The following is a 144,179-nucleotide window of genomic DNA, read 5'->3' on the forward strand; positions in this document are numbered from 1 at the left end:
AGGTGTGCAAAGTTTCATTCAAATCAAAAATGGTCGATATCCGACCATCGGTCATTTGGCGCGATTTGTCTCACTTTGTTCATTATTTGTCGAGCAGTTAGACAGGACGGGGTACGGAGTACTATGGGGCAACGTGTACCAGAAAAAAACGCCAGTGTTACGTATGTCTTATGTATGTGGTTCGAGGTTTGTTAAGGTGAAATCTACACTCAAAATATTTTTCACGTTATTTTTACGTGAAATTTCCTGTACTATTCATTTTCTGTCATTTTGCATGATTTATGTCAAATTTAGAAAATCTATATCTAAATATATATATTTATGTGACAAACATAACATCTACGTGAAAATCACATGCATACCAAATACATAAGACATACGTAATACTCAGGAAGAAATCTTCCAAAAAAGTTGGTACAAAATGAACTACTCGAATGGTACCACGCTCTGAATAAAATCACTGTTTGAATTGTTTTTGAAGGCAGCGTACCTGCGCAGCCCTGCATTTGTCTCGTTCCTACTCGAAAAATGCTGCATTGATTTCGTAAATAACTTTTTGACAGTTTTCTTTGGGGCTCGATAAAGCTGAGAAAAAAAATTCATTTTGTTCATTATTTGTCGAGCAGTTGGACAGAACGAGGTACGGAGTGCTATGGGGCAACGTGTACCAGAACAAAAATGCCAGTGTTATGTATGTCTTATGTATGTGCTCATACTATGTTTTATCACGTAGCATCTACGTCAACTTGGCACGGTCTAACAGAATGAAGTATCTCGTTAACTGTGCGAAAATACACAGAAATCAAAATGGCGAAGCTGTTGTCTGATGTTGTCTTCGAACATGAAAGGAATTTCTCGATGACTTCCCAATAAGTGAGCTTTAGAAAAACCATAAGAATCCGGCATCGAGATTTGACACAGATTCAGTTCAAATTGCGTGGAACTTCCTGAACATAAACAGTTGCAGCTAACAGTGATTATCACCAGCGAATGTCGCAATATCATTTTGCTATTTTGTATGTCATTTAATTCATTTACGAATTGGCGATTTTGCATGCCCGTGCGACATATATGGATACTTTCTGAAAACTATTCCTAGTCTCTCAAGAATTTGGGAAACCACAATTGAAAATTATACGTTGTATAAAACGTAGAACCTATCAGACAATCAAATGCTTATCATTTTACCGGTGGTTAAATTCTACGTGAAACTCACATGAAATGCATATGTCTACGATAAGATTAACAGGATAAATCATCTCACCAGTTCATGATGAACCTATATAACAATCACGTAGAACCTACATGAAAATGACAGTGGAAAATATTCACATAACTTTTCCGGTAGTTGTAACGTGAAAAATATTTTGAGTGTACTTTATATCAAAATGAAATAGAATGAAGAATACGCCCTTTTTGTTGTTTACGTTAGTGAAAGGCGAAACTTGACTTCATCTTGATAAATGGGCGAAATCAAAGTTGTCAACAAAATAAACATTAAAGCAAAGGGTGTATTCCGATCAGGCCTATGAAAACACGCCATCTTTTTTTGACAGAAAAATAACAAGCAACTTCATGGAACCACGTTGGTGTTCACAATGGAAATGGAGCCAAAAAAATGTCACATGCAACCCAGTGCAAAAGCATAGGCGCGTCTACGGCCCGATTTCGAGACAATAACGTAAATATGGCGTATAAGACGCAAAGTAAAGGGCCATACCACGTATATAAGTATATAAGACATACGTAACACCCAGAAAGAAATCTTCCAAATAAGTTGGTACAAAATGAACTACTCGAATGGTACCACGCTCTGAATAAAATCACTGTTTGAGTTGTTTTTGAAGGCAGCGTACCTGCGCAGCCCTGCATTTGTCTCGTTCCTACTCGAAAAATGCTGCTTTGATTTTGTAAATAACTTTTTGACAGTTCTTTATGGGATTTTCTCTGGGGCTCGATAAAGTCGAGAAAAAGAAAATTCATCTTGTTCATTATTTGTCAAGCAGTTGGACAGGACGAGGTTCGGAGTACTATGGGGCAACGTGTACCAGAACAAAAACGCCAGTGATACGTTTGTCTCATGCGTATGTGGCGATACTGTCGAGCAGATCGAAAAAGGCTATGCGCTATGCTAAGGGCGAAACAGTAAATTCTCGAATATATTTACAATGTAAAGCGATTGAAATTCGAGGTTTAGGTTTACCATGTGCAAAGCAAGAGCAAATTTGCTTTTGATAGAATACTATAATATTTCAACTATATTGAAATATTCTAATATTTTTTTTTTTCAGAATATTAGAATATTTCAACAAACATATTGTTGAATAGTTATTTAGGATTTGAATTTGTGATTGAAAACTTTGTTTGCCTTTTTTGAGTTTAGTTGTCATTGTAGGATTCGCCCTAATCACGAAGTAGATGAAATCATATGCAATGCATAAACGAATTACAAATCGAACGATATGGACGTTTATAATTCAAAACTTATGAAATTTCTAAGCATGTTTGCGTCAGTGATACATATGTAAAAGAGCTGCATAACTATTATTTTGCTTTTATCTTTTTCTTACCCTCAGAGTAACACATTGTAGCGAGTATAATAGCTTGTACTTTTAATATACTTTGATGAAGAATGTCGGACTCGTGCTCTGTTTTTTTTATACATGGGATTTTGACACCGAATAAAAAAACAAATTGTACTAAGTTAAGGTGAAACGGGACGTGGTCGCGATCAACTCGAATTTTGCAATCTAATTTTTTCTTGATTTATGAAGACTACGTACATGAAACTTTGATCAATTGTTTTCACAACTGTTGCATGCCTGAAGTAGCAATTTGAGTGCTGTTTATTTAGTGGAAGCCAAATTTTCTACGCTCAAACTACAAAAGTAAAAAGAACTCTAACCTCAAAATTGTATAGGAAAAGACCCTATCCCGTTTCACCTTAAGTAATCTTATTTATTTTTTATCGCTTCATAAATATCGAGACTTACCCAAGAGCGCAATGTTGCGAAGTACATTGATTCGCATATACTCCAAAGTCTTGAAGAAAATGAGAGGCGAAACCCAGCTCAAGGATCTGGGAGCGGATATGCGGACCATCCGTCGTTCTCGCACCGGCGAGATGATCCTTGAGCTCCGTAAGGATGCTAAAAACAAGGGCGCTGCCTACAAGACGGTAGCCGAGCAGGTCCTCGGGAAAGATGTGCAAATTCGGGCACTCACCTCAGAGGTGACTCTCCAGCTCAAAAACCTGGATGAAATCACCGAGAGGTGCGATATTGCACAGGCCCTCAAGGAGAAGTGCGGAGTGGAAGTAGCCACTGAGGAAATTCGCCTCCGAAAGGGTCCAGCGGGGACCACTTTCCGGCTTGCATCGGCCGATGCAACTCTGGCCCTGAAGACAGCCAAACTTAAGGTTGGCTGGTCAGTATGTCCCCTGAGCATACTCCAGCAGCCGGACGTTTGCTTCAGGTGTTTCGAGGGAGGACACAAGTCCTGGACCTGCAAGGGGCCCGATAGGAGCCAGTTATGTAGGCGTTGTGGTGGTGCTGGCCATAAAGCTAAAGACTGCGGGGAGCCTCCCAAGTGCTTGGTATGTACTGGAAAACGGGACGCCAAGCACTTTATGGGAGGCCCACGGTAAGGCGGCCACGAAACCACGGGCGTGAGGGTGACACAATTGAACCTGAACCATTGCTATGCGGCACAGCTGCTATACCAAGCAGCGTCTGAGTCGCGGTCGGACATCGCAATCGTATCGGACCCATACTGCATTCCTCCCGGAAACGGTAATTGGGTTGCAGATAAGTCCAGTACGGCGGCCATATGCACGACCAGCAAGTTCCCGGTTCAGGAGGTTGTGTCAACCTCAAATGAAGGATACGCGGTTGCCAAGGTGGACGGAGTGTTCTACTGCAGTTGTTATGCTCCGCCGCGTTGGTCTATCGAAAGGTTCACCCAGATGGTCGATTTGTTATCTATGGAGCTGACGGGACTAACACCCTTAGTAGTGGCGGGCGACTTCAACGCTTGGGCTGTTGAGTGGGGAAGCCGCCGCACGAACCGGAGGGGTCAGATCTTGTTGGAAGCTTTGGCAAAGCTCAACCTAGATCTGGCCAACGTTGGAACCAAGTGTACATTCAGCAGAAATGGTGCGGAGTCGATCATCGACGTGACGTTCTCCAGCCCAGGACTGATCGTGAACTGGAGAGTAGACGATGGCTACACCTATAGTGACCACCAGTCGGTCTGCTATAGCGTAGTCCATAACGTGAGGCGGCAGGCGACGGGTAGAGCCAATACTCCGACCGTCCGCGGGTGGAAGACATCGCATTTCGATGCCGAGGTATTTGCAGAAGCAATGAGAAGAGAGCGCGAGGGGGGCAGTTGGCCCCGCCCGAGTGCTGACCAATTAGTTGCCACATTATCGCGGGCGTGCGACGCCACCATGCCTAGGACCCGCCAACCTAGGAATAGTAAGTCACCGGTATACTGGTGGACCGACGCGATAGCGGACCTCCGTTGCGCGTGCCTCCGTGCAAGACGGATGTTGCAACGTGCACGCACCGATGCACAGAGGGTAGAGCGCCGTGTAGTATTCGGATCTGCAAGATCGGCGCTTAAAAGTGCGATAAAGGCGAGCAAAAGGGCCTGCTTCGATAGGCTATGCGCGAGTGCCAATACGAATACGTGGGGCAACGCCTACAGAGTCGTAATGGCGAAGACCGAAGGCGTGTTGGCGCCTGCAGAGCGATCACCAGCGATGCTAGAGCGTATCATCGAGGGATTCTTTTCACGACACGAGCCAAAGCCTTGGCCTCCGGTTGCTGAGTCTCACGTCCGACGTTCCAGTATCTCAGACACAGACCAGGGATGGTCGGCCAACCTGCCGGGCATCCAATCCGTGAGAGACGGCAGCCGTGCCGAGGTTGTGGAGGAGGTAAGGGTTACGAATGAGGAACTCATCGTGATCGCCAACTCCCTAAAGGTGAGCAAGGCACCGGGACCGGATGGAATCCCGAACTTGGCCATCAGGACGGCCATGAAAGTGGCCCCCGATCTATTTCGAGCAGTCATGCAGAAGTGCCTGGATGACTGCCTCTTTCCGGACAGGTGGAAGCGACAGAGATTGGTGCTGTTGCCGAAGGCTGGGAAACCGCCAGGGGACCCATCGGCATACAGACCTATCTGTCTGCTGGACACTACGGGCAAGGTGCTTGAGAGGATTATCCTCAACAGACTGGTGAAGTACACAGAGGGTGTAAACGGTCTGGCAGGTAACCAGTTCGGCTTCCGGAAAGGTAGATCCACGCTGGATGCTATTCTCTCTGTCACCAAGACGGCAGAGGTAGCACTCCAGCGTAAGAGTTGGGGCATTCGCTATTGCGCAATCGTCACGCTTGACGTGAAGAATGCATTCAATAGCGCCAGTTGGGACTCCATAGCGCTCGCGCTTAGGAGCATCCACGTACCGGTGTCGTTGTACAAGATTTTGGAAAATTATTTCCAGAATCGGGTACTAGTTTACAACACGGAGGAGGGTCAGAAGTGCGTCCCAATCACCGCAGGGGTACCGCAAGGTTCCATCCTGGGCCCGGTGTTGTGGAATGTCATGTATGACGGGGTGTTGAAACTAAAGTTCCCTGTAGGGGTTGTGATCGTCGGTTTCGCAAACGACATCACGCTAGAGGTCTACGGCGAGTCGATCGAAGAGGTCGAGTTGACGGCCGCGCACTGCATACGCAAGGTCGAAGACTGGATGCACTCTAGGAAACTGGAGTTAGCGCACCATAAAACGGAGGTTACGGTTGTGAACAACCGCAAATTAGAGCAACAGGCGGTGGTCAGAGTCGGTGACTGCACCATTACCTCAAGGCGTTCCTTGAAGCTCTTAGGGGTTATGGTTGACGATAAGCTCACATTTAAGAGTCACGTCGACTATGCCTGTAAGAGGGCTTCAATGGCCGCTGCAGGACTATATCGAATGATGTCGAATAGCTCAGCGGTATATGGCAGCAAGCGTAAACTTCTTGCCAGCGTGGTTTCGTCCATACTTAGGTATGGTGGGCCAGCGTGGTCCAAAGCGTTAGGTACCAACAGTCATCGTCGTAAACTGGAAAGTACCTACAGGCTCATGTGCCTGAGGGTTGTGAGCGCGTACCGTACAGTGTCATACGACGCAATCTGCGTCCTGTCCGGCATGATGCCTATCAGCATAGCCATTAAGGAGGACGTAGAATGCTTCGATCAACGTGACACAAGGGGTATACGAGTCACCAGAAGGTCATTCTCGATGATCAGATGGCAGCAGGAATGGTCCAATTCCGTAAAGGGTAGATGGACGCATCGACTTATTCCGGACGTATCCGGATGGGTCGGGAGGCGCCATGGAGAAGTTAACTTCAACTTGACACAGATTCTGTCAGGTCATGGTTGCTTCAGGCAGTATCTACACAGATTCGGGCATGCGGGGTCCCCCATGTGTCCCGAGTGCGCGGATGCGGAAGAGACTGCTGAGCATGTCTTCTTCGTGTGCCCTCGTTTTGTGCATGCGCGGAGCGACATGATGGTAGTGAGCGGGCCAGACACCACTCCGGACAACCTAGTTCGGAGGATGTGTAAAGATCCAAACATTTGAAGGGCGGTTTGTACAGCCGCCTCTCAAATAGTTTTAGAATTGCAAAACAGGCGACAGGTTGACCACCGACACGCCAGTGTTAGCTAACGGCCAGTCTCCAGGTTAGTTAGCTAAGTTAGCAAAGATACCTAAAGAACCAAGAGGGTGCACAGAGCACAAAAGCCGCTCCCCGAAGCAATACCTAGCGGTGGTCCCGGGGAGTATTATGGGCTGGAGACTGGAGGGGTTTTAGTGGGTCCGGTCACTGATTCAAACCAACCCCACACTCCCTGAGGTTGGTCACCTCAGGGGTTTGGATGCAAATTTCCCCTCCACCTAAAACAAAAAAAAAAAAATATATATATATATATATAATATATATATATATATATATATATATATATATATATATATATATATATATATATATATATATATATATATATATATATATATATATATATATATATATATATATATATATATATATATATATATATATATATTTATTTATTTTTTTTTTGTTTCAGGTGGAGGGGAAATTTGCATCCAAACCCCTGAGGTGACCTACCTCAGGGAGTGTGGGGTTGGTTTGAATCAGTGACCGGACCCACTAAAACCCCTCCAGTCTCCAGCCCATAATACTCCCCGGGACCACCGCTAGGTATTGCTTCGGGGAGCGGCTTTTGTGCTCTGTGCACCCTCTTGGTTTTTTAGGTATCTTTGCTAACTTAGCTAACTAACCTGGAGACTGGCCGTTAGCTAACACTGGCGTGTCGGTGGTCAACCTGTCTCAAGCACCTTGCCCGTAGTGTCCAGCAGACAGATAGGTCTGTATGCCGATGGGTCCCCTGGCGGTTTCCCAGCCTTCGGCAACAGCACCAATCTCTGTCGCTTACACCTGTCCGGAAAGAGGCAGTCATCCAGGCACTTCTGCATGACTGCTCGAAATAGATCGGGGGCCACTTTCATGGCCGTCCTGATGGCCAAGTTCGGGATTCCATCCGGTCCCGGTGCCTTGCTCACCTTTAGGGAGTTGGCGATCACGATGAGTTCCTCATTCGTAACCCTTACCTCCTTCACAACCTCTGCACGGCTGCCGTCTCTCACGGATTGGATGCCCGGCAGGTTGGCCGACCATCCCTGGTCTGTGTCTGAGATACTGGAACGTCGGACGTGAGACTCAGCAACCGGAGGCCAAGGATTTGGCTCGTGTCGTGGAAAGAGTCCCTCGATGATGCGCTCCAGCATCGCTGGTGATCGCTCTGCAGGCGCCAACACGCCTTTGGTCTTCGCCATTACGACTCTGTAGGCGTTGCCCCACGGATTCGTATTGGCACTCGCACATAGCCTATCGAAGCAGGCCCTTTTGCTCGCCTTTATCGCACTTTTAAGCGCCGATCTTGCAGATCCGAATACTACACGGCGCTCTACCCTCTGTGCATCGGTACGTGCACGTTGCAACATCCGTCTTGCACGGAGGCACGCGCTACGGAGGTCCGCTATCGCGTCGGTCCACCAGTATACCGGTGACTTACCATTCCTAGGTTGGCGGGTCCTAGGCATGGTGGCGTCGCACGCCCGCGATAATGTGGCAACTAATTGGTCAGCACTCGGGCGGAGCCAACTGCCCCCCTCGCGCTCTCTTCTCATTGCTTCTGCAAATACCTCGGCATCGAAATGCGATGTCTTCCACCCGCGGACGGTCGGAGTATTGGCTCTACCCGTCGCCTGCCGCCTCACGTTCTGGACTACGCTATAGCAGACCGACTGGTGGTCACTATAGGTGTAGCCATCGTCTACCCTCCAGTTCACGATCAGTCCTGGGCTGGAGAACGTCACGTCGATGATCGACTCCGCACCATTTCTGCTGAATGTACACTTGGTTCCAACGTTGGCCAGATCTAGGTTGAGCTTTGCCAAAGCTTCCAACAAGATCTGACCCCTCCGGTTCGTGCGGCGGCTTCCCCACTCAACAGCCCAAGCGTTGAAGTCGCCCGCCACTACTAAGGGTGTTAGTCCCGTCAGCTCCATAGATAACAGATCGACCATCTGGGTGAACCTTTCGATAGACCAACGCGGCGGAGCATAACAACTGCAGTAGAACACTCCGTCCACCTTGGCAACCGCGTATCCTTCATTTGAGGTTGACACAACCTCCTGAACCGGGAACTTGCTGGTCGTGCATATGGCCGCCGTACTGGACTTATCTGCAACCCAATTACCGTTTCCGGGAGGAATGCAGTAGGGGTCCGATACGATTGCGATGTCCGACCGCGACTCAGACGCTGCTTGGTATAGCAGCTGCTGTGCCGCATAGCAATGGTTCAGGTTCAATTGTGTCACCCTCACGCCCGTGGTTTCGTGGCCGCCTTACCGGCTGGGCACCGTGGGCCTCCCATAAAGTGCTTAGCGTCCCGTTTTCCAGTACATACCAAGCACTTGGGAGGCTCCCCGCAGTCTTTAGCTTTATGGCCAGCACCACCACAACGCCTACATAACTGGCTCCTATCGGGCCCCTTGCAGGTCCAGGACTTGTGTCCTCCCTCGAAACACCTGAAGCAAACGTCCGGCTGCTGGAGTATGCTCAGGGGACATACTGACCAGCCAACCTTAAGTTTGGCTGTCTTCAGGGCCAGAGTTGCATCGGCCGATGCAAGCCGGAAAGTGGCCACCTGGGTCCCCGCTGGACCCTTTCTGAGGCGAATTACCTCAGTGGCTACTTCCACTCCGCACTTCTCCTTGAGGGCCTGTGCAATATCGCACCTCTCGGTGATTTCATCCAGGTTTTTGAGCTGGAGAGTCACCTCTAAGGTGAGTGCCCGAATTTGCACAATATATATATATATATATATATATATATATATATATATATATATATATATATATATATATATATATATATATATATATATATATATATATATATATATATATATATATATATATATATATATATATATATATATATATATATATATATATATATATATATATATATATATATATATAAATCTCTTGGCAAAGTTAAAGATGTACTCTTGGAATACTTTCCCGAGCTTTGTGAGGATGTTGAAAAAGAGTGTGAACGTAAACCATATATGTGCGAATCATAAAAGGCTGCCAGTTTTCTATAGTCTTGTCCATTTACAGATATTGAATCATCCTTCACTAATGTCGATGTAAACCTATTGCATAACTCACAACTGCCAAGCAGCATTAGGGGAAACAATGGTGAAACTCTGCTTCATTTAGCGGTTGCCAGAGATGATGTCGCTCTCTTTGTTCAAATACTAGAGCAAGGCTGTGACCAGAATGCCTTGGATAACGATAGAAATCATACGGTACATTTCGTGCGAAGTTTTGATATGCTTAATCTGCTTATCGAGCGATATCCAGAAGGGAAACATATATTACATCATCGAAATGCGAACGGATACACCGTTTTGCATCAAGTGTGCTCGAGTTATATGGTAGAAATACCTCGTCTTTCTTTGGTAGAACGAGTCTTGGAATGTGGAGCGGATGTTAATGCGTTGACTGAACAAGGAGACACAGCCTTATTTTGTTTAATAGAGTATGGTCCTTTGGATGTTCTTTTGAAACACGGCATCAAACTCGATATTGTGAATAAAAAAGGTGAAACCGCTCTATGGAATCAATTAAAAAAAGGAAATGCTTGGATGACTAATGCAATGCTGCCGCTTTTCGTTGATCTGCCTTGTTTTAAAATTGGAGCTCATGAATTTCTGGGATTAATGATGAGTCGAAGTAGAAACCGAGATTTCTTCAGTTGTGATTATCAGGAGTATTTGGAGACACCCAGAAGTTACCAAATTTCTGTTTGATTCAGTATATCAACATTCGCGAGAAGAAGCAAGTTGATTGTTTGCGAGAGCATGCTCCAGTGCCTTTAATTTTGTGGTTGAGAAGTTTTTGGACTACGACTATGATTTGAATTACAACTACGAAGATGATAATGGATTTACACCATTAATTGGACTGTTGAGTTATATGGAAGAGAAAAATGATCATCTGGTTAAACGACTTCTCGAAAAGGATGGAATTGATTTAGAGGCACGCAACAACTGGGGACGGACTGCTCTTCTATCGATAACTAGTTATTTTGAATCTGCACAGTGGTATGGTCATAGCACTGAAACAGTTCAGCTGTTATTGGACCATGGGGCAAATATTAATACTGCTGACTCCGATGAAAATACGGCACTGCACATGGCTTTTTCGGATGGCTGGATGCAGTTAGTGGAGGTATTGATTCGAAATGGGGCCGATTTGAAGGCTGTGAATAATGACGGTAAAAAACCGTATCAAATGAGAGGAAGGATAGAGCAGGAATTGTTTTATTTTATGGTTTGAAGCGAGGTGGAGTAAACTGTGTTTGATCAGATACGAAGCTGATCAGTTTGTAGAAAATCTGTAAAAAAATACTACCATATCTTGTGAAGAGTGTTGGTCACTCGCTGTAGAAGACAATCAAAGAGAGGAACACCTCATTTCTTTCGCTTCATTCATTGTATTTTGATTTTTTTTAAATAGCTATCAAAAATAGGTTCTTTTTAGAACTATAACTAGAAGTACTGTAAAAGTGGTTTCCAAGTCGTTCGACTTATAATTCATCGCGTAAAAATTATAGGATATCACTTTCTTGGCTCTAGTCATTTGTCATCTGCTCATACAGGGCTACAGACCTTCTCATACGGTACGGTTGGTCAGCTTATAAAATTTACCAACTCTCGAAATTGGTGTGACCCCAACTCACGAGGCATTTTTCCCTCATTGTTTTGAATGTTTCACATTGGCACCGTTTCGTCCCAAAAGCTCAACCAGCTCGATCTCATTTTTTCTAAAGGCCAAATGCAGTGCCGTGTCTCCATTGTTATCTCTAGCGTCTACGTACGCCCGATTATCCAGAAACATCTGTTTCACTTCCTTTGCTTCAACTGACCAAATTTTAAAACTGCCGTTAGTAATGCATTACGCCCTCGCTGATCGCAAAGTTCTACATTTGCTCCTTTTTGCAGCAAACGTTGAACAAGGTAATCATTTCGTTTGTGTAAGGAACTTAATAATCCAATTATTGGAAGACCAAAACGGCTTCTACAGTTATAGTCTAGGTCGTAGTCGAAATCCAAGAGCTTTTTCACAATATAATGAGCAGAACTAGAACAAGCTACAGCAAATATATTGAAGCTTCCTCGCGTGAGTGTTGGTAAACAGCATCGAGCAATGCTTGCAAAATTGCAAAATTCAGTTAAAAATGGTTGATATTTAGCACTGAAAAATCTATAATCATTGCTAACAATTGGGTCTAAATATTTATAGGCATGTGTTCTGAAGGATGATAATTTAGGCGTTAGTAGTAGAAGTGCAGTAGCCACGTCTGCGTTTCGATTAAACAAATGTCTCAGCACTGCAGCAGTCTCTCCTTTGTTGTTGATTATATATTGGCGTTGTGTTTAAAAAAGAAGTTAAGCATTTCACTGCTTTCAATCATGAATATTACAGTTTCGCCATTTTTCGCCAAGTGATTTACGCTAACACCATGAGCTATGTGATCTTTTCCAATAATTGCAGTTTTGGTGATTCTAGTTTAGCACAGCATACACTATCCAGAGCCGTATGACCGTTGTAATTAGTTTGATTCAGTGCCGCTCGGTATGACGCTTCAAAAGCATTTCCAACTCCAACATATCAACGTTTCGCACAAAATGAATTAGTTTTTTTTAAGAGGGGGATTTGTTAGTAGCTTAGGTATTTATGATAAATATTAGTAAATAATGAGTATGTATGTCCAATCACAAATGGTGACTTCTCAACACTGTTAGTAATTTGTAATTTTAATTTGTTTTCTTTCGCAATTAGGACTTATCATTCGTAGGGATTTAAACCTACTTGTCAAGAAAGGAAAGTAAACTTACAACTAACTTAAATGCTAACTTATTGGCTATAAAGAGAGCTTATCGTAGCAATTGAGGATTGCAACGATTTTTGTCGAAAATTGTTAATAATTTTATTTGACATAGCTTTTAATGGTTCAACACCAGTAAGTCTATGTAATTCGAGTGTACCAAACCAAGAAGGACGCTTCAAAATCATTTTCAGAATTTTATTCTGAATCCTTTGGAGCGTTTTCTTCCTTGTTGAGCAGCAACTTGACCAGATCGGTACAGCATAAAGCATTGCTGGTCTAAAAATTTGTTTGTAAATCAAAAGTTTGTTCTTTAAACAAAGTTTGGAATTCCTGTTAATGAGAAGATATAAACTTCTCGTATATTTGATGCACTTGGCTTGTATACTCTCAATATGCTCTTTGAAAATAAGTTTTTTATCGTAAATTAGTCCCAAGTACTTAACCTTGTCAGACCAACTTAAAATAACACCATTCATCTTGACAACGTGATTATTGTTTGGCTTGAGGAAAGAAGCCCTAGTCTTATGAGGAAAAATTATCATTTGAGTTTTAGAAGCATTGGGAGAGATTTTCCACTTTTGCAAGTAGGAAGAAAAAATATCTAAACTTTTCTGCAATCGACTGCATATGACACGAAGGCTTTTTCCTTTTACGGAAATGCTTGTGTCATCGCAGAACAATGACTTTGTGCATCCTGGAGGCAAATCAGGAAGATCTGAAGTGAATATGTTGTACAGGACTGGGTCCAAGACAGAACCTTGAGGCACACCTGCTCTGACAGGAAATCTATCAGATTTTGAATTCTGATAGACAACCTGCAGAGTTCGATCAGTAAGATAATTTTTCAAAATTTTGATTAGGAAAATTGGAAAATTAAATGTTTGCAATTTCGCTATCAAACCTTTATGCCAAACACTGTCGAATGCTTTTTCTATGTCTAATAGAGCAGCTCCAGTGGAATAACCTTCAGATTTGTTAGCTCGTATCATATTAGTAACTCTGAGCAATTGATGAGTAGTGGAATGCCCATGGCGAAATCCAAACTGTTCATTTGCAAAAAATGAATTTTCGTTGATGTGCGACATCATTCTGTTAAGAATAATTCTCTCAAACAGTTTACTTATAGAAGAAAGCAAACTGATTGGTCGATAACTTGAAACTTCAGCTGGATTCTTATCCGGCTTTAAAATTGGAGTAATTTTTGCACTTTTCCACAATTTGGGAAAATATGCAATTTTGAAGCAGCAATTGAAAATTTTCACTAAAAATTCCATTGTGCTCTCAGGGAGATGTTTGATTAATATATTAAAGATTCCATCGTCACCAGGTGTCTTTTGAAATTTTATACAATTGAAATTTTTTAATAATTGATTTAATCTCATTCAAGTTAGTTTCAATTATTTCTGCAGGTAAAAAAATCAGGGAAGAAATTAAATCGAATTGACATGTGACTTCATTTTCAATTGGACTCACAAAATTCAAATTTGAATTATGAACACTCTCAAACTTTTGCAAGTCTTTGAGCCTTTTGTTCATTGGATACAAAAAAACGTTCACCATCTCTGAAAACTGGAATAGGCTTTGAAGGTTTCATAAGAATTTTCGACAGCTTCCAAAAGGGTTTTGAATATGGTTTCAATTTTTCAACTTTAGTCTCAAAATTTTGATTTCTCAGAAGAATAAATCTATGTTTAATCTTTTTCTGTAAATCTTTATAAATTGTTTCAAAAACAGGGTCACGAGAACGTTGATATTGACGTCTGCGGACATTTTTCAAACGAATTAGAAGTTGAAGATTTTCGTCAATTATTGGTGAATCAAATTTCACTTGTGCCTTTGGAACAGAATAATTCCTGGCATCAACAATTGCACATTTTAATGCTTCCAAAGCGGAATCAATATTCACTTCGTTTTGCAAATCAAGCTCATAATTGAAATTTCTCTCAATATGAGTTTTGTATCTTTCCCAATTAGCCTTGTTATAATTAAAAACAGAGCTCATAGGGTTTAAAACTGATTCATGTGATAAAGAAAAAGTTATTGAAAGATGGTCAGAATCAAAGTCAGCATGTGTGATCAAATCACTACATACATGACTTTGAGCTGTTAGCACCAAATCAATTGTTGATGGGTTTCTTACAGAAGAAAAGCATGTAGGACTATTCGGAGACAAAATAGAATAGTATCCTGAAGAACAATCATTGAATAATATTTTGCCATTGGAATTACTTTGAGAATTATTTCATGACCGATGTTTAGCGTTAAAATCGCCGATTATAAAAAATTTCGAACGATTTCTGGTGAGTTTTTGTAAATCACCTTTAAAATAATTTTTGTGCTCGCGTGTGCATTGGAATGGAAAATATGCTGCGGTAATAAATAAAATCCTAAGTTCAGTTTGAACTTCAATTCCCAGAGTTTCAATAACTTTCGTCTCAAGATGGGGAAGAGGACGATGTTTGATTCGGCGATGAATAACAATTGCAACTTCTCCGCCGGAACCCTGAATCCTATCATATCTATGAACCTCGTAATTGGGATCATATTTCAATTTAATGTTAGGTTTCAAAAATGTTTCAGTAATAATTGCAATATGCACATTATCTACTGTTAAAAAATTAAAAAGCTCATTCTCATTGGCTTTCAATGAGCGAGCATTCCTATTTAAAATTTTGATTGGTTTATTAAAAATCATTGCTAAATTTTAAATTAGAAACAATTTTAATTGTAAAATTTGTACCTATTTGGATGGCTTCAAACATTGATTTTGCCTGCGACATGGCGTTCATAAGATCGAACATTGCTTGTTGCAGAAAAGAAAGTTTACCTGTCGTAATAGGCCACAGGCAGTTGACACTAGAAAAAATACTTTCGGTAGCTATATTAGCTGAGGTAATATGTGTACATTTATTTTCTAGCGTGTTTTGCTTACCCATATTAACGGTCATTTTTGAACTACCAACATTAGGCGGTAGAATGTTCGAACTACCTGTAACCTGTGCATATGTTAAACGAGTATGCAAAGGGGTAGAAGAAGTGGGCGGTACTGGTACGCTTGGAGAATTTTGTTTTGAAGTTTGTTTTGATTGGGAAATTGAATTTTGTTTACCTTGCCTTGCCTTAACAATTGCTAAACGGACTGGACATTGATAAAAATTTGACATATGGTTGCCGTTACAATTCACACAGCGAAAATTTTTACTCTCTTTCACAGGACATGTGTCCTTTTTGTGAGAAGAGTCTCCACAAATAAGACATTTTTGGTCCATGTTACAGAATTTTGAACCATGGCCATAACGTTGGCAAGTGTGGCATTGGGTGATATGCTTTTCACCTCCGCCAAACTTTCGATACAATTCCCATTTCACTCGCACATTATAAATAGCATGTGCTTTGTCAACAAATTTCAAAATTGTAACCTCACTGCGGTTAAAATGAATTAAATAATTAGCAAGGGAAATTTCAGTTCTCTGACTGTTTTCGCCTCGTGATTTTTGTTTCATTAGAATTACTTGGGTAAGGGCTATGTCAAGTAATTCTGTTAAAGTAAGTTTGATCTCATCAACGGTTTGATCGTGGTGAGACCTTTTAATACAACCTTGAACGGCTTGGCGCTCTTAGTGTCATATGTAAAAAAATTATACATCTTTTCAGTTAAATACTGAATAAGACGATTACGACCCTTTATAGAGTCGGCTAATAAGCGGCATTCGCCTCTACGACCAATTTGATAGGTAACTTTAACGTCAGAAACGAACGTTGAAAGTTTCTTTTTGAAAATATTGAATTCAGAAGAAATAGTTACCACAATAGGTGGAACTTCCTCCTTTTTAAAAGAATTTACATTTTGTATAGTTTCATTACTAATAACTTCCATTTCACCAGCTTCTTGCTCAGGCAAAATATCAAAAAGATTGTCACTACAGCAACTCGAAGTGTCAGAAAGAGATGCCTCTCTTTTCCTCCCCGCAGCGATGCGAGATTTCTTTTTCCGTCCTGCCATTTCAGGTGATACGAAAAAAGTTAAAACAAATGTTAAATTCAAAAGTAGGTAGTCTTGAGAAAGACTGGTGGGAGATAGCTTTCAGGTAATCTTTAAAAGACACACTGACAAAACACAAACTTTGAAGCTATAGGCAGTCAAAGACCAGTCCACAAGCAACCGAAAACACGTCTGATCTGTAGGACAGTTCAAGACGCACGAAATGAATTAGTTTGTTTCCCTCATTGTCCTCTGTATCAATATCCCATCCGTTGTCCAGCAACTCAGTGGCCAACTCACAGTTACCTGCCTTAACAGCTTTATGTAGAGGATATGCCTCAGCGTCGCTGGGCGTGTTTGGTGAGTCTGCCGAAGAGAAAAAATATCAGCTATATAAGCACTTGATTATCTAGAGCACAAATAAACCTACTCCTCATATCCAATTTCTCTTCTGTACCCGTTATATTCTGATAATTTTCTCAAAACTCAGGAATTAACTCACATATAGTGTCGATATTATTGATAAACTGTGGATAATCATATCGATGCAAAACGATTTCCCTCTGAAATTTAGCTGTATCGCTTCTTAGAAATTCTCCATGGTGTTTCAATATAAATTGAATGTTTGTACTGTTTGCTTCATTGATTGCATCTCGAAGCTCATGAAATCCAAAATCCGTTTCAAAATACAATTTAACGTCAGGAGCTGTGACATACATTTTTTCTAGAAATTCAACATATCCCCGTCCAATCATATAATGCAATAAGACGGTTTCTGGAAATTTTATACTGGACAACTCAAATTGTTGCGAATTTTAGCGAAGCAATAGTTCAATGCTAAAGCACGGCTCAATAAGTATACTTGGCATTCCATTATTCTGTCTGAATAGATCTAGTTTATACTTCGCAATGCATTTTTCGATTGTGTCTCGAATGGACCCTTTCCTAAGGTGTTTCAATATTGCCGAACCTGAGACAAAGTCGCGCATGAAAATGTTTGTGGAAGCCAAAATTTTTCCTTCCTTCTTTCCAAACAAAATATTTATATAAGCAACAACGTCAACGCGAATGCTCACCATTCGCACTGTTTAAATGTTTCCAGTGTCGGAGTTCAAACCAAACCCAAAGTGTACACTCAAAATATTTTTCACGTTATTGTTACGTGAAATTTCCTATCACTGAAATAATCTCACATGTTCAGATTATATGGGAGTGTTATAAATTTGCACTATTGGAACATCCAATCAAAACAATGTGATCGAAAATGTGTCATGCATTCTTTATAGGATCGTCTGATAGACTCACATTTTTACCAAGCTTTTAAAATAGATAAGCAAATCGTTTAAAAACTAAAGAACATATAATCGATTGGACTCATTGGAAATGCCATATTTATATCTTGACATACAATAACAATTTCATAGGAAAATCTCATGCATTCCTTGTTATTATCCCATAGAAATAACTTCACTAAAGGGACTGTTTCTTTCATGTGATATGTACATGAAAACAAATCGAAGTGTTTGTTAATGAAAAATACAAGAATTTATTATAAAAATTATATTTATTTTAAAAAATTTGTTGCCCGTATATCTCTTATCGGAATAAAGCAATCCTATAAATTAAAGCGAGAATGAACTACGTCGGTCGGTGGCGGTCACAACTATCGAGAGATTTCACTACCGACTTCCTGACAAATGATGATTAAAAAGAAAATTACCGGTTCAACGTTGGCCACTTGATCCGGGTTCCAATTGTCTGTTCGTTGTTTGCTCGATGATACGATTTGAAAAGTAAAAATTTTTTCGGTGTGATCTATAGTTGTGAATATCTAGGTAATTTTAAACTCAACTTACCTATTGGAGATTAGGAAATATCCTTCCAATCGCCCAATAAGACGCCGTCTTTTCGTGGTGTAGCCATTTTGAATCTGGATGACTCGAAACCAAATCCAAACGTCAGAACAAAACTTCACAGGTAAACTGACACAAAGTAACGCGACGTGTGTTTTTTATTGGATTTATCAATAAGATTTCGATACATGACGGTTTTATATACCGTTTTGATTCAAACTTAGAACAGTCTCAAACTTCGAACACTTCGCAATAAAAATCGAATTATTAGAGCTAGGTTATTAAAAAGCATGATTATTATACACCATTTCGTTCCTTAGAATGTCCTTTACCCAGTGATGCATGGTTCTCTACTGTAGGGCCGCTTCCGGGGAATCAGCAGGCGTTGAAAAAAGTGACAGCCCGTATTCAGACGGTTTGCCTATCTATCTCTTAGCGATTACGTTGAAGTGTTCGGAGTTTGAATCAAAGCCGATTTCTAAATTCTCCTTGTTTTCGTGTACAAAATGTGTTTAAATCTGTGTAAATAGCACTTAATTGCAACAACAATAAAATAACCAACATGCTAAACCCTTAAGATCGATGAAAAAGTTCATTTTTTGTTGATTTTTTAGTACAATAAGTTACATCATGGCTTAAGTGTTCGAAATTTTATGCATTATGGTACCTACTTTATGAAATATATTCCGCAATATTGCCTGTAAATTCAACTTTCTACCACACATGTTAGACGTTAATGAATATCAAATAAAATGGATGTGAAAATCCGATAATTATTATTTCATTGTGCGATTCGTTAAAATTATTGTATCACACTTTTTTTACAAATGGATTTCTAATGGAATCAATTATAGTTAAGGGATCTTTTGGTACGGTAAATTCATTGGACAAATTTAATAGAGAATATATGTCGACTTGTTTCAGTGATACTTGTACATTTTCTGTCATTTTGCATGATTTATGTGACAAAAATAACATCTACGTAAAAATCACATGCATACTATGTTTTATCACGTAGCATCTACGTCAACTTGGCAACGTCGAACAGAATGAAGTATCGCGTGAACTCTCCGTGTGAAAATCCACAGAAACTAAAAATGGCGAAGCCTTTGCCTGATTCAGCCTTTGATAACAAAAAGGAAATTTCTCGGTGATTTGTCAATAAGTGAGCTTTAGAAAAATCATAAGAATCCGACATCGAGTCTTGAGCTTACAGATTTTACACAGATTCAGTTCAAATGGCAAGGAATTACCTGAACATAAATAGTTGCAGCTAACAGTTATTATCGCCGGCGAATGTCGCAATATCATTTTGTCATTTTGTATGTCAATTCATTTACGAATTGGCGATTTTGCATGCCCGATCAACTTATCAAGCATCATATTCGGATAATTTCTAAAAACTATTTCTAGTCTCTCAAAAATTGGGGAAACCACGATTGAAAATTATAACACAAACATATAAGACATACGTAACACTCAGGAAGAAATCTTCCAAAAAAGTTGGTACAAAATGAACTACCCGAATGATTTCACACTCTGAATAAAATCACTGTTTGAGTTGTTTTTGATGGCAGTGTACCGGCGCATCCCTGCATTTGTCTGGTTCCTACTCGAAAAATGGTGCATTGATTTTGTAAATAACTTTTTGACAGTTCCTTATGGGATTTTCATTGGGGCTCGATGAAGCCGAGAAAAAGAAAATTAATTTTGTTCATTATTTATCGAGCAGTTTGACATGACGAGGTACGGAGTACTATGGGGCAACGTGTACCAGAAAAAAACGCCAGTGTTACGTATGTCTTATGTATGTGGTTATGCCATCCTGGATAACATTTGTCAGTTTTATTTTCAATTTTACAGAATGCATCCTAGTATAGAAAACAAAGACATAGTCCCACGTCAAAACAGACAGAAATTCATGTCGTTTTCGTTTTCGCGGTGTAGCTACACTCAAACGACACTTTTGACACCGTAAATGTTTTATTTGACTTTTCGGACTACCATTTTTCTGTCTCTGACTACACTTTTTCTGTCCCTGACAACACCCGAAAAAAGCAGAGTGTACTGTAGGAAGTTACCAACACATTCACACGTATGTGTCAAAACTAATTTGTTTTGGTTCTCGTTCTACGTGGACATATAGTCGCTGCAACTGGCCCTGCTACCATCGAACTGACAGCGAAGGCTTCAGTACGAAAACAGAAAAAAGAAGAAGAAGTTCCACGTGGTAAAGTGTCAGGTAATTTTTTTTCAGCACATTAGCGAGATGAAATGGATATGAAATGGAAACGAGACAAAATGACGAATACGATTATGACCGAAACAAAAACGAATTGACAGCTATTCCATTATTACACATACCAATCCAACGACACTGAAAATGTTTTATTTGAGACTGCAAAGTATAGACCTTTTTACGTACGAATGTGTTAGTGCCACTAGTTGAGGAAAATATTTACAAATAGCTGTTTTGTTTGCAATCCTATGTTTTTAGCAGCTGTACAAATACTCAGGGGAACACTCATTATATGTTTTAAACTTGTTTCTGGATGATTTTTTTCATTCTTGATCAGAAATCGGAAGAAGTTGCTGAACATAATCGACCACAAATTTTAAAAAGTGATAAAAGTCGAAAAAACGCGATGCGATGATTCACCGTTTGGAGGAAGCAAAAGCAACTTTACACGGGTTTACACGTGTGTTTTTCGTTTTCGCGAGAACGAAAACGACATCATACAATTTTTTCAGTTCTGTTACTGTCGTTACTGTTCGTCCTCATCACAGTTTACTCAAAAATTTGTTGGTTTCGTCAAAATTCAACTTGCCATACCCAACGTCCTGAGTGCATCTCTGCGCAAGCCTGTCTATGTCAATAAAAACACAATACGACGGAGAAGTTTTGACGTGTCCACACAAAAGGGAAAATCGAACTTTCGAGCTAGAAAAAGTGAAAAATTAGTCAGAAAACGGAAAAAATTGTGTATATTTTGTGATGTGAGTGCATTCAGCATAGGAACCGAACTGGAGCCGAAATCGCAGCCGTCGCCATCCGTGGAAACAATGAGCTGGTTCGATACGACAGGAATTGCCAATCTGGCAAAAACGGCATTGAAGGAGGCCCAGAAACAGATTGACAAGGCCTTGGATATTAAGGAAGATGTCGAGGACGGTGGCGGCGGTAACGGCGGCGCTGACAAAGACAGTGGTCTCGCAGGAAAACAAAACCCCGATTCGTTGGTTGGGACAAGTGCTAGCATCCGCACTGAACCGTGCAATCCGGTTACGGAAGTGAAGGGCGGTGGAAACGTCAGTAGGGGGCAAATGGATAGTATTTGGGGATCGTTTACCGGGTCGTTCTTTGAACAACCAGTAACAGCTGCCAATGTGACTGTGACAAAGCCTCCGTCCAGTTTAAAACGAAAGAGTTTCGAGGATTCCGGAATGGCTGAAGTACCGGAAAAGCTTGGATCGCCCGAGAATAGTTCAGAATCTATCGAGCTACTGAGTCCGGTAACAACACCCGGTTCGGCTTTAACATCGCCTAGTTCCGGTCCTACTTGTCAGGAGGAATCAGAATCGGTGGAAGTTATTAAGATGCAAGGGACGGCTTCGAGTGTGTCGTCACCGGATTCGATAGCTACGCTCGATCGCAGTCCACAATTGGAAGGAGAGGAAGAGGTTCGGTTCACGTCTGTCGACCTGGACGGAGATGATGATATCAGCGTGGAAGAAGATTCAATTTCATACACCCTATCGGAGCAACCGATTACGATTATGGAAACTGGTGATCAACCTGGGGCAATAACAGTGGCTCCAAGTCGTAGCAGCTTGCATTTGAGTTTAGATAAATCTTCTCTTACGCGGCAGATGACTTTTTCGGAGGTTTCGGTTTGCGAAACAGAAACTTCTAATGATTCGGAAACAACGGTGACCTCGGAGGAAAGAGGTAAACTGCCAGTGGAAGAGTTAGAAAAGTCATACGAAAACATCGAAATTCAAACGCAGATCTCGGATTCTACTCATAGCTTCGAAGAGATTCAGGCATTGCAAGTGCCGGCGGAACACAAGCAGTTGGAAGCGACTTCGTCGCAAAATTCCGGAGATGAAATAGAAACGGCAACTTCATCGGATATTGAAATCATATCTAGTCCTAATGGCGACTCTAGCAGTACCAATAGTGGGGCGTACAGAACAAGTCCACTGAAAATTCCAGATGGAAAAGGGAACATTGATATTATGATGATTAAAAAACGAGGCCATAACCGTGAACTGTCCGAAGTTTCGGTACAAAGTGTAAACAGTGATGATTTGAGTGAAACGGACAAGTTGATGCGAAGGATAGCGGAAGTTTCGGATATTCTAGAGCAAAGAGAGCTTCGTCTGTTGGAACTCGGTCGGCAAAATGCTGAGCTTCACGAGCAAAATTGTCAGTTGACTGCTCAGTTGGAGCAGAAACAAAAATGCGCAGAGAGCTGTGAATCCGATGAGTACACGCAACGGTTGTCTGCCCTGGAGAAAAAGTTTCAACAAGCGATACGGGTAAGGGAATCGTTCAAAAAACAGTTGGAGGTCGCGCGAACAGAGGCACAGGGCAAGATATCGCAGTTGGAGGTTAATAAGATTGTCGATGAGAAAAACATTATGATCGAAGAGTTGAAAAAGGAAGGCGAAAAGTTTTCCAAAGAGGTTTTGATCCATTCCAACATTATTAAAAAGCTACGACTTAAAGAGAGGGAAAGTGAGTCTCTGATCAAGAAGCTTAAGGAAGACATTGGAGATTTGAGAGATGAAACGGAGCGGCTTAAGCGGTCTTTGTCAGCCAAGGAAGAAGTGGAACGTTCGCAAATCGATGCCGTACACAAACTGTCCTCAGAGAAGCGAAAGCTCGAAAAAGATAACGGTTCGCTGAAAAGTCAACTAGACGATCAGACTCAGAAGCTGGAAACTCTGAAAAAGAGTTTCGACTTTGCCAGAAAAGAACTCACGGAGAAAACTGAAGCTTATCAAGATCTGGTAAGAAAGTCTTCCCTGCTGTCTACGATGGAAACTGAGCACGGTAATATGCAAAGATTGAACGAACAGATTACTACTGAGTTGGATGATTTACGCGAAAAATTACGAACCGCTGAGTTGGAACATGCACAGCGCTTTCAGCGGTTAAAGAACGAAAATGCAGAGCTGTTGCTGCGTATCGAAGAAACGGAAATACGATCGGAAGAGGAAAAGAACGCCACAGCGATGGCCACCGTTCCGTTGATGAAACAAATCGAGTCGCTCCAAAACTCATTGCGTAACAAGGAGCGCTTGTGGGAGCAACGCGAAGCAGACATTCTTCGTAAGCTGGACGAATCTGTAAGCAAATCAAAAACGTTTGTCGACAACGAGCGGTCGTTAAAGGATCAGATATTCACTCTTAACGGTCGAATCTCCAATTTAGAGGACAGACTAACCACCGCTCTGTTCAAAGCCGAAGATCTAACCAACAACCTGCAGCAAAAGCAAATCGAACTTGAACTTTTGGAAAGTGATCATAAAATTAAAATTAACAGCTTGGAGGTTGAACGGAAATCTTTGAAAGCGACACTAGCCGAACTCGAATCCGCAGTGGCAGAAAAAGAACACAAAATCGTCCAGCAGAAGGATCAATTGGAGAAACTCAAAGCCCAGCAGTCCATCGTCAACCAACATCACAGCAAACAAGACACTGTTTCTTCCGTTCAGCGTCATTCTCCTCCATCACCATTCTCCCAAGTGGGGGGTGCCCTTGGAGCACTGGGTATCGAATCGCGCACCTCTTCGCCGACACCGAGCATGGGAAATCTGTCGCTGCCGGAATCGATCGGGAGTATCCCTTGGAACCAGGCGGATGATGACGGATTAGGGTCGAACAGTGGTCGACAAACAATCGGTGGACTGCCATTGCTACACACCACCTCGTTGCTGGAGAATCTACAGGCCACTCTTAAGCAGCGCGATGGCGAAGTGTATCAACTACAGTGGGAGCTGTCCCGTTTCCAGCAGGAGCGTAATGTTTTGCACGCGGAAATATCCAGTCTGACCGCGGAATTGGAGAGTGTAAGTAACCTTTGAGTAGACAGGTGCCAAAATGGGTTAAATTGAATGATTTATTGTTTATAGATCAAGGAAAAAAGTGAGCGCACCGCTAGACTGGAAGAAGAGCACACCCAACTGCAGGAACGGTATGACGCGCTGCTCCAGTTATACGGTGAAGCCGTGGAGAAAACCGAAGAACTGAATCTGGACCTGGAAGACGTGAAGGAGATGTACAAAGTGCAGATTGACGATTTGCTGCGACAGGTCGCCGCCGGGAAGCAATTATAGTGGTCGGGAAGATAGAACTAGTGGTGTTAGCTGCTGCCTTCGTAGTCGTTTAGGACGATAAGTGCAAGATGTTTTTTTTTTTGTTGATGGAAACACAGATTTGCACAACATAGGCGGTGTTCACTTGATGAACGCATACTAAAAGAGAAATAGCTTCTAACAGTTTTCAGAAACGTTTACTCGCTAAAGTTGCGATAATGTACGATCTGAGGTCGCTTTGTTCGAGAGAGTACATTTGGGTTCGCCACAGAAGGCAGAATCACGAAAGGCAGAAGCACGAAAGGCGGAATCATGAAAGGCAGAACTCTATGACCGTGCACACAAGGCAGAATATTTCAAAAGGCAGAATTTCGAAGGGCACGAAAGGCAGAATCACTGATAGCAGAACCTGACTCACGATAGCCAAGTGCGTGATGGCAAATTGGTGCGAATCCTGGTCACGGTATCAAAGCTGCTACTCTACATTTATTATTTGATATTATTTGGTAACCAGACATAATAACTAGTCACACAGCAATGATCAGTTTTGATAGGGGGTGCAATTCAAGCCTAATTGTTAGATCCGAAACGCGCAAACTGGTTTGGCTCAGCTCCTCAAGACTCTCATGGCATCGCGGAGAGTAATCTTTCGATGTTAGGTATAACTTACACTAGTCTCAACGGCTTGTTGGTTATAATTAACATAAAACAATTCATGCGGCGAAGACGCATAATCGAGGGCAAGGAATCGAGGCGGCACAAAGCCGCCGTGGTTTCCGCGGTCCGAGCCGGCCGCCGACCCGCCGTCGGAAGCGGCGGCCTCTCGCATACAAACAACTGATCTATTGGTTTTCTGAGATTATTCAAACAGGTTTTCTTTCCCTTAGTTAAGTCCGAACGAGCGGTAGCGAGTAAGGACAGCATACACTTGGACAATAGAGTCGGCCAAAGGCCGCGAGTGTGTGTTGTTTAAAAGAAAATAGACCATCTTTGATTCTGCCATTCGTGCTCTTTGTGATTCTGCCATTCGTTATTCTGCCTTATGAAATATTCTGCCTTTCGTAATTCTGCTTTTCGTGAGTCTGCCTTTCGTGATTCTGCCTTTCGATTTTCTGCCTTTCGTAGGAGACCCGTACATTTGAGGTTTTCAGCTTTCCGGCTTGAGTCGTTATTTGTCAAATCTGTTAATTTCCCGGGTGGAAAACTAGGGGAAAGTCCTTTTTTTAAACGACAGTCTAAATATTTTTAATATTCTTCTATCATAGAATTAGAAAAATTTGATGCGCTTCGTACTGCAATGGTTCTATATTGTTCAAAACATATAGCAAGAAAATCAAATTTATCGGTTGTCGGTATCAGCAACACATCATAATTCAAAAAAAAAAATAGTCTAAGAACACCTACAGTGTAGTTTAATATATTTATCCAGAAAATGGAAAGGATGTTCAATTGCTTCGAAAACCCTTTTATTTTGCAGTGTGTGATATGAATTTACCATCTCGAAATCACTTCGTACTAAATTATCGGAAATAGATTCCTCGTAATGGAAATATAAGAGCCACATGAACCATCAAATTGCTATTGCAATGCAGAAGCTCGGCATTGGAGATGCGCTACTCTATTCCCAAGAAACAATTTTGTTGATTTACAGCTTTGTCGGATTTCGGCTGAACTAAAGCTTAAAACCTATTGAACACCTGACAAGCGCGTTGCTATGCAAACGGGTTATGGGGCAAAGATCTCGTGCAAAAACGTTGTCGGTCTTTATGAAACTTTGAGAAAGATTTTTCCGTTTCCTGGAAATAACCCACCGCTGTACAGGTGAGATTTAGACGATACATAGTTAAGGGGTGGGAGCTTTTGAAATTCATAATCACAGTATTTCTGAAGATTTATGTTTCTGACCCGGCAAAAACATTGGATAGGATGTAAGAGTTCGCTGCCACTATTGTGACAGTCAACGCATCATATTTACGAGACAACTTTCATCGGTAAATTCGCTGAGAGAAGTTGATGCCTCGCAGAATCTTGAGTGATTGGGGTGTAGCAAAATGTCTTCTTAAAATGTGAAATCTAGAATGTTTACTGCAGGGTTTTACTTAAAATATTTTTTATTATTCTTGTTCTTTCGAAGTAGTGGCCAGGAAGGTTTACAATTATCTTTATTGTGATGAACCCATTCGAAGGTAAATATATATTTCTACGACGAAGTGTAGATAGATTATAGGTACTTGGAACGTCAGATGCCAATGTAATATCCAGTAGTAATATTTCAGGCCATGTGTTTTTTTTTTGTTGACACAGCTCTTATAACTTATGATAATTAGCAAGAAGTTGCAGGACAGCATAAATTGTTTTTTTTTTTTGTTTCGAAGGTTTTGCTTAGTACGTGAGCTTGAGTAGAAATATTCTTGAAATTCGATTGGAACAATGGTAAGCAGAAAAAATTAAACCAGAAATCTTCTTTTGTAGTTAAAAAACTAATCAGTTGTGGTTTATTTAGTTAATATACTTGTTTACCCTTTTTTCTTCTTAAGTGTTAGTTGTTGCATGGATATAGTTTTGTTCACCTAAATGTAGTTACTTCATGCCAGTTCACCCTTTCATACTCTGCCATCAGCAGTTCATTTGTTTTGTGTCTTCTACTGTTATCAATGACAATAAGTTCAGTGTTATGTTTTCTCATTTCCTTTATCAACACAAATATTTTACAACACAAAAAAATCAAAAAACAGACGAAAAATGCACAGAAAGTAGTTTTGAGAAATAGTTTTTCGCTGAAGCCAAATGCTGCTCGAACGCTTTCTCACTCTTTCTCTGGCTGTTGATCTCGGTTGAGTTATTGTTGGTGGAGGCGCTTCCCTTTCATTGTTCTCCTGTTGCTTCTTGTTAGCTCACAATTATCACATGTCGATGGATGTCCCTTGCCTGAATAGGTGTCTATGTACGTGTGTATATGTCAATATGTCTTCCGAAGTAGTCCCTGATAAGGATGATGGTGAGGCTCCTCACAGGATCCTCCCGTCCGTTCACCAAGCGCCACCGTGTGGCGAGTTGAACAATTTTTTTAAAACGTTTTATAATTAAAAAAACCTATCGCATCATAGTTATTTTTTCTGTCCACGACCGAAACAAACGAAATTATCAACGGCATGGTTTCTAATGTTTTACCACTTCTTTTTAGCCTCATCCATCGAAACTCCACCCGGGCCGAGTGTAACGATCATTAACAGGCCACCGATGACCGATAGCGTCTGGAAGAAGTCGTACTTCAGGAAGTCCCGCAGTGGTTTGTAGGCCGGAATGGTCCACCAGGCATTGTGATACAAATTCAGCAACGTTAACAGTAGCACAAGAATCAGAGCAGACAGTTTCGTTTTGTAGCCAACCGTTACCAAGACCATCAGAATTGAACCAAGAATGTCTTGCAGAATCTGCAGGAAGCTCAACTCAAAACGTATCAGCGTGATAAACATGAACGCTAAAAGTATTCGGCCAGCAAGTTGCATGAAGTTTTTCGGTTTGTTCTCGCCCAGTGACGGTACGCCTGCAAAAAGGCTGCGTGCTTCACCTCGGGATTCCGCTAGAACCAGCAGCAGGGCACCGATGAGCGCAAGGTTGCGCAGCAGAAACTGGATATCCCACAGAATGGAGTACGCTACGGTCTAAAGAGAGAAAAACATCAAAAAAACATCAAAGGACACCCGTGAAGGGCTTGACGGTACGAACTACAAACCTGCAGCACTACAATGAAGAACAAAACACCACAAGCGATCGCCACCTTCAGCCGGCCCAGAACCATAACACAGCCACCGATCTGGCCGATAAGATTGATCAGCACGAACAAGGTGGCTAGGCCCTTGCCGCAGCCCCAGCTCATGTCCATGTATTCGCGTTGTTCGTTCCACTGGACCCACATGCGAATGCCATCCTCTAAGAAAGTGGCTATCAGGCAAAGCCGGGCGACATGAGGCAGTACGTGTTTTCCTGTACGAATGACCTGTTAATAAGAGAGATTGTACAGTAGGTATTACATTGTAATTTTGTTACAGATAATGATTACATCAACAATCTTTAATGTAGTTCATTGTCCCTTATCTCATATATTTTAAAATTTACGTAAAAAGAATAACCTTCAATATCGCACGCTAGCCTGGGGGCTAATGCGGTCTCGATCAACTAGATTAGTTGAGAGAATTCGTTATCGATATTGTTTTTGGCACATTTTGTATGTTGTAGGATAAGTACAACGAAACGATACACCGTGCCCCAGTGCTGAGTCGAGAAAATTTCTAGCTAGAAAAGATCCTCGACCTGATCGGGAATCGAACCCGATATCACAACCGTGTGAGAGAGCTAGCCGACCGACATCGCTAACCACAGAACCACGGAGACCACGAATAACCTGTCGTGTTTAAAAAGTCACTAGTAGCGCCATTTGTTACATTTTCATGGTCATCCCTTGAAAGAGAGGATTAATGGATTTTTTGCTTTTCTTTGCTATAAAATCAATAACAGGTAAAAAACTGTTTTCGTGTGCCTTACACCAAGTCATTGTGATGTTTATTATGACGCCAAAATTGCTAAAATACTAAATACTAAATAAATACTAAAAGATTCTATCCTAAATGAATCTTAGTTTAATATATCACAAGCACACTCAACATTGAATATTATGGGTAAAATCGTTTGCATTTTGGCAGAAAGTGCATTATTCTTTGTTTAGATTTTTTTTAAACCAAAGATTTGCAACAGTAAGAGAATAAATGAAATTGTGTACGATTATCTACATTTTGTACAATAATTGCTTGAATAACTTTGGTATATTAATCAAATCCACATTAATCATCACTGATAAAATGTAACTTTATTTGATCTGCTTGAAAGCAATCAATGTCCAGCTACCACACATGCTTATACTGTGATAATTGCTGCCAGTAGCTAGAAACACAATGTTAGCTTGCGCGTTCAATCTGCGTTTACAAATTAACATCACGAACGTCTCAGCATGAAACGAAGCGCTTGATACCACTGAGGAAGGGGTTCCCTAGGCGATGACAAGACAAAAAAATGATACGGTTGTTATCAGCAATGATTTGGAGAATATACAAACAGATACATGTGTACGATCAATTCGGGTTTAAGTTGAACGAGATAAAAAAACCAATTTTCGTTCGTTTGAAGTCGACCTATCGACTTAGCCCCTGCGCTTAACGTCAATACGCAAGAATGATATGGGAAGAATGCAACGCAAATTTTACACAAACACAGCTGATTTTGCTACTGCTACGTGTTTTCTTGGCTAAACTACCGAACAAAATTGCGATTACAATGCCGAATTCGTTCCAAAATGCACGTTTGCTACCCCTTAAACCTGACGATCGCTGTTCGCTCAGCTACAAGTTTGGCATCACTGAAACTTATGTTTTGTTGGCTTCTGTCCGAGTCTGGCTGCATACGAACGATTTTCATCTATCGTGTTATCATAATCCTAATTGAACATGCACCCACCACCTGTCTTACCTGGTCTGCGACGACTTCGGTTTTCTCCATACATTGGTTCATCAATGCCATGATTCCTGTTTTTCCTAGGATTCCACACGCACACTTCCCAGCCGATGACGTCGAATCAGGTTTTGTCTCACAATCTTCACATTAACATTTTTTTTCGGAAAAGATTTTTTGTGTCGTGTCGCGTTCAACCAATAGTATAAGAGGTAACGTCCCGGGAAAGGAATTAAAATTAGCACCATAACTCATTGTTTTTCTATCTCGATTAAACTCACCTTCGTTGACTGCCTGCCACAGCGACCGATTCAGGGAGAATTCTGGACAATCACACCCTAATAAACGGGACAAAAATCCGCAGGCAGAATGTACCGCGGAAACTTTCACCTTCCCAGCTAAACCCTTGCTTTGCAAGACGACGGTTTTCCTTCTGATGTTCGATGCTTGAGCCGTGCGTGGAAGCAAACGAACGAGGAACGAGCTGTTGATGTGTAATTATTGCAGTTTTCCAGCAGTTTGCAGTGACGTATCAGCACACGGAACGTCATTGTGACAGCTTTGTGTGCTCACCGGTTAGCGGTGTGTAAAATGCAAGGTGTGGCCAAAAATTTTGGTGTACTGTTCAAGGGGCAAGACAGTGTGATTATAATAATGTTGCATTTAAATGACATCAACGCATTGTTAATATTATTAGCTTTTGTCAATGGAAGTTAAGATATATTTCATAAAATAAATGTATGTATGTGAAAATATACTTCTGTATGATTTTTTATTTATACACTAAAAAAAAAACAAGTCGTTTGGTCTAGCCACAGACTAACAGACATAAAACTTTGAACAAATTTTCAATAACATCATCGTTTGGATGATACCAGTACTTTACGTTAGTAACACTAGCACCATCTGCTGTCGTGTTCGCGCTTCGTCTTGTATTTCGACATCAGCGCTAGCGTACGTGCATGTGTCGAATTCGGAATTACAAAATGTGTTTTAGATTGCATGACAGCGCCACAGGTGGCGTTATCGCGCGATGACTGTTATTCGATTGGAAATTTTGAACTGATCGTTTTTTTGTGGTGATGAAGCTATGTTCCAGTGTTACGTCTGTAAGTCCGTAAGTCTAGCGTTCGGAATTTTTTTACAACAATCCATCAGAAAAGTTTAACAATACCGATATACCTGCGAAAAAGTATCAAATCAACGACTTTTCTGTAATACACTAAGTTTTTTTTGTAGGTGGATTACGGAATTTACGCGGTTTTTTTTGAGCGGATTTTTCAGCAATGTCGTTTCACGCGATATGGTTTTATTGGTCTTTCGGGTTCAAATCGCTTATTTACAGTGTCCGATGAAGTTACTTAATCCAGTTACTGAATATTCACTGATTTAGCCTAACCTATCTATATTTTCATTTCATATTAGGCTCGATTCGCATGAGGGAATTACACTGCTATTGTGTTTTTTTCGAAACACTTAAGCAGAAATGAATAAAAACCTTTAGTAAATCCAGCTTTCCATGAGGGGTAATTGCAAAATAAAAAAATGCAATATTTTTAAATTTTTCATTCCGTTACTGCGATTGAAAATTACCCGACTACAGAAAACGTCAAAATGGGCTGCGTGCACTGTCCTCCATTACTGCTCGTGGAAAGCTGTATAAGTTTTTTTACGCGGATTTTGAAATTTACGCGAAAGTCAACTTATTTCTACGAAGACTGCATGAGTATTTTATGGATTTTGTCATTCTAATTGAATATACACACTTAAAATTTACTGCCGAATATCGGTAATATATTTTCTAAAACGGCACCATCGAAAGCCCATTGGATATTTTTCTTAAATCTCGGTTCATCCTAACTGAAATTCCGGCACAAACAATCACCGAGCGATCACTATACCGATATTTCGGATATTGGATATTTTGTAACGAAATTTCAGGTGAACCGAGATTGACGAAAAATATGTGACAGCTGTCATTTTTTTTTAACCAAGCACTCAGTAGTGCTGTTCTCGGCAATAAGTTAGTAAGATTCGGCAGTAACCTTTAAGTGCGTAGGATAGATATTATTTCTGAATGGTATTCCAGTCTTTGGTCTTTTAAAAAACATAAAATTGTGGCTTGTTTACATATGGCACATGGGCCCTCTTCACATGTTTGGCGAGATATGTATTTGGTGCAAGGTACTGACTGTCTTGCCCCTCCAACAGAGCAAACTCTTAAATTAAAATCGCCTTGTGATACTGTTTAAATAAAAATTCAATGGAAATAAATATTAAATTCATAGTTTAGCAATTTTTCGATCCCCAACAAATAGTATTATTTACATATTAAAAAGAGATACACGATTTATTTTAATGTAAGTATTTATTACGAATAACGTCACCTGGGAAAACAAACTAAAGCATTTTAACGCCTGATTACGACTCTGACTGCTGACTTGACAGCGAATTTTTTCAGCGTCGTTTGTTGACGTTTCTTTTCTCAAAACATTTCAGCTGACCGAAAGACTGCACCGGAACGTTTACAAAAGTTATTGCAAAAATTCGTTGTCTTGTCGTATCTTTATCCTAGTAAAATGCTGGAAATAACCTGTAACGATCGGCTTGGTAAAAAGGTAAATCGGTTCGATTCTAGTTCGTTGATTGGATTTCGTAACATGAGCTTATGCTTCTCAGGTTCGCGTCAAGTGTAATCCGGATGACACGATTGGAGATCTGAAGAAGCTGATTGCCGCCCAGACGGGAACCCGATACGACAAAATCGTGCTGAAAAAGTGGTATACCATCTTCAAGGATAACATTAAATTGTCTGATTGTAAGAATCAATAGCCAGTAAGGTGTAGATTATTTTTTGAATTGTTTTGAATTTCTTTTCTAGATGAAATACATGATGGAATGAACCTGGAACTGTACTATCAGTAAGAACTGCTGGGTGTTCGGTAATATTAAGGTAACAATTATTTTATTGACACAATATTAAGAGTTTACAGATGTAAATAAAAAATAAACTAAATATACATTGACAAACAGAACTTATTTGGTCTTAGCTTGGCAAGGTTCGCTGCTACCTAGTGTGAAATTTGTTAATTGGACATTTTTTTCATTCAATGGAACATTCGAAATTTCTAAAAGAAGTAATCTGATTTTTTTGAACAGAATTCAGAGTAGTAATTTAAATAAATTTGACTGGACGAAATGTTGGATTAACTCACGTTGGCACTTACTGCCGCTATTCACACTTTGTTTACCTTCGGGTGATGCAGTTCTGTTCCTCTTAATTACAGCAGATCATTTCAATTGTGATCAAAATGAACTGTAAATGTTGTGCTTGAGGTGCCAGTACACTAAGAACAATTAAAAATTGAGCAGCATTTCCACTACACGCGCTATTCGCGTTGACGGTGTTGCTGATATTTGTTTGGTTTTTGCATGCGAAAAAGAAGGAAGGAAATATTTTTGCTTTTGTCATCACGCACATTTTGACAATTATATATGAGTGTTCACGTAGGTGCGAACAGCCTTCAAAATCTCTTCCAACGCGAATAACCCGAATTGATCCATTAGAAAAAAGTAAAAATTCAAAAACGTAAACAAAGTTACCACTAACTGTCAGAAAAGTGAGGTTAAAGAGATTCGGTGAATCTATGGATACGTTGCGGCCAGACCGATGTCATGGCAACAGTTTCCTGAAGCCGCCGCCGATGATGATGGCGATACTGTTGGAAATATGGTCATAAGCTCCGTTCATTGTGCCGCATGTGTTACTGTACGGATTTTTTGCGTGCTTCTAACTATATTGAATGTAGGGCTATCCGGAACGTGTTGAAACATGTTCGAACGTGACCATTTATGTCCTGCACAAAATCCATAAAATGTTAAAAACAAAACAATCGTTTTTTACTTTCTGAATTTCTTCACCCCACTTGCAGCAATAGTTGATCTCGCATGGACGGTGTTTAATCGCCTGTTTCGCAAGCACTGACAGCCTTTTGACGTATAATCGAGCCAGAGAGCCAGAGAAAAACGGCTTCAAGCGAAATGTATGGGGATGACGTTCGTGACAGGGATGTGGTTGCGGCTGCGTTTGCTGCAATTTGAGTTAGCTCACAGACAAACAGACGTGCCTCTTCGAACAAAAATCCTGAAAAATCTTCGTCCTTATTCGAACCGTTACACTCATACGCCACCAGCTTATTGCCTACTAACTTATTTTCGTAAAACGATTTTCGTCTTTGCTAATGGGTGTGCACGCTTGCCTTAATCAACACAAGCGGCATTACCAGGGTGGCCACCCAACCGGGAAAACCGGGAGAACCGGGAAAAAACCTGGAATCGTTTGGAACCGGGAAAACCGATTTGCACTGTGCCAGTGGGGGTGGGATCCTGATCAGAAGAGCATAACAGAAAAATTACAACATTCTATCAACAGGAGATAGAAATAACATTGTGATACGGTTTTGTATTTTCCCGTATGCTTATGATAACTAAATAGAATCAGAATGAGTTATCATAACAAATCGTGAAATGAACTTGTTCTGGAAAAAGTCTAACGAAATTTTTGCCTCTATCAAAACTTTATGTTTCTAACAACGGTTGTTATACTGTTCTATACGCTATCATATGTTGTTAGAAAGCTGATACGCTGGTAACAAAAGTTTGATATGGGTTTGATACTAGTAGAATCATTGTTATAATTTCTGTTATTTTAACACCTAACGGGATCAAATTGAAAACACAACCTTATATGTTTTTCTCGTAACAAACTAACAGCTTCTGGTACATTTTTGTTTTGTCTTCCTGATCGGGATTGTGCCATACAAACCCATTTTTCGTCAGCCATCTCATGGCGATCACAAGACCAAAATTTCTTAAGAAAGTTTCCTCGAATACTTAACCAAAAAGAGGACTAGTCCTGTGACCCGGAAAAGATGGCTGACATATCTTACAGTGCATAAAACAGTTTTTGTTTTTATTCATCTTCCTCTTGGAAGCTAACTTGACGAAGGTAAGCTCCCCGGAAGTAGCAGGCTCGAATTTTGCCTAGAGCATATGTCGCCTATAGATGTCGCCAAGAATACTCACAACTATTGAGTATGCATTCGACGAAGACATTGCTGACTTCCTACCTTGATACTTTTTGTAGAGATCTGACAGCTGCTTCAGGCAAGAAACTTCCTAACTTTACTGTGTTTATTAAGAAGATTCTGATTCTATCGCATGGCAATGCCACGTTGGAGCGAGGTTTCTCCGTGAACAAGGCATGCGTAGTCATGAATTTGGAAAAAGACAGACTTGTAGCGCAGTGCTTGGTGTACGATACAGTACAGGTTGCCGGAGGAGGACACGAAAATGATATTGATGAGGAGATGCGTGAGCTGCTGAAGTAACGTGTTTAAAGTGTTATGAAAATACTCTTTTATATATTACTCTTTTATATATTGAATCTTATCTGGTTGAGGTAAATACGATTCCTTCAAACTTAATTTGGCCTAGAATTCCTCGGTAATGAGTATTATATGCGTTGTTTATAAGATACTTGTAGACAACTCCTCTCGGAAAGGTGACATCCGTCGCATTTTTCGATTTTTTGCGACTATATCTCTTGATTACAATAAGGCTGAACACGTCAAGACGTCACGCTTTTTTATTCCTTAACTGCATGGAAAACTACAGAATTCAAAAGTACAATTAACCAGGAAAAATATTTGAACGAACCGGGAAAAACCGGGAGAAAACTGGGAATTTAATTTCGGGTTTTGAGTGGCCACCCTGCATTACTGATGGGTTATGTCTTTGCTAATGAATGTGCACGCTTGCTTATAGCGACACTAGCGGCATTATTGCCCACTAAGCAAAACTTCAAAATAACCGTTATTTTCCTGGTCGATGAAATCGTCATCGAGTGGCACGTCTGTTCGTCTGTGGTTAGCTCATACATTTTCTGTCAAATTAACGTCAACGCAACGCAAACGTATTTATTGTGTTTGGGTCTTAACAGACATAATTCGCTCTGATGGAGTTACGGTGCTGCTACCTTCAATTTGTTTACTCTATGAGTGCAGAGGATAGGAATTTCTTCAAGGGTGAATGTGATAGCAACCATTTTGGTAGTTCTCCCTAGTATTCGCTTACGGACAGTTCAATGTGTGTGAAGGACATGATTTAATTCCGTCAGGGCGAATACTTCGAACAAGTTTGCAATAAAATCATCGTTCGACGGATATCAGTACATTACGCTAATAACACTAGCACCATCTGATGCCTTGTTCGCGCTGCGTCTTGTATTTCGCCATCAGCGCTAGAGTACGTGTTTGTGTCAAATTGAGAACTACAACATATGTAATAATAATAATATGAATATCTTTTTCATACCTTCTCTAATGATAGGTTGATTGGAAATATTCTATGAAGAATATAACTTATATCAGCATTTTTAGTGAGGTAAGATTTAGCGAATTACGAACGGTCGAGTCGGACGTGTTTTGGTAATTTTAATATTATTTTTGTTTTAGACAACATACATCTTTAATTTTAACATATTTTATGTAAAAAAGCATGATCTTTCGAATGGAATAATAAAATTTAAGGTAGGTAAGTGGGCTAATATTGAAAAATGATTTTTTCTGAAAGGAAACAATATGACGGCCAAATCCAATATGGCGACCACCCATTTTATAATTTGCAACCATCCCATCCCAACTTTTTTCATTCTAATGATGTGAGGGTTTTTTTCATTCTGATGATGTGAGGGTTTAGGTAATTTCATGAGGAAATTGAAGAGTTAGAGCAATTTTGGTGAGCCAAGTTTTGAAGAAAAACGAAAAATTTTAAAAAAGTATTGATTTCCAGTTAATGGAGGGTCCAACAATTTGATCAAACAAATGCAGTTTCTTTACTTGTTCAACATGGGCTTCCAAAAAAACATAACTTGAATTGTTTTCAATACCATCATGTAAATAATGGGCCGGTCTCAGCGGGAATTGCTCATATGTTATAACACGCTTAATTACAACACTTTTTATCCACCCCTAACATTATCACTTTGTTCATTTACATTGCTCGATTAGTACCCTTGTTTGACGTTAAATTGGTCCCTTTGGTTTCAACTTTGCGCGACTCTATATGTATTATAAACATAGACTTTGGACATAAATGCTAACAAAACTCGAAAATGTTGTATATAGTATACAATAACAGAAATTGGAGTGATATTGTTTGCACTGCAAGCGTTTTGTTTTGTGAATTCGTGCTTCTCATGGCACATTTCGCCCCGTCCGAACTTGTTTGACGAAAATCGTTCAAATAATTCGAATAATTATTCGATCAGGTAATACCAACACTATTGTTCATAGGAAGAGCAGTTTCCAGGTACGTGGTGTTGTATTTTGGTGGCGTAATGCCTCACGAAAACAGTTGTATGAAATGCAAGAAATAGGACTCAAAACAAATATTTCGATTTTTGTGGGATTTATGCAATTTAGAAAGTTTACATGAACTACACGTGTTAATAACGTTAAATAGAATCGATCAACTTCTGAATTACTATGAAAAAGTGAGTGAGTAGATATTGTTATGGTGCGTCTTGCCCCGGCTGGGCATTTTATCCACAGTTTCCCAACATATTTTTCTCAAAGTCCGGATGAATTTTCCCGAGTTTCTGTTTATTAGCGTTCAGATGAGTTCGAAAATTTTCAACCTGTTAATGCTATGTCATGTCAATTACAATTCATGTTTTTCTGTAGTGCCTACCAGGTTTTATTTTTATGTTTTTTTTTTCAATAGTCGAAATAAAGCTTTGATTAGTTTTAATAGTTTTAGATGGTCAATGCACTGTAAACTTTGGTTTAGACTGTGCTGTTGGTAAAACTTGTATTTTGATTTCAACTTTCTTTTTTAAAATTAAGAATAAAGGTTACACATATTCACCAGACTGCAAAAGTCTTTTGGTAGTTGTTTAAAGCTGCGAGGTGGAAAAAGTTTCACCACACAAAAAAAACGAGCCCAAATGCTGATAGATTAACCAACTGACGCTAATAAAACCATTCTGGTTCTTACTTCTTACCCTAGGCTAGAGCAAAACAACCATTCACCAACTCCATTAGAAATCCATCAAATGTTTCTGACTAAACAGCGTAAAACCCGCCACGTCGATCGGCAGTTAATTTTCCCAACTATTGGTCTTTGCGAAGGCGTGGTTTTATTCTGCTTATATAACGTGCGTGAGTGTGCGCAAGCTTGCAAAACCGCAACTTAATAAGGACTCTCATTCAATTGAGTTTGAGTTTCCCTTTTTTGTTCAATGAATTGCGGCTTTGAAAATCGAAACACAAACCTATTACTGAAGTATGTCCTATAACGTAGGTTAACACAAAAGGAAAACCCCTAAATTATAAAAGATCAACGAAACTGGCTGCTGTAAAATACTCGCTTTATGGAACTCAGTAGGTACCTGCGAACCCTAACAATTAGGACCCTCGCTCAGTCATTTATACCCTACTGAGTCTGGCAGTCGGCTGACTGGTTTAGAAGCCATTAATTAATATCTATTAAAAAGCAATAAATAATTGCACATCGTTCCACTTCCTGCCTTCCTGTGGGATGCCGGATCCTGTAAAGATGCGAATGGTGTGCATGATGGTGATAGAAATTTTCATGGCCGGCTGCGTGCCTTCTACTGTTCTCTACCAAAACTTACGAAATGTTGCTCCATTTTATTCCTACACCTTCCTACCTACATGTTTGCGATCAACCATCCGACCGACCAAGCACGTGTTGATGCCAACTGCGACTGACACATTCGGAAACGTCAATTCCCTCGACTAATCAAGTATTCATGAGCTGAGAATACATCTCTGCGCGCGCGTTCGTTCCAAGTACGGATGCCAGCTTGCTGTTACATTTCCCCCCGGTTGACGCCACTTTGTTAACGCGCCTCGGAAAGCAGGACGCAGGATGCCGGTGAGGATAATGATGAGATGGTAATTTGCGTGCCAAATGGTTCTGTAAGGCTTTGTGATGGTGTGAGGTGCGGCGAAAATTACTATATCACATTTTTCACATCACTTAAGATCGGGCGAGCGCAGGAGGTCCTCGTGGTGGTCGTGTCCCCGATGCAATAATGCCTTCAGGCGTTTGCTAACTCCCATTTCATGAATTTTCTACGTGTGATTGGAGCGCGCTGCCGCTGGTGATGAAGGGAGCATATTTTGACAATTCGTGTGAACGATTTGAATACTCTGCGTAGAAAACAGACACGGTTATTGAGTATCGGTTATATACGGCGCGATGGAGATTGATGCGGGGGCTGACCGTGACAAATATATCTTTTCACAAACGGCCATTCCAGCAGTGCACGAACTTCCGGTCGAGTGCGACATATTACTGTATCGAGATTTGAATATTTTGATTGGATTTTCATTGATAGGTAGCAAGTCGAAATGTATTTTTCGATTTGATTTATTTTAACATATTTCGGATAAAGCGGATGGAATGACATTCAGATTTGTATAAACTTTGTAAAACAGTGAATGATTGACATTTATCATCTGGTGCTGTCTGGCAGTAAACGAATTGCTTGTGTGCGTAGTGTCATAATTCGCTTATCACTGGATAATTTTGAGAGCTGAACGATGACAATTAAAGTCATGAATTATTTCCAAAAATTGAGCCCATTTATTCTATTATTTCTTTTTTCTTTTCTATTATTCTATTATTTCTTTTTTCTTTTCTTTTCTTAAACTGTTCGAAAAGTTAGAGCTTTTTACACGTAGAAACTTAAAATTAAAATGAAGTTTGTGACGGCCTAAATAAAGAGATATTGAAATCACATTTTGGTGTTTGTTGCCAATAATTCATGAAAAAAAAAATGCATTTTCAATTATTCTAAAGTCGTGAGTCATTTGGATCCATGATTATTCTTTTACGTACATCAAAATATGATTATCTTTCAAGGGTTAATATCTTTGGGTGGTAAAATGATTCTACAGACCGGAGAATTAATTGGTCATAGATTTGGTTCAGAATAGAAATAACATGATTCCAAAGACCAGAGAGATCGCAAAAAATAAACAATTCCAAATTGAGTGAAAAATGACATTTTTTGGGGCTTGGGTTTAGGAAGCAGCAGAAGGAAAAACGCTTTCAAAGGTCAAACACAAAAATGATCTCAAATTGAGTTAAAAAAGGCGAAAACATGCTTTTAAAGCCCAGAAATAGCCTCAAATGAAAATGATTGCAAGTTAATTTCAGAACGACGAAATGGATTACAAATTGGGCGACCACAAATAGCCAAAATATTAAGTAATCAATCCTAAATTTAGCTCAGAATAGAGATAGAATGGGAGGCCTTTAATGACCGTTTATGCGTTATTAGAATAAAGATCGGATTCTTCAGAAAAACAGCTGCGCCGACAAACGATAAAACCGACAACGTGAAAGAGAAGCGCTACGAGTTCCATGAGAAAAAGTATGGGGAATGCCCACAACACGACATGAAGAACGTCATCGGAGATATTATTACACAAGTCGGATGGAGGGCTTTTTCACTTTATTATTAGTAGGGAACGCTTTCACTCAGCGCTTCGATGTTAGGAAACTTCGCTTCGGCCAAGCACTTTTCAGACGTCTTCGATGTGCGGTTTTGTCAGATGTAGGAAAAATACCGAGAGATTATAGCTGCCTAAATGAGGCTCCACCACCGTAAGAAACGTGAACATTAAGATCGCGTACTCGCGAAACCGGAGAATTGGTTCATTAGGAACGAAACGATGAACTTCTATTGAGCGATTAATGGAATCGGAACTGGATCATGTCAATTCCTTTCATGCATAATGGTAGGGAGAGAATACTGATTACGACCAACGCTGGTGGCCAGGCGTTGAAAAGAACACTTCGAATTGGCGTTGAAGGATGAGGGAGTAATGCGAGTCATCAAAGGGAACAAGGGAAAAATGAGGACGGGGGGAGGGGGTATTTATTTTATTTATTTTTTCATTTATTAATTCCATCTGGTCTACAGCGATTTACATGAAATTTAATGCGGATGGGGAAAAGGTCATTGGAGGTGGTCACATGTGAACCCTCCTCAAATGTGCGTAAAAACTCCATCATCTTTTGGCAAATACAATAATAACAGTCAGTATCTTCTTTTTGAATTGCAATGTGAATGACAATCACAACTTATCCACTCCCAAGTCGTGGGTGTCGTCCGTCATCCTTACGACATGCCTAGCCCACCGCAACCTGCCAATATTAGCGGTGTGGACGATAAATGGCTTCCCAAGTAGCACCTGCAGTTCGTGGTTCATTTACCTCCTCTACGTTCCGTTCTTCATCTGTAGTCCACCGAAGATGGTACGCAACACCTTCGAAGACCGCAAGGGCGTGATGGTCCTCCACAAGCATATCCCATGTCTCATACAAGTAGAGGACTACCAGTCTGATCAGCGTCTTGTAAATGGTTAACTTGGTGCGGCGACAAATTCTAGTCGATCGGAGCGTCCTGCGGTATGCCACAGTATGCCCGATTTCCTGCCACAATACGCCAATGAATTTGCCTGCTGGTATCGTTGTCGGCAGTTACCAGTGAGCTCAGATACACGAACTCGTCGACCATCTCGATTTCATCACCACCAATTTGAACTCGAGGTTAGCATTGTCTCCGCGTGGACCCCTTTCTTTAATGTACTTCGTATTCAATGCATTGAGGACCAGCTCAATCCGTTCGGCTTCGGCCTTTAGTCCGCCATCTTCACAAAGGTCCAAGCCACAATGTCGATATCGTCGGTGAAGCCAAACAGTTGAACCGACCTTTGGAATCGTGCCACTCGTATTATTCCCCTCTCTTCTAATGACACTTTCCAGGGCAATAATACAAATCAGGCACGAGAGACCATCACCGCAGGAGTTCCGCAACGTTATATCCTGGGTCCGGTGTTGTGGAATGTCATGTATGGCGGGGTGTTGAAACTCAAGTTCCCTGTAGGGGTTGTGATCGCAGACTTTGCAGACGACATAACGCTGGAGGTTTTCGGCGAGTCGATCGAGGAGGTCGAGTTGACGGCCGCGTACTGTATACGTAAGGTCAAGGACCGGATGCGCTCCAGGAAACTGGAGCTAGCGCATCATAAGACGAAGGTCACGGTTGTGAACAACCGTAAATCGGAGCAACAGGCGGTGGTCAGAGTCGGAGATTGCACCATCACCTCAAAGCAATCTCTGAAGCTCTTTTGGGTTATGGTTGACGATGAGCTCATGTTCGGAAGTCACGTCGACTATGCGTGTAAGAGGGCCTCATCGGCTATTGCAGCACTATCTCGTATGATGTCCAATAGCTCAGTGGTTTATGGCAGCAAGCGAAGAGTTCTTGCCAGCGTGGTTTCGTTCATACTTAGGTATGGTGGGCCAGTGTGGTCCAGAGCGCTAGGTACGAACAGTTACCGCGGTAAACTGGAAAGTAACTACAGGATTATGTACCTGAGAGTTGCGAGTGCGTACCGTACGGTGTCATACGACGCAATCTGTGTCTTGTTCGACATGATTTTTGATGAAGTTAGATGCGAAAGTAAATTATTCCGAGATTGAACATATTTCAACTTAAAGGGCAACAATAGCGCCATTTTGAATTTTTGAGAAATCGAAAATTTTTGATGTTTTTCGACGCCATTTTGTTTTAAGAGCAAATATCAAAATTCCAAGAGTTTGTCCACATATTAACATCTTCTTTCTCATCTTTAAAAAAAAACAGATCTTAAATCGGACAGAAACTGAGCTCAAAACGGTGATTCTACGAAACCGGTTTTGGCATGGTTTTAGTATATTTTACAAAGCAAAATAATATCGAGTATGTCTGAGCATTAATGGTAGTCAAATTATATCTTATATTGAGTAAAAAAGTCTCAGAAATCGAATGGTAGGTGTCTGATCTGCGTAAAATGTCAGCAATATGTCGATTTGCCCCAATTCCCCTACAATACAAAAATAGGTTTATCTCGACGTTGAATTAACTTATTTGAAATCTGTTTAATGTTTAGATTGATTAATGTTTTACATAAGAACGTACTGCCGTACAATTTTCCCCTCGCGAAATTACTGCCTATCCGTATTACTCTAATGGCCTTTCTCGGCCTCTCTCTGTTTTAGTACCTTAATTCGTGGGTTTAACCCCACTTAATCTAATTCTACCGAAAGCGGTGAGCCGTACGCTCTGCCAATCCGTCGTGTTTGTAAACAATCACCGATAACTCACCCCTCGCGATGCGCCGACGAGTTACCGGCCCATCAAGTACCGAACCGCGGGCTCTTGTTTAATTAATTGTGCTTACGAGTGGCGGTTTTCACCACCCAAGCCGAGCGGAAGACTTGGCCGCAACTGTAAGCAAGCTCTAACTAAAGTAAGTCTAACACAGCTTAAGGCTGTACCAACGTAGAAAGAATGCGGTAGGAAACCAGCTCCTTTCCGGGTTCTAAGTATGTCACCTAATGTGACGGAACCCTGTAGGCATGTACAGGAAGCGTGGGTGCCGTTGCATGGGCACGTTGTATTCGCGGCATTTCTGCATATCCTGCCGAACCGCGAATATCGGATCCGTGGTGGCGCGGGCACCCACGAATGCCGCCTGGTAGTACCCCACGAGCTGCTTCGCATTTGACGGCAGAGTATTTGGGACATTTGTGATGCACTGATGGCCGTTATTATTAGACACTGCCTGCAGGCTATCCGACCCGATTACTGGTCCAATCCTCCAATCCTACCTTAGCGTTCATGTCCCCAATGCAGATTTGCAGTTTCATGTCCCAAATTTCCAATCGTAGTCCTTATTTCGCTGCCTAGGCCCAGACAACACCAACCAGTTGTGTCAACGTTTCAACTTGCAGTCTAGAATAATCATAGCTACGTTTGACGCTCCTTCCAGGGTGCTAACTCACTATTTGAAGCCAATCCGGATGAAGAAACCGTTACTCGACGATAACAATGAACTCGTCGGTGTTGGTACCCATAGGATCGGGACCATAGAGCAGCCCGGTTGCAGAGTAATGTAAGCAATGAGAGGTGAATAGGAGATCTGTTGTTAATCCGAATTCACTGAATTCGTCGCATAAAGTTGACAAAGATGCCTGTTATGGGGTTCAAGGGAGCATGCATCATTGCGTGCGTCCATGCAGTCCGGTGCTACCATACTTGTTAAATTCATGGTTGGTAGAGTTGCTGTTTCCGGGGGATGAACTGACAATTCTCGGCATGTTTTTTGCACGGTGACTTCAAATTGCCGGAACCGAACATGTTCGGGTCATGAGTCGCGAGACAGTGCTTTGTCATTAAATCGTTCGCTTAAGCCACTTCTGAAAGACACGTAATTGAGTGTATTTTAATCTTTCTCATTAAGAACTAGCTCGACAACTTCAGGTTTGACGTTGGCTGCTAGTTTCAAACACTCCGTAACATGGGATGCTACTTGCCTTTCTGTACGGGTTTTCTTTCACCCGTACAGAAAGACAAGTTTCAGAGGTCAAAAACGGAAAACTGAAAGATGCTCTTCTTACCCCATCGCGTCCTCTTTTTCCTCGTTATCATTCAGAAACTGTCAGTGGGGTAAATACAGCTGAGGAAAGTGACCTTGAGAAAAGTGCTCAGGATGCAAGTATATCTTTATAGTGTTTGCGAAAACAATTACAATGGCTGTGATCTTGAGCTGGACTTTGCTGACGATTTGCTCTGTCAGTGAGTTTCGTTGTCCTTGCTTTCCTTCACTTTGGCGGTATACATTAGGGTGGGGAATCGTTATATGGAAAAAACGAAACTTGATAGCAGAAAGCTAGAACCAAGTTTTTTTGTTCTATTTGGGGCCCCAAACAATCCTGAATTTATTGGAAGTCGTTTGTTTTTGTCTCCGCTTGGCGCATTGCATTCCAAATTTATATGGAAATTTGTATGGAAAAAACAACTTTTTGGCATTTTCCATTCTAAAGAGCTCAAAATAGCTCAAACCATAGGTTTCATGACTTCAAATGGTAGGTTTTTTGATGCCTAACAACTTGGCCAAAGACACTAAAGAGCTAGGGTGTGCCAAAAAATACTAGAGCTGTTCAAAGTTGAGTATGTCGAAATTTATGTTGCAAATCATTTTTTCTGCCAACACTGCCAGTGTACCGGCGTCAGTCAGATTTCCATCAGAAGTAACCTCTAAAATAGCAATGGGCGATATTGTATCGGTATCGGAAATATCGATACTTTTGAGACGATATTTCGATTTTTTGGATCGATACACAAGCGTCCGATACTCGACCGTATCGATACTGAAAAACGCGATATTTGTATCGATATTCTTTTATGCATACGGACCAGCTAGCTGACATGTTACAAGGGCTAACATCTTAATGTGTACACGAGATCACCGCCACTTTTGATACGCTATGTTATGCTGTCTGTCAGCGTCAGTGGAGCCCACACATCGTAGAACCGCTGCGATGTTGGCTGCGATAAAGCAAAGCAAATCGGATGGAGATGCCAGCTAGTTGATACGAGCTGGAACCACTGAAAAGCTGCCACTGTCAGTATAAGTATCGCATAAGTCTATTTGCACTAGCAAACTTAAGCCTGTATTACACTCTTTGACCAAGCGTCAAATATTTGGCACTTTTTGACAGATAAAAATTTGGTCGAAGATAATTATTTGTCACTCTCCAATTCTAACATGAGGCAAACACGGGCAAACAACAACCATAATGTCAAATAAATTTGACCATTATGTCAGAAGGTCAAAAATTTGATCATTAGACAAAGAGTGTACTCCAGGCTTTAGATGGAGAAATAGATAGAGAGAATGTTATGAGCCAAACGAACTGTCAAAATCTGAGCCAAACGCAGCATAGGGCCAAATTCGAAATTTGTTTTACTTAAGCCACACATTTAAAGCCAAAAAGGAGTGCTAAATAATAACGTGTTCTCAAATACTTTCAAGAATAGGCATAGCTCTACGTTGCATTATTAAGGCACAAAACTTATATTGTTTCTCTGACAATTGATTAAAATATTGTTTGTTTACATTTATACTAAGCTTCATTTGTTTTTATTTCAATTATTTCTACTTTCTGCGTTAAAATGCATCCACAAACCCCTCAAACGAAATGCAACGTTATCAGAAATGATGTTTGGTTTCGATTTAGTTGGGCTATAGCCCAACGAGCGGGAGCCCAACTAAAACGTAGCCCAACTAAACATAGCCCAACGAGCGAAATTTGACTGTATTTTAAAAACAAATATAAGTTTTCTGGTTACACTGTTCAGATCGAATATTTGCAAGCGGAAACTAACTCATGCTTTCCGTCGACACAAGTTAGAGTACAAGTGAAAAAAAAAAATGCAATATTTATTAGTTAGAAAAATTCAGCGGTAGACTTCACTATCTTATTTTCGCTGACATATCTAACTTTTTTACGCATCAACTTCCTCATCAATTAATATGGAAGTGTGTCAATAATTTATACAAATAAGACGGGAGCTTCACAGCCCATTGGGCCAGTGAACACAAATCTTGAAGATATAAGATGTTTAATTCATTTGTTTGCCAAAGCTCAGAATTTCTGCATTACCTGTATGTATTTGTTTGTGAAGTCATTTGATTCATGCTGCTCTAGAGAATGCGGATAGATACCAGAAAAACAACAAAAAGTCGGCACATCAAATTTTCATTGCTGGAAACCACCAAAATTTTGCTGATTTTTGGTGTGCTGTGCTTCCAGCAATCTGTTCAGCAAAATGAAATTTGCTAATTATTCAGTAATGCTCAATTGCATAAAAGTGACAGGTCGTTTGCTGCATGTTCGGTAAAACATAATACAACTTGCTGGTTGTCAGCTATGACAATTTGCTGTTCATTCAGCAAAGCATAAATCAATTTGCTGGTTAACCAGTTAATTCAAGGGAACCATGTTTTCGTCAGGCACCAGATTCCATCCGCCCATCGGATCATAGGCAAATTACTGTTGAACTAGAGATGTATGATTATCATTTCAACTTTTAAGTTCATCTAGCCCAACAAGGACTTAGCTATGGTCCCATATTCGCTATCAGGAGCTTAGCGATGATCCCGTACCAGCTGCACAGCGATTTGGCGCGTTTTACTAATGACAGCTTGACGTAAATTTTTTGACATATCAATTATTTTGCTGGATTCCAGCAACCATTCATTTACTGTTTTCTGTTCAGCAAATAGTTTTGCTGTATTTTCGCGAATCACTGAATCGAATACTGGTTTTCAGTAAATTCAGGGTGGCCACTCAATATCAATTTTCAATTTCCCGGTTTTTTCCCGGTTTTCCCGATGATATTTAGTGAAATTTCCCGGTGTTTTATTTTTAAAACATATGAGAAAAAAATCAATTTTCACATGCTTATTTGTGCCTTGCAAAAATAGTGTTACAAAACTATGAAAAACATTCCTCCTTCATCGTGTTTAGCTGTTTGTCGACTTTAGCAAGTACCTTCATGGTGATCTGCTGCACAATTTTCGCCCTCTTTATCTCCAAATCGTTGACAATCTTTGCCTTCTCGCGCTTTTTTGCTTTCTTCTACATCTTTCTCTGTCAACCTTCTCTCGAGCTTGCAGTGCTTCTGTATCAGGATGCCAATGAAATGCGTGGGATAAATTCAAGAGTTGGGGCATAGAGTTTTTGTCTTCTAGAAAAATGTCCTCAGGCAAAACTTCAAGCGGACTTTGGGAAGAAGAGCCTCAGAGTGACCAATGAAAAAAATGCACATGAAACTGTCTAGATGCATTTTGCAAAATGCATGAAACGTTGAGATCTGTTATTTCAAAACAATTTTTTTTTTTCGAAAAACTTCGATCCTGGGACTTTAAAATTTTCGAGCTGGGGTCAATGTAATGTATAAGAAATTTTCTCATGGTCCGTAAAATAAATTCAACTGACACTCTGAATAAACAATTTGAAAAAAAAAAATATTTTAGCTACTTTTTGTTTTTGATATAGAAAAAATCTGAGAAATATTTAACAAATAGCTCTTCAAGGTGGCGTCTTTCCCCAACAAAATCAAGTAGTCAAAAGGTCCAACACAGAATGAAAAAATTTTTTTGCTGCTTTTTGCTGCTTGTGGTTAAAATCATACCAAAAATCGGGAAGTACAAACCGGGTAGCTCCGTTCCGGTCCGGTTCGAAATAAAATCGAGACTCGAAGTTTCCGGTCCTATTTGACTTTTGACCGGATTCTCCCCGATGCGATGTCGAACACTATTCACAAGAAGTTTCAATACGCCTCCCGCGACGCTGATAACTTTTTGGCTTCTTTAAAATCTGACAATATATGTTACGGAACAGTAAATTTATCCACCTGATCAAGACTGATTTTATTTGACGCAGATCTTGCTGCGAAGCCGCTGTCGACTTTAACTGAAACCAACAACCACCTTTCCCCTATCCGGCAGAATCATGCCAGTTAGGTAAACATAAAAAAACAGGGTCTCATGTTGACATTTCCTCAGAAACTGTTGAACAAATAAAGCGGCAGACATGAAGGAGGATGATTTTCCCGGCGTGAAGCCTAATTTCCCGATTTTCCCGTATTCTTTTCCCGGTGATTTAAAATTCCCGGCTTTTCCCCGCTTTTCCCGTTTTTCCAGTAAAGTGGCCACCCTGAGTAAATGTATTTATCAAAAATTCAAAAAATGATCTCAGCTATAGTATCAATACTTCTGGTATCGATACTTTTTGACCGATATTTTGAGTATCTCGATACTTTTGGTTCTTCGGGTATCGATACTGAAGTATCGATACTCTCCGTCGTATCGCCCAATGCTACTCTAAAACACGTTGTAGATTCTATTCACGCCTAGAATATTGACCTAAATTTGTTTGCTTGGTCCAGTTGAGTGTATAAACTCGTTACGACAGGTTACTTCTGATGGAAATCCTACTGACGCCGGTACATTGGTAATGTTGGCAGAAAACAAGATTTTCTGCATTTAAATCGACATACTCAACTTTGAACAGCTATAGCTCTTCTTATGGACATTCTAGCTCTTCAGTGTCTTCTGAAAAGTTGTTAGGCATCTAGAATACTATACTTTAACATAATGTAGTGCATTATTAGAGCATTATTGAGCTCTCTAGAAAGGTAAATGCAAAAAAGTAGGTTTTCCCACATAAATATTCATACAGATTTGAAATGCAATGCACCAAGCGGAGACAAAACCAATCGACTTCAGGTAAGTTTAGGGTTGCTTGGGACCCCAAAAAGAATCTAAAAAACTCTGGAAAATCGATCACTTTTCCCCACCCTAGTATACATGTAAAAAAGAACAATGTTGCAGAAAATCTAGTTTCAAATGCGCATTTCTTGTTGAATAGTTCAGTTACTTAGTGAGACTAAAATTTTGAAACCACGTCTACCGGTATGTCCTGCAAGTTCTAATTAAAGCTCCACTCCTGTGGAACGGAATAGAGGTTTGCTTCTAGCGGGGAAAGTGAAACCTTAAGCTCTCGCCTGTACAATTATCGACGAAAAATGACACTCGAGGCGGAAAACTTACCGGCACCCCAACACCGGTGGCGTTCGGTAATTTATGCTGAACGGAAACCCACTACCAGAAAATTGAGTTTTAATTAGCGCTCGTTCTGCCACATCTCACCGCCGGTTTTTTGTTTTGTTTCTTGCGCTAATTTATTTTATTTTATGTTTCTGCTACTTCGTCCTCCCTCTCCGCAGCCTAACAGTGACGCCAACCGCGCACCAGTAGTGTTCGAACAGCCCCGAAGCCCGTGAAAGTCAGTCACATTCTCCGAAAACGCGCCACCACTAAATTGAGACCATTTTTATTCCCATTGGTTATTGCGATATGTTTACGCACATATTTCGGTCGATTTTCCAACTGACATGAAGTTCGGTAGCTGAACAGCACATTTAGGTGTTCTATTTAGTATAAATGGCACCAGTATTAGCCACGCAACTACCGTTTCTGATAGGGACGGTGTGTCATTGTGTGATACAATGTAATAAAACATTATTGAGAATTTTGATCAAAATCATTAATATTAATACTCTCAACTAATTTAAATTTTAGTTATTCTATTGCAAAGCGTTGTTTGTTTCAAAAAAATCCGGATGGCAGGTTCCGCACTGCGTGCCCAAAGAAAAACATGAACCGAAGTTGACCATGTTAGAACACTTTTGGTCAATTTGCACGCCCCGTCAAACGACTGGGGTGTAGTTAGGTAGAGCGGGCAACGAACTGGACGGAAACACTGTGCACCGTGTAGGCAGATGGAACGCGTTCAGTAGGGTGGAAACGAAATACCGAAGAACCAGAAACGCAAACAAAAAGGCTGTATGTCGTGATTTAAATAATTATAATCACCCACAATTATTAGCTTAATTTTCAACAATTGTCAAAACACGCAATCGTGTAGTTTTTCGTTGTTGGGTCGATTCTGTCGGGAAGGAAAGAGCGGACTTGACTTAGCTTTGAACGTTTTAGCGTACAATTTAGTTTGTTTTGTTAGTCAATGTGGTGAACTTTTGAAGGTTACCCGCTGACTGACGACGCCACCAGCCCAGCTAGGCATGATTCGAGGTTAGGTGTGGGTCCACCAGTAAGGAGCGCGGATCAAGTTGCATGCAAATGACCACTTTAGCGATTACACGAAGGCTCGTGGATCATAATGGAAGGGCAATGGGGAAAGGAAACTAAGCAGTCTATTTCGTAATCGCGACAGGCAACCAGCAATTTGAAATCATCGTTGCCTTGAAGCTTGCGGGGGCTAAGCAGAATCAGCTCTGGTTTGGTGACTGAGCGATTCCTTAATTTAAGGGTACACAGTTTGAATGTGCACCAATAAAAATCGCAGATATTGATGGGGTGGATGGTTTTTTAAGTGAATGCTTTGGGATATTACGTTTAAGAAAGTATGTAAAAATATTGATTAAAAATAGATTAAATTATTCAAATGCCAAAAAAAAGCAAAGCTTTGGTGCTACATTCCGTATCGGAATTCGACCTTCTGTTTTACTATACACAGACTTCGCAGCCGATTGTTAAGTGTACAGGACAATTGCGGGGCTAGCGCTACGATCCTACTGACACTAACAGTCTTTCCCGAGCCGAGATTCGAACATACGACGACTAGCTTGTTAGGCCAGCATCGTACCTCGAGACCAACTGGGAGACACTTCAAATGCCAAATTCATCAAATACCCTAAGGGACCATTCATAAATGACGTAGCATTCGAGGCGGAAGGAGGGAGTTTGCAGTTTTGTGACGAAAGGTGACGAGGGGGAGGGTGGGGGGTCAAGTCATGCTACGTAGCAAATATTAAACTAAGAGAAAAATTTGGATTTTTTTCTGATTGTTCTTTTTTATCACAGTTTTGTATGTTTAGGGATATTTTTATTACCTACTAGTCTTTGTTCGTTTGGACTTAGTTAACGTATTATTTCCTCCTTACCTATCATATCTTAAATACTGGTGTTTGTTAAATACTTCTTTTACTCTCATCGAATGAAAATTACAACGTGCAACCGCTGATTATTTAGACGTACTCGTTACAGTGTAGTGATTTCAAGTGATTTAATTAGCACAGGTGGAGCAGCTTCTAGAAAATTTCACGTTGTTTCTGGTAGTTTGCGGATTAGTGTATTTGTTTCTGTGCGATCTTCCGTTGAAATTTCGCAGAAATCTTATAGTTTATCCTATGTGCTGCATGGAACCTTTTCACCATATCACGGTGGGAGACCCCAGGATTATTCCGGACTTCTCTGATTACCTTGGCTCGTAGTTTCTGGTCCAATGTTCCACTTCTAGGTTTGGTTTATTTTGTGCAATACACCGTCAAAGTGTCCCGGTAACGTTTGAGTACGATATTCACAGTCGATTTTGGTAGTTCAAGAGCCTTGGCGATCATTCCTCCTGACCATGTTGAGTTTTCAACGTAGGTGTGCACAATTTTTGCTCGTCTCTCACGTTCCATCTTGGATAACTTTCCAACACGTATTACAATCGTGACGAAGTTTTCACCACTAAGCAAACAAACCTTCTAGATCAAAACGCTGTCATTAGTTTCTCGCTATGACAACTAGAGGCGCTGCAGTGAATAAAAGAAAACGGCCAAATAGTAAGTGGAACAAAACATATTTCTGTTAAATCTATGAACCACATAATTTTTCCCCTTTGAGTTCAATGTTGGGCTTTAAAAGCATTTCAGCCACAACTGCAAACAATACTTTAAAATTGAAAAATTCTTTCGCCTTTAAAAATTGGTATTTTTTTTCAGGTCGTGTCTAAACTTCATTGAGTCTATTTGAAAGATCATGATTCCTGCAATGGCTCTGGTTGAAATTGTTTTCAATATTTTACTTACTTTTCTGGAAAATTCTAGTTTTGCAAATGCTTAAAAATACTAGGAGGTTGTTTGTAAATATAGTTTAATTTGAGAACATACATACATACTGCGATTAAACAGATACTCTTTGAAAACAATGTCTGTCTAAGACTAAGCCTTAAGACTCTCATTATCTTTCTTATATTTGCTTCATAAAACATGATCTTGCGAACATCTTCAAAACTAGTTTGTTTGGAGTATTTATTTCACTGGCAGAAAAAAAAATATGGGGAGACTTTGAAGAAATGACAATTATCGAATACGGAATTAGGCTGATTCTTTTGAACGAATACCATATTGATCTACGGTATACCCTAAGAAATTATTTCCTGATTTCAAGAGTTCACACGTTCCTAGTTACAATATTGGTTTTATCAAAGTTTTATAGCGCTTAATACAGCCGAAACAGCGCTATAAAACTTTGATAAAACCAGTTTTGTTACTTGGGGTGTCAAACTGCAATTTGCAATTCACTTCTCACAATCTTTAGAAAACAGATTTTAAATTGAAAATATTTTCTTTACAATCATCAAGATACACAACAAAAATAGAAATAGAAATTTCTTATCAGTCCATGCAAAATTCCGTTTAAAACTCTCTAAAATAAAATGCACCACCCATTTTTTAAACTAAATGGCATCCCAATGCTGTAATTTCGCTACAAGTTGGAATCCACCTAATTTGATGAAATCCTTATTTTAAATCTAGCTTAGAAAAATATTTTTATGATATTTCGGACTCGAGTTCATCATCAACATTTGGTATAGGAAATTTCTCTTCAATAGTAGCATTATTCAATTTTCTATAATAAACTAAACACCACGTTACTTTTGTACGTAACTTGCATCCATTTTTTTTAGAACTTGCCAAATTGGAGACTTATATGGGCTGAATAAATGCCATAAAACATTATTTCTCAAAAGTTCTCGAATTTGCGAACCTACTTTATTTTTGAGAATTTTCGGATGTCTGTAGATTTTGGTATTAATTGGCACATTGTGCAAAGTCGGAATATTGTGCATTGTTTGAAAAATAAATTCCTTTTCTTAGTGTGGGTAGCCGAACAACTGAGTTATATTGGTGGATCCATTTCTAATTAGTCTTCACACTATATTTTAAATTTCGCAGCCTCGTCGTTATCCATTCTCTTTGAAATTAGCAGCACTGTTTGAAGTCATTATTCAATTTTAATTTCTTTCGAATTCTTTCTAAGTTCTAATTTAATTTTTTTCTATTTACGCTTATTTTACAGTATTCGTATTCTGAGACATTGCAATTATGAAGTTGATTCTTGTTCGATTACCAGACGCAATAGCTTTTTTCTTTGTTGCTTTGCTACGTTGTAGTAGTTTTTTTTTCTTGTTTGCAACCCACGAACTATAATTTAATTCAATTTCTTTTTTCAAACATCAATTCCATCAAATCTGTGAATTTTCTCATCTTATTTGTTGTCTTGTTTTCACAAAGAAAGCTATACGTAAGTATTTTTAAATCGTTGGAGACGTTCTTTTTATTTGAACGTTTTATCAAAAATACTTGTTGGGGGTAAAACTAAAAAATTCTGTTAAGCAATCTTTGATTTCATCAATAATTCTCTTCTTACGGATTATTATTTTTGGATCTGTTTGGGAATTTTGTTTGAAATCGTAACCCTTGTGGATTTTCTTCCGAATTTCTGTTATTTTTTTCCATATAAAAATGATTATTGGAATCTCTTCAAAACTAGGTCGTTTTAGAATATCTGTGAATGTTTCAACAACCACTATAATTTCGAGAGTGTTTTAGAAATTCGTTTTTGCAATAATTCATCCTGTCGGTTGTTGTATCAACTCACTGTACGAAAGATATCTGCTGGGTTTGATGAAGTCATTCGCGTCACACACCTAATGTTAAATTTACTCTGGGTTGCACTTTTGTATTGATTGAGTTTCACCTGGCTGTCTTCGTAGCGGTTGTCTTTGCTTAACAATGTCCTTAGCCTTAACTTTGATATTGTTGAGTCGCACTTCTCGGTGTACCTGTTGTCTCCTGCTGGCATTCGTGTATTTTGTGTGTACTCGCAGGCACGATGATCACTACCCCAGTACCCAGCGATGCCAACCTTTAAAAAAAAACTGGAAGATTTCATAATGAAAAACTGGAGAAAACTAGATTTAAAAATATTTGAAACTCTTGCAAAAAATTGTTTGATGGTCGGCTCAAAAATGTTGCGTAATTGCGGCAGAATACCTGCCGAAGACGTTCGATACCTTTTATACATCTATTTTACCATGTTATTACATGTAAACAAGAAAGGTGAAGGAGACAATGCATTGTTATTTTGAATTTTTTACTGATGGTGCTTATAATCACTAGTTATAAAGTCTGGCGTACTCAAAATTTAGGAGATGTGAGTGAAGCTCTATGAAAAACTAAGAACCGAGAGGCATGAATGCACAAAATACTGAAAAAAATATGCATGTAGATGTAAGGTGAATGAGTTCAATGAATATGGTGACGAATAGAAAGCTGGATGAAACTAGGACTGTTCGAATAAAAAATTGGAGATATTCAACCTTAAGCTGTTTTGCTGTCGTGTAAAAAAAACTGGAAATATACAGGAAAAAAACTGGAGGGTTGGCAACGCTGCCAATACGATTACCGCTCCTGCCAAGATTCTAAGTTCCGTAGTATTCACTTCGGTACTGTTGTAAATTGTATAACTGAACCACCCCTTTGTACATAATCGATCAGGGCTCTACATTTTCGAAACATAACAAAGATACTGAATATTTCGCGAAGTCATTTCGTTTCGAACAGTTTCATTCCTTTCTTTTATTGTCATCGAATCACGATGATAATTTTCGCTGTCAAACAGATTTGCGGGTTTTTTTCCCGTCTGGTGTTCATCGCGTCGTTTTCAAATGAAACTAATGACTGTCTCTTTTGAAAGAGACACTGACGCATACTATGACACGATGACGTCAGAATTACCCATATTGCAGCGTATACAATCGATTTTCGCAGATTTCTCGAAACCGAAATGAGCATCTCGAGTTTCAAAACGTTGTCCGTCACCGACATCGTCATCATGGCTCCGGAAATACCCGTTTTGGAGGGTTGTGGATGTTTTTCACAGTTTAATACAGCTTTCGAAAAGACGGAATTCTCCATCTTAGATTAAAAAATGGCGTCGAACATCATGTTTCGGTCTCTGGACATCAATTTTCGGCCTCCAAACATGATCAAGGGCTCAACCATGTATTTGATGATGATGATCAACTTTGACTAGTACTGCAATCTAAGAAATCGACGGCATTATTAACAATCATAGCTAAATTTTAGTCGCAAAAATTCTTTTGAGATTGTAACAACAATAATTATAATTCACATTCTGTGCCGAACACGCATCAGTATCGGATGTGTTTGGTGATCGCTCCGATAGAATATAAAACAAAAGACGCGCGAGCAAGTGTTGGCATTGTTTGCCTGGTCGAGTGAAGGTTCAAGGTCGCCCGCCTTTGTGCAACTGTTTCGCATCGTGGCTGTTTGCTGGTGCGTAAGCCGATTTGGCTGCTAAGTGATTTGTGCTACAGCAGTGGACGAGAATCTCAACACAAAGGAGGAAAAAGAAGAAGCCAACAGTTGACAGCGAGTTGTGTCGCTGTGCTGAGTGATCACACACCCGGCTCGCTGCTGGTTGCTGTCTGGAGCTGCTGTATTGGTGCTGCTGGCTGTAACGGCTGCAGCTTCGACCGTTCGGACAACCAACCCTGCTGAAAGGAGAAGTAAAGAGGTACGTGTTCTGTCGGCGCTAGTGCGCTAGATTTAGCGCGATGGATGTAGATCCCTCGCCTCCCGTGCCACCATCCCCGAACCCCTCCGACCCTGTCCCTCCTGCCAACCCTTCCTCTGTTAATTCTCCAGTCCCCCCTCGCCCCAGGCTTTACCCGGACGGATCTCAGGGCAGCTTTACTGTTTTCTTTCGGCCAAAAGCAGGACCGAAATCGAAACCGTTAAACATCCTGCAGATTTCGGAAGACCTGACGGAGGGGTACAAGGCCGTGACCGAAATATCCAAGGTCAGACCCAACAAGCTCCGTGTCGTGGTCAGCGACCTGGAATAGCCAACGCTATTGCTCGCTCCGAGCTTTTCACACGCGAGTATCGCGTTTATATACCCGCACGAGACGTGAAGATCGACGGTGTCATAACCGATTCGAGTCTGTCGGTCGAGTGTATCTTGGCAAGCGGTTTTGGCTGCTTCAAAAATGCTTTGTGTCACGACGTAAAAGTAAAGATCATAGATTGCAAGCAATTGCGGCTGTGTCACTTGTCAACGGCACAAAAGTGTACACTCCGTCAGACTCGTTCGTGTTACGTTTGCCGGATCTGCTCTCCCTAGCCACGTCTCGATCGATCGGGTTCGTCTGCCTGTGCGATTGTATGTACCCCGTGTTATGAATTGCACCAATTGCATGCAGCTAGGCCACACAGCCGCCTACTGCTGCAATAAGGCACGATGTAGCAAGTGTGGAGAAACTCATGCGGACGATTCTTGCAGTGTAAATGCTGAAAAATGTATTCACTGCGGGGAAAATCAGCATGAGCTCTCCACATGCCCGGTGTACATGCAGCGCAGAGATAAAATCAAGCGGTCACTTAAGGAGCGTTCAAAGCGATCTTACGCTGAGATGCTGAAGAAGACCGTGACCACTTCTACCATAACATCGAACCCCTTTGATCTGTTGTCCTCTGATGAAACCGATTCTGACGATTCACCAGCGGGAACAACTTATGCCAATCCTGGGGCGTCTAAAAAGAGGAAAAATATTTCCTCTTCTAAACTTCCCCGAAAAGGTCCTAAGATTTCCCAAAGTGAAATGAAAAGTACGAAAAAACCAAATAGTGCTGCGGAAAAACCGAAGCAAACTCCTCCTGGGCTTGCAAATTTAAAGTCCCAGAAGGAGTTCCCAGCACTGACAGGAATATCTAAAACCCCAGTTGTTCCTTTTGCACTCCCAGTTGATGAAAAAAACTCTGGATTAGTGAAATTTTCTGACATTGTGGACTGGATTTTCGAAACTTTCAATGTACCCGATCCAATTAAAATTTTTCTTCCAGCATTCCTCCCAACAGTTAGATCATTTTTGAAGCAGTTGACTGCCCAATGGCCCCTCCTTGCAGCGATTGTATCCTTCGATGCCTAATTCATCTGCGTATACGAAGGATTCTATCTCTGTCTTACAGTGGAATTGTAGAAGTATTTTACCAAAAATGGATTCATTTAAAGTTTTAATAAATAGAAACAAATGCGATGCATTTTCCCTTTGTGAAACTTGGCTTACTTCAAATATTGATCTCAACTTCCATGATTTTAATATTATTCGCCTTGATTGAGACACCCCATATGGAGGAGTACTTTTAGGGATTAAAAAGTGCTATTCTTTCTATCGTATTAACCTCCCCTCGATTCCAGGCATCGAAGTTGTCGCATGTCAAATGACAATACAAGGTAAAGAGCTTTGTATTGCCTCAATATATATTCCTCCCAGAGCACATGTTGGGCAACGGTTGCTCTTTGATTTAATAGAACTTCTTCCCTCGCCACGTTTGATTTTGGGAGACTTCAACTCTCATGGTGTGGCTTGGGGTTCGCCCTACAATGATAACCGCTCCTCTTTAATCTATAACCTTTGCGATGACTTCGACATGACTATTTTGAACAACGGTGAAATGACACGTATCCCGAAACCTCCAGCGCGCCCAAGCGCTTTGGATCTATCCTTATGTTCGACATCGCTACGGTTGGATTGCACATGGAAGGTAATCCTCGATCCTCACGGTAGCGACCATCTGCCTATTCTTATTTCAATTACTAACGGTTCAACTCGCATGCGACCGATTGACATTCCGTATGACCTCACACGGAATGTCGATTGGAAGTTATACGAGGAAATGATTTCAAAAGCGGTCGAGTCGATTCAACATCACCCACCACTTTTTTTTTTTTTATTCTCGCTTATTTTCCGTCGGTCTATTTCCGCCACTGTTGTGGCCAATCACCGACGCCCAGGGAGGCGACTCCACACCCAGGACCCTAACTCACGACCCGTTTATTAACAGACCGGCGCCAACGGCTTTACTTCCTCATGCGATGGAAGGCGTGATCCCAGAGATTTTTCGCCTCAGAAAATTTCCCGGTGTCGGCTAGGATTGAATCTAGACCAGTTGGGTTGGTTGTGAGTGGATCACGCCACCTCACAACCATCAACACCTATGTTGGCGGTGGGATTCGAACCCAGGCGTCGAGCGTGGTTGGCGGAGACGTTACCAACCACACTAGGCCCTCGCTCATCCACCCACCACTTGAAGAATACAACCTCCTCGCGGGCTTAATCCAGAACGCCGCGTTGCAAGCCCAAACGAAGAAATATCCCGGCGTAACGATCAAAGAGCGGCCTCCAACTCCGTGGTGGGACAAAGAGTGCTCCGATGTCTACACGCAAAGATCCGACGCATTTTTAGCCTTCCAGAAGGGAGGTATACCCGACGACTATATACGGTATTCGGAGCTTAATACCAAGCTTAAAAGCCTGGCTAAAGCAAAGAAACGCGGATATTGGCGTCGGTTCCTGAACGAGACGTCGAGGGAGACATCGATGAGCACTCTTTGGAACACAGCCCGAAGAATGCGGAATCGCGTAACGGTCAACGAAAGCGAGGAGTCTTCAAGTCGGTGGATATTTGATTTTGCCAGGAAAGTATGTCCGGACTCTGTTCCTGCGCAAAACTTTGTTCGCGATACGTCTCCGGGTCACGACGCGAGAGAATCACCTTTTACGATGGCAGAATTTTCAGTTGCCCTCCTGTCCTGTAACAATAACGCACCTGGGTTAGACAGAATCAAATTCAACTTGTTGAAGAATCTACCCGGCAATGCCAAGAGGCGCTTGTTGAACTTGTTCAATAAGTTCCTGGAGCAAAACATTGTACCGCAGGATTGGAGGCAAGTGAAGGTGATCGCCATCCAAAAACCAGGGAAACCAGCTTCTGATCACAACTCTTATAGGCCGATTGCAATGCTATCCTGTATCCGGAAATTGATGGAAAAAATGATACTCCGTCGTTTAGACCACTGGGTCGAATCAAATGGTCTACTATCAGCTACTCAATTTGGCTTCCGCCGTGCCAAAGGGACGAATGATTGTCTTGCGTTGCTTTCAACAGATATTCAGCTGGCGTATGCTCGCAAAGAACAAATGGCGTCTGCGTTCTTGGACATTAAGGGGGCTTTTGATTCCGTTTCTATTGACATTCTTTCGGGTAAACTTCACCGACAAGGATTTTCTCCAATTTTGAACAATTTTTTGCACAATTTGCTGTCCGAAAAGCACATACATTTTACGCACGGCGATTTGGAAACTTTTCGCATTAGCTACATGGGTCTTCCCCAGGGCTCATGTTTAAGCCACCTTCTTTACAACTTTTATGTAAATGACATCGACGAATGTCTGGCAAATTCATGCACGATAAGACAACTTGCAGACGACAGTGTAATCTCTGTTACAGGAGCCAAAGCTGCCGATTTGCAAGGACCATTGCAAGATACCTTGAACAATTTGTCTGCTTGGGCTTTACAGCTAGGTATCGAATTCTCTCCGGAGAAGACTAAGATAGTAGCTTTTTCTAGGAAGCATGAACCTGCTCAGCTTCAAACACAATTAATGGATAAAACGATTTCTCAGGTTTTGGTACACAAATATCTTGGTATCTGGTTCGACTCTAAAGGCACCTGGGGTTGTCACGTTAGGTATCTGATGAAAAAATGTCAACAAAGAGTGATTTTTTTTCGTACAATAACCGGACAATGGTGGGGAGCCCACCCAGGAGACCTTATAAGGCTTTACCAAACAACGATATTGTCTGTCATTGAGTACGGGTGTTTCTGCTTCCGCTCCGCAGCAAACACACATTTGATCAAACTGGAGCGAATACAATATCGTTGTTTGCGTATCGCCTTGGGTTGCATGCAGTCGACCCATACGATGAGTTTGGAGGTCTTAGCTGGAGTACTACCATTGAAAAACCGTTTTTGGAGTCTGTCTTCTCGCATTCTTATCAAATGTGAGGTCTTGAACCGTCCTGTGATTGAAAATTTTGAGAGGTTAATCGAACCTAATTCTCAAACCCGTTTTATGACATTGTGTTTCAATCACATGTCCCATAATATTAACCCTTCTTCGAATATTCCAAATCGTGTCGACTTATCAAATACTTCTGATTCTACTGTGTTTTTCGATACATCCATGATAGAAGAAACTCGTGGAATCCCGGATCATTTACGCGTGCAGCAGATCCCCAAAATTTTCTCCAATAAATATCGAAACATCAACTGCGACAATATGTTCTACACTGACGGATCACTTCTTGATGGGTCCACTGGCTTCGGTATTTTCAATAACAATTTAACCGTCTCCCATAAGCTAGATAATCCTGCTTCTGTTTACGTCGCAGAATTGGCTGCAATTCAGTACACCCTAGGGATTATCGAAAAAATGCCCACGGACCATTATTTCATCTTTACGGACAGTCTCTCCGTATTTCCTGGGGAAAATACGGGAACATCTGAGTGCTTTATCCGAAAAATCTACTCAGATTACCTTAGCGTGGGTCCCTTCTCACTGCTCGATACCGGGCAATGAGAAAGCGGACTCTTTGGCTAAGGTGGGCGCAACAAACGGTGGAATTTATGAAAGACCAATTGCCTTTAATGAATTTTTTCTCATTTGTACGTCAGAATACGATCATCAGTTGGCAAAATGCTTGGACCAGAGGGGAACTGGGAAGGTGGTTACATTCCATAATCCCCAAGGTGTCGACGAACCCGAGGTTCAAGGGGTTGGATGTAGGTCGGGATTTCTTTGGCGTGATGTCCCGGCTTATGTCCAATCACTATAGATTTGACGCGCATCTCCGTCGTGTTGGGCTCGGGGAAAGTGGTATCTGTGCCTGTGGTGAAGGTTATCACGACATAGAGCACGTTGTTTGGTCATGCCCTGTACACCGTGACGCCAGGTCTAAATTAATAGCTTCCCTGCAGGCCGAAGGTAGGCAGTCGGCTGTTCCTGTTCGTGATGTCTTGGCGAGCCGTGACCTATTCTACATGTCCCTTATATACGTTTTCCTGAAATCCATCCACGCCCCAGTTTAGTCCTACCCCCTTCCGCCTGCATCCGGCCTAACGATAAGAACACGTTAAGACCCCGGATCCGGAAACAGCAATCAGACCCGCACGATACTCTCAAGGCCCGAGGGAGACAACCCAATATGCCAGTCCGTAATATCTTGGCCCAGCAGCGGAACATGTGCTTACCTATGGCAATGAAAACCATCATACAGTAAACCAGTGCTTTTAATGCAAAATATTATAGCTTTAAGTTACATTTAGTTTCAGCTCGTAGTCGGCAGCGAGGATAAAAAATTTGCTTTTAGTTATTAAGATACTTTAGAAAGTAAGCTACCAGATATAATTGGCGCCGTTAAACATTAAATTGTATTTGTGCCGTGTCAAATAAATTATAGATGAACAAAAAAAAAATAATTATAATTACTATATTTCAATTTAATACTTCTTTTTATCAATAGGTACAGATACTTCTTTTTGAACAATTACTGGTCTCTACCTACTTATGTTTGCGGGTGAATAATGCTTGATAAATTTTGCTTATTTTTTCTACCTATCGTACCTTAAATACTCGTGTTTGTCAGATATTCTACACCATTAAACTTTGTTTAATGAAAGATACTGTTGCATAGTGAAGTGTTTTCGTGTGATGTGAGTGTAGTGATTTTTCATGTAATTGTGATTTGAAGTGTAGTGATTTAAGTGATATAATTGTGTTTGATAATCAAGAGTTTGCCATTCGCGAAAACATTCTAAATTTTCAAGTATGAAGTTGATTTTAGTTTGATTATTCTTTATTCGTTTGCTACCAACCAACATCAATTTCTATCAAATCTATGGACCTCCTAAGTTTAATATTTGGTCTTAGAAGCGTTTTAGCCACGGCTGTGATAATTATTGAAAAGGTAGCATTACTCAACATTTCATACTGAAAAACAATCACTGTAATTTCCATTATTTGATCTAAATTAAGCATTAATTTACTCATTTTCTCGTTTGTTCTGATTTGTATATTATTTTGGTCAATCAAATTGTTCATAGTATTGTTGATCATTTTAAGATCATTAGAATCGGAAGTTCCTGCAATGCAATTCAATCCGGTGCCTGGGACATCCCATCTTCGGTTGGGTTTTGCATGTACTATTTAATAAAAACTGTTGTTCAAATCTGTGGTGGCATGTTTCAGTAAAACTTTTAATGGGACATCTTCATGTTCATGTTATCGCGGCACATGGTATCATAAGAATAAAATTTATACATCTTTTCGGTCAAATACTGCACAATCACTGAGTTCTTTATAAGTTCTATTTCTATTACTTTTGCAGCATAAAAAACTATCTCCCATACCATATTCGAAAGAGTGGGAATTTACCTACTTTTGTTTACCCGAGAATGTTGGCTTGTAAAGTTCTGAGTTGTTTTATTACCTATCGTACCTTAAATACTTGTGTTTTTCAGATGCCCTACACCGTTTCGTCTAGACTGTGGATTGGTGGATAAGTGATTTTGTGTGATATCAGAGACATCGAGATTTATTACTGTTTGAAGTAAAAGCTTATTTTCTTTTGCTTTATTTGACTCTTGAATCGTCTCGATAGCAATATATCACCATCTCATTTGCCTCTGAGAAGCCATCATTCAAGTTCAAGAAATTGACAACATGTGGGAATATTTCAAGTCATGGCTTAATTGAAGTTCATCTTCCTATTTGCTCGCTACCAACCAACTTTTATTTCTATCAAATCTATGAACCACATAATATTGGTTTTATTTGAGTTAATACTTGGCTTTAAAAATACTCTCCGTCTCCCATTTTTGAAGACGAACATCCAAATTCAAGAAATTGACAGCATTATTTGAATTCAGTCATGGCTGAATTCTAGTTCACCTTCTTGTTTGTTCGCTACCAACCAACTTTAATTTCTATCAAATCTATGAGCCACATGATTTGAGTTTTATTTGAGTTGATATTTGGCTTTAACAAATTCATCTTCTTTCATTTTTGAAGAACGTACATTCAAGTTTAAAAATTTGACAGCATTATTTCGAGTAATTGCTGAATTTTAGTTCACTATTCAACACCCTTGACACTCTCAATATCTTTCTTATATTTGCTTCATAAAACATGATCTTGCGAATCTCTTCAAAACTAGGTCGTTTGAAGTATTTTGCCCACTGGTAGAAAAAAATATGGGGATTGTTCACTTTGAAAAAATGACAGTCACCGAATACGGAATTAGACTGATTTTTTTGAAGGAATACCATATTGATCTACGGCCCTAAGAAATTATTTCCTGATTTCAAGAATTCACACGCGTCAAACTGCAATTTGCAATTCACTTCTCATAATCTCCAAAAAATTGATTTAAAATTGGAAATATTTTCTTTGCATTATATCATCAAGATATACAATAGAAATAGAAATAGAAATTTCTTATCAGTCCAGGAAAATTCCGTTTAAAACTCTCTAAAATAAAAAGCACCACCCATTTTTTAAACTAAATGGCATTCCAATGCTGTAATTTCACTACAAGTTCCAAATTTGATGAAATCCTTATTTTCAATCTAGCGTAGAAAAATATTTCGATGATATTTCGGACTCGAGTTCATCATCAACATTTGGTATAGGATATTTCTCTTCAATAGTAGGATTATTCAGTTTTCTATAATAAAGTAAATGCCACGGTACTTTTGTACGTTACTTGCATCCGATTTTTTTGGAACTAGCCAAATTGGAGACTTATATGGGTTGAATGAATGCCATAAAACATTATTTCTCAAAAGTTCTCGAATTTGCGAACCTACTTTGTTTTTGAGAATTTTCGGATGTCTTTTGGTATAAATTGGCACATTGTGCAAAGTCGGAATATTGTGCATTGTTTGAAAAATAATTTTTTTTTCTTAGTGTGGGTAGTCGAACAACTGAGTTATATTTGTGGATCCATTTCTGATTAGCCTTCACACTATATTTTAAATTTCGCAGCCTCGTCGTTATCCATTCTCTATGAAATTAGCAGCACTTTTTGAAGTCATTACTCAATTTTAATTTCTTTTAAATTATTTCTAAGTTGTAATTCTAATTTTTTCTATTTAGAAAATCCTAACGTTCGCGCTTATTTTACAGTATTCGTTTTCGAAGACATTGCAATTATAAAGTTGATTATAGTTCGATTACCAGACGCAATAGCTTCTTTCTTTGTTGCTTTGCTACGTTGTAGTAGTTTTTTTTTGTTTGCAACCCACGAACTTTAATTTAATTCTATTTTTAAACATCAATTCCATCAAATCTATGAACCGCATAATTTGTGTTTATCATCTTATTTGAAGCTTCTATCGTAGATAGCAATTTGTTGTCTTGTTTTCACAAAGTAAGCTATACGTAAGTATTTATAAATCATTAAGCGGACATTACACGAGGCAAATATTCGCTATTTTGGTACGAATTTTATTTGCACAAAATAAAATCCGTACTAAAAATAGCAAATATTTGCTTCGTCTAATACACACTTTAGAGACGTTCTTTTTTTTTGAACGTTTCATCAAAAATACTTGTCGGGGGTAAATCTAAGTAATTCAACAGGTCAAACACCAATCTGCTCCAACTGAAATAAATAAAGGGCAAACCCGGGACGAAGGCGTACAAAACCCGAGATGGGTGGAGAGGACCAAATTACCTGAGTGGAGCCGGGAAAAAAATGGTGAAAAAATTAGATCTACAGGGGTACAACGTAAATGAGGCCCGAGAACTATTTTAGTTAGATACCGTTCAACGGAATCCCAAACAGGAAGGGTTCAATCAGAAAACGCTAAAAGACCGAGACCGCTCGATATATCCAACAGTAGTGATGGTAATCCTATTCCGAAAAAGAAAAGGGATTACCAACGCTCAAATGCTAGCCGTTTCTCGGTTAATACAAGGTTGTAGGCAATAAGGACAGGAGCAGCGGGGACTTCAAAAGAACCAGCTGCTAGAACTAATTGTCCTCCAACCTATAGCGAAACACTGAAATGTAGTAGGGTAGGAATTCTCCCAAGAAACTACCCTAGAAATGAACTCTCCACAACAAACTTAGAACTGATAGTCCTGAATATAACTTTGTCCAGCAACAAAGTTTCAGACAATATAAAGAATTGGCATGTGTCTGATGAAATTTCACTATCAGATCACAGGAAAATTCTTTTCGATTATTGTGCAGGAGAAATCTTGCAAAAAACCTATAGAGACCCCAGGAAAACCAACTGGGATCTCTACTACAGTAAACTGTTGATCGACAAACATATCTTTGAAAAAGATTCAAAAACAAAGATGAGCTGGAAACCTGCTCTAATTTAATCACAAGTAAGATAATTAGTGCATACTACGAAAGTTGTCCTACCAAGACGCGTGTGTCAAATAAAGACTCACCTTGGTGGAATAAGACCCTAAAAGGACTTAGAAAGTCCTCAAGGAAACTATTCAGTAAAGCGAAACTAACAGGTAATTGGGAATTGTATAGAACATCACTAACAAAATACAACAAGGAAATAAGAAAATCCAGAAGAAACAGTTGGAAATTAATGTGTGAACGTATTGAAAACACATCCACTGCAGCCAGGTTGCGAAAAGCCCTGTCTAAAGGCCCAAATACACAAACGGCGCAATGACACCTTCTCCATATAAAATAGGAGGCGCGATCGCTATCCCGCTTTTCATTTTGTATGGAGAAGGCGCCGTTACGCCGTGTGTGTATTTGGGCCTTAAAGAACATTCCAACCGTTTAGGCAGATTGAGAAAAACTGGGAGAAAGCGACCATCAAAGCAAACTAGGATGTCATAAGCGGATTACGACAATCGAAAAGATTCATAGAGCCAAATCGCGAGAAGAGCCTCATGCTGCTCAGATTAAATAAGAAAGACTTGAGGACATTCACAGGTCTTATTACAGGGCACTGTCCGAGTAAGTATCATCTCAAGAAGATAGGCAAACTTGATGATGATAAATGTCGCCTGTGTGGCATCGAAAGCTTCAGAACATCTACTCTGCGAATGCCGAGTATTAATACAACGCAGATTACGTATCTTCGGTAAGGGATACATAGAACCTGCCGAAATTTGGAGGCAAAGTCCTGGTGAGGTAATAAACTTCATACGAAGTGCGTTGCCCAACTGGGATAAATGTGCAATGTAGCAAGGACATCAACTCGCCAAATAGTGATGTACCTGTTCGTACGCACTTAGAGTAAGGTGAAGCATACCACAATAGATCAAACAATGGTCGCAGTGGTTCAGTGTTCTACAAGGAAAAAAAATTTTTCGAGTTCTTTAGAAATTCGTTTTTGCAATAATTCATCCTGTCGGTTGTTGTATCAACTCACTGTACGAAAGATATCTGCTGGGTTTGATGAAGTCATTCGCGTCACACACCTAATGTTAAATTTACTCTGGGTTGCACTTTTGTATTGATTGAGTTTCACCTGGCTGTCTTCGTAGCGGTGGTCTTTGCTTATCAATGTCCTTAGCCTTAACTTTGATATTGTTGGGTCGCACTTCTCGGTGTACCTGTTGTCTCCTGCTGGCATTCGTGTATTTTGTGTGTACTCGCAGGCACGATGATCACTACCCCAGTACCCAGCGATGCCAACCTTTAAAAAAAACTGGAAGATTTCATAATGAAAAACTGGAGAAAACTAGATTTAAAAATATTTGAAACTCTTGCAAAAATTTGTTTGATGGTCGGTTCAAAAATGTTGCGTAAATATGAAACAAGGTGGCGAACGTCTTCGGCCGGTTTATGCATAAGGCGTGGTTATACTGGAGCGACGCGGCGCGAACTGCATCGAAGCAGTTCGGGATCTGTTTTGACATGCGTTGTTGATATTACTCCTCACCGAAGTGTTTCGACGCAGTTCGCCCCGCGTCGCCCCAGTATAACCACGGCCTACAATTGCGGCAGAAAACCTACCGAAGACGTTCGATACCTTTTATACATCTATTTTACCATGTTATTACATGTTAACGAGAAAGGTGAAAGAGACAATGCATTGTTATTTTGATTTTTTTTACTGATGGTGCTTATAATCACTAGTTATAAAGTCTGGCGTACTCAAAATTTAGAAGATGTGAATGAAGTTCTATGCAAACCTAACAACCGCATGAATACACAAAATACTGAAAAGACTATACATGTAAGGTGAATGAGTTCAATAAATATGGTGACGAAGCTGGATAAAACTAGGACTGTTTGAAAAAACGGGAGATATTCAACTTTGAGCTGTTTTGCTGTTGTGTTAAAAAAACTTGAAGATATCCAGGAAAAAACTGGAGAGTTGGCAACGCTGACAGTACCATTACCGCTCCTGCCAAGATTCTAAGTTTCGTAGTATTCACTTCGGTTCTGTTGTAAATTGTATTACTGAACCACCCCGTTGTACATAACAACTGCGGGTGTTGATCAGGGCTCTACTGCCAGTACCCGTATAACTGTCCCATACTGATTTTGCTCACTTTTGAGTTATCATCGGAAATCGACTTAATTGTTATCATATTTTCTGGAAAAAAAATTAAAATTGATTCTTTTGTATGGAAAAAATACCAAATTGTTTTTGTCCCATATTGAAAGTACCCGCATTACAGTCCCACTGCATAGTGGTACAAACTGCGAACATATAATTTTGCTCCAGATTAGTGTATATCGGATTATTTTGGGCATATACAAGTATGTCATTTAATTAACTAGACTAATGTTGTTTTTCTGTAGTACAATCTACGTTGCCAACGATATTACCGGTTGATGGTTGAATTTATATGTGATGGGACAAAATATGCGAGTACTTTTGAAATGTATCCGCATATTTTGTCCCATTTTGTCTTTTTTTTTAAGTTATATTCCATCCATGGTTTTTTGTTCTCAACAATAAATTTGTGGTGCCATGAAACTGTTATGGTCATTGGTTCTGGATGTAATTGCTGGAAATCCGAAAATTCACGGATAATATTAAATCGCCGTTTTCTCACCATGCTGTTTCTCATTATGGGATATTGGCATCGAATCACGATGAACATTTTCACTGTCAAACATATTTGATTACGGGCTTCTTTCCCGTTTGGTGTCTCAATTGACGGAGACACTGACGCATATTATGACACGACGACGTCGAAATTACCCATACTGTAGAGTATACGATCGGTTCACGCGGATTTCCCGAAGCCCGAAGTCGGCATCTCGAGTTGCAAAATGTCATCGGACAACGACATCGTCATCTTGGCTCCGGAAATACCCATTTTGGGGGCTTTGTGGATGTATTCCATAGTTTAACGCAGTTTTGCAGAAGTCGATAGTCTCTATCTTGGATTAAAAATAGCGTCGAACATCATGTTTCGGTCTCTGGACATCAATTTTCGGACTCCAAACATGACCAAGGGCTCAACCATGTATTTGATGATGATGATCAACTTTGACTAGTACTGCAATCTAAGAAATCGACGGCATTATTAACAATCATAGCTAAATTTTAGTCGTAAAAATTGATGTTTTTAAATTGTAACAACATTAATTATAATTACCATATTTCAATTTAATACAACTTTAATCGATCGAATTGTGGTTCTGTGGTTAGCGATGTCGGTCGGCTAGCTCTCTCACACGGTTGTGATATCGGGTTCGATTCCCGATCAGGTCGAGTATCTTTTCGAGCTGGAAATTTTCTCGACTCAGCACTGGGGCACGATGTATCGTTGTACTTATCCTACAACATACAAAATGTGCCAAAAACAATATCGATAACGAATTCTCTCAACTAATCTAGTTGATCGAGACCGCATTAGCCCCCAGGCTAGCGTGCGATTTTGTTGTTGTTATTGTTAATCGATAGGTACAGATACTTCTTTTTGATCAATTAACGATTTCTACCTACTATTGTGTACGCGTGAATGCTTGATAAATTTTGCCGTTTTTTACCTATCGTACCTTAAATACTCGTGTTTGTCAGATATTCTACATCATTAAACTTTGTTTAATGAAAGATACTGTTGCATAGTGAAGTGTTTACGTGTGTAGTGATTTTTCATGTAATTGTGATTTGAAGTGAAGTGATTTAATTGTGTTTGATAATCAAGAATTTGCCATTCGCGAAAACATTCTAAATTTTTAAGTATGAAGTTGATTTAAGTTTGATTATTTTTTATTCGTTTGCTACCAACCAACTTAAATTTCTATCAAATCTATGGACCTTTCAATTTTAATATTTGGCCTTAGAAACGTTTTAGCCACGACTGTAATAATTATTGAAAAGGTAGCATTACTCAACGTTTCATACTGAAAAACAATCACTGTAATTTCTATTATTTCATCTAAATTAAGCATCAAGCAAACGCTATTTTCACGACCTACGTTTTTGAATTTACTCATTTTCTCGTTTGTTCTGATTTGTATATTATTTTGGTCAATCAAATTGTTCATAGTATTGTTGATCATTTTAAGATCAATATAAGCGGAAGTTCCTGCAATGCAATTCAATCCGGTGCCTGGGGCATCCCATCTTTGGTTGGGTTTTGCATGTACTGTTTAATAAAAACTGTTGTTCAAATCTGTGGTGGCATTTTTCAGTAAAACTTTTAATGGGACATTTTCATGTTCATGTTATCACGGCACAAGAATAAAATTTATACATCTTTTCAGTCAAATACTGCACAATCACTGAGTTCTTTATAAGTTCTATTTCTATTACTTTTGCAGCATAAAAAATTATCTCCCATACCATATACATATCATATTCGAAAGAGTGGGAATTTACCTACTTTTGTTTACCCGAGAATGTTGACTTGTAAAGTTCTGAGTTGTTTTATTACCTATCGTACCTTAAATACTTGTGTTTTTCAGATGCCCTACACCGTTTCGTCTAGACTGTGGATTGGTGGATAAGTGATTTTGTGTGATATCAGAGACATCGAGATTTATTACTGTTTGAAGTAAAAGCTTATTTTCTTTTGCTTTATTTGACTTTTGAATCGTCTCGATCGCAATATATCATCATCTCCTTTGCCTCTGAGGAGCCATCATTCAAGTTCAAGAAATTGACAGCATGTGGGAATATTTCAAGTCATGGCTTAATTGAAGTTCATCTTCCTATTTGCTCGCTACCAACCAACTTTTATTTCTATCAAATCTATGAACCACATAATTTTGGTTTTATTTGAGTTAATACTTGGCTTTAACAATACTCTCCGTCTTCCATTTTTGAAGACGAACATCCAAATTCCATGCCATGACTGCCATGACTGAATTCAAATAATGCTGTCAATTTCTTGAATTTGGATGTTCGTCTTCAAAAATGGAAGACGGAGAGTATTGTTAAAGCCAAGTATTAACTCAAATAAAACCAAAATTATGTGGTTCATAGATTTGATAGAAATAAAAGTTGGTTGGTAGCGAGCAAATAGGAAGATGAACTTCAATTAAGCCATGACTTGAAATATTCCCACATGCTGTCAATTTCTTGAACTTGAATGATGGCTCCTCAGAGGCAAAGGAGATGATGATATATTGCGATCGAGACGATTCAAAAGTCAAATAAAGCAAAAGAAAATAAGCTTTTACTTCAAACAGTAATAAATCTCGATGTCTCTGATATCACACAAAATCACTTATCCACCAATCCACAGTCTAGACGAAACGGTGTAGGGCATCTGAAAAACACAAGTATTTAAGGTACGATAGGTAATAAAACAACTCAGAACTTTACAAGTCAACATTCTCGGGTAAACAAAAGTAGGTAAATTCCCACTCTTTCGAATATGATATGTATATGGTATGGGAGATAATTTTTTATGCTGCAAAAGTAATAGAAATAGAACTTATAAAGAACTCAGTGATTGTGCAGTATTTGACTGAAAAGATGTATAAATTTTATTCTTGTGCCGTGATAACATGAACATGAAAATGTCCCATTAAAAGTTTTACTGAAAAATGCCACCACAGATTTGAACAACAGTTTTTATTAAACAGTACATGCAAAACCCAACCAAAGATGGGATGCCCCAGGCACCGGATTGAATTGCATTGCAGGAACTTCCGCTTATATTGATCTTAAAATGATCAACAATACTATGAACAATTTGATTGACCAAAATAATATACAAATCAGAACAAACGAGAAAATGAGTAAATTCAAAAACGTAGGTCGTGAAAATAGCGTTTGCTTGATGCTTAATTTAGATGAAATAATAGAAATTACAGTGAATTCGTTATCGATATTGTTTTTGGCACATTTTGTATGTTGTAGGATAAGTACAACGATACATCGTGCCCCAGTGCTGAGTCGAGAAAATTTCCAGCTCGAAAAGATACTCGACCTGATCGGGAATCGAACCCGATATCACAACCGTGTGAGAGAGCTAGCCGACCGACATCGCTAACCACAGAACCACAATTCGATCGATTAAAGTTGTATTAAATTGAAATATGGTAATTATAATTAATGTTGTTACAATTTAAAAACATCAATTTTTACGACTAAAATTTAGCTATGATTGTTAATAATGCCGTCGATTTCTTAGATTGCAGTACTAGTCAAAGTTGATCATCATCATCAAATACATGGTTGAGCCCTTGGTCATGTTTGGAGTCCGAAAATTGATGTCCAGAGACCGAAACATGATGTTCGACGCTATTTTTAATCCAAGATAGAGACTATCGACTTCTGCAAAACTGCGTTAAACTATGGAATACATCCACAAAGCCCCCAAAATGGGTATTTCCGGAGCCAAGATGACGATGTCGTTGTCCGATGACATTTTGCAACTCGAGATGCCGACTTCGGGCTTCGGGAAATCCGCGTGAACCGATCGTATACTCTACAGTATGGGTAATTTCGACGTCGTCGTGTCATAATATGCGTCAGTGTCTCCGTCAATTGAGACACCAAACGGGAAAGAAGCCCGTAATCAAATATGTTTGACAGTGAAAATGTTCATCGTGATTCGATGCCAATAGAAGAAAGGAATCAAACGAAAATGAAACTATTCGAATCGAAATGACTGCGCGAAATATTCAATTTCCTTGTTATGTTTCGAAAATGTAGGCTGCCGGTACCCGGACAACTGTCCCATAATGAGAAACAGCATGGTGAGAAAACGGCGATTTAATATTATCCGTGAATTTTCGGATTTCCAGCAATTACATCCAGAACCAATGACCATAACAGTTTCATGGCACCACAAATTTATTGTTGAGAACAAAAAACCATGGATGGAATATAACTTAAAAAAAAAGACAAAATGGGACAAAATATGCGGATACATTTCAAAAGTACTCGCATATTTTGTCCCATCACATATAAATTCAACCATCAACCGGTAATATCGTTGGCAACGTAGATTGTACTACAGAAAAACAACATTAGTCTAGTTAATTAAATGACATACTTGTATATGCCCAAAATAATCCGATATACACTAATCTGGAGCAAAATTATATGTTCGCAGTTTGTACCACTATGCAGTGGGACTGTAATGCGGGTACTTTCAATATGGGACAAAAACAATTTGGTATTTTTTCCATACAAAAGAATCAATTTTAATTTTTTTTCCAGAAAATATGATAACAATTAAGTCGATTTCCGATGATAACTCAAAAGTGAGCAAAATCAGTATGGGACAGTTATACGGGTACTGGCAGTAGAGCCCTGATCAACACCCGCAGTTGTTATGTACAACGGGGTGGTTCAGTAATACAATTTACAACAGAACCGAAGTGAATACTACGAAACTTAGAATCTTGGCAGGAGCGGTAATGGTACTGTCAGCGTTGCCAACTCTCCAGTTTTTTCCTGGATATCTTCAAGTTTTTTTAACACAACAGCAAAACAGCTCAAAGTTGAATATCTCCCGTTTTTTCAAACAGTCCTAGTTTTATCCAGCTTCGTCACCATATTTATTGAACTCATTCACCTTACATGTATAGTCTTTTCAGTATTTTGTGTATTCATGCGGTTGTTAGGTTTGCATAGAACTTCATTCACATCTTCTAAATTTTGAGTACGCCAGACTTTATAACTAGTGATTATAAGCACCATCAGTAAAAAAAATCAAAATAACAATGCATTGTCTCTTTCACCTTTCTCGTTAACATGTAATAACATGGTAAAATAGATGTATAAAAGGTATCGAACGTCTTCGGTAGGTTTTCTGCCGCAATTGTAGGCCGTGGTTATACTGGGGCGACGCGGGGCGAACTGCGTCGAAACACTTCGGTGAGGAGTAATATCAACAACGCATGTCAAAACAGATCCCGAACTGCTTCGATGCAGTTCGCGCCGCGTCGCTCCAGTATAACCACGCCTTATGCATAAACCGGCCGAAGACGTTCGCCACCTTGTTTCATATTTACGCAACATTTTTGAACCGACCATCAAACAAATTTTTGCAAGAGTTTCAAATATTTTTAAATCTAGTTTTCTCCAGTTTTTCATTATGAAATCTTCCAGTTTTTTTTAAAGGTTGGCATCGCTGGGTACTGGGGTAGTGATCATCGTGCCTGCGAGTACACACAAAATACACGAATGCCAGCAGGAGACAACAGGTACACCGAGAAGTGCGACCCAACAATATCAAAGTTAAGGCTAAGGACATTGATAAGCAAAGACCACCGCTACGAAGACAGCCAGGTGAAACTCAATCAGTACAAAAGTGCAACCCAGAGTAAATTTAACATTAGGTGTGTGACGCGAATGACTTCATCAAACCCAGCAGATATCTTTCGTACAGTGAGTTGATACAACAACCGACAGGATGAATTATTGCAAAAACGAATTTCTAAAGAACTCGAAAAATTTTTTTTCCTTGTAGAACACTGAACCACTGCGACCATTGTTTGATCTATTGTGGTATGCTTCACCTTACTCTAAGTGCGTACGAACAGGTACATCACTATTTGGCGAGTTGATGTCCTTGCTACATTGCACATTTATCCCAGTTGGGCAACGCACTTCGTATGAAGTTTATTACCTCACCAGGACTTTGCCTCCAAATTTCGGCAGGTTCTATGTATCCCTTACCGAAGATACGTAATCTGCGTTGTATTAATACTCGGCATTCGCAGAGTAGATGTTCTGAAGCTTTCGATGCCACACAGGCGACATTTATCATCATCAAGTTTGCCTATCTTCTTGAGATGATACTTACTCGGACAGTGCCCTGTAATAAGACCTGTGAATGTCATATTCGAAAGAGTGGGAATTTACCTACTTTTGTTTACCCGAGAATGTTGACTTGTAAAGTTCTGAGTTGTTTTATTACCTATCGTACCTTAAATACTTGTGTTTTTCAGATGCCCTACACCGTTTCGTCTAGACTGTGGATTGGTGGATAAGTGATTTTGTGTGATATCAGAGACATCGAGATTTATTACTGTTTGAAGTAAAAGCTTATTTTCTTTTGCTTTATTTGACTTTTGAATCGTCTCGATCGCAATATATCATCATCTCCTTTGCCTCTGAGGAGCCATCATTCAAGTTCAAGAAATTGACAGCATGTGGGAATATTTCAAGTCATGGCTTAATTGAAGTTCATCTTCCTATTTGCTCGCTACCAACCAACTTTTATTTCTATCAAATCTATGAACCACATAATTTTGGTTTTATTTGAGTTAATACTTGGCTTTAACAATACTCTCCGTCTTCCATTTTTGAAGACGAACATCCAAATTCAAGAAATTGACAGCATTATTTGAATTCAGTCATGGCTGAATTCTAGTTCACCTTCTTGTTTGTTCGCTACCAACCAACTTTAATTTCTATCAAATCTATGAGCCACATGATTTGAGTTGATATTTGGCTTTAACAAAATTCATCTTCTTTCATTTTTGAAGAACGTACACTCAAGTTTAAAAATTTGACAGCATTATTTCGAGTAATTGCTGAATTTTAGTTCACCTTGTTATTTGTTAGCTACCAACCAACTTTTATTTCTGTCAAATTTATAAATCACAAAATTGGGATTCTGTTCGAGTTAATATTTGGCTTTAGAAGCGTTTCAGTCACGACTGCAACAATTATTGAAAAAATCATCTTCTTTCGCCTCTGAGGAGCCATCATTCAAGTTCATGAAATTGACAGCATGTGGGAATATTTCAAGTCATGGGTTAATTGAAGTTCATCTTCCTATTTTCTCGCTACCAACCAACTTTTATTTCTATCAAATCTATGAACCACATAATTTTGGTTTTATTTGAGTTAATACTTGGCTTTAGCAATACTCTCCGTCTTCCATTTTTGAAGACGAACATTCAAATTCAAGAAATTGACAGCATTATTTGAATTCAGTCATGGCTGAATTCTAGTTCACCTTCTTGTTGGTTCGCTACCAACCAACTTTAATTTCTATCAAATCTATGAGCCACATAATTTGAGTTTTATGTGAGTTGATATTTCGATTTCACAAAATTCATCTTCTTTGATTTTTGAAGAACGTACATTCAAGTTTAAACATTTGACAGCATTATTTCGAGTAATTGCTGAATTTAAGTTCACCTTGTTATTTGTTAGCTACCAACCAACTTTTATTTCTGTCAAATCTATAAATCACAAAATTTGGATTTTGTTCGAGTTAATATTTGGCTTTAGAAGCGTTTCAGTCACGACTGCAACAATTATTGAAAAATTCATCTTCTTCTGCCTCTGAGGAGCCATCATTCAAGTTTAAGAAATTGACGGCAAGTGGGAATATTTCAAGTCATGGCTTAATTTAAGTTCACCTTCCTATTTGCTCGCTACCAACCAACTTTTATTTCTATCAAATCTATGAACCACATAATTTTGGTTTTATTTGAGTTAATACTTGGCTTTAAAAATACTCTCCGTCTTCCATTTTTGAGGACGAACATCCAAATTCAAGAAATTGTCAGCATTATTTGAATTCAGTCATGGCTGAATTCTAGTTCACCTTCTTGTTTGTTCGCTACCAACCAACTTTAATTTCTATCAAATCTATGAGCCACATGATTTGAGTTGATATTTGGCTTCAACAAAATTCATCTTCTTTCATTTTTGAAGAACGTACACTCAAGTTTAAAATTTGACAGCATTATTTCGAGTAATTGCTGAATTTTAGTTCACCTTGTTATTTGTTAGCTACCAACCAACTTTTATTTCTGTCAAAGTTATAAATCACAAAATTTGGATTCTGTTCGAGTTAATATTTGGCTTTAGAAGCGTTTCAGTCACGACTGCAACAATTATTGAAAAATTCATCTTCTTCCGCCTCTGAGAAGCCATCATTCATGTTCAAGAAATTGACAGCATGTGGGAATTTTTCAAGTCATGGCTTAATTTAAGTTCACCTTCCTATTTGCTCGCTACCACCAACTTTTATTTCTATCAAATCTGTGAACCACATAATTTTGGTTTTATTTGAGTTATTACTTGGCTTTAACAATACTCTTCGTCTTCCATTTTTGAAGACCAACATCCAAGTTCAAGAAATTGACAGCATTATTTGAATTCAGTCATGGCTGAATTCTAGTTCACCTTCTTGTTTGTTCGCTACCAAACCACTTTTATTTCTATCAAATCTATCAGCCACATAATTTGAGTTTTATTTGAGTTGATATTTGGCTTTAACAAAATTCATCTTCTTTCATTTTTGAAGAACGTACATTCAAGTTTAAAAATTTGACAGTATTATTTCGAGTAATTGCTGAATTTTAGTTCACCTTGTTATTTGTTAGCTACCAACCAACTTTTATTTCTGTAAAATCTATAAATCACAAAATTTGGATTCTGTTCGAGTTAATATTTGGCTTTAGAAGCGTTTCGGTCACGACTGCAACAATTATTGAAAAATTCATCTTCTTCCGCCTCTGGGGAGCCATCATTCAAGTTTAAGAAATTGACAGCATGTGGGAATATTTCAAATCATGGCTTAATTTGAGTTCACCTTCCTATTTGCTCGCTACCAACCAACTTTTATTTCTATCAAATCTATGAACCACATAATTTTGGTTTTATTTGAGTTAATACTTGGCTTTAGCAATACTCTTCGTCTTCCATTTTTGAAGACGAACATCCAAATTCAAGAAATTGACAGCATTATTTGAATCCAGTCATGGCTGAATTCTAGTTCACCTTCTTATTTGTTCGCTACCAACCAGCTTTAATTTCTATCAAATCTATGAGCCACATAATTTGAGTTTTATTTGAGTTGATAGGTATTTGGCTTTAACAAAATTCATCTTTCATTTTTGAAGAACGTACATTCAAGTTTAGGAAATTGACAGCATTATTTCAAGTTACGGCTGAATTTCAGTTCACCTTCTTACTCTCTCATATCTTTAAAGAACATAATTTTAGTTTTATTTGATATTTGGTGTGAAAACTATATTTTTGGAGTAGGAATTTACATCATTTGTAGTAGGAAGTACTAGCAACAATTTTACCCAATGACGAATTTAATCAAGCCTATCGAAAATTTAAGATCCATGAATTACCGGCAATTTAGGATAGGTAAGCGGTATTCTGGATAAGAATCGTTGCGCGTATCGTTAGACTAGAATTTTTGAAAGAAATTTTCGAGATAAGCGCATTCTATAACTGAAATTGATTTCAGTTAACTTTATATTATTTATGATGTAACTTATACCAACATTTTTCGGTAAACCCTCTTAATGAACATCCGTGGAAACAGTATTGATGATAGTCAATTTAGTTTGCACTCTGCGAATGTAAATTTTCGAACATGGTGAAAATTTAATATAGTAGACTATCTGACATTTCTAATTTTTTGTCAATGCATGCATGCTACGAACAATGCTTTATGTTTTTTTTTTCTTTGTAGGTAGTCGAATTATTTTTCATGTGTTATTTACATGCAATACTTTTTAAAGTTGAGGTGCTGAGTTTAAATGCATACCTGCCTTTGTATACCTGTGCAGGTGTAGTTTTGGTCAATGCAGCCTATGGCCTACCAACTTTGCAGTGGTTCGTTTTGTATTTCTACCTATCATCCCTTAAATACCGGACGATGGTTAAAGTTAATATCAATTATGTTTGTTTGGTTAAAGAGAGTAGCCGGAGAGTGGAAATGTCTACATATCAACAAAAATGTAAGTGTAGCCAAGAATATAATAAGGAGAGCTGCTAGAATCAAAGCCGCTGTGGAGTAAAATTAATGTTCAATGATTGATCGTTTTCTATGGCTACAAACATAACTGACTAATTTATTCACTTATGTTCGAGCGTCTTGATAGAAAAATTTTCACTACACTTTTCACTTTTTATTCACTTTCACTATGATAGAATTAAATAGTGAAAGTGAATAAAAAGTGAAAAGTGTAGTGATAACTGACTGACACGGTAAGTTTTGAGAAAATATGGTATATTATGTTCTTGTTTTGCAGGCTTACCTCGAGGAAGAAGGAGTATGAATGCTAGAGCTTGCCATAATTTTTGCACAATGCGAGTGGTCACGGAAACAGTTAATGGCGGATATCGGCTTCGGATCCAAACAGTTGATAGCTTTTATAGCTATTAGCTATTAGTTTTTCGTTACACTGCCGCCAATCAATTTTCTTTACGTGATTTTTGTGTTCTATTGCAATTCATATATCAATAGTTTAAATGAAGCGTTAATCATAATTGAATAATAAACACTTTTCTGTTCTACTGGTGAATTACGACTCATTTCCCAGCCGTCTTTTATTTCTCTAATTCTTATTGCTAATTTATCTTATTTCTATACCTACTCATCTACGTATGCTTATCTGCCTGCGCATAAAAGATAATAAAAGGACAGACGGATTGGGCATAAACACGTCTCGCCATAGACCTTCCTATTTGCGCTAGAGTTAGTGGTCGATTTCAATAATGCTAGTTTTATTTCTGGTTGCAAATAATCAACACGCTGGTGGTAACAAAAAAATTCCTCCTACCCCGAACTTTTATTCAAGTTGTAAGCCGATTTTTAGTTTTATTTAATCTATTTTTCCGCTAAAATAAAGTTTGTTAAAACAGGTAACACTAATGAACTAGGATTCACAAGTGCAATATTTTTCGAAATTGAATTTCAGCTGATTTTTTGGTTAAAAACAAATCGTTTTTATAAGAATACACGACTAAGCCTGTATTGGTGAGATCTGGCGTAGAAAGCTCTATGTATGTAGACCTACTTTTACACGACTGCATCCTAAATAAATCGGACGATAACAATATCTGCACCACAACAGAGGTAAGAGTAGTGTTTTGTATCTATGAATGAGATCCTCTAATAGTTCGGACTATTCTTACAGAGGTCTCTGTATTCTTGTTTTATTGTGTTTTCAATTTTCCCAAATTTTTGGATAGTCATTGGTATTTTTTTTTTAAAATAACGAAAACTGTTTTGATAAAAAACATTTTTTTAAATATATTTATATATATTTTTTTATATACCATATATATTTATATTACATTTTTTTATATATGTTTATATAAAAAAATCTTTAAATGCTTATATATGCTTGGTGCAAATCTTTTTTTTTAATTGTTGATACGCTTTGATATCTCTTCTTTCGTTAAAAAAAAATAAAGTTTTGTTCATATGTTTTGCTATCTCATCTTTTGTCATTAAAATATAAAAACTAAAATTTTTAAATGTTCATATGTTTTGCTATCTCCTTTGTCATTAAAACATAAATAAAATCTGGAGGTTACTGTGTTTCTTCGGTATCCGATCCTTTTCGCCGGGTGCCTTTTGGTAGATTCTAGTCGTTTGGACAGTTCCTGAACGTGCCAGTATTGTCGTAGTGCTGGCTGTTTTTCCAAATAAGTAATTTTCAAATCTATTTAGGGATTTTTTAAATTCTTCATCGTACGATCGAAAGTCGCATGAGTCAAATCACTGTGAGTTCTTTTCAAGTTCTATTTCTATTATTTTTACTACTAGAAAAATGAATCTGTAAATCTCTTCAAAACTAGGTCGTTTTAGAATATTTGCGAAAACCACTATAATTTCGGATATGTTTTAGAAATGTTTTGCAATAGTGTTCTACTTTGTTGGATACCAATCAGCTAAAATTTCTTCCAAATTCTATTTCAATTTTTTTGAACTTTTCTCTTCGCTTGGCATAAAAAAGTGAATTATTCTTGTGACGTGATATTATCACTACGGAATATTATTTTTCGATCAACTAAGAGATTTTGTTAAAAGTTGTCATCATATGACCAAAGGTCGCATGAGTACAATCACTGTGAATTCTTTTTAAATTCTATTTCTTTTATTTTTGCTGCATAAAAAATGATAATCAAAACTATGTAATTTTAGAATATTATATATAGAATATCTTTCATAAACCACTATAATTTCGGATATGTTTTAGAAGTTCGTTTTTTGCAGTAGTGTTCTACTTCGCTTTATACCAATCAACTATAGTTTCTTTCAAATTCTATTTCAATTTTTTACATTTACATTTTCGCTTTACATAAAATTTTGAATTTTTCTTGTGACGTGATTATACGGGATTATTACTTTTCAGTCAATTTAGAAATTTTGTTGGAAGTCGTCATCATATTACCAAGGGTCACATGAGTACAACCTCTGTGAATTCTTTTTAAGTTCTATTTCTATTATTTTTGCTACATAAAGAATGATTCTGTGAATCTCTTCAAAACTAGGTCGTTTTAGAATATTTGCGAATGTTTCAAAAACCGCTATAATTTTGGATATATTTTAGAAATTCGTTCTTATTTGTTTGATACCATTCAACTATAGTTTCTTTCAAATTCTATTTCAATTTTTTACATTTACTCTTCACTCGACATAAAAACGTGAATTCTTTTTGTGACGTGATATTATCACTACGGAATAATATTTTTCGATCAATTACGGGATTTTGTTAAAAGTCATCATATGACTAAAGGTCGCGAGTACAACCTCTGTGTGTGTTCTATTTCCATTATTTTGCTACACAAGAAATTATTTCGTAAATTTCTTCAAAACTAGGTCGTTTTAGAATATTAGTGACTTTTTAGCATGAATTTTCACAATATTTTCTATAAGGTGTAGTTTTTTCACAACTGAACTGAACTTTACTGAAAAAATAAAAATTGTGGAATAGCAATGACAATTTTCCTATTTTTGCGACTTTCCGAAAATCCTTCTATTATTAGTTGTCAAATGTTTATCGTAACAATTCTTTGATGCAACCGAAGAGCAAATTTTATTTCAGCGTCAAACTGAGAGCAACCAACGTTCCTTTCCATGCCCGCGGTCGAAGCCACTTCCTGTTTTATTTAAAGCTGGTGTCGATTCACTGTTGTAGGTTGGTACACAGTGGCCAGCTCACTTGGTGGTTAATTAAAAGTATTAACTTTGACATGAGTCGAACAAGGAACGAAACAAGCTGCCATTCACTAGTAGGACACCGACCGGCTGGTACCGTTTCCGCCGGTTTTTCGACCGCTGCGACGGCGGTCAACATCAGCTTATCGCGTTCGCTTCGGTCATGGCTCATGGGAATCCGAGAAATGGTTTCGATTTTTCTGTTCTGGCTATAATTTTATCGTAATCTGATGGTTTGACAGCTGGCTGGATGGCAGCGAGCGGATCGGGGACAGGCGCAATCGACGAAAAACGGAGCAAGGTGTATGCTTTTCGGATTATACTTTTGTTTTGTCCCTGCTTGTGGAGGACGTTTATTGCAGCAGAAGAAGGTGGACTCACTATAATTACGTGGTCATTAGCGGACCTTTAGAACGATCGATTAGTGAATTGTGGCACCAGTGGGAACCCGCAGAGATGCGGTAATTCCTAGCAATGGGATGACCATCGATCATTTGAAATTCAGACTAATTTTATATTTGTTGCCGGAATGGGCAGACCCACTGATTAAACCAGAGAGCCATGCAGCTGCTATCGATAAAATAAAAACAGGTGAATCGGCTTGAGTAGTTTGAGGCAAATATTCTGACTTTAAGTTTCGAATCAAAACAAGTGTTCAGGTTACCTAGTGAACACTTTGCGTGTCTTTGGTAGTAATGTAGCCGGACGCCACGTAGTGTCTCAGTTAATATTTAACAAGCATGAAAAACTGTCGGCCGTTTATATTTTGCTCCGTTCCGCAGAAACTATGCTACCCTCTAAACACCTAGCGCTAGCTCTGATGATTTGTGTGTTTAGCCATTGGACGAAATTCGCCATAATGATCCGTTCAAAGCGCCCCGAGTGGGTGGCAGGAGGTGTGCACAGCATCGTTAATGAACTGCCTCACGAGCCTCTCGTCTCCAGTGCTCGATCTGCGATGTTCACCCCACTGGCACATTGTAATCGGAGGACACATGCAGCGAACAGGTCAACCAGTTTGTCTCTATTATCTATTAGTTTCTATTAGTTTTTATTTTCACGAACAGACGCGGTGTGGAGACAGAAAAGGCGACCCCAAACAGAGTCAAAACGTGAAAATTTTCCTCTGATTTATGATGGTGACCTAATGTAAGTCCACCGCACTGTTTGATTGACGGCACGGTTCAGTGCGAGTGATTGAGTGGACTGTGCTGTAGCTACCGGAGGATTGATGGCGGTTTTGTTTCGGGTGATGGCTGTGCAATGATTGACCAAAATTTGCATTATTTTTTCGATTTGCTTGCTTCACATGCTAGCTGCTGGTTTTTATTTGGGTGTAGGAAAATGTTTTCTTAAACGCAACTAAATTGCAACATTATCTGCTATTTGGTTGCATAATTTTTAAATAAACTATGACTCCCCTGTGACTTCGCGCTCCACTTGGGGAGGCTTTTGTTCGCTTCGGTAATTTAAATGAAAATGGAACTACCGGTTATTTGAGAGCACGGACAATATACACGGCACGCCAAGTGAGTTTATACGAAAATTATGTGGCGCAAAGTAGATTTGTCAATTCCGAAGGATTATTTTTTAAATATCTTATTTTCACTCATATTACACAAGCTCCAAGTGTGATAGCTGAAACTAGTAGCTTTTTGCTTCACTCTAATAAATTATGGCACCTGTATAAAATATTCAGCAGCGATCCATAACCATCTAGATATTCAATTTTCAGATAACAGGTTCGCTTGTTTTCGTAAACCGTCAGTCCGCTGGAAATATAGCGTAAGTACACCGATTACACTTTTATGAACTTGTTAATATTACATAAATCACTTCCATCGCAAAGTACTTCATCGGTAATCTCAGTCAAAGGCAGAGGCAGAAGGTGTCAGAGTGGGACGAAACGGGGCCTACTTTAAATGCGCAAAACAACTGCTAAATAAAAACACATTAATCCCAATTTATCACACTCCACTCACTTAGCAGTAAAAAATCAGATAAAAAGATCAAAAACACGTACTTCCATTAATTATGCATTCCTACGCCTCCCCCCTCTGCGAGTCAAAAGAGCCCTAATGCCCAGTGCCAATTCGACGCAGCAGCTGGCGAACGACGGTGACGATGACGACAACAACGGCTGAGAGTTCAGCCTCCCTCTCACTGAACAGTTCTAGACCAAAATGGAACGAACCCAAGTAACACACAGTGTTGCTTGTCGGGTTTTTACCGCTAAACCTAACCAACCGACCAACCAAAGTCAGGTTAGCCTTCGCCCTGGACAGAAATTGAAAAAATCATAAACACGTCCCTTAATTTAGGGCACTTTATTCAAATACTTCCGTCCTTCTCCGGGAAAACCATCCGTGTACAGTTGTTGTTTTTTTCGTTCGTTTGTGCTCACGGGCTATCGTTTTCCAGTCACACCAAGGAATACATCCGGGTTGCACGGATAATGGCAAGCAAGGCCTGCGGACGAAGGGTGAATTGAGACCAACTTGTTAGCAGGAACAGTGTCATGTTAAATTATTCTCAAGTGAAAAATTGGTCGACTTGCGGAAGTTTGAAATATATACATACACTCAAGCTTGTTTGAACATGTAATGCTTTCTTTAATACACTAACGTATCAACATAAACAGGGTGCGTGGGGTGAAATAATTAGCGCGAAAACGGGAGTTTTCCTTACCCGCTTTTTAGGCATTCTCACGCGGTTTGGTTTCGGTGGGCGTTAAAGTTAGCTTTCAAAGCTGGGATGTATATAAGAATGTTTTGAGCCGCTTGATAACAAGTCCTATATTGGTTTGTGAAATAGCGAAAAGTAAACGTTCGAAATTGCTCGCCCGGAATTGATCTAGGGTAGGTGAGTCAGTTATGGCAAGTGCACCAGTTATGGTTATATCGCATAAGCGTAATTGTACCAGTTATGGCACTACTCCATTTAAAGTCCATATGCCAAAACTACATTTTTTAGGTTTCACCATAACTGTTACAATTCTCCTACCTAATTGTGACATTTTACGTATGATTGATGTTGAAAACATGAAAAGAGGAATTCTATAATAACTATAGAAACATATTTATTTTTCGCATCATTTTTGTAATGTTTGACTTATAAATACATTTTGGGCCACTTGATTTTTTTACCAGATCCTAGAGAAGATGGTGCTGAATCTCATTCTGGTCTCTTCCGTTTTGCACTCTAAGCTCTCTTTGTGCCCTAAGTATGGTTTCAATCTTGTTTAACTAGTGAAATTTGAAAAGATAAAAGTATGTTTTATAATCAAACTAGTTATACCAAATAACCGTACTCCTACGACATACAGCCGTGTCTTAAATGCAATGTTCCAACTTGTATGTCACTTCTGACATTTGATTTACTGCTGCAGTAACACGCAACTTTGGTTATTTTTTGACAACAGTGTTTTTTATCATACCTGTGTTTTTTTGTTATCTCCTTCATCATGTCATTTTCCCTATTTAATTTTATTTCATTTAATTTATTCATTTCGTCAATCAGACTAGATTACATACAGTTTTCCCTATTTTTGTCTTGTATTTTCTTTATTTCTGTTTTTTTCTCAGTTTTAAAACTTTTTCAATTTTATTTGTTATGTCAATTTTGAAAATTATATCAATATGTTAATTCTAATTTCATATATTTTTCTATTTATATTATTTATACATCAATTTTATCGTATTTGTCGATTTTGTCATTTATTTTTTCTTACTATATTTTAAATTTGTAATTTGTTTCATGTGTACTTTTAATTTTTTTTCTTATTTTGGTAACATTTATTATATATGTGTCATTTCATACGAAGTGTACATGCCACTTGGACAAGACCATCACAGATTCTGTTCAAAGTTGGGGGAATTATTCATCTACTGTCTCTTTGGAAAAATCCTAATTTTGGTATCGGTTGGAATACCCCCCGATCTCCAGGACCCTCATCTTCATTGCAAAGACGCGCAATTTTTGTCAAAAATCTCTTTTTTCTTTTTCTTACAATTCATAGACGTAAGATGTCAGAAAAATAATGATAGATTGGAGAGCCATGTGAAAGCTTTACACCCCTTGTACCAAACCGAAGCCGCGCGCAGAATTGCAATAGAACTTCCAGCAACCAACTACCAACGGCTGTCTGCTCTCCTATGCATAACCATCAACCAGCCGCGACAGCAAAAAAAAAAATTAACTTGCCACAGTTCACACACGGCTAATGCCGAATACGCACACGAATGGATGCCAGCCAAAAGTGGAACGAAAAGAGCGAAGAACAGATTGATCTCTTGAATCTATATAGATGCAAGCAATCTTGCTCGCGAGCAGAATCTTCCGAAAATCGTTAGAAATCTATCCACGTGGTATATGGATGGCCCTTAAGCTAGTCGCTCACTTTGAAGAACCTGCTCTTTAGATCAGTTTGTGAGCGGATTGCCCACCTCTAGTCTCTAGCCCTAGTATTGTATGCTCGCTGAATGTACATTTAAGTATTACTGCAGGAAACCGGCTCTTTTGCTTGATGCACCCTCATCTCCCAGTTGGTCTTGAGGTACGATGCTAGTCTAATAAGCCAGTCGTCGTAGGTTCGAGTCTCGGCTCGGAAAAGACTATTAGTGTTAGTAGGATCGTAGCGCTAGCCCCGCAATTGTCCTGTACATTGAACAGTTGGCTGCGAAGTCTGTGTATAATAAACAGAAGGTCGAGTTCCGAATCGGAATGTAGCTCCAAGGCTTTGCTTTGCTTTTGCACCCTAATTTAGGATTTGACTAACTACTAGGAGACAAGCAGCTAGCTCATCCTGGCACTTTGATGGTAATTCCGTCGATTGGTACCTTGTAGTGTTTGAACTATCCGGGAAGCAGTCGCGCTAAGCGCTCTCCAGATGGCCTTGTCCGCGTACATTCAACCAACAAAATTTTGCGGATTGGTGTTTCCCGGTTGCGCGAAACGAGGGCATATGAAAAATACGTGCTTTGCAGATTCCTCCGCATTTGAGCACTCAGGGCACCACGGCGAGTCTGCATGGCCAAATCTATGCAGATACTGCCTGAAGCAACCAAGGCCTGGCAGAATCTGTGCCAGATGGAAGTTGAGTTTCCTATGTCGCCTCGTGACCCATCCGACTATCGCCGGTATGAGTCTGTATGTCCATTAGGGTGGGACACAAAATAAATGTTAGCTCCCATGCACTTTTCGTGTTCTTTATGGGTCCCATAACAACTGTGTAACTTTTCAGATCGATCGGTGAAACGCCCGATTTTTATAGTTTCCATACGATTTTATATGGGAAAATTCACTTTTTCAATACTTATTCTCTAAAGATGTCCAGTTGACTGTTAAAAATTTATCAATACATGGTGTTTGTAGGAAATTTTCCTGGGAAAAACTCTTCTGAAGACCGTAAGGCGCTACGATATTTGTAGAAACAGCTATTCACCCCAAACTGATTGAATGTCTGACGGACGTCTCACAAAGTCACTTTCAATTGACAATTATTAAGTTATAGTGACGCTTTGACCATTCGCTTTCAATCGTAAAGCTTTTGTATCATTTTCGAGCACTTCGTGAGTCACATGACACTTAGTCGAAAGCTCTTGCTGTGATTCTGACAACTGAAGAGCTTGGAATTGATACAAACGCTTTTCAATTGAAAGCGGAGATTATCACTATCACTCTCATATGACGAATCTCAATTGAAAATGGCAATGAGCGCTGACGGAGACAGAAGGCTTCCATACAGTACATATATAGGAAAGAGGAAGTAAATATTGATCAGAACTTGCGTAACGTATTTATTGGATGCCATTGCCGTTTCAACTACGGCCTGTGGTATTAGAAAACTACCATCAAACGACGCGATGCGGTGCTAATTTCAATTGAGACGCTGAAGGAAAGGAAAGAGTCTCTCCCTCCGTCACTCTCTACGTCGATTAAAATAGTCATTAGTTTCATTTGAAATGATCCGAAAGAAGAAAGAGGGAAAGAGAGAAAGAAGTGATTCGTTGATAGTAGCCGAAAGGAATCAAGGGAAAATGAAACTGTTCGAATCGAAATAACAGCGCGAGTATATCAGTTTCATTGTTTTGTTTCGAAAATGTAGAGCCCTGGCTGCTATTGCAAACTTGCTTAAGTATGAGAAATTATTTCGCGTGGGATTAATTTTCAAATCGTGATTTTTGCTCATAGTATCTTCGGAGAAGCCTCCAAGATAAAATTAAGCGATATCATTTCTTATCACATGGTTGAATTTACATCAGCAGCATGCTGCAGCAGTATTGCTAGTAAAGTTCAATGGTGAGCCGTTCGTCAGATATTCATTCAGTCTGGGGTGAATATCTTTTTTCACAAGCAAAGTAGCGCCTTGCCTTGCGCCTTGCGCCTCAGAAGAGTTTTTCCCAGAAAAATTTCCGATAAATATCATGTATTGATATATTTTTAGGAGCCAACTGGACATCTCTATAGAGAAAGTTTTGAAAAAGAGGTTACACAGTTGTTATAGGACTTATAAGGAACACGAAAAGTGCATGGGACATGGGATAATGATAACACCATCGCTTTTTTCCATATAACCGTGTGCCAGTCTAATGTCCATCTTCCCTTGGTAGAGTTGGGCCGATCCCTCTGTCATCGATCTGACCATTAAGGATGATCATCCGGCGATCCGTATATCCCTTATGTCACGTCCATCGAAGCATTTTGCGTCTTCTTTGACGATGATGTTTATAGGAGCCATGCCAGCCAGGACGCATCGTATAACAGCGTGCGATACGCGTTCACAACTGTCAGGCACATAAGTCTGTAGGAGCTTTTCAGTGTACCTTTGAAACAGGTAATATCTAATGGGTTTACGGGTGTTTACCACAATGATCTCCGTCTTGTAGTGCGATAGCTTCAGCTTCATGGAGCGCATCTAGTCTTCTTCGATTTTAATTAAAAGTACAGCTTTCAACTCGACCTCTTTTATGACCTCACCATAGACTTCTAGAGTTATGTCGTCCGCAAAGCCAACAATTACCACTCCGGGACGGAGGTTTAGTTTCATCACACCGTCATATATAGCATTCCACAGCACCGGGCCCATGATAGAAGTTTGCGGCACTCCTGCGGTGATTTGGACTCTCGTCTGTGTTGTTACTGATCTTCGTCTGTGTTGTAAACGAGTTTACGATTCTGGAAGTAGTTTTCCAAGATCTTATAGAGCGACATCGATACGCCTAGACTCTGTAACGCAAGAGGCTGGCGCTATCAAATGTCGAGCGTGATGATTGCGCAACAGCGGATGCCCCTTTTTTATCTTAGTGACAGAGATAATAGCATCTACTCTTGCAGAAAACAAACTTGTTGCTTGATAGACCGTTTCACCTTCCGTGAATCTCACCAGTCTATTGAGGATAATCCTCTCAAGCACCTTGCCCGCTGTGTACAGCAGACGGATTGATCTATATGCCGATGGGTCACCTGGTGGTTTCCCGGCTTTCGGCATCAGGACCAGTTTCTGTCGCTTTTTGTTGTCTCTCTGCGTAACCGCCCTGAACAACTACCTTTATACCCGTTTTAATGGCCAGGTTCGGGATTCTATCTAGTCCCAGCGCCTTGTTCACCTTCAAAGAGTTTGCGATATCAAAGTGTTCTTCATTCGTAACCCTCGCCTCCTCCTCAACCTCTGCACGGCTGCCGGCACTCACAGTTTGTGGTGGTTCGACAACCGGATGCTAATCCGCGCTAACTTCGCTGGTGATTGTTCGGCCGGTGCCGACGCTCCTTTAGTCATTACGATCCTGTAGGCGTCACCCCACGGCTTCGTGTTGGCGCAAGCGCATAGGCTGTCAAAGCAGGCTTGTTTGCTTGCTTAAATTGCGCTCTTGAGCGTATCATTCGCAGACGACGCTTCTCTCTTTGCATACCGGTAGGCGCCCACTGCAATCTTCGCCTCGCACGATGGCTATAATCTACTATCGCATCAGCTCACCAATATACCGGCGGCTTTCCGTTTCTAGGTTGCTTGATTCTAGGCATCGTGGCGTCGCACACCAGCGATAGTATAGCAACTTTTAATTGCTTCACCAAATATATCGGCGATGTCTTTCAGCCGCAAGTGGCTACCTGTTGCAGCCGCCTCGCGTTGTGATCTACATTATAGCGCACCGACTTGTTGTCGCTATTAATGTAACCGTCGTCTACCCTCCAGTTCCTGATCCGTCCCGAGCTGCACAACTCCCCACCGTTACTGCTGTAAGTGCACTTTTCGCCGATGTTAGCCAAATCCAAGTTAAGGTTCGCTAAAGCGTCCAACACTTTCGGGCCCCTCGGGTTCGTACTGCGATTTTCCCACTCTACAGTTCACACCACCTGCTACAACCGCAGAGCCGTAGCTACTCCGTTTTGCGTGGGGGGGGGGGAAATTTTTATTTCATAAAACGTTATTTTTTGTGGAGTAAGCAGTTTAAAACCGTTATGTTCTCGACAAAAAAAGGATCTTTACGCGTCCAACGGAGTACCTGGGTATTCACAAATTAAAATTCTTATACCGTTTGCAGTTTTCGTCCCATTTCGATTGTTTTAGCACCTAAATATTCAGAAGCTCATTTATTTTCAAATAAGCCTTAGGGGTGTCCCGTAAGAATTTTCTTATTCCCGAAAATCCGGTTTCCGGGTTTATATTCCGAAAAAAAAACGAAACTGCAAATGTGCGTATATTGAAATAATTTCTGTCTTACAGTAGCGAGCCAGCTTGTGGTTAAAAACCTCCTTATTAAAGAAAAAAAAATCTACAAATTTTAATGAGTTTGCTAACTTAAATGAGCAGGTTAACATTGTGTAATTGAGTTTCAGGGCACCAATTTTTTACGCAAGTTCAGCTAAGAACAAAAGAGTTTTTAAAAGTTCTACTCTAAACCAACAAATTCATTGAAGGAATTACAGCGTTATAAATCCAGCTTCGAGAGTCGCCGATCGATGTCAACCAACGATACTGAGAGAATCTATTCGCGAAGAAATACTGAGAGAATGGAGCGATTCAACCGTCAGCCCAAATTCTAAATTTTACGATAGGCTTTGTTTGATTAGTGTTTACCATCAGAACAGGTAGAGTGTGGAATGCCTAGTCCGAAGTCCGGTCAGACTACAATTTTTATAGTCTGATCTTATTTCGGACCGAACCGGAACAGAGTTGTCTGGGCCAGGTAACGGTTATGCTTATGCTTCCGAAATAAAGAAAAGTCGGGCCAAAATATATTGAACTGAACATGAACATGCATCACAAGATCATATTGCAGGAAGTTAGGATACTGGCTTACCGAAAGATTGAAAAATTTATCCACCAAAAGATTGAATTAATTATCTTATAATTTATCCAAAAAATTGAATGATACCGTTAACATTAAAAAAACTGGTGACTACTCAATATTGCTTATTGCTAGTATTTCAGATTTTTCTTTTGGATTTTTTCACCTAGTATCAATCACATACATGAGAAAATTGCGTGGTGGGGCAATACAAACGCGTGGGGGGGGGGGGCTAAGCCCCCCCTATCCCCCCCGATACCTACGGGCCTGTACAACCGGCGGCGTTCGGCCCGTCAATTTCATTGACACTTGGTCGACCATCTGGGTGAACAAAGACCAACGCGGCGGAGCATAGCATCTACAGTAGAAAACTCCGCCCACATTGGCAACTACCTTACCCTCGTTCGAGGTAGACACAATTTCCTGCAAAGGGAGCCCGCCTATCGTCTACATGACCGTCTTACCAGACTTGTTCGATACCCAGTTAACGTTTCCGGGTGGGATGCGGTACGGGTCGGATACGATGGCAATGTCAGACTGTGACTCGAATACTGCTTGGTATAGCAGCTGTTGTGTCGCATAGCAGTGATTCAGGTTTGATTGAATCACCCTCACGATTGAGGTTTAGTAACTGGCTTGTTTGCCGGGAACTTGGGGCCTCCCGTGGTGTGTTTATCGTCCCGTTTGCCTTGCAACCTCTCGCTACATGGCCTGCACCACCACATCTTCTGCGAACCTTAGACTGGTCGGGCCCTTTGCATGACCAGGATCTACGCCCGCTCTCAAAGCACCTTAAGCAGACCACAGGCTGCCGGAAGATACCCAGAGGGCTTACCGACCTTAAGTCTGGCCATCTTCAGGGGTTTGTTTCCGTTCTCTAGTGATAGCCATAGCCACCTGGTTCCCTGCTGGGCCCTTACAGAGGCGGATGGTCACGGTGGTAACCAGCACTTCACACTGCTTGTTGAAGGCTTGTGCAATATCGCACCCTCTGGATCTTAAGCTGGGGAGTCAGCTCCTGGGTGAGCGCCCGAATTCGCATACCCTCGCCAAGCATCTTTTGGGCTAACCTTGCCTCTTTGTGGAGTTCCAGGATCATCTCACTGGTACGAGTCCGACGGATTGTTCTAACATCCGCACCATGTTCTTTGAGCTGGGCATCGTCTCTCATGGCTTCCAAGCCTACAGCGTATTTAGACCCATCAGTCTTGAGAGTGAGCGCGTCGCCCTACTCTTCGCCCTGCCCTTGCGCGGCTTATTGGGGCGTTTTTCACGCTTGTCCCTGTTTCGCCGTTTTGTGTTTACTACGGTAGCCCATGAACCGTTACCCATAGCTTCACCTTGCTCTTTCATGGCTCAAGTTGGCCCAGTTGACGAGTCAGCCACTGGGCTTAGCTCCATCAACCGTCTTTTGGTGCTCGCGGGACGAGAGCCGTGTCTCCCGGAGAGTGCCTTGTTGTGATCAGCTTCTTTAAAATGGAGAACAGACATTGTTTTGAGCAGCGCCGTCTTGCACAAACAAAAGCTCGGATTGGCGAAGCATCTCTTCTACCGCCTTTTGGTTAAAGCGCCAGTTAGCTATTGCCGGCTTGACAACATTGCCCTGTGCTGTGTCCATGTTCCAGCTGGTAGTCTGTTGTGTTCATATGGCTCGTGGAGGCCTGAGATAAGAACTTGTGAGTGCCGGAGCTGGGTCGATTGCCTTTTTCAGGTTGCAGCTCACCATTTGATGATATGATTGATTGTCCAAATTTAAACCGTAATGAAAACTATCTAGTGTAAAAAAATCGCATAGATAAATATAGTGATAAATTTGATACCAAAAATCTGGAAAATAAAAGACCTTCTATTGACAGATTTGTTGTACAACTTATTAGATAAATACTTAAATTTGTAAATTATTTCCGATATCTTAGTGCATTAGTTTATCTGACAGTGGTGACTGTGAAATTCAGTGCGGCTAGTTTGGCTTCGCTTCTTGGTAGCTCGAATTGATTTCTGAATTCTAATTCGCTATATGAGTACTACACTGCCGTTCCAAGCATCGTTGTCACAAGTTCTACACAAACCTTACGCACGTTGGGACAATTATGCTTGGAACTGCAGTACACTGAAGTCGCTTTTTACGCGGGGGATACGAGCCGCGTAAAAAAACCGCGTAAATTCCGGAATCAGCGTAAAAAAACCGCGTGAATCCCGGAATCCGCGTAAAAAAAACGCACATATTCCGGACCCCCGCGTAAAAAAAAACTGCGTAAATTCCGGAATCCGCGTAAATACCGGAATCCGCGTAAAAATTTGGTAAAAAAACCTCCTGAACTCTGGAATCCGCGTAAAAAAAGCCGCGTCAAATAAAACCCGCGTAAATAAAAACCGCGTAAAAAGCGACCTTAGTGTACAGTGACTCTTATGTGCGAGGAGGTAGGTAAATAAAAAAGAAAAAGCTGCAAATGTGATTATCTTCAAACTAATGAACACCCTCAAGATCAATATTATTTGTTGTATTGGATGGCTAAACATATCAAACTGTTCACACCTCGAGGAACATTTTATTAAACTGATAGGAGACAATCTATCAGTTATTAGTTCGGTTCCGTTGAACTGTCATCCACCAAATGAGCTGTTCTGGAGATTAAGAGATAAAGAGATAAAAGTTCTGTTTTCACGTAAATGAAAATTTTTTTGTGCTTTTAATGTAAACAAATTAAACAAATTTGGGCTGTATTCGCAGCTACCATAGGAAACCCAAGTTCAATCAACCGAATCGGAAATGAATGGCATACCTATTGACTTATCCCCCGGAACAATTCATTCTCGTAGTGAAATTATAGCCATTCTCCTGTGAGGAATACAAACATAACCTTCAATTAACGCAATTCTACGCAACTTTCTTCTGGAATCAAGCTCAACCTCGCAAGAAGAAACACAATTTCGGCCGGATGTTGGAACTTCCTTTTTTCCCGCTGCTGGACTGGGAGAATTTTGTTCCGGCTTTGCTATAATTTCTACTTATGGTAAATAGCCGACCTTGAAAATCCGCCCGAGGGGATGGAAAAAAAAAGTCAGATAAAACAACTGGAAAAGCTATCAGAGTGAAGATGAGAGAATCTCATCAGCGATTGCCGAGAAGAACAGAAACCGGCAGCGCGGCTAATTTACCACGGCAGCGGCGGCAGCAGCAGCGGTCATAAGTGGTCTAATTATTCAATCAAATTAAACTCAATGAAAAGAGGTTTTCACCAGCGCCAGCACCAGTGTGGAGCCTTGGCCGGCGAAGGCGCCATCGAGGGCTGCGCTGGAGTGCGAAATTCGCCCGTTTGAATTACCCGCCGGTTGGGTCTACGGTACAGGTTATTTGGCGTGTATATATATATATATATATATATATATATATATATATATATATATATATATATATATGTATGTATATATATATATATATATATATATATATATATATATATATATATATATATATATATATATATATATATATATATATATATATATATATATATATATATATTTATGTTATATATATATATATATATATATATATATATATATATATATATATATATATATATATATATATATATATATATATATATATATATATATATATATATATATATATATATATATATATATCGTATGGAAGTGGTGCAATTAGCGTGAGCAAATAAACACGTTGGCACATTTGGAGCAACTAAACTGCAAGGTTGGCGTTAGAGGCGAAGATCAACCGAAAGGGAGAGTATTGAGACCCCTCGGCTTTCTAATAGCACTTCCGATCGAATAATTTGGTAACAGGTTTTCTATTATTGGTTTAACATTGTTCTCAGTGGGAATGCAGGAGTAAAGCGGAGCAGTGTTGATCTGACAATTAGCTAAATCCGACTCTAAAAATGACATACACGCTAATGGATGCTTTGCGTTACAGTACACTGTAAACATGTTCCACTAAAAGTAATTTTAAATTATCATCAGTGGTTGCATTTTACCCATGAAACAAAGCGCCACTTCCCGCAAGATAAAGTCGAATTCAACCGGTAGAGGAATGTTTTGGGGTATTTTTACCCTCATTTATTAACTCGTCTTGAGCCACCTTTCCCTCCGCGAAGCTTAAAACAAACAAAGAAACCGCTTGATGAAATTTACTCGGGAATAATGTTCAAGCTACTCCTCGTTTTATTCGGGCCTTGAAGCTCCGAATTCTATTAGAAATTATCATTTATCTTCTTACGAGTATAAGCGAAAATAAAAACAGAAAATGCATCCCATTTTCTATCGCAACAGGGCAGGAAGAAAGTAAGACAAAGCAGTACGCGCCGGCCGGCATCAAAGAGACCGGATTTCGGAAATTGGCTAACCACTTTCACCTGAAACCTGCTCACGGGACACGATGTCGTCAGCCAGTCGCTCGAGGGTGTGTCCGGCTGGTCCTGCCGGCTGGCGTCTTCGAAGGTAATGATCACACAGTTCAGCTAATTATAGGACTGATCGAAATCCTTGCTGTGTCGGACGAGTAAAGATGACCGCAACTTTGGCAGGTTACGAAGCGCGCTGCGTGTATGGGCAATAGGTGTTGAAGAGTGCGGCAATTAATTATCCCTCAAAGAAGGCAATCAAGGATCCGGGTTTGGGTGATTTGTCGTTTTTTTGTTTTATTTTTTTTGCGTTGTGTTTTCTTACGCGCGGGAGCGATTTACTACCTGCCTTTCGAGCCGACGGCTCCTAGTAAAAAGGAAGGTTTTGAGGTTGCTTTTTGAAATTCATTCATAACCGTTTATTCATAAATTGAGTGGAGATCACGGAATTCTTGGAAATATGCGCAAGCGCCTTTCGGGTGGTAAACATGACTTTACGCATTTCGTTTTATTTCAGTACGTAGTAAGACGCGTTTCCAAAGAATAGTGCAAAAATTAATAACGATCAAAATTTTTATTGGTAATCTAGTTACAAACTGTATTTCTAGCAAAAATCGATTTTTCTGTCGTATGTCGTATGAGAAACTGTATATTAGAGAAATGACAGGTTTTTTTTACATTCGAACAGCATCTTAGCACCGCAACATAGTATTTCAGACTAATAAAACGAAAATTCAAACACTTTACAGCAAGCCATTATTAATCTTGAATTCATGGAATTGCTTCACATGTTTCCCTTACCCATCGGACAAAGTCACCACCCAATTTGCCGTACCGCAGCCCGTGCGAGAGTGTGTCGTTATTGCAAGAATTCGCAAAATGATCACTATATTTGCCGATCTTTTAATGGCTGCGATTTCCAAATTACGATGGCAGTGACGACGCAGGCGGTAGGATTATACATTACGGTTTCCGGTGCCCGCTTTGAGCCAGACAGATCGCCTGGCACGATCGTTTTTTTTTTGTGTAATTCAAAGAAACAACGACAACGTGTCGTGATTCGACTCTTATGCAGGTTAATCAAGTTATATGCACTCGAAAGATTCATCTCTTCGGAAGAAAAGATCTCATATGTTAGGCTCTTAGCTACCACCCACTCTATTTAAAACAGAAAGATGAAAGCATCGCTTCGCAGTGAAAGAAATTAGTTTTATAATGCAGGGTTCCTAGAGCGGCTCCATTATCTGCTAAATGGGTGCCAAATTTTCGAGCGTGTTAAACATGCTAAATTAATGAAGTGTTACAAATGGCACTTTTTCCGTTCCCGGCTTTTTAAAAAATTCACCTGTTTGTTGTAAAGCCAGTGGTATCGAGGTTCTGTTTCTCCACCTCCCGGTTTGTTTCTAATTCGATTCTGATGCTAATCATTTTTACGCGCGCGGTCGCTATCTGGCGGATTATCTCGGTTATTTCTGTTATTCTCTTTCTTTCCTAGCAAGCTTAGCCGTGCCGGAGAATAGGCCGCTGTAATCGTAAATTTGCCAGCTAATCTGGGCTATCTAACGCTGTTTCCTGCTTTCGTAACTGGGCGATAGACTCTCCGGTGGTTAGTAAGCGCGCGGCCAAATTATGATGTTTCCACGCCTTCTGGTAGTTGCTTTCTGATGATCGGAAGTGTTTTTTTCTTTTTCTTCTGCAGCACCCGCAGCGATCGTATTGTGAGCATTTTTAATTGGAAAGCATGAAAACAAAGTCATCAATAGGTTGTGAAGTTTGATTGGAAAGTACCGCCGTTAATATCGTTCAGGGAGCGGCGACTTTGCCTCAATTGGTCAACCCTCTACTGTATACACACATAGCGGAACCTTTTGAGATCGAAAATCCCCGCCTATCGGCTTGATTATGCATTATGTATGATAATCAGTGGAAAGGTTGCGTCGGTTGGATCTCTTTCCTGTTTTGACGACATAGTAGACACGTACAATTAGCGGTTGTAGATCTTGTTTGCCGAAGTAGTTTCATGTGAACGTTAATAATTTACTATGAAATTTATTGAGTTTATAAGTTTATAAGAAAATATTCATCAAGCATTGGAAACCTGAAAATATCTCAAAATTTTCCGAAAAAAAAATCTGTCTCACTTATTCAATTTACACAATTTCGCCAGATAGGCATTTGCATTGTTGAAATAAAAATTATTCAAGAAAACTACAGAATCCAAAAATGAGCCAAATCATCTTGAATGATCTGGAAATACGCAAAAATTTAATCGATCATTTTTGATTTGAATGAAACTTTGCACATTTGGCTTAGCAAATTAATCATTTTTTACAGATGGAGAGATTTTTTAGACCCATGAGTTATTTTCTTGAAGGGCGTATTCCTTGAACTTAAGTTCGAGAATTTCTCAATATTTAGGAAAACACTTACCTTACCAAACAGTCCCAAATCGTGGTGTGGCCTTTGCTGTACGTAAGAGTCGTCTCCATTCCACTCGGTCCATGGCCGCAGTTCGCCAGCTCTGCAGTCTGCGTAGGGTCCGCAGGTCGTCTTCCACCTGATCGATCCACCTTGCCCGCTGTGCACCTCTCTGTCTCGTCCCTGACGGATTGGTTTCAAGAACCATCTTTACCGGGCTGTCGTCTGACATCCTTACAACATGCCCAGCCCACCGCAACCTGCCTATCATAGCGGTGTGGACGATAGATGGCTCCCCAAGCAGCTTCTGCAGTTCGTGGTTCATTCGCCTTCTCCACACTCCGTTTTCCATCTGCAGTCCACCGAAGATGGTACGCAACACCTTCCGCTCGAAGACCGCAAGGGCGCGTTGGTCCTCCACAAGCATAGTCTATGTCTCATGCCCGTAGAGGACTACCGGTCTGATCAGCGTCTTGTAGATGGTTAACTTGGTGCGGCGACGAATTCTACTCGATCGGAGCGTCCTCCGGAGACCAAAGTATGCACGATTTCTTACCACAATGCGTCGTTGGATTTCTCTGCTGGTATCATTGTCGGCAGTTACCAGTGAGCCCAGAGACACGAACTCATCAACCACCTCGATTTCATCACCACCAGTTTGAACTCGAGGTGGGAGGTTGGCACTGTCCTCTCGTGAACCCCTTCCTTTCATGTACTTCGTCTTCGATGCATTGATGACCAGTCCAATCCATTTGGCTTCAGCCTTTAGTCCGATGTACGTATCCGCCATCTTCACAAAGGTCCGAGCCATAATGTCAATATCGTCGGCGAAACCAAACAGTTGAACCGACTTTTTGAATATCGTGCCACTCGTGTTAATCCCCGCTCTTATAATGACACCTTCCAGGGTAATGTTAAACAGTAGGCACGAGAGACCATCACCTTGCCTTAGACCTCTTCGGGTTTCGAAGGGGCTCGACAGTGCCCCCGAAACTTGAACTACACACATCACTCGATCCATCGTCGCTTTGACCAAACGCGTCAGTTTGTCCGAAAATCCGTAGTCGTGCATAATTTTCCATAGCTTGTCCCGATCGATTGTGTCGTACGCCGATTTAAAATCGATGAACAAATGATGTGTGGGCACGTTATATTCGCGGCATTTCTGCATAACCTGCCGAGCCGCGAATATCTGATCCGTGGTGGCGCGGGCACTCATAAATCCCGCCTGGTACTGCCCCACGAACTACTTCGCAAATGGTGATAGTCGACGGCAAAGTATTTGGGAGAGTACCTTGTAGGCGGCGTTCAATAGAGTGATTGCCCGGTAATTGCAGCACTCCAGTTTGTCGCCCTTTTTTTAGATGGGACACACAATACCCTCCATCCACTCCTCCGGTACTCGTTCTTCCTCCCAAACCTTGACAATGACCCAGTGCACGGCTCTAGCCAGTGTTTCTCCACCGTATTTCAATAGCTCGCTGGGAAGTTGGTCCACTCCAGCAGCTTTATTGTTTTTCAGCCGACCAATCTCCTCATCCACCTCCAGAAGATCGGGGGCTGGAATTCTGATGTCTTCTGCTCGTGCACCAAGATCAATTGCCATACCGTCCTCGCGCTCTACTGCATCGCCGTTTAGATGCTCGTCGAAGTGCTGCCTCCACCTTTCGATCACCTCACACTCGTCTGTAAGGAGGTTGCCATCCAAGCTCCTGCACATATCGGCTTACGGCCTTTACGGGAGCTGTTCAGCTTCTCGTAGAACTTCCGAGTGTCTTTAGCTTGGTACAGTTCTTCCATCGCTACGCGATCACGCTCCTCTTGCTGGCGCTTCTTCCTTCGGAGGACTGAGTTTTGGCTGTTCCGTGCCTGTCGGTATCGTTCCACGTTCGCTCTCGTACGGTGTTGCAGCATTCTCGCCCGTGCTGCATTCTCCTCCTCGACTAACCGTTTGCATTCGCCGTCAAACCAGTCATTTCTATGATTCGGGGCCCTGGTACCTAGTAGCGCTACTGCAGTGCTGCCTATGGCGGATCGGTTGCTCCTCCAGCCGTCTTCAAAGGTAGCTGCGCCAAGCTGCTCTTCCGTAGGTAGCACTGCCTCCAGCTGCTGCGCGTATTCCTGTGCAGGCTCGGCGTCCCGCAGTTGCTCAATATTTGGTCGCGGCGTTCGACTTCGGCGAGTTTTGTACACCGTCGATAGTTTTGAGCGCATGCACACAGCTACTAGGTAGTGGTCCGAATCTGTATTCGCACTGCGGTAGGTGCGAACGTTGATGATGTCGGAGAAAAACCTGCCGTCGATTAGAACGTGGTCGATTTGGTTCTCTGTCTGTTGGTCGGGTGATCTCCAGGTGGATTTGTGGATACCTTTGCGGAGGGAGAAGGTACTTCGGACTACCATACCACGGGAGGCCGCAAAGTTTACGCACCGATGGCCGTCATCATTAGACACGGCATACAGGCTATCTGGTCCGATTACCGGTCTGTACATTGCCTCCCGTCCTACCTTAGCATTCAAGTCCCCAATAACGATCTTCACGTCCCGTCGCGGGCAGCTATCGTAGACCTGCTCCAGCTGCGCGTAGAACGCTTCCTTCTCGTCGTCGGGTCTTCCTTCATGTGGGCAGTGCACGTTGATGATGCTGTAGTTGAAGAACCGGACCTTTATCCTCAACCTACACATTCTTGCGTTGATCGGCTGCCACTTTATCACGCGTTGGCGCATCTTACCCAGTACTATGAAGCCGGCTCCCAGCTCGCTGGTGGTACCACAACTCTGGTAGAAAGTAGCCGCCCGGTGCCCGCTTTTCCATACCTTCTGTCCTGAACAACAAAGTTCCTGCAGCGCTACGACTTCGAAGTTGCGTGGATGTAGCTCGTCATATATTATCCTGTCGCATTCTTGAAAGCAGAGCGATTTGCAGTTCCATGTCCCAAGTTTCCAATCGTAGTCCTTATTTCGTTGCCTAGGTCCATGCCGATTGTTCCGATCCGTATTATCTCTTACGTTGTTTGTAACATGTTGTTTTCCGGAGCGGCTCGTTGAGCCTTCCTCAACCCCCTGTCTCGCCGGGGGACCATCGTGTCAGCTCTGTTTAGATTCCCACGCTGCCACCAGGACGTTGATCAGCCGCTCCTAACATGGAGATCAGACGCTGTTTTGAGCCGCAACATCTCGGTGACCAGACGCTCGGGTTGGCGAATAATTTCCTCTACCGTCGGAATATGGTTTACGCGCCAATGATCGCGTCGCACCTTCTCACTTAGTTATTGTCGGATGACAACATTGCCCAGGCAACACCAACCAGTTGTATTCATGTTTCAACCGGCAGTCTAGTGTTATCATATGACTCGTGGAGGTGTGAGATAGGAACTTGTGAGGGCCGAAGCTATGTTTGACGCTCCTTTCAGGTTGTCAACTCACCATTTGATGCCCAAACAAACAAAACGAACAGGAAAACACGTTTTGCTCAATTTGTTTGTGGTTCTATAGCAAAAATATGCAATAAATTCTCTTGAAAAAGAATAATATTTAAAAAATAAAAATACAATTAAAAAAATATTATCAGGCAAATAAATACAAACATTTTAAGGATTTCGCGGTTACTTGTCTGAGCTTTATGCAACAGCTTTTGGTTTGCTGGGCTCAGCTTAAAGAGATTTAAAAAAGATCGTTTTTGACGTAGGACTGACTTCTATACTAGGGGACCTTCTGTAAAAATAAAAATGAAACCGGCAAATGTTCGGTTAGATTTTAAACGATAATAACAACAGACCCAAATGATGAATCACAATGGATGCTTCGTTTTACGCCATCTCAGGTGACGAAATGAAAGTCGGTGCTTGCTGTTTAGGTTAAAACTGTTGGAGGATACACGCAACTTGGCTAAAGCGTGCTTTATAGCTGACCTTCTTCAGGGCAACACTGACTGCTCTTCGCTACTAAGCTCTTTGAACATAAACATGCGCCGCCGCAACTTCCGATCGCACCCGTTCCTGAGAATCTCTCGGGCAAGGACTGATTATGGCCGTCATCAAACAATGCAGAGCGGATGCAACGAAGTCATGCGATGGAAAGACGGCATGTATGTATATGTCCACACCGGATATACGGGTAGACGGTTCTTTTTTAGTCAAGGCCGAAAAAAGTGCACTCTGCTTCGGAACACCAATAATGAGGCCATAAATGAGCACGAGGAACTTGTAGCTCAAGTGGAGGCGACCGAGAAGGAGGTCATGTCCATGAGGGCGGAAAAGACACCGAAAGACTGGCCGAAGTGAATGCTGCGGGAAACCCTTGTGCATCCGTCAATCTCGCACTGGCGAAATGATATTATAGCTCTGGAAGGACACCAAGAACAAACGAGCTACCTACGAGACGGTAGCTAAGCAGGTTCCACGGAAAAAGAATGGTAGTTAGGGCACTCATCTCAGAGATGATTCTCCAGCTTAGAAAATTTGGACCTAAATCACCGAGGGGTACGACGCTTCACAAGCCTTCAAGGAGAAGTGCGGAGAGGAAGTTGCCGATGAGTCAATCAGCCTATGAAAGTATCCAACGAGAGCCCGGGAGACCACTTACCGACTGGCATAGGTAGATGCGAACCTGGTCCTGAAAACAGCCAAACTTGAGGTTGGCTGGTCAGTAGCGATGGGTACAGCCAATACTCCAACCGTTCGCAGGTGGAACATTTCACATTTTGCGCCGAGATATTTGAAGAGGCAATAAAAAGAGAGCTCGAGGTGGGCAGTTGGTTCAGCCTCAGTGCTGATAAACTAGTTGCCAAACTATCTCGGGCGTGCGACGCCCCTATGCCTAGGACGCGCCAACCTACGAATGGAGAGTCACTGGTGCCTCCATGAAAGACGAATGATGCAACGCTTGCTAACCGAGGGACTTAGGGTAGAGCACTGTGCAGCATTCAGGTCCGCAAGGTCGGTGCTAAAGCGTGCGATTAAGGCGAGCGAGAGGGCTTGTTTTGATAGGCATGGATTACGAATGTGGAACAAATTGTGCTCACCAACTCTTTGAAATTATGCAAAGCACCGGGACTGGATGGAATTTTGAACTTGATGGCCTTAAAAAGTCCTCCGGGCTGTTCCGGGTAGTCATGCAGAAGTGTTTTGATGACTGCCTTTTCCTGGAGAGATGGAAGTGATAGAAAGTTGTCTTATTGCCGAAGGTTAGGAAAACCGCCAGGGGACTTACCAGCTTATCTGTCGGCTGGATACTGTGCGCAAGGCGCTTGAGATGGTTATCCTCAACAGGCTTGTGAAGCATACAGATAGTGTAAACGGCCTGGTAAGTAACCAGTTCAGCTTCCGGAATGGTAGGTTCACGCTGGATGCTGTTCTCTTCGTCACCAAGTCAGCGAAGGTGGCAGTTCCGTGCAAGAGAAGGGATTTACTACTGCGCAATCATCACCCACCCCTTGACGCGAAGAATGTGTTAAATAGCGCCAGATGGGATTCTAAAGCGCTTAGGAGCATCCATGTACCGGTGCCGCTGTACAATATTTTGGGAAATTACTTCTGGAATCAAGTACTAGTTTACAACAAGGAGGAGGGTCAAAAGTACGCCCCAATCACCGCAAGATTTCATCCTGGGCCCGGTGTTGTAGAATGTCATGTACGATGGAGATAAAGGCCGCTGTAGGAGTTGTGATCGTTGGCTCTGCGGATGACATAACGTTGGAGGTCTACAGCGAGTCGATCGGAAAGGTCGAGTTGACGGCCGCGCACTGCAAAAGCGAGATCGAAGACTGGATGCACTCCAGGAAACTGGAAGCGCATCATAGGACGGAGGTCACGGTTGTTAATAATCGTTAATAAAAGTAACATGCTGTGGTCAGAGTTGGAGACTGTACAATTACCTCAAAGCGATCATTGAAACTGTTGGGGGTTAAGGTCGACGGCAAGCCTACTTTCAAAAATCTGTAAGAATCTGTGAGAGGTTCTCAGCGGGTATTGCAGATCTATCTCGAATGATGTCGAATAGCTCAGCGGTGTACGTTAGCGGAAACTTTTTGCTAGCGTGGTTTCGTCCATACTTGGGTGTGGTGGGCCAGCGTGATCCAAAGCACTAGGTACCAGGGCTCAACATTTTCGAAACAAAACAATGAAACTGATTATTCCGTGCTGTCATTTCGATTCGAACAGTTTCATTTTCACTTGATTCCTTCCGGTTGCTGTCATCGAATCACTTCTTTCTCTCTTTCCCGTTTGTTGTTCATCGGATCGTTTCAAATGAAACTGATGACTATTTCAATTGACGGAGAGAGTGACGGAGAGACTCTTTCATTTTCTTTACCCAGATAACCAGATATCGTATATCGATGCATGCCTCTAATTGCATATGAGTGAACATTAAGTCACAATTGTATATATTGTCAACTAAAGTACATACTATGCATTGTAAAAATCACATATACGATAAAATCCGGTTACAAAGCGATTGTGCATGTTAAATCTTTTTAATATACATTTAAAGCCCATGAATGTACTCATCAAATCACAACTCAATCGCTTAAATAAAGATATATAGTCATAACGCAAATGGCATTTAACATTGTATTAGGATACAGTATATGTCATAAATGAATTGACATCTTGTCTTATATTACACTGAATGAAGTTATACATGAAATACAATTGAATGAAAAGAATAGCTCACTCGCAAACAGTTTTCAACATGTCAGATATTTTTTTTAAGAACAAATTGAAAAAAATAAGGAAACGTGGCACTTACAGCCGCTTGCTGAAAAAATATCGCAACCTTTACAAAGAAAATGTTAAAAACACTGGCCGTGTGATTGAAAATAACCAGCCAATGGAACCAGAATCAACTGCAGAAATTATTACGCAGGAGAAAATAACATCAAACGAGTCTAATCGTGAAGGTAACATTGCTGGGTAATACTTTAGATAACGTTACTAACATTAAATAGCAGACGAAAGTAAACTCATTTCAGGTATCCGAAAATGGTCTTCCGATCATCAAATTTCCCAGTAGCTTTAAAATCGCCTATAAATGTGCTCAATACCAACCTAGGACTAAATCTTCCCAGATCCTCGCACAATCATGTGTACACCAAGGAACGCGACCATTTGTTCTATGGACGAAGATGGTCAATACTGGCATCAAGGATTAGAGACGTGCCTCAAAGTTATATTCCGTGGTCTTACCACCCATTTGATCGTTTCTGTTAATGTAAACATCGACGGTTTACCAATCTACAAAAGTGCAGCAAAAAATTTCTGGCCAATATTATGCAATATCCACGAATTCCCTAGTATCCAGCCATTTGCTGTAGGAATATACTATGGCACTGGAAAACCCAAAGATATAAACGAATTCTTAAGTCCCTTCGTTGATGAACTTCTTCAATTGTTGAAATCCGGAATCATAATTAATGAACACAAAATAACGATAAACATTCGTTGTTTTATAGCAGTGCGTCTTGAACTGTCCTACAGATCAGACGTTTTTTCGGTTGCTTGTGGACTGGTCTTTGACTGCCTATAGCTTCAAAGTTTGTGTTTTGTCAGTGTGTCTTTTAAAGATTACCTGAAAGTTATTTCCCATCAGTCTTCCTCAAGACTACCTACTTTTGAATTTAACATTTGTTTTAACTTTTTTCGTATCACCTGAAATGGCTGGACGGAAAAAGAAACCTCGCATCGCTGCGGGGAGGAAAAGAGAGGCATCTCTTTCTGACACATCGAGTGTCTGTAGTGACAATCCTTTTGATATTTTGCCTGAGCAAGAAGCTGGTGAAATGGAAGTTATTAATAATGAAACTATACAAAATATAAAATCTTTAAAAAAGGAGAAAGTTCCACCTATTGTGGTAACTATTTCTTCTGAATTTAATATATTCAAAAAGGAACTTTCAACGTTTGTTTCTGACGTTAAAGTTACCTATCAAATTGGCCGTAGAGGTGAATGCCGCTTATTAGCCGACTCAGTAAAGGGTCGTGATCGTCTTGTTCAGTATTTAACTGACAAAATGTACAATTTTTTTACATATGACACCAAGAACACCAAGCCGTTCAAGGTTGTCTTGAAAGGTCTCACCAACGATCAAACCGTTGATGAGATCAAACTTACTTTAACAGAATTACTTGGCATAGCCCCTACCCAAGTAATTCTAATGAAACAAAAATCACGAGGCGAAAACAGTCAGAGAACTGGAATTTCCCTTGTTAATTATTTAATTCATTTTAACCGCAATGAGGTTAACAACTTAAAATTTTTTGAAAAAGCACATGCTTTGTATAATGTGCGTGTAAAGTGGGAAATTTATAGGAAGTATGGCGGAGGTGAAAAGCATATCACCCAATGCCGTACTTGCCAACGTTATGGCCATGGTTCCAAATTCTGTAACATGGACCAAAAATGTCTTGATTGTGGAGACTCTTCTCACAAAAAGGACACATGTCCTGTGAAAGAGAGTAAAAATTTTCGCTGTGCGAATTGTAACGGCAGCCATATGTCAAATTTTTATCAATGCCCAGTCCGTTTAGCAATTGTTAAGGCAAGGCAAGGTAAACAAAATTCAATTTCTCAATTAAAACCAACTTCAAAACAAAATTCTCCAAGCGTACCAGTGACGCATAGTTTACCTACTCCTTTGCATACCCGTTTAACTTATGCACGGGTTACAGGTAGTTCGAACATTATACCGCCTAGTGTTGGTAGTTCGAAAATGACCGTTAATATGGGTAAGCAAAACAGGCTAGAAAATAATTGTACACCTATCACTCCAGCTAATATTGCTGCCGAAAATATTTTTTCTAATGTCAACTGCCTGGGGCCTATTACGGCAGGTAAACTTTCTTTTTTGCAACAGGCAATGTTCGATCTTATGAACGCCATGTTGCAGGCAAAATCAATGTTTGAAGCCATTCAAATAGGCACAAATTTTACTATTAAAATTGTTTCTAATTTAAAATTTAGCAATGATTTTAAATAAAACAATTAAAATATTAAATTGGAATGCTCGCTCATTGAAGGCCAATGAGAATGAGCTTTTTAACTTTTTAACAGTAAATAATGTGCATATTGCAATTATTACTGAAACATTTTTGAAACCTAACATAAAATTAAAATATGATCCCAATTACGTGGTTCATAGATATGATAGGATTCAGGGTTCCGGCGGTGGAGTTGCAATTGTTATTCATCGCCGAATCAAACATCGTGCTCTTCCCCATCTTGAGACGAAAGTTATTGAAACTTTGGGAATTGAAGTTCAAACTGAACTTGGGATTTTATTTATTGCCGCAGCATATTTACCATTTCAATGCACACGCGAGCTCAAAAATTATTTTAAAGGTGATTTACAAAAACTCACCAGAAATCGTTCGAAATTTTTCATAATCGGCGATTTTAACGCTTAACATCGTTCATGGAATAATTCTCAAAGTAATTCCAATGGCAACATTTTATTCAACGATTGTTCTTCAGGATACTATTCTATTTTGTCTCCGAATAGTCCTACATGCTTTTCTTCTGTAAGAAACCCTTCAACAATTGATTTGGTGCTTACAGATCAAAGTCATGTATGTAGTGATTTGATCACACATGCTAACTTTGATTCTGATCATCTTCCAATAACTTTTTCTTTATCACATGAATCAGTTTTAAACCCTATGAGCTCTGTTTTTAATTATAACAAGGCTAATTGGGAAAGATACAAAACTCATATTGAGAGAAATTTCAATAATGAGCTTGATTTGCAAAACGAAGTGAATATTGATTCCGCTTTGGACGCATTAAAATGTGCAATTGTTGATGCCGGGAATTATTCTGTTCCAAAGGCTCAAGTGAAATTTGATTCACCAATAATTGACGAAAATCTTTAACTTCTAATTCGTTTGAAAAATGTCCGCAGACGTCAATATCAACGTTCTCGTGACCCTGTTTTTAAAACTATTTATAAAGATTTACAGAAAGAGATTAAACATAGATTTATTCTTCTGAGAAATCAAAATTTTGAGACTAAAGTTGAAAAATTGAAACCATATTCAAAACCATTTTGGAAGCTGTCGAAGATTCTTAAGAAACCTTCAAAGCCTATTCCAGTTTTAAAAGATGGTGAACGTTTTCTTGTATCCAATGAACAAAAGGCTCAAAGACTTGCTCAGCAGTTTGAGAGTGTTCATAACTCAAATTTGAATTTTGTGAGTCCAATTGAAAATGAAGTCACACGTCAATTTGATTTAATTTCTTCCCACAATTTTTTACCTGCAGAAATAATTGAAACTAACTTGAATGAGATTAAATCAATTATTAAAAATTTCAAAAATATGAAAGCACCTGGTGACGATGGAATCTTTAATATACTAATCAAACATCTCCCTGAGAGCACAATGGAATTTTTAGTAAAAATTTTCAATTGCTGCTTCAAAATTGCATATTTTCCCAAATTATGGAAAAATGCAAAAATTACTCCCATTTTAAAACCGGATAAGAACCCAGCTGAAGTTTCAAGTTATCGACCAATCAGTTTGCTTTCTTCAATAAGTAAACTGTTTGAGAGAATTATTCTTAACAGAATGATGTCACACATCAACGAAAATTCAATTTTTGCAAATGAACAGTTTGGATTTCGCCATGGGCATTCCACAACTCATCAATTGCTCAGAGTTACTAATATGATACGAGCTAACAAATCTGAAGGTTATTCCACTGGAGCTGCTCTTTTAGACATAGAAAAAGCATTCGACAGTGTTTGGCATAAAGGTTTGATTGCGAAATTGCAAACTCTTCCTAATCAAAATTTTGAAAAATTATCTTACTGATCGAACTCTGCAGGTTGTCTATCAGAATTCAAAATCTGATAGATTTCCTGTCAGAGCAGGTGTACCTCAAGGTTCAGTCTTGGGTCCAGTCCTGTACAACATATTCACTTCAGATCTTCCTGATTTGCCTCCAGGATGCACAAAGTCATTGTTCTGCGATGACACAAGCATTTCCGTAAAAGGAAAAAGTCTTCGTGTCATATGCAGTCGATTGCAGAAAAGTTTAGATATTTTTTCTTCCTACTTGCAAAAGTGGAAAATCTCTCCCAATGCTTCTAAAACTCAAATGATAATTTTTCCGCATAAGCCTAGGGCTTCTTTCCTCAAGCCAAACAATAATCACGTTGTCAAGATGAATGGGGTTATTTTAAGTTGGTCCGACAAGGTTAAGTACTTGGGACTAATTTATGATAAAAAACTTATTTTCAAAGAGCACATTGAGAGTATACAAGCCAAGTGCATCAAATATACGAGATGTTTATATCCTCTCATTAACAGGAATTCTAAACTTTGTTTATAGAACAAACTTTGGATTTACAAACAAATTTTTAGACCAGCAATGCTTTATGCTGTACCGATCTGGTCAAGTTGCTGTTCACCAAGGAAGAAAACGCTTCAAAGGATTCAGAATAAAATTCTGAAAATGATTTTGAAGCGTCCTCCTTGGTTTGGTACACTTGAATTACATAGACCTACTGGTGTTGAACCATTAGAAGCTATGTCAAATAAAATTATTAACAATTTTCGACAAAAATCGTTGCAATCCTCAATTGCTACGATAAGCTCTCTTTATAGCCAATAAGTTAGCAATTAAGTTAGTTGTAAGTTTACTTCCCCTTTTCTGACAAGTAGGTTTAAATCCCTACGAATGATAAGTCCTAATTGCGAAAGCAAACAAATCCTAACAATTAAAATTACAAATTTCTAACAGTGTTGAGAAGTCACCATTTGTGATTGGACACACATACTCATTATTTACTAATATTTATCATAAATACTTAAGCTACTAACAAATCCCCCCTTTAAAAAAAAAAAAAATTCGTTGTTTTATTTGTGACACACCGGCTAGGTCCTTTATTAAAGGGGTAATAAACTTCAACGGAAAGTACGGGTGCATAAAATGTACAACAAAAGGCCGCTACAGTCACGTTTCTCGAACCATGACGTATCCACAGTCAAATGCTATCAAACGAACTGATGAAAATTTCCGATCGATGATGTATTTGGATCATCAGCGAAATACAACATTGCTAAAGTTACCAATCGATATGATCAGAGATGTTATCGTAGGAGATTCGTTGCATTTGTTAGAACTTGGAGTTATGAAGAAGCTACTTACTTCTTGGCGCACGGGATCGATGTCCATGAAGACTAAGTGGAGCCGTGGTCAGAAGAGGGAAATTTCTGAATGTCTAACTAAGATAAAGTTTCCTATGGAATTCCACCGCTCGATGAGATTACTTGATCATGTCGCTTTGTGGAAAGGATCGGAGTACCGAAGTTTTTTAAACTATGTGGGTGTAGCTTTACTGAAAGATTATCTTCCCGAAAAATACTACGATCATTTTCTCTTTCTTTTTTGTGCAATTAGGATTTGCTCTTCTCAGAAATATGTTAAACTTATTCCAGTAGCAAGATCTTTACTGTTAGATTTCATTGAAAATTATAAATCCCTTTATGGAGTAGAATTCATAATAAGCAACGTTCATAATTTGTGCCACATTGTCGACGAGGTTGAGCACTTCGGGCCGTTACCCTGTTTCTCCGCGTATCCATTTGAAAATTATTTGCATTACATCAAAAAGTTGATTCAAACAGGACCCAATCCATTGGCACAAGTATCATCCAGGATATCTGAGGCTATGATCGCCAACAATTCGAAAACGTTTACACCGATTCAGAAATCGTCTCAAATGTCAATTGAAAGAAAAGGGCTCAAGATTAATATTTTTTTTAGATTTCTCACTTAGCACTGATTTTAAAGACATGTGGTTTCTGACAAAACAGTTCGAGTTAATAAAATTTTTGGGAGCTGTGCAGCAAAATGGAGAATTTATAATTGAGGGCCGAAAAGTAATATTAAAAAGTGATTTCTTCCAAAAGCCATTCCGATCATCGTTTCTTAATATATATGTAGCAAAGTTAAATTTAGAAAATATAACAAAGTCGTCCGTTTTATTTAAATGTAATGATATTTTTTGTAAGCAAGTTTCAATTGTTAGAACAGAAGGAATAGTATTTATACCTCTCATTCATACTATTCAATAAACAAATAGCAGCATGTGATTGCCTGTGACTAATTTTTTGTTTTAATTCTGTTGATAGATATATTTCATTGGAAAAATTGCCTATTTTCAATCGTATTAGGTTTAAAAAGTAATATTTCAAATTAATCCCATGTTGAATAACAGTTCTAGTATGATAAAATCTATTGCCAAGTTAAACGTCTGCAGTGCTACATTCATCATCATCACTTGTATCGTCGATTGAGTCATTTTCATCATCTCCGTTATCGTCACTTGAACTGAGTTCAGCATCCTTCTCTATTTTTTCGTAAATGTCCGACTCATTCGAATTAAATGTGCCCTGATCTTCAGTTTGGTGTTCGTTTTTTTCCTTTAATGCTTGCGACTTGGAGCTACGTTGATTTCTGCAGGCAGACTTTCTAAGTTGACGATTAGTCGAACGAGATTTACAATATCTGAAGAGACGGTTTCGACAAAAAACCTCCAGCTTACAGGCAGTATATGATGGATCTCCAATCTTTGCAATATTGCACAGAAGCTGTGTCACGTTCCCATATTCACGGAATCCTCGTTTTGCCTTATTGCCACGACGACTTATTCCGGTCCACGTCATCTTCGTCCAAAAGTCTCGAGTGAACAGGCAATCTACTAAAGTGTAACACGCATTATCGCCTTTTTCACAATAGGCATTGGGAATGATAATTTTTGAGAAATATTCCAACTGAAATATAAATATGAATTAAAAACGATGATTTCTTCAAAGGAACACCTACTTACATATCTTTGACGTAGTTCTTTACTGTTGAGCTTTATGTTCCATTCGGCTAATTCTTCTTCTGTATTGATTCGACAATGTTTTTCTACCGTATCATCGGATTTTGGACAATAGAAATCAAAAGCAAAACCAGCGAAGTTGGTTTGAAAACATTTTTCTACAACATGCTCGACAGCCGATTCAATAAATTCCTTCAAGTCAACCTTCATCTGGTCGTAGCTCATTGTTTCTGCAAAATAAAACATTTATCACAACTTTATATCGCCTGTCGCATTGTCATCTACTATGACAGGAAATGTGTGAACATAACACTTATGCAAAGAGTGAAACTGAAAAAAAAGATATAGTCGTATAATTTCGCGTCGTTATTTGCGTCTTGAGATGATAGGGAGCATAGAAAACACAAAGTTTAAATAATTCTCACAACTCTCTTGTTGTGCAACAGCATTCTCTTGTTGTGCAACAGCATTAGCTGAGTTGTGAGACAGAGGTTGCACATTCGGTTTCGCGGTTTCTGTTAATAATTTTATATCATTCTTAACCTCTTGTTTCTTGCTGCTGCACTCTACAAAAAATATTGGTTTTGTATCAAACTTTTCTAATAGAAAATGTATCTTACCTTTCGCCATCCAGTTGTAGTCTTTCGTGTTTGAAAGCTTTATCTTTTGAGTCGGTTACATCTGAAACGTACAGAAATGAAATAAATTTACATTTTAGCTGGAATCAGTGATAATGCTTACCTTTTTGGAACAAAATTTGAATAGATTTGAAGAAAGAACTAACAATTTCAGCCGCCGCAGTTCGTATGTAACTTGTTTTGTTTACTGTATTGCGTCAGTGCTGGCAGTTTATTAATTTTAATTAGTTATGACGAATTTTCGGAGATTGTTTCTTGAGATTCCTTTTGTGATTATCGACACACTTGGTTGCTCAATTTCAGCAAGTAATTCGAAAGATCAACTTATTTTAAATCTCGGATTTTTTTATACATGAAACTATTTAGCATTTTAGAACATAAAAGTAAATTAATTTTTTTCTTAGAACAACTGGCATCATTGCTAGAAATGCAACACACATATCACCAATATGCAAGGTTTGTATCACATTATATCGCAAGAATGACTGAACATAATCGGATTATTGCTAAAAAAGTTTTTTTGTATTGATATACGATTTGGAATGCGATTTTGGACTAGTTAGTTCCGATAAAATAACTAATATGCTTTAGTTAGCGTTAATGAGAGTGGTTTTGAATCGTATAAAAAAATATGAGTTATTTTTAGATCTAGGGACACCGTTTTCAAAGCTTGGCTTTGCAAAACGGAGCTTAATGTACGGTTCCCAACTTATTATATTTCAGATTTGGTGCTGCGGTAAGATGGGAAGACAACAATCGTGATGGCATGGGTTCTCTAATCCTGACTTGACTTTCAGTAATTATGATAGGAAGAAAAAAACATTTGAGTGTCCTCTAAAAAAATAAATTACATCTCTTATTCAAGAATAATGATATATGTGTATCCAAAATAAATTGTCGGCCATTACCTTTATTTTATTTAAAACAAACTAGAGTCGCATATAATACCGCATCGATGTTGGAATTAATCATAGTGCGAAAATTAAAAAAATCGCAATTTAGGTGATATAGTATCGCTTTACAAACAGACACGATCAATCATATATGATATCATATGAAATCAATACTTTTGTAATTGAGCTCATGAAGTACGTATATGGCCTCCAAATTGGTCCGCATATAGACATTTTCTGCATTTAATGCGATTGAAACATGCTGCATATATATCCGCATATCTTTTAATATACGGACCGTATTGTTAACTGGGTAGCGTCTCAAATGAAACTAGCACCGCATCGCGTCGTTTGATGATAGTTTTAGAATACCGCAAGCTGCACGGCAATGGGATCAAAATAAATACGTCACGCAAATTCCGATCAATATTTCGGATTTTTTTTCGCTATTGATCACTGAATCTGGTTTGGAACTGATTCTGAACTGGTTTTGGTGTTCATATCGTCACGGTTTTCTTTTCTCCCTCGTCCATATATTTACGCGAAGTACTGTGTGAACGCCTCCTGTCTCCGTTAGCGCTCATTGTCATTTTCGATTGAGAATTGTCATGTGAGAGTGACGGTGATAATCTTTTCTTTCAATTGAAACGCATTTGTATCAGTTTCTAGCCCTTCAGTTGTCAAAATCAAAGCAAGAGCTTCCGAGTAGTTTTCATGTCACTCACGAAGAGCTTGAGAATGATACAAAAGCTTTTCAATTGAAAGCGACGGGTCAAAGCGTCACTATAACCTGATAATTGTCAATTGAAAATGACCTTGTTAGGCTAGGTACTAACACATTTTAGGGAAAACTGGAAAGTACCTATATATAGGATCATGTGTAGCCAAGGTAGCCAGTGCGTACTGCACAGTGTCATACGACGTATCCTGCGGTTTCTCAACTGTCGTTCCAGAAAGAAAAGGGTTTTAGTGGAGAGGTTTCTCTCCGCCACCTTGCAAAAATAAAAAGAAAAACAACTACAGCAGAAAAATTCGCAAACGTGCGGAAGTCGTGTCTACTAGAATTTGAAGTCTGGTAAACTTTACCCTCGTACTAAGATGCTTGTAAGACCGGTAGTCCTCTACGGGCACGAGATATGGTTCAATGTTTGAGAAGGACTTGCAAGCGTTAGCCGTTTCCGAACGACGTGTGCTTAGGACCATCTCTGGCAGTGTATGTGTGGATGGCGTATGGAAACGAATGATAAACCCTGAGCTCTATGGCGAACTTAGTATTTAGAAAGTTGCTGAAGCTAAAGAGTACAAGAACGTCGAGCAAAAATACCATGGTATTTGTTTTAATATGGCTGGTACAAGATGTAGCCATCTCACCATCTCACGTGTCCCCACTCTCTTACCATCTCACGTGTCCCCACCTTCTCCGTGAACAACCGCCTATATAAATTCCAGAAAAATTGTAGGACCGTGGACATTTGACAGCACGGTTACCCCTACCCCCTAAGCTGTCCACGTGGAATGTGGAAAACTCTTGGAACATGTGGTTGAAACAAGTAGAGCAAGATCTTGTAAGTGTTACACTCTAAAGAAACTGGAGGCAACCTGCAACGGATCATGGCACGTTCTTGTGATATTTTATCCTAGGCTGCTGCCATATGTCGCTGCACGACTTAGAGCAGACTTCGGCCTTCAACATACCCCAGATGTCGAAGTCCAGAGGGTTCAAGTACGATGAACTCGCCGGCCATTCTAAGCTCGAAATTTACCCTGGAAAATGTTCCGCAATCTAGAGTTGTGTTTTGTAAGCCGGCAACGAAGTACCAAAATGAAAACGTGCCCGATATGTATTTTGGTTGATTTTTACTTTTTCAGGAACAAAAATCAATAGTGTTCGCCCTTCAAGGTTGATTGGACCCAAACCGATGCTTGTTTCTGTCGCCTGGTGGCCGTCAGCACGTCGGCAAAGGTTCGTGATCTTTCTGGCAACCAAACTGTGTCGTTCTGCTTATTCACGACCTGTACGGTGACAAGTTTCTCGTCGATAAACACGATACTTTCCAACCTTCCTTCCACGACCCTGTTTACCAGCACCGAAAGGTCTTGCTTAAACCTTCCGGATGTTGAAGTTTATCTTTTAGAACGCAGACTTCGATCGAATACGTTGTGATCTACCACCAATTTAGTGGCGCTACAATTAAGGTTCCTCTTGATGATCTTCACCATGGCAGGTGTCACCACAGTAGCTCGACGTCCCCCTCCAAATCGTTTTTTGGTACTTCCGGTATCGTCTAGTATCTCCTGGCTGTACGGTATACGAAACTTCAGCACACACGTAAATCGGGTAGTTCACGAACAAAGCAACTACAGCACTACCATTCTGTTCGAGATCCATTTGTTCTGGATAACACTCAATGTGTTACAAAAGTATGTATGTGTATGTGTTACCATTCATTATACATCCAGTGCCAGCTAAAACACAATGTAAATAAAGCGATGAGGGATCGTTCAATACCGTTTCGTGTAAAACGTAATAATAAGTGTTGAAGTAAGTTCTGTTGGTGGACCCTATACAAACGGTATTTTTGGCACCTTCAAGAAAAGGTAAAATAAAGAGAATTTTTTTTCACCATTCTGTGATGTGAATATCGTAGTTACAAAATAATCACGAGCGGGGGCCTAGTGTGGTTGGTAACGTCTCCGCCAACCACGCTCGACGCCTGGGTTCGAATACCACCGCCGACATAGGTGTCGATGGTTGTGAGGTGGCGTGATCCACTCACAACCAACCCAACTGGTCTAGATTCAATCCTAGCCGACACCGGGAAATTTTCTGAGGCGAAAAATCTCTGGGATCACGCCTTCCATCGCATGAGGAAGTAAAGCCGTTGGCGCCGGTCCGTTAATAAACGGGTCGTGAGTTAGGGTCCTGGGTGTGGAGTCGCCTCCATGGGCGTCGGTAATTGGCCACAACAGTGGCGGAACTAGACCGACGGAAAATAAGCGAGAATAAAAAAAAAAATAATCACGAGCTTTCTACGTGGTTTATACTCGTTCAAATTTTTGTAGCAGTAGCAAGTAGTACCGACAGCATCTTTTTGGATCTTGACTATTAGCGCACTAATTGTTTTAATTTTTTCATAATTTTCAGGCTTTCGGGATATTCTACTAAGTTTCCTGACTTTTTTTTAGCGAACAATCAGCTCTGAGACTTGTTTCCAATTTCAGGCGGAAGATATATCCGATTTTGTTTCAGCGAACTGAAAATTAAAGGACGTTCCAAAAAATAATTTTCCTCAAAATTGAAGCGTTGCGAATCCCTATCCTCGTCCGAAAGGCGGTGTTTGATTTATGCCACCAACCTTTTGCTTTAAATCACTACAAAATACCATCAATGGGGTTGCGTCAATCATCGTCGTCCTGGCGGCGGGCGATCGACGGAGAAACAAGGACCCACTTAACATCACCGGTGTATATTTACGGAAAGCGTCACAGTGTTTGCTTTATTCATGAGCCTTTCTGTGCTTAGAGCCTTTTTTTCTTCTTCCGCCAACATACCTTTCCCTCGCACACTTTACTTCTCTTGATGGTTCTAAACCGTGTGATAACCTCCGGTCAGGTCGGGTGGGGGGCGGCAGAAAGGCAGGTTGATTGGACCGAAATCTGAAAACCATTAAGCCTAAGCGGATTACTAAAGTTGATAAATTTCTTCTCGCACCACAAGCACAAGCGGCCAACCAAACCAAGAATGGAATGGAACGGAATGCTCTGCTTTCCTTCTCTATCGTACTGCCCGCCAGAGCGGTCGGTAAAGTAAGATGATTAGGGTCTCAGCGCGAACCCGGGGAATGATTTATTATTTGCATACTGGAGTTAGCGTTGGCCACTATATTGCATACTTACAGGAGCTCGAATTCATACTGTTAAGAGGGGTAGGGCGGCGTCAAATGATGTTTGTTATATACATACCTACATAGGAAGCGGGAGCGGTCTTGTTTTGATGGAGAGAAACACATTCCACGATGCGGATCGATCCACGGTTGACGGCTAATTTGAATAAATAACTGAATCTCGTGCGAGATCTTTGGTCGCAGCCGTAGCGGGTTTTCGTCTACTTGCGCTAATGTTACTATCGAAAAAAAAAACAATAATCCCGATTACCACAAACAGTCACGTGGTCTGCATCGAAGGTAAGTGGAGCGCGCAGGAGGCAAAATATTACCATCAAAAGCATCGAAAACCAATTGACCGAAGGCGATGAAAGAGTTATAACATAAACATAAAAACGTACATAAATAAGCAGTAACGGACAAATTTATATTCAATTTAATTAAGAGGGAATGTCTTTATAGAGTGACACAGCGTGGAGTTTTCGAAAGACAAACAAGCCGCCAAATTGATATCGATTTGATTCTGTGTCGCTCCGACTGACTGACTGGCCCGCGATCAAAGGATATGGTGGTCACGGGTGTGTGTGGGATTGAACCGGATCGGATGTCTCTCTTTTGTTACACTGGACACAGTTTGCTGTGACAGCGATCGAAGGTTGATTAATTCTCCGTAGCTCGCCGCACCTTGTTCCTCCCCGACGACTGACTGGCGGGTTTCCTACAAAAATACTATCATCTAGCATTTATCTATCGTGCGGTAGGATCTGCGACGCGTAGCGAGAAACCACGATGTTGACGGTCTTTTTGTGCCGTGGAATTAGGAATGATTGTCTGAACAGGCTTTTAAAACGGGGCCACTATTGAAATAGGCAGGGCGCGTTTGGTATGAGCGGTGTGTAGAGTAATTCCAACAACTTATTTATAATGTGCCAGCCACGGTTATAAATAAACTTTGAGTTTTTCGCTATCGTTTATTGGACGTCGATTTGAATTAGTAATTATATTTATGTACTGTTATAATACGCATGATGTAGAGTTGAGTTACGTCGAGGAGTTTCATAGCTAAAACTAATTTAATTTTGCAGTACGAAAAATTTCGAATTTCGCAAAATATCTGTAATATGTATTTAGGGATTCTAATGGTTGTGAAGGATTTATTTTTCATATTTTGTTAGAATTTTAGTATTTCAGAAGTCCATAAATGAAAAGAATGTCATTAAAATTCAGTCTTAAAGGACTTGAAGAAGATCAGAAAAGGGCAAAGCAGAAACTGATTTCGAATGTTTTTTACTGGTTATGAAAAAGGAAGAAAAAAAATGACCTTAAATGTTGCTCAAAAATTGATTCCTAAAATAATAATAATATAACCGTTCGAAGAAATCAAAGAAGAGCCCAAACCCAAAAGGATTCAAAAGTAAGCTAAATAAGTGTGCGGTTTTAAGTTTAACAGAAAACAACCAAAAGAATACAACAAAATAAAATGATTCGCCATCTGCCTGAAATAACTACAGGAATATTGCAAAAGGGGAACCTAAACCAAATTAGAAATGGACTAAATTCAGCTGAAATGTTCTCAAAAATAGAAGTAGCCAAAAAGCGAAAAAGTTCAAAAGAAGACCAAAAAAGCAAAGCCTTGGTGCCACATTCAGATTCGAAACTTGACCTTCTGTTTGTTATACGCAGACTTCGCAGCCGACTGGTAGTGTAAAGGACAATTGCGGGGCTAGCGCTACTACGATCCTACTGACCCCAACATTATCTCCCGCGCCGAGACTCGAACCTACGTCGACTGGCTTGTTAGGCCAGCCTAGTACCTCGAGACCATCTGGGAGATGCTAAAAAGTAGACAAGAGAGCTTGAAACTGAACTAAAATAAGTCTCAAAAATTTCATAACAACTATATCAAGCAGAAAAGATATAAAAAAATACCTAATTCAACTAAAGCGCCATTTTTAACTAAAGTTTTGAATTTACGGGCTAATATTGCGTGTATTCTGGTTCTCGATCACTTATTTTAATGATGTAATAATTTATCGTTTAAATGGTTTATGGTTTTATTATTTTGACTTTGAGATTTGATGATCAGATGAATTTGTGATTTTATGATTTTATGATTTTATGATTTTATGATTTTATGATTTGATGATTTGATGATTTGATGATTTTATGATTTTATAATTTTATGATTTTATGACTTTATGATGTTATGATTTTATGATTTTATGATTTTATGATTTTATGATTTTTTGATTTTATGATTTTATGATTTTATGATTTTATGATTTTTTGATTTTATGATTTTATGATTTTATAATTTTTTGATTTTATGATTTTATGATTTTATGATTTTATGATTTTATGATTTTATGATTTTATGATTTTATGATTTTATGATTTTATGATTTTATGATTTTATGATTTTATGATTTTATGATTTTATGATTTTATGATTTTATGATTTCATGATTTTATGATTTTATGATTTTATGATTTTATGATTTTATGATTTTATGATTTTATGATTTTATGATTTTATGATTTAATGATTTTATGATTTTATGATTTTATGAATTTATGATTTTATGATTTTATGATTTTATGATTTTATGATTTTATGATTTTATGATTTTATGATTTTATGATTTTATGATTTTATGATTTTATGATTTTATGATTTTATGATTTTATGATTTTATGATTTTATGATTTTATGGTTTTATGATTTTATGATTTTATGATTTTAAGATTTTATGCTTTTATGATTTTATGATTTTACGACTTTATGATTTTATGATTTTATGATTTTATGATTTTATGATTTTATGATTTTATGATTTTATGATTTTATGATTTTATGATTTTATGATTTTATGACTTGAGTATCCGGGACTCAATTATCCGGATTTTTTTTTGCTGTTTGTTTAAATATTTGTGTTGAAATTGTACGTTTATTATCTCTTTCAGCACATATGTTACAATTTCTGTCCTTTCTGGAATGTTTGGGACATGTCCGAGTTAAGTGGAACCAATCAGTGTCAAATTATTTATTCTGCTTCTCGAGAATTTATCTCTTTTTTCACAGAAATGATTTCTGGTTACGCCACTGCATCATTCAAGTAACAAGATGAAAAAAAAAATACTTTAGGGACCATACTTAAATGACGTAGCATTTATGGGGGATGGGGGATATCATCATTTTGTGACAAGCTGTGACAAGGGGGGAGGGGGGGTTGTAGTAAAATCGACGAAGCATTTTTTTTAAAGACTGATTGTTTTGCAGGAAAAATGTATTCTGAAAATACACTAAAACATTGCACAAACTATTGCAGCGAGATCTGTCGAAATGTTTTTATCTGTGGCATTTTGAAATCTTCTAAAAGTTCTGCTACATAAACAATCACTTGGATTTCCAAACACACAATCTGTTTTGAATACAAAAATCGTTTGTGGCTTTTGATAGTGAAAATAACAAGATACTCGTTTCATTTCCGATCGGACTGAAACTTTCAGGGTTTGTTTATGCATATAATAGAACAATGTTTTGCATAATGTCAGATTTTTTGAAAAGGGGTAAATGGGGTAAAAAAGCACGTCAAAAATTGATGTCCAAAAATTGCTAAAAACTTAAAATTGATGTAACTTTGTGAAAACTGAATCGATTTTCATGAAAATTGGCACGTTTATTCTACTTTATAAAGGAAACAAAATGAAAGTCATTGGAAGTTGCTATCGAGAATACATGATGAGATATTCCCCTTTTTTTAAAAAAATAAGGTGATTTTCACAGCAGTTTTTCTCTTGCCAACAGATCTAGGATTAAAATCCAAATAATACGTTTTGTAGTGCAACTCAAGAGCTTTCATTAGATATATTCGAAAAATGTGCCGTTATAAAGATGCCTGAGTAAATCCAATTTTTCTATAACATGTCATTGACCATCATTTCTAACCCATTGTGCGAGAAGCGAAATTCCGTTTTGCGTCATTGTTCTTCCATTGAGCTATAGTTTTCAGGTTATGTTTGTTTATGGACTAATGCAATAGTTTGAAGAGTTTGAGGTTTTTGGAAAAAGGGTTAGTGGGGTAAACAGGATCTCCAAAATCGTATACACTAAAGTCGCTTTTTACGCGGGGGATACGTGCCGCGTAAAAAGAAACCGCGTAAAAAAACCGCGTAAATTCCGGAATCCGCGTAAATTCCGGAATCCGCGTAAAAAAAAACCATCGTTAATTTTGCATTCCGAGTGAAGGGGAACCGAAATCCGGGCAAAAAAAATACCGCGTAAATTCCGGAATCCGCGTAAAAAAAACCGCGTGAATTCCGGAATCCGCGTAAAAAACACCGCGTAAATTCCAGAATCCGCGTAAAACAAGCCGCGTAAAAAACCCGCGTAAAAAGCGACCTTAGTGTATTCAGAAACTGCTCAAATCGTAAAATAATTACTCTCGGCTTACATTCGAGGTTACACGATGGAATGAGAGGTTATTTTGAAGCCAACAAGAGAATGAACGAATGTCAACAAAGCCACGCGATACTTTTTGTTGAGCTATTTTTTTAATGTGCCCTTTAAAAATTAAACTACCATAAGGAAAATAGCTTCACCGGAAGATGCTCATAAAACAATGATTTCAAAAGTACACCCTTCTGCAGGAATAAGGCAATTCAAACCGGAAATGTATTTATCGGTAGAACAAATAACCAGAACTAACCTCTCATTTCATCGTGTAACTTCAGGAATAAGCCGATTTTGCGGATTGACCAGTGTATTCAGAACAAGATTTTGAAGAGCCGGTTTACCCCACTAACCCCTTTTCCAAAAAACTCAATTTCCGCAAACTATTGCATTAGTACGTAATTATTTACGATTTGAGCAGTTTCTAAATACATGTAAGATTTTGAAGAGCCTGTTTGCCCCACTAACCCCTTTTTCAAAAACCTCAAATTCTTCAAACTATTGCATTAGTCCATAAACAAACATAACCTGAAAACTATAGCCCAATGAAAGAACAACGACACAAAACGGAGTTTCGCTTCCCGCACAATGGGTTCGAAATGATGGTCAATAACATGTTATAGAAAAACTGGATTTTCTCTGGCATCTCTATAACGGCGCATTTTTGAAATATATCTAATGAAAGCTCTTGAGTTGCACTAAAAAACGTATTATTTGGATTTCAATCCTAGATCTGTTGGCAAGAGAATAACTGCTGTGAAAATCACCTTATTTGTTTAGAAAAATGCGAATATCTCATCATGTTTTCTCGATAGCAACTTCCAATGACTTTTATTTTGTTCCCTTTATAAAGTAGAATAAACATGCCAATTTTCATGAAAATCGATTCAGTTTTCACAAAGTTATATCAATTTTAAGTTTTTAGCAATTTTTGGACATCAATTTTAGACGTGCTTTTTTACCCCACTTACCCCTTTTCAAAAAATCTGACATTATGCAAAACATTGTTCTATTATATAGATAAACAAACCCTGGAAGTTTCAGTCCGATCGGAGAACTTCGAAACAAGACCTAGTTGCGGTCTTCGCGAACTGGCTCTCAAACACCTTTACTACTTGTACGAAAACACAAGCCCTTCGAAGCAGAAGATGCAGTCACGAGTTTATAAGTTGTAAATAAATTGAATTAGACACGGTTTTTTCTTCAAGTATTTTTTGTATGTATGTTACTACAGTCAGGTTTTTATTACGTACCTCGTAAAAAAACCGCGTTAATTCGAAAATCCCCGTAAAAAACGGGCTAATTCAAAAATCCGCGTGAAAACCGCGTAAAGTGAACCAGCAAGAGGGGCTTAGAAAAAACCCGAGACGCTCTAGAACCAGTATTTAAAATTGTCCTCTTTGACGGTCATTCCGGATCTTTCGGAGGGCGGTGGGTATTTCTAAGTCTTCTACTAGATAAACACTTAAACGTTACTGGTTCCAAACCCACGTTAATTCGAAAATTCGCGAAAAAGTTTTTGAATTAGCGCAGTATCGCGTAAAAAAACCGCGTTAATTCAAAATCCGCGAAAAAAAACCGCGTTAATTAAAAAATCCGCGTAAAAAAACGTCATAAAAAATTCCGCGTAAAAACCTAACTGCATGTATTTCTGTACGTTTTTTCAGAAGCGGAGAGGGGGGGGGGTTATTCGAATGCTACGCTTTTTTTCAGGGGGGGTTTAGCTTTTGTGACCAAATGCAACAAGGGGGGAGGGGGGGCTTAAAAATCATGAAAAAAATGCTACGTCATTTAAGTATGTTACAGTACGTTCGTTAAAGGGGCAAATTTATGAAAAAACATTGCACTTAAAATAATTTTCACGTCATAATTACCGGAAAAGTTATGTGAATATTTTCCACTGTCACTTTCACGTAGATTCTACGTAATTGTCATTTGAGTTCATCATGATCTGGTGAGATGATTTATCCTATGAATCTTATACAGCAGACATATGCATTTTATGTGAATTTCATGTAAAATTCAGCTACCCGTAAAATGGAAAGCATTCGATTATCTGCTAGCTACTACGTTTGATACAACGTAAAATTTCCAAATTTTGTTTCCCCAATTCTTAAAAGACGGCAAATAGTTTTTAGAAATTATAGAAATATGTTGCTTGATAAATCGCACGGGCATGCGAAATCGCCGATACGTAAATGAATCAAACGACATAAAAACGGACAAATATTACGACATTTGCCGGCGATAACTATTGTAAGCTGCAACTGTTTATGTATAGGAAACTCCTCGACCTTTGAACTAAATCTGTGTGAAACCTGTAAGCTCAAGGCTCGATGTCAAATTCGTACGGTTTTTCGAAAGCTCACTTATTGGCAAGCCGTCGAGAAATTATATTTTATTGTTAGAGACTGAGATAGACAACAGCTTCGCCATTTTGATTTCTGTGTATTTTCACATAGAAAGTTCACGCGATACTTTTTCTATGACATTCTGTTTGACGTTGCCAAGTTCACGTAGATACTACGTGATAAAACATAGTATGCATGTGATTTCCACATAGATGTTATGTTTGTCACATAAATCATGCAAAATGACAGAAAATGAATAAGTACAGGAAATTTCACGTAACAATAATGTGAAAAATATTATGAGTGTGGTGATTGGAAATTGGGAAATTCGATCATCCGGAGTGAATTTTTTTTTACATTCCGGATAATCGAGTCCGACCTGTATTTGATTTTATGTACATGTTTTAGCCTGACATACAGATGGCGTTGCAAATCAAAATTCTGTGGGGCTGCTCGATTTGGCATAAACTAGAATGTTGTCAAAATTTATGACATGTTATGAATTCGGTCTTATGTGATGGTTCTCAAAGGATCTATCGAAACAAGGATTTGATAAGCATTACGGAACATTTGCGCCAACTAAATCAACAGTAAGGCACAGACTAACAGACACTGGAACTTAGCTCCATCGCCACAAAAAACGTTCATTTCAAATTTTAAATCGAATAACAGTCATCGCGCGAAAACGTACTCTGGGGCGCTATCACGCAATCTCATACATATTTTGTAGTTTGCCATTTAACACATGCGGTAATGCTGGCGCCGATGTCGAAATACATGACGCAGCGCGAACACGACAGCAGATGGTGCTAGTGTTACTAACGTAAAGTACTCACGGTGCTCCCACAGACCGTTATTATAAAATAAAATGCACCAAAGAATCTGAGTACACCATTCGATTCGTTATGACGTCCAGAATCTCTGGTCAAAATTTCAAAATCATCGTACGATACATTTTTGAGTAATGCCCTTTTGAAGGTCGTAAAGTACAAAAAAGTGATATAAAAACGACGAAATACTTATTGAAAAGCACGTTTTCAACCACCATTTCATGAAATAACTTCCAAAATAGTTTCTACACATTCCAAGGGTTATATTTCAAGACATTAACAACTGGTGAAAAGATTTATTTAAAAATCCCACAGTGCCACAGTGTTCCACAGTGCCACAGTGTTCCACAAAAAACTTTATTTTGTCGTGCCCAACGTACAGATAGGACATTGCAGTATTCAGCAATTGTTTTTCTTTTAAAATTTTCCACAACTTTGCTGAAGGAAGCTATCTGGTATATTGAAAATTAGAAAAAATATTTTTTTATCTAACTGTTAGGTGGATTGATCGAAAAACTAAAAACACCAAAAATAAGGCCTTGTTCTATGAAACAATTTTGCTGAAGACATTGAGTACAAAAAATCAATTTTTCACAGTCAAATCTAGATGATCACGATTTTTCGAGTTTAGATCACTGTGCACTGTGAGGTTTTCAAATAAATCTTTTCACCAATTGTTAATGTCTCGAAATATAACCCTTGGAATGTGTAGAAACTATTTTGAAAGTTATTTCATGAAATGGTGGTTGAAAACGTTCTTTTCAATAAGTATTTCGTCGTTTTTATATCACTTTTTTGTACTTTACGACCTTCAAAAGGGCATTACTTAAAAATGTACCGTACGATGATTTTGAAATTTCGACCAGAGATTCTGGACGTCATAACGAATCGAATGGTGTACTGAGTTTCTTTGGTGCATTTTATTTTATAATAACGGTCTGTGGGAGCACCGTGTACTGGAATCATGCAAACGATGATTTTATTGAAAATTTGTTCGACGTGTTATGTCTGTTAGTCTGTGAGTAAAGTATTGGATGCAGCGCGCTCAGAAAGGTCAAAAGACGGATTTACGTCGGTAAATGTTCAAACAACTCGTAAAACAACCACAGCGTGAAATTGAGCGAGCGACTTTGGACCATGACCTCCCAGCTGGTGTTGGGGTACGATGCTGGCCTGAAAAGCCAGTCGTCGTATGTTCGAGTCCCGGCACGGGAGAGACTGTTAGTGTCAGTAGGATCGTAGGTCTAGCCCCGCACTTGTACACTAAAACAGTTGGATGCGATGTCTGCGTATAATTAACAGAAAGTCGAGTTCCGAATCGAATTGTAGCACCAAAGCTTCGCTTTCGATTTACTTTGGACCATAGGCAGGTTAAAGAAATGCGTTGGTCATATCATTCATGAATGTCATGAAGAAGCTGTGCGTGAGATGGGAGCCGCGTTTCTTATTATTATTATTTTACTATTATTTATTATGATTCATCTGACAAGTTATAGTCTTAATGAATAAAAAAAAAATTAAATTACTTAAAATTAACAGATATTAAAAAAAAGTGTAGCTGATAGCAATTTCTGTCTATAAATATTCAAGGTACATCCAAAATCAAACAGCTGACTAGTTTTGTTGCAGGTACGGATTATTCTGGAGATTGGTTCAAAGTATCCGAAGACAGAGCGATGTAACGGTGTTGTAAACATTTCATCCAGTGATCTGTATTGAATTCGACCAGGAGCATTAAGAGAAAACTTGCTTAGAAGAGGCAGTCGATTTCACCAAAAATAACTTTAGCAGCAACCATTGCCTGCTGAATTTTTCTTCTACGTTTCAGAGAAGTAATTCCTAACAACAAAAAAAAGTAATTCCTAACAGATTACAACGGTGTTCATGAGGAGGATGGTTTTGCCTGTCTGTCCAAGAAAGTCTACGAAGTGCGAAACGGACAAAACGCTTCTGCAATCTCTCAATCCTATCAATCCAAGTTGTATGGTATGGCGCCCAAACTACAGCTGACGATTCCACAATCGATCTTACTAACGCCGAATATAACGATATCAGGCAAGGGATATTGGTGAAATCTTCATAAGAAATCCTAGCTGACGACTCGCACGGTCAATAATATTGGCTAGGTGCGGCCTAAAAGTCAATTTAGCATCAAGTAGTACCCCAAGGTCGTTAATTTCATTGACACGAGCAAGAGGTGTACGTTCGATTGTATTAGTGGCTTTTATGGGATTACTACATCGATGAAACGAAATTACAGCACATTTCTGGACACTAATAGTCATTAGGTTTATTTGACACCAATCCCCAAAAATATCCAACAGTTCTGGCAGCTTTTGGCAGTCGGGAAAATTGTCAATGACCATAAATATCTTCAGATCGCATAGAACAGTTTACATCTCCTTCCAAGTCGGGCTGCGATATCATTAATAAACAAAACGAAAAGGAACGGTCCAAGATTTCTCCCTTGAGGAACGCCGGAGGTGTTTGTAAATCTTCGGGATGTGCAGGATCCAAGTTTGACACTTGGGCTTCTAACACTTAGGTATGATTGCAACCATTTAATCAGGTCGTCGGAAGCACCCATTCTAGCTAGTATTTCGAGTGATATTCGATGGTCAATTTTATCAAATGCAGCTTTCAAGTCTCTGTATATAGCATCGACCTGCTTCCCGTTTTCAATATGAGCGATACAGTCCGAAGTGAAACAAAGCATATTATGTAGTTGCCACAGAACGACCAGGATAAAAAATGTGTTGATCACTAGAGATGATGCTTCTTGTGTGAAACAGCAGGTGATTACTTAGAATCATTTTAAATAATTTCGAGTAGGCGCTTAGTGATGTTATATTTCGATAGTTACGAACATCTCGTCTGTTTCCTTTTTCATGTTTCGGAGAGATATGCGAGTTTTTCCAGAGAGCTGGGAATTTGCCTTGTCTTAGACCAATTAAATATTTTTGCTAGTGGATTGGTAAGCTCACTGATGCATTTTTGAATACGACAGCAGAGATACCATCAGGTCCTGGGGCATTGGAGGTTTTCAACCGTTTCGCCGCCTTTAGTAGCGCTTCCTCGGTTATCTCAGGAACGTCAGCCGAAATCATGTTTATTAAGATATCGGAAGCGGCGAGTGCAGCTTCATCAGTAGTAGCAGTAGTTGTATTGAAAACAGTAGAAAAATAATCAGCAAACAATTCACATTTAATCAATGGATCATAGTGGATTTATCATCTAGAAAAACCTTTGCTGGGATTCCATTATTATTCCTTCGCTTCTTCTTTTGTTGTGTCCTAATATTTTGCTTCTTAACAAGATAACGCGGAATCGAAAAAAAAATTCGGCGATTCGTAACAATGTATGGTCCACCATTCTTCACCAATCAGCCAACAGAAGAGTGGTTTTTGTCACTTGTTAGCTGGTATTTTTTTAGGATTTTCAAGGCATATTATTCATCGACTACTCAGAAGACGGTCAAACGATCTATAAACAATATTATTGTATATTATCGGTTGAAATCAATGCGAAACGGCTGCATATTTCGAAAAAAAAAAGTGCTTTTACACCAAGCTAACGCTCCCGCTCATTCTGCTCGCAATACGACTGACAAATTGAAGGATTTGCGCTACGAACTGGTTTCTGTCCTCCGTAATCACCAGATTTTGCCCAGAGTAGCTTTTGCTGTCTCCTCGATTGAAAATGTAGTTTTCTGGCATGCGATTGCATTCGAATGAAGAGATAGAGTTAGAAACAAACGACTATTCCGATGGATTTGACTACCAACCTGTCATCAAAATGTTAGAATAGTTAAAACAGTGCTTCCATTAGTAGACCAAAGACTTTTCTTTTCGATGTAGTATATTTAAACTACATCGTTTAGGTAAAACTGTGAATTATGCTTCTCAAAATGGTTTACGGTTTTCTTACGTTCAATTAAATGGTGTTCTGTCATCCCACACGATTTCGCCCGTTGTCAGCCAGTCAGCGGATGCCTCAAGCCAAATGAGTGCTCCACTGTATAGCTCGATTCGTACTCCAACCGGGCCGTACACAACCACCCAATCGTTATATCAATCAGAACCAACAAAACCGAAAAAAAACTCCTGAAAGTCTGCCTGTGTGTACGTATGCATGCGTTGTTTATATGCATGTAATGCAGTTACGAACAATGCCGGGGCGAATACAATAAATAATAGTATATCGAAAAATAATTTGAAATTTCAATTAGAGCCAACACGGCGCACGAGGCCATCATTTCTCATTCTGGCGTTCGCTTTCGGGCGACGTTTCGCTTTCTGACATCGCCGCGCGGGTCGAAATCGTCATCACGCTTTGGGCGTCCCCAGCTCCTCCACCAACACTAATGTTCGACCCCTCGTCGGCACCTGCTCCAGACGAAATCGAAGAGGCAGGCGAAGTGAACTAGAACCATAAAACTATTTATTTTTATTGATATTAAAGAGAAACATCAAAACATTATCGAATGTCAACATATTTAACACATCTCCGAAAATATTTATGATATTGGCGGTGGGGATATTAATTTTGATAACTTTATTTAAATTTTGCCTTGCCTTCGGCTGGGTTGGGCTGCAACAACAGAACCTAAGTCTGGTTTCCTTTTCGGACTGGATTGGGCACCAGGGAGACTTCATTCATTCATCTTCGGCCGCAGACACGCTCGTATTTGACGGACACAGAGGGGGCGAGTTTTTTCCCCGCCGAACCGAAATCTGTCCGGTAATTTATTATTAATCGCGCAAATCGTGAAACGCGAAGAAATATTTTGTTTCAGTTTTATGTTTTACCTTATCGCCCGTTTGGTGCTAAATTTCGATGATGACAATTCGACCAGAGAGCAATGGAGTTGTTGGCTAAGTGAATGTCCGATTTGATTTCGAATTGTGGTAATAACGAATCGGCTGAGCACTGGCAAGACCGTGATTATAGTATTGGTTATGGCGGCGGAATTGAAACAACACCCATTATTTTTGTTGTGTCCTAAAATTTTGCATACAATTCCAATAAAATAGATAGCAGCTCGGATAGCATAAAATATTTTGACCGCGGCAATAGCGTAGCTTAATAGCTCCAAAACAGTGCTAAAAGCCGTTCCTTCCGGTCCGGAAAATCCATCCGCTGCTAGAGGACCCACGAAGGTAGAAGCACAGTTAGAGCGGCCAAGTCTAACGATCGGGGTCGGGTTGCGTGATGATAGTTTATCGCACCCGTATGTACGCGGTTTCTTTTTTTGGTTACCTCAACTAATCAAATCGTCTTTCGAACGGTTTATGGAAAAGGTCTTTCCTAATGTCGATGATGATATCCAACTCACCCATTTAGCTCGACTCAATCCGCACGACTTATTCGAAGCCGGCGGTGAAAGCGGAGAACTCGCGTCTGTTTGAAATTCGCTCGATAACTGTGTAATTTGAATTTGCTCTTTCTGATTTCGTAAAACTGTAATAATCGTATGGCAGCGGGCAGGCAAGTTTGGCTAGATTTTCTGCCTGACGGAATTCGAAGGAAATTAGCGGACAACTGATGATCTCGGGGTTGACTGGCACGAGTGGGCGGCAGCAACCGGAAACGTATTAAAGAACATTTTGCGTGCGATGGCGGAGGTGCCGACCAAAGCCGGGTCCAAAGGGGAAGCCGCAAGATATTCATTAGAACGCAGCAACAAACAAATACCATCACGTTCCCTCCCGGGCTTCTTGCTTCGAAAGGGATAGTAGAGTGGGAGCCAGCAGCGAAAGGTAGCCAAAAAAACTTAATGAAACTGATCATTATGATATTACAGGTTTTGGCGCTTTTGAACTAGACGCTACAGAGCTGTGGTCGGATTTTGCCCGGTCGTCTGCCGGATAGGAACGTGCTCTCTGGAAGGTTGTATCCGCAGCGGGAAAGTGCGCCGAAGCTTGATGGTTGATTGGTGACTTGGTGATCTAGGGATTGCGGTGGATTTCTGCAGCGGTTCTGCTGGGAGGAAGTAGACAATTATGTCAATCCCGGAGGCATCATGGTTTCGGGGCACGTACTCTGCATAACTACTCCGGCAGGTAGAGAAAGAGAGTTAGAGTTCCGACTCCGTTTTTCGGACGTAACTGTGGCGAAGGCTAACTGAATCTGAATATTTAAATGTTAAAAGTTAACAGCAGTATTGTCAAGATAAACAGAACTTTTGAATAATTTCACAACCAGGACGACAGGTGTGTCTTAGCTATACGCAACTTTTGATGAACGTATTATGTTACCTTATTTGTTAAACGTTTAATTTTACTATATTTGAACGTATTGTTGTTGAAAACCTTTTCAAGATATTTACTGATTTTAATATTGTTCTAAATATTTGGGCCAGTAAATATTTGTGAAAAATATTCCGAAATAAATAAACCTTCCAATAAACTATTGCTTTTATACTATTACTTTTGAACCACTACATTTATACTGAAAACAGATTTAGCTTCCAGTTGGTCTTGAGGTACGATGTTGGCCTAACAAGCCAGTTGTCGCATGTTCGAATCTCGACTGGGAGAGACCGTTAGAGTCAATAAAATCGTGGCGCCAGCCCCTCAATTGTCCTGTACACTAACGGCTGCGAAGCTGTGTCGAATAAACAGAAGATCAAATTTCAGAAGGATTGTAGTACTTAAGCTTTGTTTTTTTTAGATTTAGCTTCTCCAACATCAACAAAAGTTAATTTCTCAATATGTTCCGGAACAGCATGGGCATGAATTTGACATGGCGAAAACTGTATCAGATAGTAGAACTAACGATGATGATCTTTTTTTGTTTTTTTCTGAAATATCTGAGCTAGTTTCAAGTTTTTTTTAATTTTTCAATGAAACTAGCTTTCATAGTTATATTTTTTTTACGAAGGAATACGATTTTCTTCACTACACTGGCGTACTGGCTTTCTAAAACAATTGTGTTCAGACAGAAACTGCGTAGGATGAAGGTGACTTCGCAATGCTTTCCGTTGAACCACACTGGCATCTACCATTTGTCGACAAATCCTATTCTTGTTGCCATTTAACTAACCTCTGGTGGCTCTTCACTTTAAGCATTCACTATCTCCCACCAGTAGGATAGGAATCATACCAGCGATGACGAAAACTGCTTCCGACGATATCGTTCTGTATGCGCTCACAACTCGGATAGCCATGAGCCGAGACACGTTACGTAGTTTCACCGGGTTTCGCTGAGTCTCCAGAGCTTTCACTCAAACTGGACCACCGTATCGGAGACACTGACCAACAAAAGCCGCTTGCTGCTGTTAGGTCCATAGCCATTTGGTATGATTCTAGTAATCAAATCGACGTGGTTGTTGAAATAAGGCCGATCGTCAACCATCACTCCAAGATATTTCAGCACTCGCTTTGAGGCGATAACGTGCTCTCCGACATTTATCTGTACCCGTAGTACCGTTTCACAGTCACTCACTAACAGTACTTCCGTTTTATGATGTCTAGTCTAGTCTAGTCTAGTCTACACTAACACAGCCAGTACTTGAAAGGATCCTGGAAAATGATATCCACCATTTAAAAAATGATTTCCATACATTTTTCTTGTCAACGGCCAGGCCTACTGTGTAGCGCAATATAATACAATATAATCTAAGATCGGGGACAATCCGTACCAACCGATCCGTGTGTAATAAGTAATATACCTAATTCGTTGGGAGTGATAAAACTAAGAAAGTACACTCCTTTGTTGACCAATCTCCTGGGATGGAACATAGGTATTTCCTCCTTATGTTCGGGTTTCGAAACCAAGGATATAGCGCCTTTACTCGCTTCCACTGTTACGGTTGAAACTTGAGTATTAACTCTAGTCCTAGCATTTCTAGCTTATGGTTATAGAGCCATTACTCGCTCTCTGAAATGAATATGGTATTGTTTTTTGTTATTGAAAAAGGAAAAATAATAATATTCCTATTAAATTTAAAAGCTGGCACCATTCATGCATCCAGAGCCCGAAAATTCGATAAAAACCTTATAAGTATAAATAACAATACAACATTTTTAGTCTATTTAAAAAATGCCGAAATAAACATTATTGTTTCAAAGTGGCTGAGCTTTGAAAATTTAGAATAATTATGTAAAATTTGTTTAGGAGCTAAAAATTTATTCAAAATCTAGAGAAGTCATAAAATTAAATATCTCAAAAAGTTCCTTTTTTAAAAACTAATTTCCTTACACATTGAAGATGAAAACTCGTTATGTTTTGGTTTAGTTTGGTTTCGAGCGGACGATCAGTTTTGAGGCGCTTAAAAAACTGTTGGTCATTTTCGTTAGCTGGTTCAAATGAACGAAAGGCCCATCCCACTTTTTTCAATTTTTCTCAATTACGATTTTAACACAAACAAAAAACAAAACATTTCGAAACACTTCGAATAAAAATACTACTTATCTAGCAGCAGAGCCTAAACTAAAAATCTTGACCAAATACACTAATATTTCTGGCAAAAAAACAACTTTTTAACGAAAATCAAACTTAGAGCAAAACCACGCACATCATCCAGCTAACCTTGTTACCGGTCCAACCCTTTTCGTAACAGATTTGTGCGAAAACATAATCATTTAAAAAAAAAAAAATACGAATTGTTCAGCAAAAAGTTGATAATTACTAAAACCAAAATACCCGCCTTTCCTCCTCTCACGGTTCATCACAAAATTAAATTTGTAACCCACATTTGGGCTCACTTTAGTCATAGATTATACTTAGCTGTTCAAGGGTTGAATGAAGATTCTTCACCGCCATCACCAGTCGATAGCTAGTGCAAACGCACACGCACACACAGTAAAGAGAACCAAAACAAAACCTAACAAACGGCGGTGGCGTAGTACCACTCTATTTGCTTTTTCAGCCATTTTGTCGATTGATATTCATCGCATTACTACACCACTTGATGATTGTTTCGCAGAATACACAACGCAACACTCATAAATTGCGAAAATAAATTCACTTCGCGGTAACATTTGTAACGGATACGTACTATCATATACCTAATACATTTTTTTTTCGGAATAACACGCGAGCGAAAATTTTTACGTCCGATTCCGTTCCTGGCTTGCTTCGATCTCTCACAGTACTTCCGTTTTATGGTGTGCACAGCAACTTAGCCCCTTGCATCCAACTCTCGATCACTCCAATTGCCTCTACCGCCAACATTTCCACTTCTTCGCGTTTCTCTTGTAACCGATAATACTATATCGTCTGTAAAATCAACGATTATTACCCTTTTGGGTAGCCTTAGTGTCAGCACACCGTTGTACATTTCATTTCATAGGATTGGACTTAGGATAGAGCCTTGCGGAACTCCAGACGTAACCTTCATTGTTTTCTGCCCTACGACAGTCTACACCAACACTCGGTTTTGGAAATAGCTTTTATGACCTTTTATAAGTAATCTTCACCTGTACAGCGACAGGACGATTGCTCGCGCTGTTGAAAGCATTCTTTACAGCGATCGTAATCGAAGCGCAAAATCGATCGCCTCTCCTCTTCTGTTTAGCCGACATTTCGGCTTTCTCAACCACTTTTCGAAAAGCGTGTACCAGAGACCTTCTTTTCCGGAAACCAAATTGCATGTTTGACGGACCACGCTCATTTTCCGTAATTTTAGTCAGCCTGTTAAGAGTTATCCTCTGCAACAGTTTTCCTAGTGTATCAACCAAACAAAATGGTCTATATGATGAAGGAATCATCAGGGGTACAGCGAGGAACTTCAGCAGTAGGACAGGAGCTCCACTTGTCCGGGAAACAATCTTCCTCCAGACACTTATGAGGTGCCAACATACCGGGAAACGCTTGGATTGCAGCTTTCAGAGCTACATTGGGTATCCCGTCTGGGCCTGGCGCCCTTTTTGGTTTTAGCCCTCTCGCTACAATTGCAAGTTCTTTATTGCTGACTTGCATCTCATCAATAGTAATTATACTGACATTTATCCGTGGTCTACGGTGTTGGTGGTCACGTCGTGGAATCATGCTTCGTAGAAAGCCCTTCAACGATCACTTTCGATTTTTCTGGATATTGATTCATTTTTTTTCTGTATGGACTTTCTCACTGCGACCAGAATAGTAGGTCTATCGTAAGATATGCCCAGGTGCCTGCTGTATCCCGCACTTCTATTATTAGCAACACCGCTATTGAGAAGTGGCTTATTATATATATGTTTATCAGTGCTTGTGTGTAATGTGATACTCTTCCTTTTACCCGCTTACTGTTCTACTATACCGATACTCGTTCCTTTTGCCAAATATCACCAATTATAATTCCCTGGAGAAGTGTCGTAGTGCGTCCTTCTTGCCAATTTTATTAATAAGAGGGACTTATGTATTGTTAAGAGAAAGTCACGCAAAGGTGTTATAGATTTCAGCGTAAAGGAAGGGTAAGTGGTGGGGAGCCTGAGAATGAACTCATACTTCAAAAGTTCAGTTTTGACATCGGATGGCCTGATTCTACTATGATTCGAACCCACGACCATTCGCTTGACAAAGCGGAGTCTGTAACCTTGCGGCTACGCAGCTCCCCTATTGATCCATAGATAGCAAAGTCCCTTTAACCTTCGCCAGTACATTACGATACGCACCACTTCAGAGATTTGCATCAGCATCAACTCCTTGTAGCAGTTCCTCTTGCTCGCTTTGATTTTCCTTTTCAGTGCGGCCTTTGCCACTCGGAACGCCATTTGGCGCTCATCTCGATCTGCTGCGGTGCTTGCTCGCTGGGCACGTCTTCTAAGACAACTAGCGCGTATGGTGCTGAGTTGTCACTCCACCAGAAAACTGGCCTTCGTTTGCTTCAAGGCTCCAATCTGCTTGGCATGGTAGCATCGTCAGCTTTTCTGCAGTCAGATTCAACAGTTCGCTATCGACTCTCAATGCTCCCGCAAAGAGCTCCTTGTATTTGTATGGAATGGTGTATGATAGGTGCATGTGTTTTTTGTGATATTTTCATGGTTTGGTGTTCATAGTATTCGATGTTATTCGTATAGGTGTGTATGGAAGAGACTGTTAGTGTCAGTAGGATTGTAGCGTTAGCCCCGCAATTATCCTGTACACTAAACAGTTGGCTGCGAAAATAGAAGGTCGAGTTCCGAATTGTAATGTAGCATCAAGGCTTTGCTTTTCATGAGATAAAGCAATTTCGACAAGTCGCAGTAAAGCGGTTTTTGGCCAATGACCATCCCTGTACAATATTCAAACGTCTGAAATCGCGTGTAGTTAAGCGAGATCTCGTTTATAAAATCATTAAAAGGCATGAGGTTAGGAGAAATCCTCGTTGGATGAGCGTAGAAGATCCGGTTGGTCACGATCTGCGAGGACATCGCAGCGTAAGCGTGGTATGTTTCGTAAATTGCAGACTCATGACTATCACTTCCACTTGGATTGCTTGAGGTACAAAGTTTGGGACTAACATTTGAACCAATCTAAGCTGAAGTAGGTCTGAAAGTCATCATTGCTTGCCACGCCCATCTTTACTGTAGCTTGGGGATATTAGAAAGCATATTGATGATGCGGTACTTACTTAACAGGAGGTCACTGACACAGCCACACTCCCTCTACTACGGAATTGGAGGAAATTAGGGAATCAGGACTCGCTTCAAGCAAGCGATTGTTGAGTTCATTCTGCGTTACCAAAGTTGCACCACGAGGGGGCGGACTTTTCTACAACTCCACGATCTGAAGGACATCACAAGCTGTTAAAGTTGTAATCACCGTTTGCAAGGCAGTTCTTGAGGCAATACCAGACGGAATTCGTGGATGCCCGCGCCACCACGGCCCAAATATCCGTGGTACGGCAGGTCCTGCAGAAAGCCATGAATACAACGTGCCCTCACACCATCAGCTCAACGACTTTAAATCGGCGTACGACACAATCGATCGGGATTAGCTATGGCTGGTTATTCACGACTACGGTTTCCTGGATAAACTGGCATAGTTTGTCAATTTGACGATGGGGCGGGTGATGCGCGTTTTTTGAGTTTTAGGGAAACTCACGAGTTCCTCCGTACCTCGAAGAGGGTTATGGCAAGGTGATGAACTATCATGCTTGTTATTTAATATCAATTTCGAAGGTGTAATACGAAGGGCGAGGGAAGATGACGGAAACGTACATCAGACGGCTGAAGCCAGACGAATTGCAATGGCCATAAGGGCTTCCAAGACTAAGTACATGAAGAGGAAGAGGCTCCAGAGAAGATAGTGTAAAGGTGGTAGTGTGTAGAAGCCACCACGTGGTCGTCTCCGAATTTTCAGCGCCACAAGAATCGGGAATAGTTAATGCGTTATCTATGAAAACACTATCTTATGTTTTCATCACCATAACAAATATGATGATACGTTTTCACGAATGATGCATTGACTATTACCGAGTGGTGAGGATTTGAAAATTCGAAGTCGACCACGTGGTGGCTTGAAGTCGGCCATTTATGGCTCCAACAAACTTCCACCTTGACTTACAAACACGAATTCAGGTTGGCGGTGATGAAATCGGGGTGGTAGACATATTCGTGTTCCTGGGCTCATTGGTGACTGCTACAACGCTTTATGGCAGGAAATTGTACCTACTTTGGAATCCGAAGGATGCTCCGCTCGAATAAAATTCACCACCGCACTAAGTTGACTATCTACAAAACAGTGATAAGACCGGTAGTCTTCTACGGGCACGAAACTCAAACCTTGTTCGTGGAGGACCAACGCGCCCTTGAGGTTTTCGAACAGAGGTGCTGCGTACCACCTGCGGTGGAGTGCAGATGGAATATGGATCATGGCGGAGGTGGATGAACCACGAATTGTATCATCTGCTGAAGGAATCACTCGTCGTACAAACGGCGAAATTCGGGAGGCAGCCTGGAGAAAATTGTTCTCCATAACGAGCCGACTGGAACGACGCGCGCTCTATCAAGTGGAAGATGACCTGCGGGGCCTCCGTAGACGACATGGCTGCAGCCATGAACCGAATTGAATGGAAGCGACTTCTTCGAACAGCTTCAGCCTGGACCGGTAAGGTAAATCAGTTCGAAAACATGATACCGATCTGAACATCTATTGGGTCTGTCCACAATATTTTACAACTGACCTTGGATGTAAGACCTACAAGAAGCGTTAAGTTCGCGGCGTTTCCGAACTCTCTAAAAAAAAGGCCCGAGAGAGCGAAAATGATACATTCCTGGCACGCTGCACTGCACACTTAGATATTATCACCGAGTACGGTAAAAAGAATTACCGAGATTTAAACAGGTGAGATCTCGGAAATACATTGAAATACCTATATTCTGTTATATCAGTAAGTGGAAGCATATCTAATCTATTTTACTATTTATTACTATCTATTTTAACGAGTTTCTCAGTAAGATTTTATAGAAATACTTGTGCATTTATACTCCAATTCGCCAAAATATGCTGAATACTCGAAAGTTAAACTATTAGTTATTGCCGAGAACTTCGGTAAAATGCAGTGAAGTTCGTGTTTTGTGATTTTTTACAGAGCAATATAGAAAATAATTGAATTGAATTAATGAACGAGTTCATTTATTTGGTAGCAACGTGCATCACTGTGCAAAAGCACACCGTGAAAACCAGAATTAAATAACGGGTCGAAGCGCGACGGTAACTGAGAAAGTGAGGAAAAGATTTTTTTTATTTTCGCCTAGTTGTATTTGCAAAAAAGCGATTTTTGAGAACAAAAGTGTTGGCAAGAGTTTGTACTCACTGAGTATTTTAATTATTTTGAATATTACAGATTCCTCCATTATGATAATTGACCGCAAAAAGCAAAACTCGAACAACGTTGATAGTGAGGCTCCCATTAATTTGACTGTTCTGGGGTACTTTGTCATAAGGTCGTATGTCCAAACGTAAACAAAACGAGTGAGAGTTATATCCCTTGTTCTCGAGCACAAATCATCTCTCACTCGTTCTGTTTACGTTCAGACATACGACCTTATCACAATGTTCTCCAGAGTTTATTTTATTTGGTGTTTTCCAAATTTCGATAAAAGCTTTTTTTTAACCACGAGACTTCGGTGAAATGATATCAAGGAACCGAGATTCGATATTTTAGTTTACTGATCTTGGAAATTTGGTATTTTACAGATTTTTTGGTAAACAAATTTACGGTGTATCGGTAAACACGTTCGGTACTCGATATCTCAGTAAATATTTTAACGGAACAAAGGTCCACGCGAATGTTTTCGATTTATTCGGTATTTTACTCTACCGAGAAAACTTCATGCAAACAAGTGTGTGATTACGAGTTCTGATGAGAAACTATTTGTCCTGAAGCAGCCACACAACGCACATCGAATGTGTTCAGCAACAATATTTCGAAGTCCCAAAGAAGTGTTCTTCGATTTTAGAGTGCAGTTTCAGTGGTGGTTTGGAGGCAGTTTGCAAGGGAGGTAACCTTCACAGATTTTCAACGACCAAGACGCAGAGCAACAATTTTCTCCAAAACTCCCGTTTTCTAATAAACAGTATTGACTTTGAATACTGTTTATTATAAAACGGGAGTTTTGGAGAAAATTGTTGCTCCGAGTCTTTGAAAACTCTTCGGACATGACTGCTATATGTTCCAACTCAAGTACGTAAAGTAGGGGCTGGGGTAGAGCTTGAGAATAAACCTATGCGTTAAAGTCCCTCCTAAGTAGTGAGAATAGTTTTTCCAACTTGCCTTCGGGTTTTTCCAAACCTGCACGGTAAAAAAACTTGGTGTAAATTTCAACTACCGCGTACAGTTTTTTAAATTAATTTAGTTTTTGCTATTATTACAATCATACGTGAGCATTTATGAGATCATATCAAGAATTAATTATGTATAAATAGTGTCATGCATTCCTCAGGTAAAACTGTAAGACGATCCAGACCGCATCAACTACACAAAGAAAGCATACAACAGGGTTCAGATTATCCCACAAAAGACGAAGAGGAAAGTCATTGAGATAAGATTCCAGCAACAGCTCTCATGGTCAACAAAACATTTCATTTTATTTCATTTCTCTATTATCGGGCTCTAAATTTTATGTGTTTGTCGACAGCATTTCACGACCGCCTGCGTACAAACCACCTTGAGGCAAAATAGGGTAGATAAGCAGGAGGTTGAGATCATCTGTTCTTTTTTGTGAATGAACAATCGCCTTCGCTTCTGGGAGCTGTGTCCGAAAGGATGGACGGGAACGGTGTTGTAGTGAAATATTCCACGGTATACCTGGCGCGAGAATGGTTTAGTTGGTAATTATCATCTTTAAGTAATCCTTTCCCAAGGCAGGACCACTATTCGTTGCTCTACCGTACATTAGATCGAACCACGGTCAAGCGGAGCCAACCGTCGCCGATCAAAACATATTAAGCGATAAACGATTTAATTTATTAAATATCTTTCCTTTTCCGATATCCATAGAGGGTCACTTGTCTCGCGACGAAAACACTCTTCGGTCCGGAAACCTGTGCTCCGAAAAAGTTCTCCTACCTGCGCGTGATCGCCGCCCGTCCGCCCGTCCCGGGAACGGTCCATATTAAATGGATAGGATATGTTCTTCTTCGCCTTTCTCCACCTCCGGAGGCAATGATGAGAGGATTCTGCAGGCCGTCGTACCGCCGGCTGATCGGAGCGCTCCATAAGGTTCCTCTAACGAGGTTTCCCGATTGCCGTCGGTTACCGCGTGCTGTGAGTGTAAGCGGGTGGAGGAGGGTGTGAAAAATGCCCGGCTAAATTTACGACCATTTTTAACTTAACAAAATGCTTTGACACGTTCACTAATTTATTATAATTGACTTTTTATTAATTTTATTAGCATAAAATGTGTGTTTAGACTTTGTTCATAAACTAAATGGTCCACAGCGCGTTCGGTTGATTGAGAGTCGATCGGCGACCGTGCCTTGGGAGGATATTCGCCGATCGGCACTTTAGAAGGTGCTGCGACAGCGGTAAAGGCGCGCGAGGTGTCGAATGAATGCGACTAAATATATCTTTCAGTTATCAGTTTGAACTCGACTATATTAGTATATTATTGAAATTTGGGTAATAAATCGCAAGCAACCTCCCAGTGCCTTAGCCACTCGATGCCAACGCAGATCGCGCTGCGAGGAGGCGTTTAGTGGCTGTGAAATCGGGATACGATCGTAGGGAGAGTTATGTGTTTCACTTTTTACACCATCCAACCGGCCGAAACGAACGTTGAGGAATGTGTGCTGATAATTTGTTCCATTAGGATATATTTGCATTGTTGTTCGATCATGTGAGCGGAAATGTTTTAAGAAAATTCGCTCTAATGGGTGTGTCATCTGCAGTGGATTTGTGGAGTGAAATGTGGATTTTGGTGTGCTGTAAGAAATCATGACAGGTTTTTATTACATTTTGACTGTGTCAAAATTATTGCAGATTAAATCAGTTATTTTAGCTACTGTGAGTAATAGTGTAGGATAGATCTAGTCCGTTGGCCCACGGATTTATTTTCGGTATAATCATTCAGGAAATTGTACCTTTTTCTGTAGAATGAATGCCCGTGTCATTTATGCGGATACAGGTTTGGGAATACACTCGGTTGGGGTGAATCAATTTGATAATTTGAAGCAATAAATTTCAGTAATCATTCTCTTTTACCTCTATTTTAAAAAATGACCTTGAAGAGCAGCGTTGTTCAATTGACTTGAAGTTATTCGAAAATATAGGTAGAATATCCATTTGACTGTCAAAACCAAACAGCGTCGATGAAAATGCTACGGTAAATTTTAAATTTTAGTAAGAGGAATTTCACATTGAAAATATCGTCCTTGAAACGATGGTTGGTTTTAGTTTTACAGAGCAGGAAATCAATCAATTTATGCCTTCCTACTGCTTTTTTTCCGAGAATAGAATAACTTTGATATTCGGCAGAACACCTCCCCAGGCATTAGTGACGATTACGCAGCAGACGATGATTTCGACCTACCGGAAACTGAAGCCCAACACAAGATAAGCGAGACTTTTATATTCCCCTGACTTTGCCTTCTTTGCTACGATCAGACATTGCAACTTGCAAATTCGATTGAACGTTATTGCGATGTGATGATGAAAAAGTTCGTGTAAATCCTCACGAAGAGAATTTACGCAGCAACTAGGTGCTGCGATGCAGTTGGTAGAATGAAAGAATTAAAAAAAAGAACAGACTGCGCTGCACACTGTTTGTACGTATACAGACGAACGTTGTGCGAGAAGTACAATAGTTTTTCATCAACCGTATAACTGTCATCAAGCATATCGTTAAGCTGGCACCGTAGACAAGCGGCGAAGCAGCCAAGTGGCCAAGTTCAGATTTCTGTACGTTTGCTGCTGCCAGGAGAACTAGCCAAGCATGCTGCGCCTGAAACCAAAGCTGAACTGAAGCTTTTTCGAAATACATTAGCTCGAGGTAAATTGTTTTATTCCTCCTGCCAAGTACAAAATACAAACCGCCATTTACAGGGCCATAAACACTAGGGTGGGGAATCGTTATATGGAAAAAACGAAATTTGATAGCAGAAAGCCAGAACCACGTTTTTTTTGTTCTATTTGGGGCCTCAAACAATCCTGAATTTGTTGGAAGTCGATTGGTTTTGTCTCCGCTTGGCGCATTGCATTTTAAATTCATATGGAGATTTGTATGGAAAAATCAACTTTTTTGCATTTTCCATTCTAAAGAGCTCAAAATGGCTCAAACCATAGGTTTAATGACTTCATATGGTAGGTTTTTTGATGCCCAACAACTTGGCCGAAGACACTTAAGAGCTAGGGTGTGCCAAAAAATACTAGAGCTGTCCAAAGTTGAGTATGTCGAAATTTATGTTGGAAATCATTTTTTCTGCCAACACTGCCAGTGTACCGGCGTCAGTCAGATTGCCATCAGAAGTTACCTTTGAAACACGTTGTAGATTCTATTTACCCCTAGAATATTGACCTAAATTTGTTTGCTTGGTCCAGCTGAGTGTATAAATTCGTTACGACAGGTTACTTCGGATGGGAATCCTACTGACGCCGGTACATTGGTAATGTTGGCAGAAAACAAGATTTTCTGCATTTAAATCGACACACTCAACTTTAAACAGCTATGGCTCTTCTTAGGGGCATTCTAGCTCTTCAGTGTCTTTTGCAAAGTTGTTAGGCATCTAAAATACTATACTTCAACATAATGTAGTGCATTATTAGAGCATTATTGAGCTCTCTAGAAAGGTAAATGCAAAAAAGTAGGTTTCCCCATATAAATTTTCATACAAATTTTAAATGCAATGCGCCAAGCGGAGACAAAACCAATCGACTTCAAGTTAGTTTAGGGTTGTATGGGACCCCAAAAGGAACCAAAAAAAACTTGGTTCTGGAAAATCGATTATTTTTCCCCACCCTAATAAACACGCTCTTGAAGCAATATTGAATTTTCTTACCTTGTAAATTATGACATGAGCGGCCGCAACTAGCATAGCATAAATCGTCCCCTTAATGCTAGAACTAGATAACTCGAAATTTGTCGGTTTTGAGTTAAGTATGGCATAATATTTATCGCGTCGAGCTCTATAACATATCCAAGACTCGTTGAAGTACGATTACAAAAAAAAGTGTTATTCATCGATTATAAAAATAGATATCTCAACTTAAAATAAGTGTGTTTTATGCTAAAACTAAAAAACTCGGCTCTCTGTTGATTTTTTCGTTGCTTTAACAGACCAGAAATGATAAGGATGCGTTTCAGAAAATCTGAGCCAAAATAGGTCAAATTTTCAAACTCGTTTTTCTCGAAACTTCAAATTTCGAGTTATCTAGTTTTAGCATTGAGGGGACAAAATAGCTGCACAACTTCGTAGTTGGTGCCAGTCACAACACTCTGTTTACGAAAACAAATTGAACTAGTTCGTGAAACTTGGGATCTAATTACAAGGTGCTGAACAAATGTTAGATGTCTTCAGGGAATTGGGGAACGGAAAAGGAACGTTAGTCCAACATTTACTTAAGAGAACCACAGAGAACTCTATGTGCCCTCATAAATGTTACGTGAGATGGGGAATGTTTGCCAGAAAGAGAGACTCTGGGATACATCTGTTAGATGTTGCTGGTCGGTAAATGATTATATAATAGATTTAAATTTTGAGAGCTGCAAATAGCTGAAACTGTTGTGATTTACCGAGTTTTTAATTTAAATTTTATT

General features: G+C 39.7%; 4 protein-coding genes, 1 long non-coding RNA gene and 1 pseudogene across 6 annotated transcripts; 3 read left to right on the forward strand and 3 right to left on the reverse strand.

The window, feature by feature from the left end:
- The first annotated feature begins 9,688 nt into the window (after positions 1–9,688).
- On the forward strand, positions 9,689–10,996 carry LOC129716772 (putative ankyrin repeat protein RF_0381; annotated as a pseudogene).
- A 10,252-nt stretch (positions 10,997–21,248) lies between these two features.
- LOC129724939 (TATA element modulatory factor) lies at positions 21,249–26,149 on the forward strand. The gene is made up of 2 exons (XM_055680232.1): positions 21,249–24,464; positions 24,528–26,149. The coding sequence occupies exons 1-2, from the start codon at positions 21,450–21,452 to the stop codon at positions 24,729–24,731; spliced, it is 3,219 nt and encodes a 1,072-aa protein (XP_055536207.1). The 5' UTR covers positions 21,249–21,449; the 3' UTR covers positions 24,732–26,149.
- Positions 26,150–26,859: 710 nt separating this feature from the next.
- LOC129724949 (surfeit locus protein 4 homolog) lies at positions 26,860–30,736 on the reverse strand. The gene is made up of 4 exons (XM_055680244.1): positions 30,497–30,736; positions 30,234–30,358; positions 28,447–28,710; positions 26,860–28,375 (listed from the first exon to the last, which is right to left on the reverse strand). The coding sequence occupies exons 2-4, from the start codon at positions 30,282–30,284 to the stop codon at positions 27,878–27,880; spliced, it is 813 nt and encodes a 270-aa protein (XP_055536219.1). The 5' UTR covers positions 30,285–30,358; positions 30,497–30,736; the 3' UTR covers positions 26,860–27,877.
- A 1,935-nt stretch (positions 30,737–32,671) lies between these two features.
- On the forward strand, positions 32,672–79,347 carry LOC129718161 (ubiquitin-like protein 5). Of its 2 annotated transcripts, XR_008726815.1 has the most exons (6): positions 32,672–32,833; positions 32,895–33,033; positions 33,097–33,168; positions 36,606–36,659; positions 36,731–36,805; positions 79,144–79,347. XR_008726815.1 is itself a non-coding variant. In XM_055668617.1 (3 exons), the coding sequence occupies exons 1-3, from the start codon at positions 32,795–32,797 to the stop codon at positions 33,138–33,140; spliced, it is 222 nt and encodes a 73-aa protein (XP_055524592.1). In that variant the 5' UTR covers positions 32,672–32,794; the 3' UTR covers positions 33,141–33,250. The 2 variants fall into 2 exon arrangements, 1 of the variants encoding a protein (XP_055524592.1); XM_055668617.1 differs by lacking the exons at positions 36,606–36,659; positions 36,731–36,805; positions 79,144–79,347 and having other exon boundaries at positions 33,097–33,250.
- Positions 33,154–34,270, reverse strand: LOC129718162 (uncharacterized). Its single transcript, XR_008726816.1, has 2 exons — positions 34,137–34,270; positions 33,154–34,072 (listed from the first exon to the last, which is right to left on the reverse strand). It is a non-coding gene; the product is annotated as an uncharacterized LOC129718162 (long non-coding RNA).
- Positions 79,348–111,121: 31,774 nt separating the features above from the next.
- Positions 111,122–112,789, reverse strand: LOC129717533 (uncharacterized). Its single transcript, XM_055667502.1, has 5 exons — positions 112,709–112,789; positions 112,588–112,648; positions 112,511–112,533; positions 111,971–112,197; positions 111,122–111,914 (listed from the first exon to the last, which is right to left on the reverse strand). Exons 4-5 carry the CDS (start codon positions 112,190–112,192, stop codon positions 111,387–111,389), a joined length of 750 nt encoding a protein of 249 aa, XP_055523477.1. The 5' UTR covers positions 112,193–112,197; positions 112,511–112,533; positions 112,588–112,648; positions 112,709–112,789; the 3' UTR covers positions 111,122–111,386.
- Between the last annotated feature and the right edge of the window lie 31,390 nt (positions 112,790–144,179).

Source organism: Wyeomyia smithii, chromosome 1, assembly GCF_029784165.1.
Source record: "Wyeomyia smithii strain HCP4-BCI-WySm-NY-G18 chromosome 1, ASM2978416v1, whole genome shotgun sequence".
NCBI lineage: Eukaryota > Metazoa > Arthropoda > Insecta > Diptera > Culicidae > Wyeomyia > Wyeomyia smithii.

Coding starts and splice junctions, on each gene's coding strand:
- LOC129724949 (XM_055680244.1), bottom strand. CDS start 30,284: ATGGCATTGATGAACCAATGTATGGAGAAAACCGAAGTCGTCGCAGAC. Junction 28,711..30,233: donor CCGAAGTCGTCGCAGACCAG/GTAAGACAGGTG, acceptor TCTTATTAACAG/GTCATTCGTACAGGAAAACA. Junction 28,376..28,446: donor TCTTCATTGTAGTGCTGCAG/GTTTGTAGTTCG, acceptor TTCTCTCTTTAG/ACCGTAGCGTACTCCATTCT.
- LOC129717533 (XM_055667502.1), bottom strand. CDS start 112,192: ATGAGCTACGACCAGATGAAGGTTGACTTGAAGGAATTTATTGAATCG. Junction 111,915..111,970: donor AAGAACTACGTCAAAGATAT/GTAAGTAGGTGT, acceptor TTTATATTTCAG/TTGGAATATTTCTCAAAAAT.
- LOC129724939 (XM_055680232.1), top strand. CDS start 21,450: ATGAGCTGGTTCGATACGACAGGAATTGCCAATCTGGCAAAAACGGCA. Junction 24,465..24,527: donor TGACCGCGGAATTGGAGAGT/GTAAGTAACCTT, acceptor TATTGTTTATAG/ATCAAGGAAAAAAGTGAGCG.
- LOC129718161 (XM_055668617.1), top strand. CDS start 32,795: ATGCTGGAAATAACCTGTAACGATCGGCTTGGTAAAAAG. Junction 32,834..32,894: donor ACGATCGGCTTGGTAAAAAG/GTAAATCGGTTC, acceptor TATGCTTCTCAG/GTTCGCGTCAAGTGTAATCC. Junction 33,034..33,096: donor TAACATTAAATTGTCTGATT/GTAAGAATCAAT, acceptor TTTCTTTTCTAG/ATGAAATACATGATGGAATG.